Source organism: Balaenoptera ricei, chromosome 11 (genome assembly GCF_028023285.1).
Source record: "Balaenoptera ricei isolate mBalRic1 chromosome 11, mBalRic1.hap2, whole genome shotgun sequence".
In the NCBI taxonomy this organism is placed as follows: Eukaryota; Metazoa; Chordata; class Mammalia; order Artiodactyla; family Balaenopteridae; genus Balaenoptera; species Balaenoptera ricei.
The window spans coordinates 23063790-23182121 of NC_082649.1; the positions used below are offsets into that span (position 1 = coordinate 23063790).

The following is a 118332-nucleotide window of genomic DNA, read 5'->3' on the forward strand; positions in this document are numbered from 1 at the left end:
CTGAAAATTCAGTGGGGTATCTTGGACCATCTCTCATGGAATATACAGAATGGAGACTCTGTAACTCCAATTGGGAAGGAGCCTTTAAAAGTCATCAGGTCCAGGGACTTCCCTGGTGGCACAGTGGTTAAAAATCTGCCTGCCAATGCAGGAGACAAGGCTTCGAGCCCTGGTCCGGGAAGATCCCACCTGCTGCGGAACAACTAAGCCTGTGCACCACAACTACTGAAGCTGCGCTCTAGAGCCCACGAGCCACAACTACTGAGCCCGTGCACCACAACTACTGAAGCCCGCATGCCTAGACCACATGCTCAGCAACAAGAGAAGCCACTGCAATGAGAAGCCCGTGCACCGCAACGAAGAGCAGCCCCCGCTCGCCACAACTAGAGAAAGCGCGTGCGCAGCAACGAAGACCCAATGCAGCCAATAAATAAATTAATTAATTAAATTAAAAGCTATTAAATAAATAAATAAATAAATAAAAGTCATCAGGTCCAGCCACTGAAATACCCTGTACAGATGTTTTGCTAGGTGATAATCCAGCCTAAGATTGAATACCGAATTGACGGGAGATGTAAAATCTGTAATGGGAGCCTATTCCATCTTTAGAGAAATCCAAGTATTAGAAAAATTTTTGGTCACTCTGCTTTATAACTGGAAGGATGGTTAAGTTCACCTACTAGCTGTGTGAACACAAGAATTCAGCTTTTCCACCCATTTACTAGCTGTGTGACCACTAACAAGTTATAACATTCTCCCTCCCTAAATGAAAATAACAATATCTTTCTCATTAGAGAATTGTGAGCATTAAATGAGGTAATGCAATTAGTACTTAACCTAGTGTGTAGTACATAAAAATAACAAGATATGGTAGATATTATTATTGTTATTTCACATATTTGGTTTTAGGTCTGCCCCTGAAACCACAGGTAAAGTTTTCTCTCTCTTCTACGTGAAAGACTTACTATATGAAACTTTGACTCTGGACTAAACAAATCTATTTCATTTCTTTGTTTCTCATATAATATGGATTTGATAACAGTCATTTATGTCAAATCATGCCAATATGTTTTATCATCCAGTAGGACTTTTCACTTTTCACTCTCATGGACTGAAAGACTTGTCTCTTATTGAAAGAATTCAAAATATTGGCAGAACAGGTGAATCAAACATTTTGGAAAGCCAAACACCTTTCCTGTAGCTAAAAAATTACATGCTGAAGGAAGGTACACAGTTTACATATACTTGAGCTGCCCCACATACCCAGAGACAGGATGGGCATCTTACTGCCTCCCTTAAATAGAGCTCCATGAGATCTTTAATTTCCTTTCTTCCTAACTATTCCCTACTGTTTTTCAAAGAGTATGTTGAAGAAAAACCATAAATCTAAGCACTCAGCAGACATAGAGAATGGACTTGAGGACACGGGGAGGGGGAAGGGTAAGCTGGGATGAAGTGAGAGAGTGGTATGGACATATATACACTACCAAATGTAAAATAGATAGCTAGTGGGAAGCAGCTGCATAGCACAGGGATATCAGCTCGGTGCTTTGTGACCACCTAGAGGGGTGGGATAGGGAGGATGGGAGTGAGACGCAAGAGGGAGGGGATATGGGGATATATGTATATGTATAGCTAATTCACCTTGTTATACAGCAGAAACTAACATACCATTGTAAAGCAATTATACTCCAACAAAGATGTTAAAAAAAAAAAAAAGAAGTGGGGGAGGTGGGGAAAAGGAGGAGGAAGAGGAAGAGGAGAACAAGAACAAGAAAAAAATACTTGCCTGTAGTAGAAAAGAGAACATAAGAGTAGATGTTAAAATTCAAATTCCCAGAGCCTGGTATGAGGTTGCTTTTATGGACTCTTAGAGTGACAGACTCATTGTCCCTGGAGTTTCTATACTGTTAGAAACACTTAATGAGAGCCCAGGCATCCCTAATTAAGTGCCAATGTTCTGAGCATTAGAGAAGCAGGACATGCTGCTTTAGGGAGTTGAAATAAAGTCTCAGGTAAACTGTAATCCTTCATGGTGACTTCATAAGAGCTCTCCCCAAAAGAGACTGACTTGGGAGACTTTTAAGCCTTTAGACATTCCTATTTCAATCATGTTTATTTGCTACCACCATCCAACTGCCAATGAAAACAAATTGAGGTCCCCATAAGTTTTGAAAATTTCCAGGGTCACACAGAATGAAGACTCCTCACTTTCACTCAGGTATCTGGCCTAATCTCACCTCCAAATCAGAAGTATCTTCTTCACTTTAGCTGGTAAATACTCATCCGTCTTTGCATGAATACAGATCATGAAGAACAAAATTTCAGGTTAAGAAATTATGGCTTATCTTCTAAGTAATTGGGAATCAGTTAAGAGTTGAAATGAAAAGAGTGATGTGGGGAAAAAAACAGTATTATAGAAAATTAATCCAAGGACTCTATGCAGGGTTTTCTTGAAAATAAATTCTGGAGGTAAAGAAAAGTCACTTGGAAGTTAATGCAATGATGTAGTCGTGAAGCTAAGAAAGCTTGACTGTGAGGGGAAAGTGATGATATTGAAAAAGGGAAGAAAAGGATAAAAATCAAACTCATTGCATTGTGAAGGAAAAAAATAGATTAGTTTTGTGGTCATGTTTATTTTCTAGTCAAAGGAGAAAGAAAAACTAAAAAGAGCTGAAGGTTAAATCTTGGGTGAAGTTTGGAGAATGGTAATGCCATTGACTTAAAAAGGCATTTAGAGAGCAAGCTTACTGTGGCAAAGAAATGAATTTTAAATGAGTCAGGTTTTGTGGTACTATCAGGGCACTGAGATTAAATGAAAAATGTATATAAGACATGAGTACAGTGATTGTCACAAAAAGACTGCTTGACAAAGGTTAGCTCTATTATTAATATTATTTTTCAAGCAGAAATCTCCAAAGAATATTTGAATATATTAAACTTATTCTCAAGAGTTAGGTATTAACACATTCATGTCATTTCGAATGAAGGTACTATTTGATTCACAGACCCTCAGAATGGGAGAAAATATTTGCAAATGAAGCAACTGACAAGGGATTAAGCTCCAAAATATACAAACAGCTCATGCAGCTCAATATCAGAAAAACAAACAACCCACCCAATCAAAAAATGGGTGGAAGACCTCAATAGACATTTCTCCAAAGAAGACATACAGATGGCCAAGAAACACATGGAAAGATGCTCAACATCACTAATTATTAGAGAAATGTGAACCAAAACTGCAATGAGGTATAACCTCAAACTGGTCAGAATGGCCATCATCAAAAAATCTACAAACAATAAATGCTGGAGAGGGTGTGGAGAAAAGAGAACCCTACTACACTGTTGGTGGGAATGTAAATAGGTACAGCCACTATGGAGGTTCCTTAAAAAACTAAAAATAGAGCTACCATATGACCCAGCAATTCCACTCCTGGGCATATATCTGGAGAAAACCATAATTCGAAGGGATACATGGACCCCAATATTCATTGCAGCACTACTTACAATAGTCAGAACATGGAAGCAACCTAAATGTCCATCAACAGAAGAATGGGTAAAAAGATGTGGTACATATATACAATGGAATATTACTCAGCCATAAAAAGACCAAAATAATGTCTTTTGCAGCAACATGGATGGACCTAGAAATTGCCATTCTGAGTGAAGTAAGTCAGAAAGAAAAAGACAACTAGTGTATAATATCGCTTATATGTGGAATCTAGATAAATGGTTCAGATGAACTTATTTGCAAAGTAGAAATAGAGTCACAAATGTAGAAAACAAACTTATGGTTACCAAGGGGGGAAGCGGGGTGGGAAGAAGTGGGAGATTGGGACTGACATATATACACTACTATATATAAAATAGATAACTAATGAGAACCTGCTGTATAGCACAAGAAACTCTACTCAGTGCTCTGTGATGACCTAAAGGGAAAGGAAATCTAAAAGAGAGGATATACGTACATGTATAACTGATTCACTTTGCTGTACAGCAGAAACTAACACAACATTGTGAAGCAACTATACTCCAATTAAAAAAATAGTTTATTCACGGAACTAAAGAAGTCTACATAGCATGAAACAAAAAAGCAAAGAGCCAAAGATGAAATTTTTGTTGACACCAAAATTTAGGGCATGAGAAAGAGAAATAAAGACAATTAAAACTTACAGGTTAGGACAAAAGCCATATAGGCAACAAAATTTACTTACAGGTAACACACTTATCCAGGAAACGAATGTACTCCTACTTTCACACTCCATGTCTGTAACTGGCAAATAACAATTAACCACAAAACAACACATTTAATTTAAAGAGGAAACTAGAAACTTTAAATTTATCTGAGAAAAACAGGTAATTTTCAGCATACAGTACTTGCATCTTATCCTTAGTTCAATTTGTTGTTAAAATGGCAGCTATATCAGGTAATAGTCAGGATAAGTCTCCGGTGTAACAGACCCAAATAAAAAATAACTTTAAAAAAGATAATGGAGAACAGTATGGAGATTCCTTAAAAAACTAAAAATAGAACTACCATACGACCCAGCAATCTCACTACTGGGCATAAACCCTGAGAAAGCCATAATTCAAAAAGAGTCATGTACCGCAATGTTCATTGCAGCACTATTTACAATAGCCAGGACATGGAAGCAACCTAAGTGTCCATCAACTGATGAATGGATAAAGAAGATATGGCACATATATACAATGGAATATTACTCAGCCATAAAATGAAATGAAATTGAGTTATTTGTAGTGAGGTGGATGGACCTAGAGTCTGTCATACAGAGTGAAGTAAGTCAGAAGGAGAAGAACAAATACCGTATGCTAACACATATATATGGAATCTAAAAAAAAAAAAAGATTCTGAAGAACCTAGGGGCAGGACAGGAATAAAGACGCAGATGTAGAGAATGGACTTGAGGACATGGGGAGGGGGAAGGGTAAGCTGGGACGAAGTGAGAGAGTGGCATGGACATATATACACTACCAAATGCAAAACCGATAGCTAGTGGGAAGCAGCTGCATAGCACAGGGAGATCAGCTCGGTGCTTTGTGACCACCTAGAGGGGTGGGACAGGGAGGGTGGGAGGGAGATGAAAGAGGGGAGATATGGGGATGTATGTATATGTATAGCTGCTTCACTTTGTTATAATGCAGAAACTAACACACCATTGTAAAGCAATTATTCTCCAATAAAGATGTTAAAAAAAGTAATTAAGGAACAAAAATATTACAAAATAAACTTTAGAATGTAATTGTTAAAAAAATAAGATAGAAGTGTATTTTTCTTTAACGAGATTCTGGAGATAGGAGTCTACAGTGAGTTTGGCAGCCTGTTCTGCTTCACAAAGCTATTGGGCATCTGTGCCCTTTCCAGCAATTAATTCCACTCTTCACACAGCATGTTCTTTATCTTCATGGTCCAAGATGGCACTCGAGCTCCAGTGGGATAGAAAAGGAGGCAAAGAAAATGGAAGAGGAAAAGAGCAAATCCTGTAATGAAATATTTATAAGTACAGTCTGGACCTGGTTTTAAAGTGATGGCTAAAAACTCTCACCTCAGCCACTTTGCTTACAGAGCTCCCACTCTCCACAACGACACATCCTGCAACCACCTCCTTTATGGGGTCTCACACTCCAGGGGCCACTAGGCTTACTCCCAATCACCTGTTTGGACCAGGTACCAAACAACCCGGGACAGGCTCTATACCCCACAGCGTACGTATATTTTCTCCCATTCCTTAGGTTGCCTTTTTATTTTGCTGATTGTTTCCTTTGCTCTATAAAAGGGGATTGTTTTCTTAATTCATTTTTCAGGTAGTTTGTTATTATCTATAAATGCAACTGATTTTTATATGTTGATATTATATCCTGCAAGTTTCCTGAATTTGTTTATTGGTTTTAACAGTTTTTCAGTGGAGCCTTTAGAGTTTTCTATATACAAGATCACGTCATCTATAAATAGAGAAACTTAACTTCTTCCTTTCTGGTTAGGTTGCCTTTTATTTCTTTTACTTGCTTAATTCTTCTGGCTAGGACTTCCAGTACTATGTTGAGTAGAAGTGGTGAGAGTGGGCCCCCTTGTCCTGTCCTTGGTCTTGGGGGAAGAGCTTTCAAGTTTATCCTCGGTGTAGGCTGCATGTACCCTCCTGTTGTGGTTGGGCCATGATTGCTGTGGGTGCCCTGGAGGGCAAGGCTGGCCCTGGCCCAGCTGGCTCAGAGGTTTGACCACACCTACTGTGAATGTGCTAATGTGTGGGGCTGTTCCCTGGCATGAGTGGCTGCAAGTTGGGCTTACCATTTGCAGGCTTACTAGTGTGCGGGGCTAGCCTAACAGAGCAGGAACTGCTTTGGAGGGGTACCAGTGCCGGCTGAGGTGGCTCACTGTGGTGAAGGAGCATGAGAGCTTCTTTGGAGGGGCCAGCTGGGATGGGTGGATCGGGTGGGGTGCTTACTCAGAAGAATTCTGGAGCAGAGCACACGGTGTTAGTTAGATTGATGAACAGTGACAGAAATATTGCCTGACAGCACTGGGCCATTTAGGTGGAAAGAGTGAAAAACAGGAAATTCCTTGGCGTCCAGTGTTTAGGACTCCGGGCTTCCACTGCAGGGGGCACAGAGTTGATCACTGGTCAGGGAACGAAGACCCTGCAAGCCACGGGGCATGGCCAAAAAAAAAAAAAAAAGAGTGAAAAACATTGGTGCCCACCAGTACTCTGTCCCCAGAGAAAGTTCCACTGGATCTTTGTCCCTCTGGCTCATGCCTTAAAATTAATCAGTGAATCTCCTTCTTGTATGTCCTAGGAACTTTTCAAGCTGCTGCCTCTGTGCTGAAACCCAGAATGGGTGAGTTTGTGTGTGAGCCTTTCAAGGGTGGAGTCTTGGTTTCCCACAGTCCTCCAGCTCTCCTGGACATAAGATCCTTTGGTTTTCAAAGCTAGACATTATGGGGGTTTGTCTTCCCAGTGCCTTTCCCCTGGGCTGGGGAGCACGACATGGGGCTTGGACCCCTCGTTCATCATGGGGGACCTCTGAGGTTGTGGTATCCCTCCTAGTTGTCGGTTACCACACCAGGGTGTGGTTTCTGACAAGACCGCATCTCTGTGCCTCCTATACATCTCGATGTGGCCTTTTTTTTATATTCTTAGTTGTAGAAAATCTGTTCTGCTAGTCTTTAGGTTGTTTTCAGAGATAGCTGTTCTACATGTAATTGTAGTTTTGGTGTGTCCGTGGGAGGAGGTGAGCTCAGAATCTTCCTACTCCACCATCTTAACCTGGAACCAAGAATGGGTAATATTTTAAAACATTACAGTTGTCTCTAAAACTAGAGAGCCTCACGTTGAATCCTAGATTCACAATTTATTGCTATAAACTTGGAAATTTGCTTAAATCCTTGGAGCCTTGGTTATCTTGTGCTATATGATTTTAGTACCTCCTTCATTGGGCTTTTGTAGGAATTAAATAATCTGATACATGTAAAGAACTCAGAACAATAACTTACACACAATGAGCACACAATAGTGTTATCTTTGTATAATATTTGCAACATTAAATAACAAGGAACTCCTGCAAAGCAACAAAAATGAAAAATTAATAGAAAGATGGACAAAGGATATGGCACTGACAACAATTGTTAGTTGTACTACCTCACAACTACCTGTTGAGGTAGTACACGTGCCTGACTCACAATGGGCACTCAGTAAAAGTTAGGTCCATTCCCCTTTCCCGTTCATTATCTGCCGTGTATTATCAGAGAGGTAGGGTCACAGGTGCCTCTGTCATTTCCAGTGTTGTGGGGTGTGCAGGAGCTGCCATTTTGGGTGGGGGCCCAAGTCATGGGTGCCTCCACAGCTGGAGGGATGGGGTCACAGACCCCGCTGCTTCTGCCCGTTTACTTTGGCTCTGAGTGCCACTGTGGCTGGGAGGTCAGAGTCACGTGCACCACCTGCTACTACTGGGCTCTCTGGGGCTTTGTGATCAGCTGCTGTGGCCAGTGGGGTAGGGGAGTGCTGGGATTGTAAGCACCACCTCTGCTATTCCTCAGTTTGGCCTCCTTTATGTGTTCCATCCACCCTCCTTTAGATGTACAGATGTGTGGGATTCTCTGACATCCTGGTGTGTTGGGCAGAGGCACCTTTGTTGAGTTGTGGATGTTTTACTGGTTATAGATTGACGGGGAGAGATCAAAGGAGCACCTCACCCTGACATGTTGCTTTATGTGACTCCCATTCGTTAACTCTTGTTACCAATTTTCTTTTCACCATCTACACCAGAGTATTCTCCAAGATGATTTCCAAGATGAGAAAGTGAATATATACTTCTGTCCTAGGAAATGAAAGGACACTGAATAGCAACCAAAATCCTATTGCTGTCCATGGTTCTGAAACTCAGACAAAAACAGTAAAGAAAGAAAATAGGAAGAATGAAAAAAACCAAATAGGAATTCCCCAAGCCTACCTCATCATGTTGTATGTGTGAACATTCTGTTTCTTCTTACAGTTCTTTTCAGCACCCAGGAGACATTCTCCCTCAGGATTTTTTTTGTCTAGAGATATGTGACCCATAAAAAGGCAGGCAAATTTTCAGAAAGAGAGGAGAAGACTTTTGAAAACAAAGAGCTTATCCTGAAATCCCAATATGAACTATCCTTTCAAATATTTTTCTACTGTTTATAATCACTAAGAGTGTCAACCTTAAAAGCCTTCTTACCTATGAATCTGAACACTCAATCAGGTAAGAGAATAAAATAGAAGACAGGCTGGGAAGTTGACCATAGTTTCTGTTAGTGAGTGATCTGTCTGCTTGCTAGTATTAAAATTAAATACCCAGTATTTAAAGTTGATTTCCTGTCTTATGATAGACTCTTTATTGTGTCTGTGGATTATGAAAGCACTTTACTTCCACAGTTGTATTGTCACGTCACATTCCTCATTCAGCATGCTTGTTTCTCTAGATATTCTTCAGATTGAATCTTTAATGGCTAGATACTGACACCACAGTGAAAGAAATCATTTAGTACAGAGGAATCTAACTGCTAATTTTCTTTAAAAGTTAGGAAAAGTTGTGTGTGTTTTGTTTTGTTTTGCTTATCCCCAAATGAATTTTTATAATATTGTTCTGTGGGTCAGAAAACCAAAATGATATTTGGCATATCATTTTTACTTTAAACCATGGTGATAAAATCATTTAAATACACAAAATATACATGGCTATCAAAAAAAAAAAGCTACTCTGAGTTGCTTGAAACAGCCCTTTATGGATGTGTAGTAGAGATTAGATAATTTTCTCAAATTTTCTTTCAGGTATAAAGTCTAGAATCCCTCAAAGTGTTTCCCAGTTCATTCTCTTTTTTACTCTAGTCACATCAGATCATTTTTTCTTCTGCCCTCAGTGATTTCTCAAAACTGAACTATTTCCCTGTTATAGGACACTCTCCAATATCTGCATGTCTATTCAAATTTCCTTACCGTTCTTATTTTTCTCTCAGTGCCTCTCACATTTATAAGTTTCCCACACACCCTTGTTTTTTCCCTCCTAATATGCAAGAGCCAATTCATTGCATCTGTAAATAAAAAGAACAATAAAAATAACAAAGAGGAAGCTATTTCATTAGTTGTGTCTGCTTTTGTCAGGGTACCTGAAGAAAAATAAAAGCCATGTACTTTGCAAATAATGGAGGAAAAGAGATTCAAAAGGTTTCCTGCCTTTCAGTAAATAGTGCAAATATCAAACTTCATTATAACTAACTTACTTACAATTCCTCAAGAGTTTTAGCAGTCACTGAAGAAAAGACTATTATTTCAATCCTGTGAATGAAATGAAAGTTAATGCATTCCTTTAGTAGAAAACAAGAATTTTATTTGATAGAAAAGTCAAAAGAGAAAACACAATTTTCAAATGAGAGAAAATGGAAATTTGTGACCATTTTGGAGAGAGCTGATATAAAGCAGACAGACTTGTGGTGTCATAAAAGATAACCTGATGGCCAGTGACACATTGTTGGAACTAGAAGTAAAGAAGGTGAATTTCACTTGGGGTCGAATATTTCTTAATATTTGAAGAGCAAGTTTATGGAGGCAAAATAAATTAAAAAAAACACTTCAGAAAACAGATCATAAGAAAAGACAAGATTTTAAGGGGGTTGAAGCCATACATATTTCAAAGAGAGGACAGTATAAGGTTAAATAAGGAAGTGGTGAGCTCATCTGAGAAAGAATTTTTCTTATCCAGGGATTTGGCAATTTGGGAAATGAAAAAGAGTCCCAGGGCAACTAGAGAGTAGAAGCACAATAACATTTGTCATCAAAGTAGTATTTTAAGGATCCTGTTTTGAGAAAATATAAGGCTCAGATCATAGGAAAAAACTAAGCTCATCATCACATATAGCAGTAATAAAATTTCAAATATATCTCTGGGTAATATCTGATTAATGTGGTCTTATTTCTTACCCCAGTAAGGCTTTATGACATTTCCAAGGGTGGGGGTCAGAAAGGGATCAGTATAAGAACACCACTAGCTCCATTAACAGTCTAAGATGAGGAAAAGCTATTACTATTATTTTAAAGAGCATTTTGGTTTAAAAAAAAAAACTTTATTGTTGTAATGAGTTTATCCCTGTCTATTTTTCTAAAGTTAAAATCCTTAAGATGGCTTGTTAGGTCTAGAGATAGCAGTGTGGTGGACTACTTAAAAAGTTGCCTCCTGTTAGAGTTAACTTAGAAAGATGAAAGGAATGTTTTACCAGAATGTAGAAGTTCACAGCCAGAGAACATAGGAGGCTGCAATGTCTTCTAAATTACTGGGAGAAAGAAAAACATTAATGACTAATCTGGTAAAGAAAAAAGTGATTGACTTATGGTCCATAAGAGACAGGTAGCCTTAATATTTTAACTTTCTAATGGCCTAAATACAGCACCACCTCTGAGATTGGGATTGTAGAGAACAGCAGCTCTATTCCTTAAAACATTTTTTTTTTCTTCTTTTTCCTTAAAACATTTTTGTCTCGGCAAGAAATCCTGGGCTGGAAGGACTGGTTCTCATTAAAGATAGTGTTCCACATATTATTTTGTCTTTTTTTTAAAGTGATGCTGAACCAAACTTCAATCACTGAATTTCTTCTCCTGTGAATGATAGACATCCAGGAACTGCAGCCTTTTCTCTTTGTTGTTTTTCTTACAATTTACTTCGTCAGTGTGGTTGGGAATGGAGCCATCCTGATGATTGTCATCTCTGATCCAAGACTCCATTCTCCTATGTATTTCTTTCTGGGAAACCTGTCATGTCTAGATATCTGCTACTCCATGGTGACACTGCCAAAGATGCTGGAGAACTTCCTCTCTACACACAAAGCAATTTCTTTCTTGGGATGCATAATCCAGCTTCAATTCTTCCACTTCCTGGGCAGCACAGAGGCCATGTTGTTGCCCATGATGGCCTTTGACCGCTTTGTGGCTATCTGCAAACCACTTCGTTACACTCTTATCATGAATCATCAGGTCTGTACCCAGATGGTTATCACTATCTGGATCATTGGTTTTTTCCATGCCCTGCTGCACTCAATAATGACCTCTCGCTTAAACCTCTGTGGATCCAATTATATCCATCATTTCTTCTGTGATGTTAAGCCATTGCTGAAGTTGGCCTGTGGGAACATTGAGCTCAACCAGTGGCTGCTCAGTACTGTCACAGGGACCGTTGCCATGGGCCCATTCTTTCTAACACTTCTCTCCTATTTCTACATTATTTTCTATCTTTTCTTCAAGACGCATTCTTGCAGCATGTTTCATAAAGCACTGTCCACTTGTGCCTCCCACTTCATGGTAGTTGTTCTTTTCTATGCTCCTGTTGTTTTCACTTATATTCATCCTGCCTCAGGTAGCTCCATGGACCAGGACTGGATCATTGCCATTATGTACAGTGTGGTCACTCCTGTACTAAATCCACTGATCTATACTTTGAGGAACAAGGCAGTAAAGGGGGCCTTGAGGAGGGTGATCAGAAGGAGGCTCTGACCTGAAGAAATCTAGAGAACTCTTCTGAGGCATAACTAAAAAGGCAATGAGAAAGTTGAGATGTGAAATTATACTGCGTCTCAAATTGTTCACTATTTGTAAAACAGAGGGAACAGTATAAAGGAAAAATAAATGGGAAAGTCCAGTCTAGATGTGTTAAACAATGCATTCTTAGGTAATATAAGGGAAACTTGAACAAATAGGACACTCTCCATGGAATCTTAATGTTGAATTTGTTTGGGGGATATCAGTTGATGAAACTGATTTGTTATGTATTCTTTTGTGTTCTTGAAAAATCAGATATACAAATTTGCCTCAATTACCTATACATTGTGTAGTTGGATAGTATTTAGGCCTTTATCTGTGTGTTCCCTGTAAGTTAACATATTATAATGTGAACAATAAAATTATTATGCTGTTATATATTAAGGATTTGAATTTAGGGCCATGGTTACTCAACTGGAAAAGTAAATGTTAACTCACATATGAGTTAAAGAAAATTTTTAAGTAGTATGTCATGATTTCTTTTTCTCCAAGCAGGGAAGCAAGTAAGTAATTAAAACAAGTAATGAAGGGCTTCCCTGGTGGCACAGCGGTTGAGAATCTGCCTGCCAATGCAGGGGACACGGGTTCGAGCCCTGGGCTGGGAAGATCCCACATGCTGCGGAGCAACTAGGCCTGTGAGCCACAATTACTGAGCCTGCGCGTCTGGAGCTTGTGCTCCGCAACAAGAGAGGCCACGACAGTGAGAGGCCCGCGCACCGTGATGAAGAGTGGCCCTTGCTTGCCGCAACTAGAGAAAGCCCTCGCACAGAAACGAACACCCAACACAGCCAAAAATAAATATAAATAAATAAAAAATTAAAAAAAAAACAAGTAATGATTTGAGTACTAATGAACAGAGATAAAGTCACCAGTGTTTTATCTAAAGAGTTTTGTGAACTCTGACTCCTAAGAGGTTTTATAAGTCAATAAAATCTTTGGACAAACTGTCAAAGGTTACTGTAAAATATTGCTAGAAGTGGAGGCAGCTTGAAAAAAGTCTCAGGAATACCTTTCCAGCTCATCAGTAGGTTATTTTCCCCTCAATGTTTGGTCATGGAAAAGTGAGTTTCAAAACTCTTCCTTTTTATTTATTTTGTTTTATGATTTCTATACTTATTTTCACAGATTGCAATGTGGTATAATATGAAGAATTTATCAAAATTTTGTCTTGTTTTCCTTACCTGTCGCCAAACTTATACTAAGTGAAAGCTATTAAATATTAATTGCTAAAGTATTTTTGGAGCTAATAGACAAGAATTACTATTTTCCTCACTTTCTAAGTTCCTAGAAGTGCTGCTGGACCTAAAACAACAGTGGGTGCCAGCATTTACAACTATTTAGAGATACAGAATTCCCCAGCATTCCAGTGGTTAGGACTCCGCACTTTCACTGCCGAGGGCCCAGGTTCAATCCTTGGTTGGTGAACTAAGATCCTATAAGCCGGGCAGTGCAGCCAATAAATAAATAAATAAATAAACTAGAGATACAGACAGATAAAACTATAAAAGGATATTTTGAGCTCATGGATGGACTGTTCAAATTTTTTACATTCCCTTTTGCAAACCCAAAGAATTTGGCTCTAACCTTACTCACATGCTTCTTCTATCTTCCAACTCTACCTTCTTTGGTCCCTCAATTCCAGTTTTGTTTAGAAAAGAATGTGTGTGTGGAGAAGGCATCTTCTACCCTGAACTATCTCAGACCAGAATTTCTGTTGATCAGAATTTTTTATATAATCCAACCTACATGGAGGCTGTAAACTATAGAGGATCCCATGGGCTTTGGTTACCTATTGCTGCATAACACACCATCACCCAAACACAGAAGGTTAAACACTTATTTAATTAAACTGCATTATTCTGTGGTTCAGAAATTGGGAAGAACACAACAGGGAAGCGTTGACTCTGTTTAATAATGTTTCAGGTCTCAACTGAGATGACTTTATCAATAGAGGTATGAAAATAATTTGATAAACTTCAATATATTTTTATGACTAAAGTTCTCTGAACAATAAAAGTAAAAGGACACATATAAAATGTTGTGGCTGTATGTCAGTCTCTTCAAGCTATTCTTACTTAAGGAGACAGGGCAGTGACTAGAAAGAAGTTGTGAGTTTTAAGAAATCTTTCTTTTTTATTTAAAGTCATTATTTACTTTGTTTATTTATTTATTTTTGGCTGTGTTGGGTCTTTGTTTCTGTGCTAGGGCTTTCTCTAGTTGTGGCAAGCGGGGGCCACTCTTCATCGCGGTGCGCGGGCCTCTCACTATCGCGGCCTCTCTTGTTGCGGAGCACAGGCTCCAGACGCGCAGACTCAGTAATTGTGGCTCACGGGCCTAGTTGCTCCGTGGCATGTGGGATCTTCCCAGACCAGGGCTCGAACCCGTGTCCCCTGCATTGGCAGGCAGATTCTCAACCACTGCACCACCAGGGAAGCCCAAGAAATCTTTCTAATTTTACTTCCAAATCAATGTTAGGCTTCTGCTTAGTTGTTGATTTTATTTTTTTTAATAAATTTATTTATTTTTATTTTTGGCTGTGTTGGGTTTTCGTTGTTGCATGAGGGCTTTCTCTAGTTGTGGCCAGCGGGGGCTACTCTTTGTTGTGGTGCCCAGGCTCATTGCGGTGGCTTCTCTTGTTGCAGCACGTGGGCTCAGCTGCTGTGGCTCACAGGCTTAGTTGCTCCGCGGCATGTGGGATCTACCTGGACCAGGGCTCAAACCCATGTCCTCTGCATTAGTGGGCGGATTCTTAACCACTGCACCACAAGGGAAGCCCCTTAGTTGTTGATTTTATTCCTCAACTCTAGCTATAGGAAATTTTCTCAATGGAAAATTCCTCCAGGATTTTCACCAACGAGTAACTCTGGGAACTGAGTCTCCAAGGCCAAAAAGATTTCTTCTGCAGCCAAACTCTTTCTGGTCCGAAGAGAGATGAAGATTGATAATGCTCATCTCCTAAACTGCATTATCTTTACCTGGTCTCATCAATGTATTCCAAGGCCCTGGATTCTTTTGTTCTGTTCCATCTACCCACCAATAACATTGGATAGAATGGATATTTCTAAGGTCATCACTTATGGAGTATAGATTAAGGAACCCAGAGATAAATATTGAAAATGTCATTTGGCAAATGGAGAAATGAGATCAGTTTTAAGTGGACTATAGAGAGTTCAAGTTCCGCACTTGGTGGACTATATAATCTTGAAAGTCTATTTGATTTGTGAATCTGTTTCCAAAGCCGTATGCCAGCTGTAAGAAAATATCTCAAATGGTAAAACTGCTACTGTAGAAATGTCTAGTTGGAGGTTAAATATACAAGTCTAAAGTTAAGAAAATAAGTTGAAATTGAAGGTATAATTTAAGAGTTATCTGTTTATAGATATATATAAGGCACAGAACTGGAAGGTAGAGAAGAGGAGAGGTACAATAATGAATAATAAGGAGGAAGAGCAGTAACCAGCCAAGGAGACTGAACAGGAGTCTGCACTGGAAACCCAGGAGAGTATGGTGGGTATCCTGAAAGCAAGATTTTTTTAAAAGTGTTTGAGGTAAGAAAAGAAGGATCAACTGTGTTAAGTCTTATTGAGAGGTCAAGTAACTTAAGGACTGAGAATTGAACTTAGACCTTGACAAGAGGGAATTCAGTGGAATGAAAAGAGCAAAAGCTTGATTGAAGTGGGTTCAAGAGAGGAGTCAAGGCAAAAGTCAAGGTTCGATCCCTGGTCGGGGAACTAAAATCCGCCATGCCACGTGGTATGGCCAAAAAAAAAAAAAAAAGAGCTAGAAAGTCACCAATAGATCTGAGCTTAGAAGGATGAGCAAGAGCTGACTGAGAGCGAAGAGAATGAACGTGGTGCATATAAGGGAATGCAGTGCAGCCAGTGTTTCTGGGGAGCAGATGATGAGTGGACTGTGGTGCAAGATGAAGCTGGTGAGACACCTTGAGGTCAAAACCAGAGGAGCTGGGACTTCTCTGGTGGCACAGTTGTTAAGAATCCACCTGCCAATGCAGGGTACACGGGTTTGAGCCCTGGTCCGGGAAGATCCCACATGCTGCGGAGCAAGTAAGCCCGTATGCCACAACTACTGAGCCTGCGCTCTAGAGCCCGCGAGCCACAATTACTGAGCCTGCAAGCCACAACTACTAAAGCCCGCGTGCCTAGAGCCAGGGCTCCACAAAAAGAAAAGCGACCACAATGAGAAGACCGCACACCGCAACAAAGAGCAGCCCCGCTCGCTGCAACTAGAGAAAGCCCGCACGCAGCAACGAAGACCCAACACAGCCATAAATAAATAAATAAATAAAAATTTAAAAACAAACAAAAAACAAATGAGCTTTGTAAGACATGGCAGGGTATTTTTCATAATAACGATGGTTTTCTAGACACCCATTTTTAAAAAAATTTTATTGAAGTATAGTTGATTTACAATGTGTTAATTTCTGCTGTACAGCATAATGACTCAGTTTTGCATATATTCTTTTTCCTATTCTTTTCATTATGGTTTATCACAGGATATTGAATAAGTTCCCTGTGCTATACAGTAGGATTTTTCTCTTTATCCATCCTATATATAATAGTTTGCTTTGCTAATCCTAAACTCTCAGTACTTCCCTCCCCCATCCCCTCTCCCTTCTCCTCCCTTTCCCCCTCCTCCTTGGCAACTGAAAGTCTCTTCTTTTTTTTTTTTTTTTTTTCAGGATCATAGTTCCCTAACCAGGGATTGAACCCAGGCCACAGCAGTGAAAGCACCGAGCCCTAACTAATGGACCACCAGGGAACTCCCACAAGTTTGTTCTCTATCTCTGTGAGTCTGTTTCTGTTTCATAGATGTATTCACTTGTGTTATATTTTTAGATTCCGCATATAAGTGATATCGTATGGTATTTGTCTTTATCTTTCTGACTTACTTCACTTAGTATGATAATCTCTAGGTCCATCCATGTTGCTACAAATAGCATCATTTCATTTTTTAATGGCTGAGTAATATTCCATTGTATATACATATACCACATCTTCTTTATCCATTCATCTGTTGATGGACATTTAGGTTGTTTCTATGTCTTGGCTATTGTAAATAGTGCTGCTATGAACATATGGGTGCATGTATCTTTTCAAATCATAGTTTTGTCTGAGTATATGCCCAGAAGTGGAATTGCTAGATCATATGGCAACTCTATTTTTAGTTTATTGAGGAACCTCCGTACTGTTTTCCATAGTGGCTGCACCAATTTACATTCTCACCAGCAATGTAGGAGGGTTGCCTTTTCTCCACACCCTCTCCAGCATTTATTGTTTACAGTTTTTTTTTGATGATGGTCATTCTGACCAGTGTGAGGTGATACCTCACTGTAGTTTTGATTTGCATTTCTCTAATAATTAGTGTTGCTGAGCATTTTTTCATGTGCTTTTTGGCCATCTCTATGTCTTCTTTGGAGAAATGTCTATTTAGATCTTCTGCCTATTTTTCCATTGGGTTATTTGTTTTTTGGATTTTGAGCTGCATGAGATGTTTGTATATACTCAAAATGGATTAAAAACCTAAATGTAAGGTCAGATACTATAAAACTCTTAGAGGAAAACATAGGCAGAACACTCTCTGACATAAATCACAGCAAGATCTTTTTTGATCCACCTCCTAGAGAAATGAAAATAAAAACAAACAAACAAAAAAACAAATGGGATCTAATTAAACTTAAAAGCTTTTGCACAACAAAGAAAACCACAAACAAAACAAAAAGACAACACTCAGAATGGGAGAAAATATTTGCAAATGAAACAACCGTCAAGGGATTACTCTCTAAAATATGGAGACCCATTTTTAAACAAAGAAGTGACATGATGAGATTTTCTTTTTTTGAAAAGATAATGCTGACTACAGTATGGAGAATGTATTGGATGGGGCAAGATCCATGTTAAAACAGTTAGGAGGATAACCGTTCTCCAGTCAATCAACAATACCCTGAACTAGAATAGTGACTGTGTAGGTGGGTAGGAGCATATACTGGACTCCTGGTATATGCCAAGCACTAAGCTAAGTACTGAGATGCAGCCTCTGCTTTGAAAGACTGGTAGTCTTATGAAGAAAACAGATTCACAAACAAGTAGTTAAACCATCAATCATACAAAGTTTAATTAAGAAAACTCCTTTACACTTTAATAACTCCAGGAAGTCTCTGTTGTTTCTCATTCTCTTACCTTTATGCCTCCTTACTTTGACCATCTTTTATGAGGTCCAACTCTTGTCCTCATTGCTATTTTAGTTTTTTATCCATTCCTCATATTGGTGTCATATGGAAAACCCATTGCCAATAGACAGGATCCAAGGTTCTATCTACCTGTAGCTAACAGTGAGTGAATCCTCCTCATGCTGACTCTTTTCTTGTAGCACATCAAGATGGCAGAATGATGTGGCAAGAACTCTGACTTTGTCCTCTCAGGGCTGTCCAGTGACCCAGACAAACAACAGCTCCTCTTTGGTCTCTTCCTGGCCCTCTACTTGCTGAGTCTCTTAGGCAACTTGCTACTTCTGCTGACTATTGGTGCTGACATCCACCTCCACACCCCCATGTACTTCTTCCTTAGCCAGCTCTCCCTGGTGGACCTCTGCTTCACTACCAAAACAGCCCCCAAAATGCTGGAGGCTTTGTGGACCAGCAATGGATTGATCTCTTTTTCTGAGTGGGTGGCCCAATTATATATCTTTCCACTTTTTGCTGATATGGACAGCCTGCTTTTGACTGCCATGGCTATTGACCACTATGCTGCCATCTGCCATCCTCTACACTATCCACTCCTAATGACTCCTTGCAGATGTGGACTGTTGGTGGGTGTGTCATGGAGACTGGACCACTCAGACTCTTTCATCCAAAGCTTGTTGCTAACCTGACTGTCATTCTATACTAATCTAGAGATTCCCCACTTTTTTTGTGATTTCAGCCCACTCTTACGGCTTTCCTGCTCTGATACCCACCTCAATGAGGAACTACTGATGGTTCTGACGGGACTTTTAGGAATCAGCCCTCTCCTCTGCATCATAAGTTCTTATGCCCATATTTTCCTTGCTGTAGCTAGGGTCCCATCAGCACAGGGTAAAAAGAAAGCCCTGGCCACATGCAGCTCGCACCTCTCCATGTTCATTCTCTTCTACAGCACAGTCTTTGCCACCTACCGGAAGTCCCAACTTCTCACATCTCTGGGGAGCTGGTTGCTGCTGTCATGTATACCCTGGTAACTCCGACTCTCAACCCCTTTATTTATAGTCTGAGAAATAAGGATGTGAAGAGTTCACTGAAAAGGGTTCTGGGTATGGAGAGTTCTTGGGATTAGGGATAACCCCCATAAACAAGCATTTGGGAAAAATCTCTCTCCACTTCACCACCACATTTACAAAGTGCACCAATTAACATCAAGATTTTCACAGAGCATTACATAATCTACTGGAAAGAAAACTCCTGAAATAGAAATCAGGAGAACTAGGTTCAAGGTCTCTCCTTGCCCTCCATGTATAGGGGCCAGTTTTGAATTTCACCTGGGGAATTCCCAAGGTTGTGAATCAACACATGGGCAATCCCACTGACCTAAGAAAGCAGAAATCAGAATTTGGGAAACCTGGGGCACCTGAAGCAACTGAAAGTTGTAGGATAGGCATAAGAGAAGAGAGATCTGTGCAGAGGACACCCCAAAATTACATTTGGGGGCAGATGTTGTAGCTATGACTGATTTCCAGGTTGTACATGTGAATGGAAAGACCCTTTGAGAAAGATGCTTCTACAGAATTGAAATAAAATAAACACTAGAAGAAGAGCAGGGCTTGGGGAAGAGCAGTACCAGGAAAGTGTGCTGTTCTGGCCCTGCTAAACGGGGGACAGCCTGTTAACACCTCATTAATATCCTTGTTATCAACCTACCACTCTTAAAGTCTAAGCGTTAAGAGTAAAAACCACATCTTTGAGTAAGGTCTACTCTAGACCTGGCCAAACACAGGCTAAAGCCAAAGCCCTGACTGTGCCCACCAGGAAGAGAGAATTTGGAAGCTGAGTCATGTCACACAAGAGAGTGACACCTTGGGCTTTCCACAAATCCATGCTACCAAAGCATAAAACCAAGCCTACTCAAGTTCAAGATGATCCTCCGTGACTTGAAATGTCTGCTAGAACAAAAACTAATCTTCTGAAGAAGAAGATGACAGAATCCAGAGTTTCCACAGTGATCTGTATTCAGACAAGTAATTATTAGTCATACAAATACATGGGAAAATCTTATCAATATTCAAAAGAAAAGGAAGTCAATAAAAACTGAACTTGATGTGGCCCAGATGTAGGAATCCACAAAGATTGTACAACAGCTACAAATAAATTCAAAACATGAAAACAAAATATGTTCAAAGAATTAAATCACTTGAGCATTAATTATCAACTTTTATCAATGGAAGCTAAAAATATTAGGTGAAAGACTGATGGAGAACTGAATAATACATGGATCAGATGGATGCCACTTATGGTCAAACAAAAGTGGTGGCAGTGATGGGTGGCATCACTAAAAATGGGACAACCAAACATTATGTGCCTCATGATATAATGCAGTAGAAATTGCAGCAACTTTGTGTTATTCTGCTAAAAAGCTAACCAAGATCCAATTAAGCTTCTATCTCAATATCAGTTTTGTAGTGTAAGTGCCTGATAATTACCTTTTTTAATTGTGATGCAAGTGCCTGACATTAAGCTTTTGATTGCCAGGGCATCTATTTCAAACACATTCATCTCAAATAAAGATATAGTCAACTACACAACCAGATAAAGAGCCAGGCCACCCCACCCATGAAGTTCCCCTTTTAGAAAACTCTGGGTGACCTCAGTTAACTGACTGCTTGAGTGACTCTGCTTTTCCCTCCTTACTCTTTAATTCCTGGTCTTGCGTTTTATATTCACCAATAAATAGTGAACCCACGCAACCCTAGGCACCCCACCCTCGATCCCAATAAAGGCAGAGCCCCAGGTCCATGCTCTCTCTCTCTCTCTCTACCTAAGATCTCTTTGTGTGGCCCCAGGTATGCTATGTAACCTCCAGGACCTATGGGTAATAAACCTTGTTTTTTCAAAGTTCCCTGATGGTTGTTGCTGAGGTGCATCCTGCAATCATAACAAGAATCACAATGGTCATCCCAGCCCCAGCACTGGCTCTGGTCAGGGAAATAAATGTTGGTGGGGGCAGGTGAATGCCCAGGCATTCCTAGCTGATGGCACAACTACACCATCAATAGGCTGAGACCAACACAAAACAAGTTTATATAAAATACAAGATATAGGAGTATATGCCAAACAAAACCATAGGTCAGCAGAAAGTCTAATTTAGAATATGGAACATTCTAGAGATAACCAGATTTCTCCAGTAGGTTGAAGGTAAGAAAAAAAGAGGGGAGGACTGCTGTGAAATAAGGGACTAAGAAACATAACAATATACATTGTGTGAATCTTGTTTACATCCTAATTTTAAGAATTTAAAGATAATTGGAGAAATTTGAACATGGTCTGTGTATTAGATGACATTGAGGAAATGTATATTAAGTATCATAATGTCAGGGTCAGCATGTTTTTTTCTTTAAATGCCTTTATCAATCAGAGAGCATATTGAATACAGTTGACCCTTGAACAACACTGAAGTGAGGGGCAACAACCCACTGAGAAGTTGAAGATTCACCTATAACTTAGAGTTGGTTCTCCGTATACATGGTTCCTCTGTATGTATGAGGTTCCCTATCCCTGGATTCAACCAACCACAAATCCTGCGCTGCTGTAGTATTTACTACTGAAAAAAATCTGCGTATTAAGTGGACCTGTGCAGTTCAAACCCATGCTGTTCAAGGATCAATTGTACTTGCACGTAGAACAATTACTTACATGACTCACACAACACAATACTTACACAACATCTGGAATTTGCTCTAAAATTTTTCAGAAAAAAAAGGAGCTACAGGCAGTTGAAATAGGATTGGCAAATGTTGATATTGAAGCTAGATGATGGCTGTATGGGGTTCATTATAATGTTCTATATACTTTTGTGTATATTTGAAATTTTCTACAATAAAACAGTTAAACAATTACAATGCATTCAGCTTTAAATATCTTTAATATGCATGTCTTTAAACCTGGCAATTCAACACCTAGGAATTTACTGTAGGAAAATCTAGATGTTAACTATATTTGCATGGTGAAATAATTGAATACAACTAAAAATTTGCACAATAGAAGATTATTTAAACAAATCATGTTTAGCTATATTAAAAAGCTCAGAAGAATAAATAAGTACGTATTTGTCAAAATAAAAAGAGGTTCAAGACATAGTAGTCAATGGAAAACTAGATTACAAACTTCCATGGTTCAACTTGTTTTATACATATACACCCAAGTAGCCAAGATTTCTAGATTTGCTTTGTGTTGCTATTTTTATACATCTATTTCCTATGGTAAATATTCATAGATTATTTAGTAAAGAAATAATAAAATATTAAAGTAAAATTTTTAAGTTAGCACTTCAAAATTATTGCCCTACAATACTCATCTTTAGCGTGAGTATGATAACTATAAAACTTTTCACAGAGAGAAATGTCAGAACAGAACAAAGTTATTTCTACCCAGCCAACCCCAGAAGACATCCCAAAGTCCAAATAAAATCTTTACCACAATCCTCCTTCAATCAATTGTTTCAGTTTGCTTAACACAGAGAAGCCTCTGTAGTGCCTGATGAACCTCCTTATTCCTCAGGGTATAAATCACAGGATTGAAGAGAGGGGTGACCACAGTGTAGAGCAGGGCAAAGACCTCGGAGAGGAGCTGGGAGTGGACAGCAGAGGGTGCAATGTACAAGACCATGAGGGTGCCATGGAATGCGGACACTACAGCTAGGTGGGAGGAGAAAGTGGAGAAAGCCTTTCGCCTGCTGGCCCCAGCAGGAACTCTCAGCACAGCCACCACGACCCAGGCATAAGATGTCAGAATCCGTCCAAAGGGAACAGTGAGGCAGATCACAGAGAGAATGAATGTTGTCATCTGGGCTACACTGGGATCTGAGCAGGCCAGGCTCATCAAAGGCATGAAGTCACAGTAAAAGTGGTCAATGTGGTTGGGGCCACAGAATCTCAGTTGGGCCATCAGGACTACAACCAATCCATCTGCCATAAAGCCGGAGAGCCACGCTATGACCACCAGCCCCAAATACCATCTGGGCCCCATCAGGAGTGGGTAGCAGATTGCCAGGTAGTGATCATATGCCATGACAGCCAGGAGGAAGCATTCAGCCGTGGCCAGAGAACCAAAGATAAAGAACTGGAGCAAGCAACCAGCCACAGAGATGGCTGCCTCCTGCAAGAAGTCCTTCAACATTTTTGGCACTGCTGTGGAAATACAGAGGATCTCCAGGAAAGACAGATCAGCCAGGAAGAAATACATGGGTGTGTGGAGCCTCTGAGAGCTAACCATCACCACAATGATTAACATGTTCACTAGGATGATAGAGGCATAGCTGAGAGAGAACACAATAAAGAAAAGGAGATGCAGTTCAGCTATGACATAGAAACCAAGAAGGACAAATTCAGTAACTGTTTGGTTTCCTATGGAGACAATTTCCATGAGGATCATCCACGTTTCTGCTCGGCAGTAATTAAGGGAGAAATTTTCATGCATCTTTGTATCTTCTACACCAAGCCTGAGATAAGTAGAGCTAAAATGAAAAAGGCAAAAGTGAGTCTCCAAAACAAGAGTTGTTTATACAAGTCCTCATCTGTCCCCCTTTTTAGTTGCTTTTACTCCTTTTCCAACTCCTATCCTTCCCTGCATTCCTTGATTGTACGTTCTTCAAGACTCAAGAGAATTTATCCAGACTCACAATTTCCAGTCTTCAGAGCCCTTTAACCTATTAGTCCAACCTAACATTTTTATGATATAATAAATCCACCTTCCCAATCTCTAACCAGTCATAGAGCCTTCTGCATGTGCAATAGTGTAACGCCCTACAAATGCCTGCTTTCCATGTCCTATCATCAACTTGAAATCAGCATGATCAAAAAACAAACTATTGTATCTTCCCTGACCACAACCAGCTCCACTGTGAGTGGTTTGAAAATTCTGCCTGATACCCAAGCTTGTTATATTGTAGTCATCTTTATCTTAATACTCTCTCTCATTCCTCAAGCACTTTATCTGTTGTTGCTTGGAAAATTCTTATCTATTCCCTCTTCACTATTCCACCATTAGTCTCACAACCTCTTTATGACTATCTTAGCACAATTATAGACTTAAAGTCTCTAGATTACCCTCTCCCTTATCAAAATAATCTTCTTTATATTCTAGTTTCATACAAGATTTTATAGTAAAAATGTGATAAATAATAATGTTGAGGAAAGTGTAGTCGTGGTAGTAGAGAGAGGCCAAACCCAGACAAGGAGCTGGGGGGTGTGAGAATCAAGGTCAGAGAGGTTCCCTGAGGAAGTAGTTGTAGGTTAAGTTTTGAAGAACAAGTAAGAGTTGACCAGGCAAAGGATAGGAAAGTGAGCGTAGCATTCCAGGCAGAAGAGGCAAAATTGAAAGCAAAGATGTGTAATTGAGTGAAGAGCTAAAAATGGTTCTGAGTACCTGCAAGGAAGATCTCCTATGCTATCCAAAGGGATGTGTGTGTGTTTTTATTAAAAACAATGAGAATACATCAAATGATTGGAAGTCGAGGGGAAAGGTACAGGAAAAAATGCAGGGGTGTGTGTGTGTGTGTGTGTGAGAGAGAGAGAGAGAGAGAGGGGTGTCTCAGAATGTGCTAGCAGAGTTTGTGAAAATAGGGTTGTCATCTCCACAATGAGACTGCTCTTGGGAGTGTTTTAAAAGTTCACTCATGTGAAAACTATTTTCAAGTCATAACTATTTCCAAGTCCTGTATTTCAGACCACCACATTCCCCACTCTATTTTTCAATGGGTTGGGGAAGTGGGGTGAAAGAGGAAGATAAAGAGAAGGTAGTAGGATGTGAGGATTATAGAGAAATGGGAAAGGTTCAGTGGAAGACGCTGCAGCACAGGGATTCCAGAGGAAGACTGTGGGATTTCTTTAAATTGCTTTTCAGAAAGAGACTTTTTGACTCTCTGGGTTAAACGAAGTGTGTTACTGATCAGAAGAGAAAACTCCATAAAGACCAGTTCTTTAGCTTTTTTTTTTTAAAGGATCTGTGAACTAAGCTGTGAACAATTATACAAAAATAGGAAACTCACTTGAAATAGCACTTCTAAAAAAAAAAAAACTGTAAGCAGAATATGTGCCAAGGTTTTCTGAAGAGTTCAGAATATTGAAATTTCCCACCTTCAACTCCTCCCTTCTTGAGCTCAATGTGAAATCATGTAGGACATTGATTAGAAATGTCACACGTGTCACCCTCCACTCGCCAGAGCCATTCTCTCCTCCTCTCTCCATCTCCTTTCTTAGCTCCCAGATTCCTTTGGCTTTTCACTGGAGGTCCTTCCCTTTATTGCAAAGGAGGGCTGACAATTGCGAAGAGGGGAGGGGCCCCTGAGAACCAATTGCCCATTTACTGGAGAGCAGCCTTAAATGAAAAAGAAATATCAGCCCCCTGAAATACTTGTCCTTTTCCAGAGGAGGTTCCTGAACTGTTGACTTCACCAAAAGTAGAGCAGAAACCAATAGTCATGGGAACCCACCTTTCCATCTCCATAGGGGCTAACGCTCTCCACCAAGCATCCCATCCCCCAATTTCCAGTCTCTTTCCCAGAACTCATCACAAAATTCTCCTAAGTTTTCTGCAGCATCCCTAAACCACCACCCCCAATAGTGGTCCTCCCAGAAGACTGCTCTCAACCCTTCTGCCCCACCCTCCAGCTTTCAGACCCTTTCACCATCCCAGAAAACTATTTCAATTGAGACAGCGCTTATTAGGAGTGTTTTATATGGATTATCAAAGACTTTAAGGGAAAGAAAGCTGGCATGTTGTTACAAACATTTGGCTAAGTCTTCATAAATGAATCAAAAAGAATGGCTGCTGTTTTACAAAACACAGAGGAGGATGCCAAGTATGAGCAAAGACACTGAGGCAGGAAACAACCTAGGGTTTCAGGGCAAAATAAGGAAATCTGCCTAAAATGGCCCCCAACCATTAGATTCTCTAAATGTTGTGTGTATCAGTGATTGATGATATATGTATATAGTTTACTAAGGAGTCTCAACGTATGGATTGTAAATGTGCAACAGTTTTATTTCTATGGTTACTTCTACAAACTGTGCTCTGTTTACTCCCTCCCTTTCCACTGGGTTGCCAACTGCCTAATGACCCTGAATCAAATTCCCTAATTTGTCAGTCATGTTTAGCTTTAAAAATGTTCTCTGGGGTTTCCCTGGTGGCGCAGTGGTTGAGAATCTGCCTGCCAATGCAGGGCACACGGGTTCGAGCCCTGGTCTGGGAGGATCCCACATGCCGCGGAGCGACTAGGCCCGTGAGCCACAGTTGCTGAGCCTATGCGTCTGGAGCCCACAACAAGAGAGGCCGCGATAGTGAGAGGCCCGCGCACCGCGATGACGAGTGGCCCCCTCTTGCCACAACCAGAGAAAGCCCTCGCACAGAAACGAAGACCCAACACAGCCATAAATAAATAAATAAATAAATAATTTTAAAAAAATTATGAATACCAACTCTTAAAAAAAAAATGTTCTCTGGCTATTAAGACTGTTTACTTTTCCTTTCCTTCTATTAAGGCATAATTTTGCACACAAAGATCTGCTTATTTTTGTTTCAATCACATTTTCATATCAATACTCCTTTTTTAATAACTCCAGCCAACAGCCAGTCCTAGATTTGCTCTATTAGCTTAGAGTAAAAGGGAGAGAGCCTGGTCTTCCCCCATGACCCCCACTCTTCCCTGCCTCTACTTTTTCTGGTAGGGGAGATAAGGAAGGAGAGGAACAGTATGCTGGGAAGGTTGCATCCTCTTCTTGGTTGGAACTTCTGCTCTAGCTCTTTGTGTGATTAATTTAAACAGGGGTGAGCAGCTCCCCTAAGCCTTGGCCACCCACTCAGCTTCAGCTTGAAAGTTGAATCCCAACTAGTGGCCACATACTAAATTCTTGATGCCCAAAACTCTTTGCCCAGTGATCCAGTATGGCCCCTAAATCATCTGCCCTCTGTGACCCTGACTCTGGAGCCTGTACCTACAGGAGGATTCATCTTTGTACTGCTGGGAAATCAGTAATTCAAGGAAGCAGAGTCTGTCTCTTCTCTGCCTGGAGGCCTCACCACCTCATCACCTCTCCCAAGGCTCCTTCCCTAACTCGGTTAGCGTCTGCTGGCCAGTGAGCATCCAGCTGGGAAATCAGAAGTCAGTCTCCCTTTCTCTGCAGGTATCTCTTTTCCTTCCGGGAATAAGACTACTGGAAGGTCAGAGATGGGACTAGACTCTCTGTCCAAACAAGCCCTGCTTTCCCCACGAAAATAACCCACCCCTTCCTCCCAGCTTTCACCTTAAACACGGCTCTAGAGAAGTCCTCACAGTTTTCATTTCATGCCTTCATGCATTTGCAAACACCCTGTTCTTTGATACCTAAAAACTCCTTTGTATCCATCAAGACTCACATTGAATTTTACTTCCTCCTTGAAACATTTCTCTGCTTCTCAAAAGTCAAATCCTTCATCCTCGGTGGTTCCTTAAAGCCCTTTGACTATCCCATGTTTATGACACTTACCGAAATGCTTCATGATACATCTGTTTATATCTGTCTTTCTACTATTAGACTTGAGCTCCTTGAAATCAGGAGCTCTGTGTTATCCATATGTAAGTAAAAACTGGGTTAGAGGTAGAGCTCTTTCTTCTGACCTAAATCTCTCAGCAATCCTTATTGGGAGATAGCAGACTCTCTCAGAAAGTTTGAATTTAGAGTGAGTTCTGGGGAAATAGGAAAAATCTCACTAGTAAACTTAAAACTACACTTTCATAGACAGGTGGTGTGGAACAGATTTTGCAGCATCTGCAAAAGAATGCCAAGGAAAGGAATTGGAACTTGATATAGTGTGTCGTGGGAGTCATCGTGCCTTAAGCAGAAGAATGATGGAATTAAAGTTTTGTCCAAGAAAATCCATCTGGCAGGGAATTTGGAGACAAAGAAACTGGATAACAATTAGAAAGCAACTTTGATGGTGTATCTATTAATTCCTCCACTTAACATTTAGTTTTTACTGCTCTGTCTTCCAGGCTGTATCCTAAGCTTTGAGAATACAACCGTCAATAACATAGAGCTCCTGATTTCAAGGAGCTCAAGTCTAATATTAGAAAGATAGATATAAACAGATATATCGTGAAGCACTTTGGTAAGTGTCACAAATATGGACAAGTCAAAGTGCTTTAAGGAAGCACCTTAAACAGCCAGGATAAAGGATTTGGCAGTTGAGAAGCAGAGCAAGGTTTCACACAGGGGGTCAAATTCAACATGAGTTTTGATGGATAAAAAGGAGTTTTAGATAGCAAAGAATGGGGTGTTTGCAAATGCATGGAGGTATGAAATAGAAACTGTGAAGAGTTCCCTAGAGCCATGTTACCAGAGCTTAATGAGGGGGTGATACATGAGACTGAAAGGGTAGGTGGAGTCCAGATTGCAAAAAATCTTACGTGCTCTACTGAGGAGCTTAGACCTGGTCATCCAGGCAGCCTCGTTTATAGAAACACCGGCAGCCTCAAAACCACAAAGACCTGGATTTGAGTCTTGCTTCCACCTCTTACTAAACACTTTGACTCTCAATTCTTCATCTGTGTCTTGAAAATAATATCTGCTTTGCAGAATTTTGGTGAAGATTAGGTAATACGTATGGAATGTATATTAAGTATACTTAAAATATAACTAATGTGAAGTTCCAGAAATCCCAATAAATTTCAACTATTATTTTTCAGTAATAAAAAATCAATAGAGAATTTTAAGCATAGAAATAGCATGCAAAAAATAAGAAGACTGATTGCTGAGTATAAATGTAACTAATTAGTTTCAGGGAGCTGTTGCATCAGTCAAGGTGAATGATGATCAGGATTTATTTTAAATGTGGCAATAAGAGCAGAAAAGAGGGATCTAGGGGCTTCCCTGGTGGCGCAGTGGTTAAGAATTCGCCTGCCACTGCAGGGCACACGGGTTCGAGCCCTGGTCCAGGAAGATCCCACATGCCGCGGAGCAACTAAGCCCGTGCACCACAGCTACTGAGCCTGCGCTCTAGAGCCCGTGAGCCACAACTACTGAGCCCATGTGCCACAACTACTGAAGCCCGCACGCCGAGAGCCCGTGCTCCACAACAAGAGAAGCCACCGCAATGAGAAGCCCGCATACGCAAGGAAGAGTAGCCCCCGCTCACCACAACTAAAGAAAAGCCCGCACACAGCAACTAAGACCCAACGCAGCCAAAGATTAAATAAATAAATAAATAAATTTTTAAAAAAAGAAAGAAAAAGAAAAGAGGGACCTAACTGAGAAAAGTTTCTGGGATAAAAATCGGCAGAATATTTCGAAAGATTGACATGGGGGCAGGGAAAGAGAGAGGGGGAGAAGGGAGTCACTGAACATTAGTCCATATTTCTAGCATGAGGAACCTCATGGGTGGTAGCATCATGAACAAAGGAAGTGGTACTAAGATCCTGAACCAGGATGGCAGCAAAAGAATGGAAAGTAAAGGATGAACAGTTAAGAAGTTTCTTTTTATGGTTTCAAGTGTGCATTTTGTGCATGTGTGTGCGTGCATACGTGTGTGTAAACACATGAATGAAAATAAAATAGTCCATAAGTTAACACTCCAATATAAATAATGTTTATCACACTGAATGAAAGTATTCAGATGATTCTTAATTTCTTCTAGTTTTTCTCAACTAACAATATTTCTGACATGAAAATAAATATTTTAATAGCAAAATAAAACATCTTTTATGATATTAAAAGTGTATTTATTATAAAGTGTTTTATGACACAAAAATTTACATTTAAAAAGTCACTGGTAATCTGACGTCTTGGGAATATGTACCAGATCATATTGACTATTAGATTTTGCAGCATACCTTTACATTTTGTCATTTTTCTTCAAAGGAAGAAGCCTGCAAAATTTGGAAAATATGTAAAGCTCACATCTCAATAATGTCAATGCTATCACCTTCATCCATCCCAATGTTAACTTTAACTATGCAAACCTGACTGTCCTATGAGCCTTGCTTTTGTGATCAGTTTGGGTTTAAGCACATATCAATAACAGTTGTTGCCTTCCAAGGATCCTAACCCATCTCAAAATCCCCACCTGGGAATCCAAGCCTGCATTCACTTTTCACGTTAAACTATATTCCTCTCCTTACCCTCCACTGAGCAAGATCTCTCCTACTCTGCCTTTGATACTCAGAATCAAGGAGTCTCCATGAAGTGCCTCTATCCAGTCTTGTGCTGGAATCTCTACAAAGGGAAACATAGTCACTACTCCCCAGCTTCTGAGATGTGATGGCATAAGACAGAGCTACTGTCCAGAACAGACAGAACAGTATGATTCCACATCTTTTGCAAGCCTGAAGGTTAAAGAATCTTAGGGTCAGAGAGCAAGGGTACACACTAACCAATTCTTGGAAATATTAAGTTAAATAATATGAAATTGCTGGTTTGAGGTCCAAAAAAGTTGATATCTGCAGTAATATGTGATTTAACCTACACCTGAGGACGAGGTCACTACATGTTCACTCTAGTTAGAGCCACTGAAGCTGAATCCTCTCCTCTAATCAATCTAAAAAGAATTCCTGTGAAATGGGGCATTTTAGGACCTATTTCAATGAGGAGAAAGAGAGAGAGTCTTGAATATTCAGTAATCCTACTTTTAAAAAAGTAGAGTACTCTCTGCTTTGGAGAAGCTGAGAGGCAACCAAAGAGTGAATTAAAAGGAATACTGGGAGTGTGTGCAAGTCCAGATGGTTGAATAAAGCTGGAGAGGAAACCACATAATAGAGGACATCTCAAGATCTTCATATGTCTTCTCCTTGCCCAGTTGACCCACCAGGCTGAATGGAGAGAGCCAGCTGCACCTTGGTCACTCAATTTGTCTTTGTGAGATTTTCCAACTCTCCGCGTCTCCAGCTGCTCTTTTTCTCCCTCTTCCTCCTCATCTACCTCTTATCCCTTGTGGGCAATGCACTCATTGTGCTCATTGTAACCCTGGATGGGCGCCTCCACACTCCCATGGACTTCTTTATCTGCAATCTCTCCTTAGTAGAGCTCTGGTACACCACGGTCACTGTGCCCAAAATGCTGGCCAATTTTCTAAGTTCCCAAGGTGTCATCTCGGTTCCCAGCTGCATCACCCAGTACTACTCCTTCTCTTTGCCTGCCACAGAGCTCTTCTTTCTCACCACCATGGCCTATGACTGCTATGCTGCCATCTGCCGACCACTCCACTACCCACTCCTGCTCAGCCCTCAAACTTGTGGTACCCTGGCTAGCATCTGCTGGTTTGTGGGATTCCTCTGCCCCATGTTCCCCTCATTCCTCCTTACACAAATCTCCTTCTGCACCCCCAACCAGATCAACCACTTCTTCTGTGATGCCATTCCAATTTTCCCCCTTTCCTTCGCAGACACATAAGCCGAACAAGCAGTGGGCTATGCTTTTAGCACTGCCATTATCCTAGGGCCCCTGGTCTTTACCATGGCTTCCTATGTCCAAATCCTGGCCACGGTTCTAACCATGGCCTCAGATGCTGCCTGGCGCAAGACCTTTTCCACATGCACAGCCCATCTTTCTGTGGTCACAATCTACTTCGGCATTCTCACATTCATGTATGTCCACCCAGCAGTAAAGTATGAGTCAAATATCAACAAGATTGTGGCTATCTTCTACTCAGTCATCACCCGCCCCCTTCTCAATCCTCTCATCTATACACTCCATAACAAGGATGTCAAGGAAGCTCTGAAGGTGTTGGTGTCCCAGATGCAAAAGGTCTGCTACCCAAGGAGGGAGACAAAGTGATAGAGCCACATGAGAAGCCAGAGAAACCAAAGCTGGTGCAATATCCAGCAGAAAACAATTCCTAATCATTGACTTTTACTTGTGCAATGTAGCTTTTCTATTTATTAAGTTTATATATTTGCTTTCGGGGAGTTATCTGTGGCATATTTTAAGTGAAAGAGGTGCTCCTCCTGCCACCCATTATGTCCATTTGCTGCCCATTCTTTCCATTGTTCAGCATCTCCAGAGGAGTGAATAATCTCATGTTAACATAAGTGCAGGGAAATTGCACAGGCTTTGTAGTCCATGCATCTGTGTTGGAAATCCAGCTCCCCCACTTGCTATCACCAGTTAAGTAAGCCAGTGAGACTTCTGAACAGGTAACCAAAGAACATAAAATCCTTTTTAGTTCTCTCAGAGGGAAGTTCTGATTTTCAGTGGACCTAATAACATGTAAAGCAGTGAACAAGTGCTGGTTTATTTGATTACATTGGTCTGTAGTTTTCTTCCTTGTGGTGCTGTTATGAGCTGAATTGTGTGCCTCCACCTCCCCCTTCCCCAGAAAAATTCATATGTTGAAGCCCTAAGGCCCAGTGCCTCAGAATGTGACTGTATTTGGAGAGAGGGTCTTTAAAGAGATAATTAAGGTTAAATGAGGCCATTGGAATGGAGCCTAATCCAATATGACTAGTATCCGTTTAAGAAGAGGTGATTAGCCATACACAAAAATAAACTCAAAATGGATTAGAGACCTAAATGTAAGACCGGACACTATAAAACTCTTAGAGAAAAACATAGGAAGAACACTCTTTGATATAAATCATAGCAAGATCTTTTTTGATCCACCTCCTAGAGTAATGGAAATAAAAACAAAAATAAACAAATGGGACCTAATGAAACTTAAAAGCTTTTGCAAAGCAAAGGAAACTACAAACAAGACAAAAAGACAACCCTCAGAATGGGAGAAAATATTTGCAAACAAATCAATGGACAAAGGATTAATCTCCAAAATATATAAACAGCTCATGCAGCTCAATATTAAAAAAACAAACAACCCAATCAAAAAATGGGCCAAAGACCTAAATAGACATTTCTCCAAAGAAGACATACAGATGGCCAAGAAGCACATGAAAAGATGCTCAACATCACTAATTATTAGAGAAATGCAAATCAAAACTACAATGAGGTATCACCTCACACCAGTTAGAATGGGCATCATCAGAAAATCTACAAACAACAAATGCTGGAGAGGGTGTGGAGAAAAGGGAACCCTCTTGCAGTGTTGGTGGGAATGTAAATTGATACAGCCACTATGGAGAACAGTATGAAGGTTCCTTAAAAAACTAAAAATAGAATTACCATATGACCCAGCAATCTCACTACTGGACATATACCCAGAGAAAACTGTAATTCAAAAAGACACATGCACCCCTATGTTCATTGTAGCACTATTTACAATAGCCAGATCATGGAAGCAACCTAAATGCCCATCGACAGACAAATGGTTAAAGAAGATGTGGTACATATATACAATGGAATATTACTCAGCCATAAAAAGGAAAAAAATTGGGTCATTTGTAGAGTTGTGGATGGATCTAGAGACTGTCGTACAGAGTGAAGTAAGTCAGAAAAAGAAAAACAAATATCGTATATTAACGCATATATGTGGAACCTAGAAAAATTGTACAGATGAACCGGTTTGCAGGGCAGAAATAGAGACACAGATGTAGAGAACAAACATATGGACACCAAGGGGGGAAGGTGGCGGGGGGTGGGGGGGTGGGGTGATGAATTGGGAGATTGGGATTGACATGTATACACCAATATATAAAAAATAAATAAAATTCTAAAAGTCAAAAAAAAAAAAAAGAAGAGGTGATTAGGGCACACACACACAGAGGAAAAACCAATGTCTTAATATGTAGGAGAAGACAGACTTCTATAAGCCAATGAGAGCAGAATCAGAAGAAACTAACCCTGCCAACACTTTGATCTCTAGATTCCAGAACTGTAAGAAAATGAATTGCTTTATTTAATCCACCCAATCTGTGATACTTTGTTATGACAGCTCAAATAAACTTTGCCTGTTCTTTTTTTTATTGAAGTATAATTGATTTACAGTGTTGTAGTTTCAGATGTACAGCAAAGTGATTCATTTATACATATATATATCTCTATTCTTTTTCAGATTCTTTTTCCTTATAGGTTGTTACAAAATATTGAGTATAGCTCCTTGTGCTATACAGTAGGTCCTTGTTGGTTATCTATTTTATATATAGTAAAGTGTATATGTTAATCCCAAACTCCTAATTTGTCCCTCCCCCTCTTTCCCCTTTGGTAACCAAAAGTTTGTTACCTTTTTTTAAAATTATTTATTTATTTATTTATTTATTTATTTATTTATTTTTGGCTGTGTTGGGTCTTTGTTGCTGCGTGTGGGCTTTCTCTGGTTGCGGCGAGCGGGGGCTACTCTTCATTGCAGTGCATGGGCTTCTCATTGCGGTGGCTTCTCTTGTTGCGGAGCACAGGCTCTAAGCACGCAGGCTTCCATAGCTGTGGCACGCAGCCTCAGTAGTTGTGGCTTGTGGGCTCTAGAGCACAGGCTCAGTAGTTGTGGAGCACGGGCTTTGTTGCCCCGCAGCATGTAGGATCTTCCAGGACCAGAGCTCAAACCCATGTCCCCTGCATTGGCAGGCAGATTCTTAACCACTGCACCACCAGGGAAGTCCCCGTAAGTTTGTTTTCTATGTCTGTGAGTCTATTTCTGTTTTGTATATAAGTTCGTTTGTATCATCTTTTTTAGATTCTGCATATAAGCAATATCATATGATATTTGTCTTTGTCTGGTTCACTTCAATTAGTATAATAATCTCTAGGTCCATCCATGTTGCTGCAAAGGGCATTATTTCATTCTTTTTTATGGCTGAGTAATATTCCATTGTGTGTGTGTGTGTGTGTGTGTGTGTATACACACACATACCACATCTCCTTTATCCATTCACCTGTTGATAGACACTCATGTTGCTTCCATTTCTTTTTTAAAAAAATATTTATTTATTTATTTGGCTGCATCAGGTCTTAGTTGTGGCATGTGGGATTTTCATTGCGGCACGTGGAAACTTTCATTGCAGTGCACAGGCGCTTCATTGCAGCACACAGGTTTCTCTCTAGTTGTGGGCATGTGGGCTCCAGAGCATGTGGGCCCAGTAGTTGCAGTGCATGGGCTCAGTAGTTGTGGTGCAGAGGCTTAGTTGCCCCACGGCATGTGGGATCTTAGTTCTCCAACCGGGGATCAAATCTGTGTCCCCTGCATTGTAAAGTGGATTCTTAACCACTGGACCACCAGGGAAGTCCTCTCCATTTCTTGACAATTGTAAATAATGCTGCTATGAACCCTGGGGTGCATGTATCTTTTCAAATTAGTGTTTTTGTTTTGTTCACATATATACCCAGGAGTGGAATTGCTGAGTCATAGTTCTATTTTTAGTTTTTTGAGAAACCTCCATACTTTTTCCACAGTGGCTGCACCAATTTACATTCATACCAACAGTGTACAAGTGTTCCCTTTCTCAATATCCTTGCCTATTCAATTCGTCTGCCCATTTTTAAATTGAGTTGTTTGCTTTTTTGATGTTGAGTTGTATGAGCTGTTTACATATGTTGGATATTAATCCCTTATCAGTCATATCATTTGCAAATATCTCCTCCCACTCAGTAAGTAGATGGCCTTTTCATTTTGTTGATAGTTTCCTTCACTGTGCAAAAGCTTTTTAGTTTCTTGTAGTCCCATTAGTTTATTTTTACTTTTATTTCTCTTGCCTGAGGAGACATCCAAAGAAATATTACTAAGACTGATGTCAAAGACTTACTGCCTGTTTTTTCTTCTAGGAGTTTTACAGTTTCAGGTTTTATATTTAAGGCTTTAATCCATCTTGAATTTAGTTTTGTGTATGGTATAAGAGAGTAGTCCGGTTTCATTCTACAGAGTGAAGTAAGTCAGAAGGAGAAAAACAAATACCGTATGCTAACACATATATATGGAATCTAAAAAAAAAAAAAGGTTTTGAAGAACCTAGGGTCAGGACAGGAATAAAGATGCAGACAATAGAGAATGGACTTGAGGACACGGGGAGGGGGAAGGGTAAGCTGGGACGAAGTGAGAGAGTGGCATGGACATATATACACTATCAAATGTAAAATAGATAGTGGGAAGCAGCCACATAGCACAGGGAGATCAGCTCAGTGCTTTGTGAGCAGCTAGAGGGGTGGGATAGGGAGCGTGGGGGGGAGACGCAAGAGGGAGGAGATATGGGGATATATGTATATGTATAGCTGATTCACTTTGTTATAAAGCAGAAACTAACACACCATTGTAAAGCAATTATACTCCAATAAAGATGTTTAATTAATTAATTAATTAAAGAAAAGAAGTTCCAATGCTTTGATCAGATGCAACAAGAGGTCATCTTTGTCCACCTCACAATTCCATAATTGCAACTTTCCCTTGTCATTTCTTTTTTTTTTTAAATTAATAGCTACTTTATTTATTTATTTATTTATTTATTTATTTATTTATTTTTGGCTGTGTTGGGTCTTCGTTTCTGTGCGAGGGCTTTCTCTAGTTGTGGCAAGCAGCGCCACTCTTCATCGCGGTGCGCGGGCCTCTCACTATCGCGGCCTCTCTTGTTGCGGGGCACAGGCTCCAGACGCGCAGGCTCAGTAATTGTGGCTCACGGGCCCAGTTGCTCTGCGGCATGTGGGATCCTCCCAGACCAGGGCTCGAACCCGTGTCCCCTGCATTAGCAGGCAGATTCTCAACCACTGCGCCACCAGGGAAGCCCCCCTTGTCATTTCCTCTATCCTTCATTCAGAAGGGACGTGAGCAGGATGAGTACAAACACCTCCGTGGTGACTGAATTCATTCTTATTGGCTTCTCCCACCTGGCCGGGCTCCAGAGCTTGATCTTCTCTTTCTTTCTCACTGTCTACCTGCTCATGGTGGCTGGCAACCTCCTCACTGTGGTGCTGGTCTCAGCTGACGCTGCCCTCCAGACCCCCATGTACTTCTTCCTTCGAATCCTCTCAGCCCTGGAGATTGGCTACACGTCCGTCACCAACCCCCTACTGCTTCACCACCTCCTCACGGGTCAGCGCCACACCCCTCGCTCTGGCTGTGCTCTCCAGATGCCACGGAGTGTTGCCTCCTGGCAGCCATGGCCTATGACCGCTGTGCAGCCATCTGCAAATTCCTTCGCTTCCCCCTGCTGCTGAGCTATCGGCGTGCCTGTGTCTAGCTGGGTCAGCGTGGGGCAATGGTGGGCCTGGGCCACACCTCCTTCATCTTCTCCTTGCCCTTCTGTGGCCCCAATGCCATCCCACACTTCCTCTGTGAGATCCAGGCTGTCCTGAAGCTGGTATGAGGGGACACCTCACTCAATGAACTGCAGATTATCCTGGCCACTGCTTTCCTCATCCTCTGCCCCTTTGGCCTCATCCTGGGCTCCTATGGGAGTATCCTGGCTGGCCGCCCCAAAGCCTTCTCCACCAGCTCCTCCCACCTGGTGTGGTCTCCCTCTTCTATAGCACTGCGATCTTTATCTACATCCGCCCTAAGGCCAGCTATGATCCTGTCACTGACCCTCTTGTCTCCCTCTTCTATGCTGTAGTCACCCCCATCCTCAATCCCATCATCTATAGCCTCCAGAACACTGACGTCAAGGCTGCTCTAAAGAGAACCATCCAGAAAATGGGGCTGGCAGAGGTTTGACAAAGGGTGACTGACGATGACTACCATTCCCATTCAGCCCCAAATCACCAAAGAGGAAGCATGGTTCTTATCTTGGGAGAGGGCAGCTTGTCAAGAAGACAATGTTGCCTTTAAAGAACTATTGGAGTCAAACCCCTCTTCCAACTCCTGCAAGACACACACACACACACACACACACACACACACACACACACACTGTTCTGCCTTCTGTTGTAAGAAACAGGAAAAATTTAGGATGGAGGATCAACTTTACAAGCAGAGCAAGTTGACAACTGGGGAAACGTTACAAAATGTCATCTTCACCAGACTATCAAGGTAATAAAATTTCCAGCAATAGTAATGATCCTTAAAGTTATTTGACATTTATATATCCTAGGTAAGGCATTTATTTTCTGGGTGGTACTGATAATTAGTACATTAGCACACATAATTATATCTAATTAAATCCATCACCAAGTAAAAAGAAAAGCCCTGAAGAAGTGAGGGCAATGAAAAAAGTTTCAATAAAAGTAAGCTCTTATGGAAATCAGTATGACAGGGTGGTTAAGAGAATAGATTATAATGTCAGACTGTAATTTAAGGCCATAATTCTTTCAAGTGATTACCTGTGTGATAATAGGAGAATTACATAATCACTCTGAGCCTTAATCTATTTATCCATAAATTTTGCATAATAATGGAGTCTGTTTCTTTGGGTTTTTTGAAGCTTGTTAAATAGCCAAGCTTAATATCGCACACAAAATAGTGCCTCTGTAAATATTTTTATTACAGAGCCAGACAGATCAGTACAGAGGATAATATCCATCCCACATTGGGCGCCTTTGTTGGGGTAGAGAAGGGTATTCTTGGAGTGTCAATGACCTCGGGAACCAAGACTCAAAAGAGAGTGGAGGAAGAAACTGCACACGCTACTGCCACCCGGCACTGACATAAACCAAAGACAGTCAGGCCACTGTAGAGTACATGTAATGGCAAAGCACAGAAGAGTCAGAGACACACAGAACAAAGAAATGAGATGAGCTGAGACAATCAGAAAAGATGTCTCAGGGGGGCAGGTATTCACTAATCATTAAAAATATAATCCACACCCCTTTTCTTATACCCAACACTTTATTCAGTTTTACAAGCATTTATTGAAGGCTTTCCATATGCTCATTTTCCTGCTTGGCACTGTGGTGTATACCAAGGAAATACAGGGTGGTGATTTTGCCCAGATGGTGCTTGCTAGCTGGTTGGAAATCATGCTCATTCCCATGAATGTTTCAGAGGACAACACAAAGTAGAGAATATTCAAAACACTAGGTGAAGAGACAATAAACAGTTACTCCCTCGTCTCCTACCCCACAGAGGAATAGTATGGTCCTCCCTGGGGTCATGGAACTGTCTGGTTCCTTGACTTTTGAGGAATTCAACCCAGTCCCTAATATATTCCTACAGTCTATATACTTATCAATGAGTAAAATCTCAAAACTACTGTTCCTTATCACTTATTGAGACATCCTTTGACAGGGACAATATTTAGGAAGGGTTGTCTAGAGGACTGGTAATACAGCTTTTCTTCTGATATCTAAAATCTTATCTCCAGACTAAAGCAGACCAAGAGACAGCTGCACATCTAAAATGCATTATATCCCATCTCCTAGTCATCTCTAACTATCCTTCATAGAATTGTTCTTGCTAAATAGTGCTTTGGCATTCTACCATTGGTTTACATTGGGGAAGACTACAAGAAGCAACATTATGAAACCCACAGAGGAAAAACTTCTCTCACATCTCAGTGCTAGGAATAACTGTACTTATGTAAGCAATAACATTTTTCCTAACAGCTTTATGAGAGTACAATTGATGTATAATAAACTGTATATATTTAAGTGTAAAATTTGATATGTTTTGGTGTATTATACACCTGTGAAACCATCACCACAGGCATGACATGAACATACTTAAGCCCCTCAAAGTTTCCTCATGCCCTGTTGCAATTTCTCCCTTCCACCCCTCCCTGCATTCCTCATTCCCAAGCAACCTCTGATCAGCTTTCTGTGGCTATAGATTATGTTGCTTTTTCTAGAGTTTTACATAAATGGAATCATAAAGTATGTACACTTTTTGTGACTTCTTTCATTCAGCACAATTATTTTGAGAGTCATCCATGTTGAGTGTATCAACAGCTCATTCCTTTTTATTGCTGATTGTTATTCCATTATATGGTCATATGACAATTTGTTTATCCATTAACCTATTGATGGAAATTTGGGTTGCTTTCAGTTTCTGGTTATTACAAGTAAAGCTGCTCTGAACATTTATGTGCAAGTCTTTGTATGCTTTTATTTCTCTTCGGTTAATATTTGGGTGTGGAATAGCTAGATCATATGGAAAGTGTTTGTTTAACTTTTTAAGAAACTACGTAATCACTTTGCCCTGTTTGCATGACAGCTAGTAAACTTAAAGCCAAATTTGTAACTCATTTCCAGGAAATGTACATTCCCTCACAGTGTACTTTTGAAATACTCGTCTGATATCTGACTTCACCTTATGTTTTCTAGTCTACAATTTTCTTTGTGCAGTCTACCTCATCCTTATTTTGTACATAATAGGTAAAGCTTGTTAAAGTTTTTCTGGAGCAAGATCTAGGGTCATGAGCATGCAAAAGACAGCAGACGGGATAGCTGAAAGGAAAAGCCTGGGTTAAGACTGAAGACCTGGGTGAACATCTCCCCTCAACTACTAAACTCTTGACCCGGTGCAGACTCCTTTCATCATCTCTCTGGTTTTCAACTTCATCATCAGTAAACAGTAGGGTTGAATCAAATGAGCTCTATGTCAAGTTCGAGCTCCATTATTCCATGCCTATTCCCCAAGGACTTTCTGCTTCTTGTGGCTGATTCTCACATAAAGAACCAAAAAGAAGATCATGGTGGGGACTTCCCTGGTGGTCCAGTGGTTGAGACTTCACCTTCCAATGCAGGGGGTGTGGGTTTGATCTCTGGTCGGCAAACTAAGATCCCACACGCCTCGGGGGCCAAAAACCAAAACATAAAACAGAAGCAATATTGTAACAAATTCAATAAAGACTTTTAAAACAAAAAGGTCCACATCAAAAGATCATGATGAATGCTCCCTCCCCACCATTGCTACCAAGGGATATTGAACTACACTAATCCTGGGCAAATATGTTTGTTCACTTGGTTCCCATGGCAAATACCACTCAAAATAGGCAGCAAGTTTCTAAATTCAGAACTATGACCCCAGATCTAAAAGAATTCAAGCAGACAGGTTTCTGTTTATTCACACAGAGATTTCTAGCAAAGAGCAGACATGCATGTACTCATCAGAAAAGAAGGAAAAGACACAGGGAGGAGCCAATTATTGGAGAGATCTCTGGATGGCCAATGTCCACCTTCACCCAAGGTTAAGGAAGCAAACCAAATGACACCTGCTCCCCAAATCCAGTGTGCCTTCTTCCCCGTCTTTCTGATGGATGCTCACCATATCTGGGTGCTGTTATCTAAGCAACCAGCGTCCCATCTAGAAAATATCATCTGAGGTTGCAGTATCTCACACAGGCCCTCAGCTCGGTGTCTGGGTGAGATCTCCCAAAGAGGGGAAAGTCTCATCAGCATCTGTGGTGTTATTAGGAGGCAGTCCCAACATCGTGGTGGGTTTGCAAACCAGGCACATGCACTAAAAACATTAACACAACGGCCTGACAAGGTGCCTGAAATGCACTCTTAAAGACTCATAAAAGCCCTTCCCTTTGAATCACAGATAATTTTTTACTTCAGGAATTTCTGAAAAGGTGCATCACTTGCATCGTTTCTCATTTACAGCTTAAGATAGAGTTCTAGGAGCAAGACGCCTCAGGACTTGGAACCCAGACAGGTGGAGAAGCCAAAACAAAAAGGAAGCGTCCGGAAGGGTGGAAAGGTGGCCAAGTTCTACTTTGTCCATGTCCCAGTGTGCCCCAGTCAACAATAAGGCTTCTCTTGGGTAAGCCGGACCTCATCTGGGCTCTCCTTTCCTAGCACCTCTCTGAGCTTTTCCTGATGACCTAATGAGGCAACAGATAATTTTATAGCGCGCCCCCTTGTGGTCAGGGACATGGACCAGATTACCCCCACCTCTTCCACACAGTTTGTACAGACTGGAACACCCGGATCACCTTTGATTTGGAGTTGGGTGGGAACCTGCAGTGGTGGAGCTGAGAGCTCAAAACTATTGGCTTTTCATTCCACTAGGACAGTGGTTCTCAAAATGCAGTCCCCCAACCAGCAGGAACGACATCTCTCAGGAACTTAGAAATGTAAATTCTCAGGCGCCTCCCCAGACTTACTGACTCAGGAATTCCGTGGGTAAAACGCAGCTTAAAGACTAAAATTACTACCCTAGACCTTAGCTCAGGGGATAGTTGCTACGATATTTCAGGGTCAGGGCTTGCTCTCCAGAACACTGAAGATGCAGTTCTCCACCATGGCCACACGGTGGCACACACCAATCCTGACATCCTGACTTTTTTTTTTTTTTAATGACTGGTCATACTGGTGGAGGATGCTACTGAACCAGTCATCATTTTGTTTTATTTATTTAATAATTTATTAATTTATTTTTGGCTGCATTGGGTCTTCGTTGCAGTATGCGGACTTATTGCAGTGGCTTCTCTGGTTACGGAGCAGGGGTTCTAGGTGCGTGGGCTTCAGTACTTGTGGCATGTGGGCTCAGTAGTTGTGGCTCACGGGCTCTAGTGCAAGCTCAGTAGTTGTGGTGCAGGGGCTTAGTTGCTCCGTGGCATGTGGGATCTTCCCCCACCAGGGATCAAACCCATGTTCCCTGCACTGGCAGGCGGATTCTTAACCACTGCGCCACCAGGGAAGTCCCCATTCTGACATTTTTAACTTAAGTGCACTGTATCTGCATCGCTATAGGGAAAGGCCTCCGCCCAGAACTTGGTGGGCTCCTGAAAAGTTAAGGAGAATTAGAAAGTCAAAATGAAAGTATCTGTAAACAATTACTTTAAACCAGTTCCCAAGACTGCACAGGAAAGTGGGGTTGGTCCAAATAATTCATCTAGAAAGAGAAATGCTGGCTTCCACCAACCACAAGCTTAAAAATAATTTTCTTCCAGTGAAAAGACACCTTATTGAAGGGAAAAGCTGGTGCACAAAAACACATATGAGAAGCACCAACCTCCAGGAGGTGCATCCAGTGGAATTTGGTAATAACTTTCATCTCCAGAAAGTCTGATTTTCCAGTTGGGGGACTGAGCAAAGAATGGTATTTCCTCAACAAGGACCTACTGTATAGCACAGGGAACTCTGCTCAATGGTATGTAACAACCCAAATGGGAAAAGAATTTGAAAAAGAAGAGATACATGTATATGCAAAACTGAATCACTTTGCTGAAGACCTGAAACTATCACAACATTGTTAATCAACTATACTCCAATATAAAATAAAAAGTTAAAAAAAGAAAAAAAGAACGGTATTTCCACCCTCACCGTATTACCTCTGACACCTCTTCAACCAGGAAACATGAAGTGCTGAGAAGAAGCTGGGCCATCAATAGTCTCCACCACCATCACGCTTGGGTTTGGCTTCCACCCCCAGTTTTGAGTTGTGTGAAAGACAAAAAGTGTTGTTTGGTTGGGTTTTTTTTGTTTTGTTTTTTTAATTTCTAGTCACCCAGACTCCCACCACATCCTGCCCTGATGTAAAACTTAGGCAGGAAATTCCACCAGTGAGGCAGAGTTCAACTGTAAAGAAAACACCATGCCCCATACCACCAACGTTCAGAACTTTGGCACACATCAACTGCAAAGCAAAGATTTGGGAGGAGGGAGGAGAGAGCAAGTTGATGATGGGCTGATGCAAATGAGGACACGACCTGCAGGGCTCAGAAGGTCATTTTGGGGGGATGGAAACATGACAGGGGGACCTCTTCAAAAGGGGGCCACCTTCTCCTCCCTCTTTTAACATCTCCCATGAGGTAGACCAGTGGCTCCAATGAGTGACTAACAAATGGGAGTAAAAACCCTAGAAAATAAGTTGGATGAGAAAACTCTACAAAGAGGTTTTACCCCCCACCCCCACCCCGTACCGCCTGTCATTCTCCTGCTCCATGCCGTCTGCTCCCAGATCATTCCCCGGGGACCCGAGAACCCAGGGATCAGCTGTCTGGTGCTCTCTGGGATTTCCTACGTTTCTGGGGGGCATGGCAGAGACTCTGAAGAGGAAGGAAGGACAGAGGCCTGCTTAAAAACCCTACTTAGTCACCATGCAATCCCAGGGATTTGCCTGAGGGCCACTAGATCCCTGGATATGCTGACCAAAGAAAATCAACTTGAGCTCTCCTACTTCACCCCCGTGTCTAGTAGGGCCCCAAATCTTCCCTTGACGATTCCCACTGAGAAAGGGCGAAGCCGAGGTCTAGGCTCCTGGAAATGCGTCACCTCTGCTTAGCCCCAGATAAGAGCTTCAGGCTTCGGTCCCAGGTCTGGACAGGCCGCAAAGTGTCGCCGCAAAGTGTCACCCCCAGCCGCCTGTCCGCCGCATGCAGCTTCTGGTGCGGGATGAGGCTGGTCTCCTGCCTGAAGCTCCTGCTGCCCACGCCGCAGCCTTAGGGCTTCTCGCCCAAGTGGACCCTGCGGTGCGCGAGCATCTGCTGAGGCTCTTGTCGCAGCCGTCCCCAGCCACCTGGACGCTCACCCGCGTGCGCCCTCTGGTGCGGGATGAGGTGCGAGCTCCGGCTGAAGCTCCGCGCGCAATCCCGCCACTTGCAGGGCTTCTCGCCCACGTGGACCTGCCCGTGTGGAACGAGGTTGGCGCGCTGGCTGAAACACTTAGTACAATCCCCGCCCTTGTAGGGCCTCTCGCCATTGTGGATACGCCGGTGCTTGACCAGACACTGGGCAAGACAGAAACACCTGCGGCACTCTGCAACGGTAGGGCTGCTCGCCCGTGTGGACGCGCTGGTGCACGAGTAGTCATGAGCTGCGGCCAAAGCTTTCCCCGCACAGCGCGCACCAGAAGGAAGGCTCTCCGTTATGCCTGCCCAGATGGTGCGTCGGGTCTGAGCTCCAGCTCAGGCGCTGATTGCACTATGGACACTGGAAAGGCTTCTCGTCCCTGGGGCTGCGCTGCTGGAGGTTCCATTTGGAGAGGTGGCTGAAGTCCTTGCCACACTGCGGGCACTGGTAAGGCTTGGGCGGGTCTGGAGCAGAAAAGGGTCTCCAGGGACAGTCAATGGCAGTGCAGGGGATCAGTTGCTTGCCGTCTGAAGGGCACCAATAGAGAACCTTGTCAGAAGGCTCCCCGGAGACCTCATCCCCACTGGGCAGAGCTGAGGAAAGGAGTCCCTGCCTCGCAGCCCTCCCTGGGCGGGGCTCTAGAGGTTTCATGCATGTCACCTGTGGGAGAAAGTAGAAGCCAGGGTTAGAGATGGGTGGAAATGGACTGCAGTGTAAATCAGCAGATTGTGCCTTAGTACTGGGGCTAAGATTGACGCCTTGAGCAGATCGCTCAGTATCTCTAAGCCTTCTTCCTCATCTGTAAAATGAGAGAATCAAGACATACTTAACAGGTCTGTTAGTATGATTACAAAGCTACTTAATAAATATGTGCTGAATGGAGCACTTGAGAAAGTAAAAGGAATAAAAGATGCACACATTCAGGGTGTCCATGGTTACTTCAAACCCCATGATCTGGCTTCTCACCAGAAGCTCAGACAATTCAAAAAGAAAACAAATATAAAGTTATTTCTACTTGGTTTTAGTAGGTTTAATTTCCTCATTCTGTTTGACTCATAATTATTTGGGGGTTGGGGAGGGTGAGGTGAAGGGGAACTTCTAAAGTATCTGAGTGAGGCAGGCACTCAGCAAATACTCTTACCAACAGCAAAAACAAAAAAATTAAAAAGTGGACAAATTTGTCCAAAAGAACCATGCAAGAACTCCGGAAACTGACCAAATGCATCCAACAATTTGAGAAGTATTTATTCAAGAATACTTCCTAAACCTTAGCAAGAACCGTGGGTCTGTGTCATTTTAATCTGGAGCTGCTCCCATCACTTGCCCAGGTGTCTGGCCCCAAAATCCTGCCAAGGAAGGGGCAGGCCATGAAGATCAGCAGGGAAAGGGCTGACTTTATTTGGAGCAGAACAGAGAATATTCTGTGCCTAGGGAGTTGTCAAAATAATAGCAGTCTTAGTGGCCAATAACCAGGAAGACCATGTTCTCATCTAGCCTGAGATCTATATACTGATTGAGGAAAGCAACAAACCTGCAGATTAGCCAGGAATTTAACAGGGAGATCTAGAGAACAAGACACCCAAAGTGGGCCTTGATAAGATCCTACATGTCCCTCATGATCTGAAGGCTTCACACACACAAGGCTGCAGATAGGAGCAAGATACTCATCTGGGGCTGAACATGAGGCCTTGCAAACACAGAAAGTAAAAGCCAAGACAGATATACAAACTGCCTGAACTTTGAATGTGTTCTCCAAGCCACATAGAGCCATCAATCAAGGATGGAAGAGTTAATGGCTCAAAGTGTTTAAGCACAACCTTTAACCAATTACTGGCTAACCAATAAGCTACATTGATCTGGGGAGATCTCTAAGAAACAAGTCTTAAAAATGAAAACAAAAATGTTAATACAGTGTGGCTAATAATGCAGGAAAAGAGAGCCCCAAGAATTAGTCCAAGCAAGTCACTAAACAAATAAACAATCAACAGCAAATGCCACCCTTGGGATCAGAATCCAGATTGGCATAATTATCTAAAATATCCAGTAATCAACAAAAGATTATGAGATATGCATAGAATGAGGAAAGTGTGACCAGATATACAAGAAAATAACAGTCAGTAGAAACCGTCTCTTATGGACCCCAGATGTTAGACTATCACAAAAACTTCAAAGCAGCTGTTATAACTATGTTCAGAAAACTAAAGAGAGTTAATGATACTATATTGTACATTTGAAAGTTAAGAGAGTAAAACAAAAGTTCTCCGCAGAAGGAAAAATATATGTAACCATGTGTGCTGATGGATGTTAACTAAATTTTGTAGTCATCATTTTGCAATATATACATGTATCAAACCATTACGTTGTACACCTAAAACTAATACAGTGTTATGTTAATTATACCTCAACCAAAAACAAATATTAAAAAATAAAATTTAACAAATAGAGAGAGAGAGTAACTAGGCTATGATAGGTATGAGCAGAAGGTCTTAGGGAAGCTCAAAGAAGGAACACCTAGTTCAGTCTCTGGGCTGCCCTTGAGGAGAAACCTGGATTCCGAATGTGGAGCAGAATTCTGAGGGGTGAGTACGTGTCCCTCGGGAGAAGCAGAGGATGGGAGTCCTGGCACAGAGAGGAGTGGGGTCAGTCAGTCACATGATGGACAACTACCCAGCACCTCGGGTAAGGCAGGGGAACGTGCCAGATGCTACAGGGAGACAGAGACACATAGTTGTCTGCTCCGGGTTCTTATAATCATCCCACTGATAGATGGAATGTTTATAAACGGAATATTTCCTGCCATATCAGTAAACAAAGGATGTCACAGTCGTCAACGATTGCAGCCCTCCAACGTGAGCCGGTGAGCCCTGAGGAAACTCAGGGTTGAAAAGAATGCCCGCCATCTAGCAGCCGTCAGACTGCAGCCACTCCCTGCGGTGAGCGCTGAGGAAACTCAGGGTGTGAAAACACAGGATACTGGCCCCAGATGGCTGAGGTGCATATCAAAGGAATGATTTCAGTGAGCCCAGACTCTTGCATCTTCCCCTGCACAGAAAAGCACTAAATGTCTTAACTTGAGATAGCTGGTTTTCTTTAATTAACAATAATCTTTTGATGTTCAGACTACCTGCCCTTTGCTTTACAAAACTCCTATATAACCTGGCTCCCCCCCTTCGCCTCCTCGGAGCTGTTTCTAAGAGTTATGCGAAACGCTGTCTCCCAGGCTGCAGTCTTCATTTTGCCCCAAATAAAACTTAACTAGCGGGACTTCCATGGTGGCGCAGTGGTTGAGAATCTGCCTGCCAATACAGGGCACACAGGTTCGAGACCTGGTCTGGGAAGATCCCACAAGCTGCGGAGCAACTGGGCCTGTGAGCCACAATTACTGAGCCTGCGCGTCTGGATCCTGTGCTCCGCAACAAGAGGCCGTGATAGTGAGAGGCCCGCGCACCGCGATGAAGAGTGGCCCTCGCTTGCCGCAACTGGAGAAAGCCCTCGCACAGAAACGAAGACCCAACACAGCCAAAAATAAATAAATAAATAAAAACTAAAAAAAAAAAACTTAACTAGCAACTTTCACGTTGCGCAATTTTTTTAAGTCCTCACCACACACACACCTCCAGTGGAGCAGCATTTATAAAATGCAACTTAGCAACTGAGGAAATGCAAACAGCACCTGCTACTCCATCTTGCTGCCTGCTCCCCAGATTAGCACATTTGGCAGCTGCACAGATGTAACCACATCCAGAGAGCTGCTTACCCATGGGAAAATCTAGGTCAAGGTCCTTCAGGATGTACTGTGCACAGGAAATTCAAGAAAAGAGAAATGGATTTGACTGGGAGGCAAGCCCTTCAACTTCTGAAGTAGAATCTTGGGGACTTTTAGGCTCAGTCAAACTATGTCACCTCTCCTCTCAACTGATGGTTCTTACAGCCTAGGATTTTACTTGGAAATTAGAAATCCACTGTAAATCTCCTTTAAATAAGTAAAGGAACAAATATGTGAAAATAATAACACATTAATTCTGAAATAGGGCCTAGAGAAAAACCCTAGAGTTAAAAAGACTTAGGCAGATACTGTTGCAGGAAGTTGAAACGTGTTGAGATAAGAGATGTTCAGAAATGCTGGGGGAAAAAAAAAAACCTTGGGCTGATGTGGTGAGTTTGCTTTAAAAATAGAGATAAACCACATTTCAAAGGCAAATAGAAACTACTTTGCGATTTTTTACTATTTTGTCTTATTCATATCTTGGGCTATCTTCCAGTTGTTCCCTTCCATTAGCATGAAGCCTGGGAAAGTGGCTCCATTTACTACATGAATATGTATAATTTGTTTTGAGTTCCTCTAAACCTATCCATGAGCTATGGGACTCCCAAACGAACAAACAGAAAAAAATGAGACACAAACACACATATAACTATACAATTATAAACACGTATATACACCGAGAGACATGCATATACGGATGAACTCTGTGAGGAAGGATGAGATACTCAGAGTTCTCTCAGTAGGCTAGCGGGCAATGATAAGGCTAGGTTATGGTCTGTGTACGTTTTTAGCTATTTAAAAATAAAAAGTGATCAAATGCATGACCTTCTCTTCCTTAGCATGAGGCACAAATACATGCACAAAAAGATTCATGTATACACACATGCTATAAAGGAGGATGATCTATATTCACTGTTCACTCAACGTGATCTCAGATGTGTGACAAGTCAGTGAGCCTGCCACACTCCTGCCAGTGACCCATGGGAGCCAAGAAGTGCTGAAGACACCAGAGTGTATCTGCTCCGTCCCCAAGTCTCATCACCACATCACCTGCCAATGACAACATCAGGCCTCTCTGGTTCCATATTCTAACAATAGAAAGAACTTTTCCCACATTTCTTCCAACACTCAATCCAAGCTAACATATGTGGGCTTTAAAAAATCTCCAAAATGTCAAAAAATATATAGCGTTTGGAATATAACAACCAGATGGCCCCAAGCTTAACTGAGCATCAAAATATTACTGGCCACCGTTGTCAAAAAAAATTAAAAATCCAAGAGCTGATCTTAGTAGACACTTTGTTTCAAAGAACCTCAGAAATTGACTGTGGTTCCACTGTACCCTCCTGTCACTCTGACATTCTCATTTTTAGAGACATTTTGGGCTACATTAAAAAGACAGACATTGTCTCTAGACCTATATTGAACTAACTTTTTAAAAGGTGTAAGGAATACTCCAAAATGTAGAAAGAAGTTGTATCTGGGTAGTGGGATGGTTTTTAACTTCTTACACTTTTTGTATTTGCAATTCTTGTACAATGAACAGGCATCACATTTGTATCAGAAAAAAAAAAAAAATCAGTGCATCTCCCTTACACCCCTGGAACAAATCTAACTTCATGCTCCAAATATCTTTCTCAAGACACGCTGATAGAGCTGAGCAAGTGCACAGCTCCAGCACACAGTAATTTCCATAAATTCCTGCTGCCTGAGCAGATCAAGAATTAGAATACAGTAAGATCTGGATGGTAGAACTGTGAAGTATTGACAGATGAATCTCTTTTAAAGGACTCAGAGATAGTGAAACTGAATCCGGCCTCTGTACACGGACACGGAATTAAATCTAGAGGCAGAGTTTTGGGTAAAGTAGAAAAGAATTATTGCTTTGCCAGGCAAAGGGAGTCACAGCAGGCTAATGCCCTCAAAACTGTGTGTCCCAACCTGGAGGGCATAGTGGGGAGCTTTATAGTAATGGTTCAAAGAGGGCGTGATGAGTTCGTGGACCTTCTTCTGATTCGTTGGTGGTGAGGTAAGTGGGAGTCAGCACCAACTTTCTCGTTCCAGCTGGTCTGGGATCTACGTGCTTGTGGGCAGCGTACCGTGTTAACCATTAACCTCTCCCACCTGGTGGGGGCTTCAGTATCTGCAAAACAGCTCAAAGATATTGTTGTGTGGATCCCTTGAGGGAGAACCAGGACCTTGCCCCAGGGCTGCACTATTCCTCCCTTGTCTCCGCATCCCTTCCCTTCCCTGATTAACAACTGTTTGAACCTACCCGTTGGAACTCAGAGAAGGTTGTGGAGGCTGAATGAAACCTATTTCCTGTAATCAAAGAAATGGGGGACACAGGAGGGCTTTTGTGCCCAGGAGCCCCACAGGGTCCTGCTCGGTATCAATAGCTATAAGTTGCATATAACCCAGCAGATGAGAAGCCATATGGGCAGTGTCAACTACAAATTGGCATTTGCCATCTACCTCTACAAGGATTAAATCAGGTGCCACTGCAGCTGCTGACCTTCAACACCCCCTGAAAGGAATTCAGGGTGGAGATCAGGAATGAGGCACCCTGTGCTCTGAGAAAAACTGGCAGAACAGGTAGATATTTTCAGGAGCTGATTTTATGAGCCCAATTCTTGTATCTCCTCATATCTAGAAAAGCACTAAATTCCTTCATGGTGACGTCTGCTCCTCATGACTTGCAGTAACCCTCACGAGAACTTCTGCAAAAATATGTGCTTGATTGCATGTATTCCCTCTTCACCAAAATCACATATATATTGACCTTCCCCCCCTACCTCTTTGGAGCAGTTTCTCAGAGCTATCTGAAATGCTGTCTCCCGGGCTGCAGTCCTCATTTTGCCCCAAATAAAACTTAACTCACAGCTCTCATGTTGTACATTTTTTTTAAGTTGACAGCAGCATAAGGCACTGATGCAGAATGACAATTCCAGGGTGAGGAGGTCTACGTGGCAAACGCCTTTGAGAGCAGGGACCAATGATGGGAGCAGCAAAAGGCAAAAGACTGTGTTTGGCAAAGTTGAATTTCCAAAAAAAAAAAAGAAAAAGAAATTAGCAAATGGATGAGTAGACTGGTAAGAGAATATATGACTATGGAAGAGAAAATAAAGAGTAAATTTGATTTCCCTCTCACACAATCCCTTCTCCAAATATTGAAACCCTCCCTTCTGCTCAGTTACTATACCTTGGATGCAGCCCTCTCACCTGCAAGAAAGGTTGGAATAAGCCCCAGATCAGGAGGTCTTGGGACATCGAGAATCTATGGTTCCTCACGTTGCTCCAGCTGTGAGGTCAGCTCAGTTTTAGGAAACAAGAATTCTATTGGATCAATCGGAAGATCAAAAATTCCTTACTGAGCTATGTACAGCTACTATGCCCTACGTTCTCTGTACCTTGACACTCTAAAACACAAAATTCAAATAGTCCTTATTCAACTTGTCTAACCTTGCCTTTTGAGCTACTGCCCCTCCACCAACTTAGGTTCACCTCTCATATGTCCTACTTATATGTGTTCCCATTTCACTCTCTAAATTCTAGAATGGCTGCCGCTGGACCACAATATCCTGGGTGTTGAGGCTAGCTGCAACGGTAGGCTTGGGCCATGTCGTTCATTCAACATGTCTAACACCAACTTCTGTACCCACCTCCACCGTCTCATGTTACCCTAACCTAACCAGGCAGACTAGTCTATTTACCAGTGTCCAGTAAGTCCACCTCCCTTTGAGTCTTTGCTCTCCCCTTCTTCCCACCTGGAATACCTTCTCTGCTTCTCCCCTCTCCATAGTTTATTTTTCCTACCCATCTTTCAAGTTCCACCTTGCTTCCCATGAAGCCATCCTTGACGATCCCACGCCACATAACACTTATTCTCTAGACCAGTGCTTCTCAGACTATCTGTGGTGAAGGACCAGAGGTTTTTTGTTTTGTTCTTTTGGTCAATGAGATGGGCCCACTGGCCACATGCTTGGATACTGTGGCAATGTCAAATTGCTCTAAAAGTTTCTAAATGCTTTCTCTCAATGTATGTACTTATCCCATCACAAATTGATAACAAACAGTTCACAGACTGGCACTGGTCCAATCAAATGCACGATGCTCTAAAACACTCATTTGACATTGAGCACATTCAACCTTCTTTGTTTAACGGATGGTTTTTCTCTTGTCATGACAACAGGAAGGTAACGGCCAAGTGGGCACGGGCCTTGTCTTATTTCTCTGTGAATGCCCCACCCCAAACTGTAAGGTGTGGGGATGACTGATGGTAAACCCTGTCGACTAAAAAAATATATTCACAACCTAAAAGTTGAGAGTTATGTTTTATTCGGTGGAAATTTTTAGGACGTCAAGCCCGGGAGGCAGCATCTCAAGTAACCCTGAGAAAACTGCTCCAAGGAGGCGAAGGGAGAACTAGGATCTATAGGAGTTTTGCAACAAAGAGCAGGTAGTAGGATCAAAAGAGTATTGTTAATTTTTAAAAAAACTGGAAATGTCAAGTTAAGGAATTTAGCATTTTTCTATGTATGGGAAGAGGCAAGAGTCTGGGCTCACTGAAATCATTCCTTTGATATGCACCTCAGCTCTCTGGGGCCAGTATCCTGTGTTTTCACATCCTGACTTTCCTCAGGGCTCACCAGCTCACCGTTGGCGTAGCCGCATGGCTGCAATCGCTGATGACTGTGACATCCTTCGTTTACTGATGTGGCAGGCAACATTCCATTTCTCAGCCCATAGAGGATTAAGGGGGAAGTTTGGGATTTGAAATAAAGGAAAATGTGATGGAAATAAACTAGATCCTTCTATTATAACCTTGATATCAATATAAGAAAGAAAATACTGGACTGGTAAACCAAGGAACTGATTGAAGTTGTTATGGCTCTGAGCTTCCTTGTGCCACACAACCTCAGTCTCCTCACAGCACCCACTAAAAGTCATGCCCATAAAGGGAGTGAGAATACCACCTGAGGACTGACCCAGAAATCTCCATCTCCCTAACCAGGATCATGTCTCCCATTCCCAGGCCTTTTTATTTTACACAGCCCATTGGTATAGCTAGATTTCTCATCACATCTCATTGTACTATTTAGGAAATAAAAATGTTTTGTAATAAAAATGTAATAGAGAGAAAGGAATGTTATAGGCATTTGGGGGAGAGTAGAGGTTGAGTCTAGACTTAAAAGAGCCTACATTTCTAGAAAGAGTTATATGGAGCTATCACTCATGTTCTAAGTGCCCCATATAAATACCTTCAGTTTCCAGAAAGTTCTTTGAGAGTAATACTGGCCAAAAACATACTGCATTTTCAGATCACTCCAACATCAATCAGTACCCCATTGGGGGTCAGAATCGGTGGGGAGGCTCTCACTGAATAGTACTGAAAATCATGTACTGCTAATGAAGAAGAATTCTGAAAAAGAGAAGAGATAGGAAGTCTCACTCACAGAAGTAAGATATCTGTAGTTCTGCTACATAACATCCCTGTAGAGGGCCCTCTGTGCAGAGTCCAGACACCCCGACTCTTCCTGGCACAAATGCACGGGCACCTCCTCAAATGACAGCAGCACCTGGAATGGCATGACAGCCCAAGGATGGGACCCATAAGAGGCTGAAAGACTAGAAGGGACATTCAAACATGAAGGGGAAGCAGGACACAAAGACTCAGAGAGGAGGATGGCATGAGGAGCAGATAAAGGCAGAGTGACCTGGAGAGAAAATGGCCCCAAATGAATTAAATGGCCAGAACTGTTTAATAAACAGAATCACAGCATCATAGAGTCATTAGGGCATTTGAGCAGAAAAATGGGCTTATCTGGTCCAATCCCATCGTTTGGAAGATGAGAAAACACAGGCATAGCGTGATTTAAATGTGCCCAAGGTCACATAGCTACCTAGTGGCAGAGCCAGAATTAGAACTTAGGTCTCCTTTGGCCCAGCCAAGTTCTCTGGCCATTGTGCTCTTGTCCCTACATACGTGCTGAATGAACAAAAATGAATGAATCCTTCTCGCCTGGTTTCATCGTAAGACTTCAGTCAAAGCTGTGGTTCAGAGAAAACTGAAAGGGTCAGGCTTGTGAGATGGAGCAAAGGGAAAGAGATGGCTGAGTACTGGCCCAAAGAGCAAAAAGGGAAAGGAACACACACACACACACACACACACACACACACACACACACACACACAGTCACCACAGAGGTAGGAAAGAGGAAGAGGTGAAAGCAAAGATACAAGGGGGAAGGCAAGAGGCCGCATTCTCCCCTGAGCCCTACTTGCAGAGGGCGTGGATGCCGTGGTCAGTCTGCGGAGGACAAACACAGGGTAGTTGATTTGAACCTGACCCCTGAGAGCTACCTCCCCTCTCACATCCTGCTCTTCTCCTGGCCCTCTTTGTCACCTCCCACCCTGCCTTTCGCTAAGGCTCCCTCTTCCCAGCCTCTCCCCCCTGACTCTCCCTCCCTTCCTTAACTTCCCAAGCCCCAGAGGGCTCACCCTCTAAAGTGTGCCCCTGGCCCTGGCGGCGCCTGCTACCGGAAGAAGCCTCCTTCCCTCACTCTGCAGAAGGAAGTAGGAGGTGACTGGGGAGGGAGAAGGAGCCGCGCAGGCAGGGTGAAGCGCTGGCGGAGAAAGAGGAGAACGACGACAAAAGCCCAGAGGAAAACTCACCGGCCCACAGGGAAACTGGTGCCTGGGCTCCCTGGGCAGCCTCTTTTCCGAGCTAAAGGGCAGACCGCTCCCCCGCGCATCTCCCTTCCCCAGCCTGCACTCAGGGCTCCCACCAGCAGATGGCTCCCGGGTCCCCCAGCCTGACCTCCTCCCCGGGCTCTCCGGGGTTCACAGATCCGGGCCCCAGGGAGGCACTGGAGAGCCTGACGGGAGAGGATCTCGCTTGGGGGCCGGAAGGAGACGTAGGAAGCAGGACTGGTTGACGAATAGAGACAAAGGCTTCAGCTCAGTCCGGAAACGCGAGTGGGTGCTCATCCAGGTCGCTGTCAGCCTCTCCGCCTCCCTACGGTGTGTGCGCTCATTGGCCTTAACTCTTCCCTGTCAGGGTCAACTAGGAAAGAGTGAGGAGAGGAACGTGGGAGAAACTCAGGCGCCATGGGGCTGAGACACAGGGGCCTTGGTTCCTCCGGAGATGTAAGGGGAAAGAGGAGAAGGAGATGACCTGACTTGCAGCTCAGAAGAATCCCGGATTGGTCCTCTGAGAACGGAGAAAAACAGGAAGTGGGATCTAGGTGCAGACTTTGGGCTTCAAAGATGCCACCCACTCCTCTATTCACCCTCCTTTCTTCTGCCTTTCAAGTCTGCAGGTAATTGTCAAGGCCCCACAGTGTCCCTTATGCAAAACATTCTCCGTGATCTGGTAAAGGCTCTTTGCCTTCCTCCTCCACTCAGCATCTCTTTTCTATTCTCCTCATTCTCCCTCACTCTCACCCAACCCCAGACCCACTCCAGCTCTCCCCTGGGAGCCTCCCTTCCCTCTCTCCCTCCTCATCACCCTGAAGGGATACGCAACACTATCAATCTGCCTATCCACCAAAACTGCTCACAGATGTCAAATGAGTTGTTCAAGATCAGGCTTCATGGCCAGAATCTAATACACTCTTTCCACTTTGTCACTAGAGGGGTAGATATAGATATAGATGATTGATAGATAGATACATACATGCAAACATACATACATAGACAGACTCCAGGGATTCTAAGGAAGCATTTGATGCAATCGTTCTATACACACCACTCTTTCCTTTAAAAAAAAGATAAAAATACAGAAAATTCATTCTGTTTCTTGAAATGTCACCTTTAATGCTTTGTAAGAAAACTAAAGTAACCTGGATATCAAAGAAGGGGGCAACAGTAAATTATAATAAATTGACACATTGAGCACACATGTATCTTGTGGATATTATAGTGCCTGATCGTTAGCAGATGATCAATAAATATAAATTATATTTTCATATATACAAGATATATGTAATAATGTAGACATTATTTCATCATAAAACTAGATGACTAGCGCCAAGTACAAAAAATAAACTTATGGAAACCATAATGAATTCAATTATGTAAAAATATGAAGGAAAAAGAGAGTAGGAAAGAGAATATCCTAAATTATTGATGGTGGATAGTTAACAGTATCGGTTGTATGAATTATAGATAGGCTTTTTTCTTTCCCTATATGTTTATATATCTCTGTTTTCTCCCATTTATCTCTTATATTTCCTGCTTTTCCATAAGTGGTATATATTATTTTTATAATCAGAAAATAATGAAATGAAAAGCAGAATGTGAAAAAGATTATGTTTGTTTTCGCAAACTCTAAAGGCTCTGGGAAGCAAGAAGAGACTTGGAAAGGCTTCCTGGAGGAGGTGAAGCTTGTTCGGAACCTGGAGGGGTCAGGAGGACTGAGGTAGGTGAGAGGAAACAAGGAGGGCATTTTGTTCAAGCAAAGAGAAATGCCAGTGCAAAGATACAGAAGTGGGGAAGCACAGGGAGTCATCCAATCCAATCAGTGCGGCAAGTTTATGCGAGGAAAAGCAGAACACATGCTGGGCTTGGAAACTTGAGGCTGGATTCTTGGAAGCCTTGAATGTCAGACCTCAGACTTCTGGCTCTATCTGGGGAGAGTGGGCACAGGAGAAAGTCACATCCTTCTACGACCTTCCAATACCCTTACTGAGGCAGGAAGCATTTAGGTTAAATTCAAGATGAATACAAAGACTCTGAAAGATCCTGAGAGACGTGGAAAGAAAATGGAGGGCACCGTGGGGAAGGTTTCTGTGTGTTACTACATTATTCAAGTTGTCTTCACAAGCCCTAAACCACAGGCAGCTTAGAGGATGGGAGGAAGTATTTGTAAACCATATATCTGATAATGGGTTGATATTGATAGATAGATAGATAGATAGATAGATAGATATACACACATATTACTCAATAGCAAAAAAAAAATCCATAAAAAATTGTCAAAGAACTTGAATAGACATTTTTCAGGAAAAAAAATGTGATTAAAAAAATGGACAAAGATCTGAGCAGACGTTTTTCCAAAGACCTACAAAGGACTACCAGGAACATGAAAAGGTGCTTGACATCACTAGTCATCAGGGAAATGCAAGTCAAAACCACAATGAGATACCACCTTACACTCTTCACAACAGCTATCATCAAAAAGACAAGAGAGATAACAAGTGTTGGTGAGGATGTGGAGAAAAGAGAATCCTGGTTCACTGTTGGTGAGAATGTAAATTGGTATTTATATATGTGTGTGTGTGTTGCATTTAAAAATATGAATATTTATATATAATATTTATATTTATACATATATATAATATGATGGAATATTATTCAGCCATAAAAAATAAGGAAATCCTTCCATTTGTTACAACATGGATGTACCTTGAAGTCATTATGTAAGTGAAATGAGTCAGAGAGAAAAAGACAAATACTGTACAATACCATTGATAAGTAGACTCTAAAAACACTAAACTCATCCAAACAGAGAGTAGAATGTTGGTTGCCAGGGGCTGAGGAGTGGGGGAAATGGGGAGGTGACGTTCTAAAGGTATAAACTCTCAGTTATAAAATGACTGGGGACCTAATGTACAGTGTGGTGACTATAGTTAACAACATTGTACTGAATACTTAAAAGCTGCTATGAGAGTAGATTTTTAATGTTCTTACCATAACAACAACAAAATGATAATTATGTGAGATGAAGAATGTGCTAACTAACCTCAGTGTGATAAACACTTGACGATACATAGATGTATGAAATCATGACTTTGTATATCTTACATTTACACAGTGTTATACGTCAAATATATCTCAATAAAACTGGACAGAAAATTTAAAAATGAAGTTAGTGGTCATGAATGTAAAGTGAAACTTCTCGGCATGACTGTGGCCTTTTCTCCGTCCACGATCAGCTGAACGAATGTAGGGATAGGATAGGATCTGAGGTGGATTTCAGCAGGAACGTTGATAGTATGTGCACAAAGGACTAATTACAGTGACTGACCAGGGAATCTAAGCCGGATAGAGAGAGGAGTGAAGATGTGAGGGAGGTGAAGGACAGTGATAAATGTTCAGATGGCTACTGAGGAAGGAACTGAGAGGACACAGTATCATCTCCGTGGATACTGAATTCACTGAGAATCGTGATGGTAGCCGCACTGGAGTGAGTGAGCGTGAGCCAGGGACAAAACTCTTCAAGGAATAAAGGGGAGCAAAGGGAGTGAGGTGGGGGATGACAGCAACAAGGGGGTTAGGGGGCAAAGCTGATGACATGAGAATCAAAGCTGCATTCAAAACTGGGGATGACATCATCGAATCTACAGCATCTCGCACAGGTAAGGGTTGCTACCCATGTTTTACAGATGAGAATCACTGAGGTTAAACAGCTGGCTTAAGGTCACTCAGCAGAGGATGCAATCCTAAACCAGTTAAGAATTAAGAGTAGCAATGATGTGAGAAGGAATTGTGCTGCCTCTGGCTTCCACACACTGCCAGGGACACTCTATCCGAAAGGGCCTTTCCCTCCAGAAATTTCCCTTCCCTACCCTGAGGGAGCTCTCTCTGGACACCTCCATACAAAGGGCTAATTATGGGAGAGGGACATAGATTCCCCAGAGCTCCATCCTCTCTTCTAAATAACAGAAATTGTTGATTTCCTGGCTCTCTCTCTAGTAGAGGCTCATCAACACCCTTTCTCATTCTCTACAACTGCTTTGCCCATCCCACGTTGTCTTCTCGAGGTACCTGCCCTGATCTCAGGCACCGGTTCCAGAAATCAACAGCCATGTGATTGGGCCTTTCTTTCATCCCTTCCACTGTCATTTCAAACCCAGAGAATCCAGAGCAGGAGCAAGAGACCAACTTCTCATCTGGAAACTGAAGGCCTAGATATCAGTGCCAGAGAATAAGACATGAAGGTAGACTTATTACCACATTGCACTTTTAAAAAGTGGTCTTATGGAAGAGGGGCACATTCTAGAATATGAAATGATGTGTAGGGACACGTTATAGAATATTTTTTACAACAGATTTGGTTTCTGGATGCTTTAGGGGGATTATGGGGTGTTTGGGTATGTGTACAAATGTGTCTGAGCTATGTGTTTGGGTATTTGTGTGTACATGCAGTAAAGATGTCTGTGCAATTTGATCACTGTGTGCTTGTTTTCAGGATTTGGTAGGTTTGCCTAAGAATGACTTAAGACTTGCCTGGCTGAACTGGTGTGTGTCTATGTAAGCAGAGAATTAGAAAATTTGACTCTTTGTAACTCAACATCTCTAGCACCATTGGACCATAAGCCTGAATGTCAACTCTCCTACTTTATTCATCTCCAGTATGACTATAAAATTATCCAGAAATAAAGGTCAATCTTTGTATGTAGTTTTATCCATCACAGTCCCTAGCATAATTAGAGCCTGGTTCATAAAAAAAAAGAAAAGAAAGAAAAAGAAGCAAGGATCCCAGAATTAATCAGATTGGGGTTGAAATCCTGAGAGGCATTTACAAACCATGAGAATTTGGGCAAGTTATTTAACTTCAATTACCCTCCTATCCTACTGTATAAAATAGGAGTATTATCTATTTTTTCACATGAGTTAACATATGAAAAGGGGTATATATGTACATACCAGTTCTGTCCTTAAGTAGTGTAGGAACCCTCTAAAAGCCTGTTTCCTGATGTGAAATAGTGATAATAGTTAACATTTATTCAACGTCTACTATGTGTCAGGAACTGTTCTAAGAGCTTTACCCGTTGGAGCTACTTAATCAATTCTATTTTCATATGAGGAAACTGAGGCACAGAGAGGTTAAGCAACATTGCCCAAGGTTGTTCAGCTAAGAAATGGCAGAAGCAAGAATGGAACTTAGGCGATCTGACTCCTGAACCCTTATTTTTCATCACGACATTAATACTTGTTCTGCCTAATGAAGATAAAACGAGAGAACCATATAAACATAATGTTTTCTTAGGGGGAAGAGAGTTCCTTCCTGACAAATAAAAAATTAGGGGATGATGAGTTTTAAATTAAGAACAGTGAAAATGATGTTTAAAACAAGCTATCTGTATAATCATACCCATCAGGAACCATGTAGTAGAAAGCTTTCTATGTGACTTTTATCCATCACATCAACCATGATGGTTTTTGTACCATCAGGAAATGTGATTGAGCATCACTATCAAGGGTTAAAAAGCTTCTGCATCCACTTTTCATTTGTTTGAAAAATATTTATTAAAATTAGAGCCAGGAGGACATGCAGGAACCTTGGAGGTTATAGAGTACAAAATCCTCCTACTACACATGAAAAAATTGAGGCAAAGGGAAATGAAGTGACTTCCCCATATCAAATCACTAGTCAAAGGCAGTTATGCTAGGTGGAACTCAGGTCCCCTGACTTTCATTTTACCCAGATCACTCTGGATTTAAAGGCTGGTACACATGTGCCAATCTTTGTTGCTCATGATCATCACACTAGATAGTAAGCAGAAGGGGCATGGACATTAGAAGCAGCCTAGAAGAGAGATTCACCACAGATTAAAATTCAGTAGTCAGCAGTATAATGGATTGTATTAATAGAGGTAGAGCACCTGAAACAAAGAAGGAGATAGTTCTGCTCTACCAAGTGTTGGTTATATCAAACCTGGAGTACTGCGTGTAATTTTGGGCACTAAACATTGCAAACAAAGAGGAGGGAGGCTCAGAGTGAAATCTGTCTTCAAATACCTGAAGGGTTATCATGTGGGACGAAGATTAGATTTCTACTTTTACCATAGGACTCCTTCCAGAAGCAGCTGAAAGAGTACTGATTTCTAAATCAAACAGGCCTTTTAGTACAAGTCCACGGGGTCACTCACTAGCTATGGCCTTGGGATGCTTTACCCTTTTGAGCCCAAGTTTGTTCATCTATAGGATGGAGATTCTATCTTCCTCATAGAATTTTCTGGTAAATATATCAACTAGGGTATACTAATATAAACTACGGGCTCAGATCTGAAAATTGAGCTTCCAGTAGATACATAAGCATTGTGTCTGCTGCCATCCCTTCTCCCACCCCACGCCCACTGGCGCGGGTTTTCCTTTGCTTGGAAGGGTAACATCACCCTTTCGTGAAGCATATATCGTCCTTCCAAACATTCTGCGAGTTTTCCCGCTTTAGGCCAACCACAGCGCAGAGGAGCGCTTCCTCCTGCTGGGTTTCTCCGACTGGCCCTCCCTGCAACCTGTCCTCTTCGCCCTTGTCCTCCTCGGCTACCTCCTGACTCTGACGGGCAGCTCGGCGCTAGTGCAGCTGGCGGTACTCGATCCGCGCCTGCACACGCCCATGTACTACTTCCTCTGCCACCCGGCCCTGGTGGACGCGGGCTTCACCACGAGCGTGGGGCCACCGCTGCTGGCCGACCTGCGCGGCCGGGCGCTGTGGCGGGAGCTCGGCCCCCGCCTCGCCCAGCTGTGCGCGTCGCTGGCGCGGGACTCGGCCGAGTGCGTCCTGCCGGCGGTGATGGCTCTGGACCGCGCGGCCGCCGTGTGCCGCCCGCCGCGCCTCCGCCGCTCGCTGGCCCGCGCCTCCTGGCTCGGCGGCCTCACCAACTCTGCGGCGCAAACGGCGCTGCTGGCGGCTCGGCCGCTGTGCGCGCCCCGCCGGGTGGACCACTTCATCTGCGCGCTGCCCAAGCTGGCCTGCGGCGGCGGCGGCCGAGACTCCGCCGAGCGCCAGATGTTTGCTGCCCGCGTGGTCATCCTGCTGGCGCCGTCCGCCGTCATCCTGGCCTCCTGGGGCGCCGTGGCCCGCGCTGTATGGGGCATGAGGACCGGAGGGAGCCGCAGGAAAGCGGTGGGCACCTGTGGGTCCCACCTGACAGCCGTCTGCCTGTTCTGTGGCTCAGCCATCTACACCTACGTGCAACCCACTCACAGCTACAACCAACAGCGGGGCAAGTTCATTTCGCTTTTCTACACTGTAATCACACCCGCCCTCAACCCACTCATCTACACCCTCAGGAATAAGGAAGTGAAGGGGGCAGCGAGGAGGGTCCTGGGGAGTCTTCGGAGAGGGCAAGCTAGACAGTGAGTAAGTCAGGGAGGGAAGGAAGTGTTACCCCAGGGCCCAAGGCGGGAAATGCCCACTGGAAAGTCAGTCAGTTTAGCCTTCAGGCTGCTCATTTCTGTATGAGAATCTGCAAGATTTGTCCTTACGGAGTCCATGGTTAATGGGGGAGATCCCTTCCTCCCATCAGGAAAGGTTCGTGTGCTGTAGGGAAAATCCCATTTATACGTGCAGGTCTAGTGAGGGGGGAAATGGCCTTCAGGCTTTCTCCTAGGCTGCTGAAAAAAAGTAAGTTTGATTTTGGGAGGACCTTCCCCATCCTCAGGGGATTCTATAACCACCCGTCAAGAGTCCATATGCTGGTACGATGATGTATGACGGATTCCAGTCTGATGGAAGAGAGCGTGGAAGACCCCATGGTGTCTGCCATCAGACATATCCCTACGTGACAATAAAATCATAGACTCTACCCTGTAGGAGGCCCCATCCAAAAGAAGAAGCCATGGTCTCTTGTCTCGAGGAATCAGTCCAACCCAATGCCCACCTATGCAGTTAAATAGTGCCCACCTCAGAGCAGTTCACTCATAACTGTAATAAGCAACACCTATAAGTGTGGTTTGTGCTGAGCAGGGTTAAGTTCAGGAACCTCTTCTGCAGGAAGTGGTTCTTGAGCAAGTTATAAAGAAGAGACCGGACTAGTGGAGAAGAGGGTGGACATGTTTCAGGTTGTAAGAAAAACATACATGTGATCAGGAAGGAGACATGAGGGTGAGATGGAGGAGTAAACGAAGGGAGAAAGATGGAGGAAGCAGAGAGAAAAAAGCTCCACTAGCCAGAACTTGGACAGAGCGTTGGGGTCAACCCAGAAACAAATCCTTACCCCCCTCACCCAACCCAGAGAAGACCTGCTAGACCCTAAGGCAGGCAGGACAGAGACTGGTCCACAATCCCCCAACTTTCAGAAAGTCCGTTCCCACCTAAAGCATATCTATTCCCAAGGAGCCCCACAAGAGACATAAAGTCTCTAGATCCCCAAGGTGAACATCTTGCCATGCCCACCGTTGTCCCCAGAAATAAGAATGGTTTAACTGGATGTGAGAAATAGAGAGAGTAAGAAGGGGCACAATGCCAAGTTTCATTTCATAACAAATAGCTTTCATTAAGGAGAGGTAGTTTAATTGAATTCCTAAATTGTTTATTAATATGATTGTAGTCATGTCACAGTAAATAATTCACTTCGTAATAGACCATTTCACTATTCTCTGTAAGTAGAAAGTCAATTTGGCTCAACGATTATTCAGTGATATGATAGAAGAAGCACTGAGCTAAACATAGATGCCAACACAGTAACTAGAAGAAAGTGGGAGTAGCTGATTCACTTTGCTGTGCAGCAGAAACTAATACAACATTGTAAAGCACTATACTCCAATTAAAGAAAAAAAAAAAAAAAGGAGAAGAAGAAGAAGAAGATTGATCACAACCTAAAACATACTATCTTGTTGGCTGGGAAAGGAAATAGGAGTTTTTCTATGAGTCAGAGGGAACCAGGGAAGGATTAAACTGCAAGCTGGTTTTGAAAGCTGTCTCTAACAGGCCTTCAAATTCTAATATATTATATCTATATATAATATGTTATACAAAATTTTGCCAATTATTCAATCATGTTAGAATGAAAGAAGCAATGAGTTAGAAATATCCTACATTCTTCCTCGCCAGTCCACTCCAAGACTTCTCTTGCTATTCATCTTTCTCATTAATTTTGGGAAATTTTCAAAGGGTGTGGCTAGTAAGGAGCAAAAGGAAATAAGGCCTTTTGCTCCTGATATCACTCCATCCCCAGGGTGGTCACCCCCCAACGCAAGGGTACGTCAGGAAGAGTAAATGGCCCTTTTTGATGCCATAATCTGCCATGATCTTCCCATCTTCCAGTTTCTTTCCATTGCAAGTCACAACCTGCTTCTTAGGGGGTATGGCAGTCTTTGTCTCGATCATCTCTTTCACCTGGGCCACTGAGCTGGACCTTCGCACCTGGAGGTGGTGCCTCTGCCCCTCATTACCGGACTCCACCAATTCCAAGGGCAGCTCCTCATCACTGGGCTTCACCACCTTCAGGGTGAGGTGAATGGTCATCTCCTTGTCGATGCCATACGATGACAGCGTTCTCTGGGGCTTTAGGGTCTTTGAGCCCAGCAGGAGGACCTGGTCATGCACGGGAACCTTGGTCTTAGACCGGACATGTTCATTGATGTTCTTCACTCTGCCTTCTGAGTGGACAGTGAAGGTCATTAATTCCCATCTCTGAGAATGGACGTTCACCTGGACAACAAAGACCAAGAGACAGTTGCCTAGAAGGCCTGCCACCTTTTGCGCCCTTCGTGCCCCCTCCTTCATTACTCTGACCCTTCACTTCGTGTCTGGTCCTCCTGGTCCGTTACAACAACCTGTACCCCTCCCTTTTTTGAAACTTCTCTTTTGAAATTTCCAGGTCATAATGCAAGAAAACCAGTCTTATTCCTTTGTAACCATACCTCTTATCCATCCCAAAATGTTATCAACGACTTCCCACCTTATTTACCTGTCTCCTATCCAGATAAAGTTTGTCAAATGTCAAAAACTGAATACAACTAGAAAGCAACCAGAAATGTACACCAGAATCTAAAAACACCTCTCAAAGAGAATTTCCAAGGCTTGATGGCCTAACGGAATACCCACGTGGCTGTCCTCCATGACTATGACTACTTTACATGGAAACCCTGTTTAGGACACATCTTCTCTGTACTGTCAGTACTTTTTAAAAAAATAACAACTAGCTTATTTTAATGACCCTATGTTCAGTATCACTTGTCCATATGTATTTTCTGTGTTTTTATATCTACCTATTATAGACTATGATCTCCTCCTTTAATCCCATCAGGGCCCCACTCACAGAAAGTAGGGAGTATATCTAAGTCTTACTTCAATAATCTGAACACGGGGAATCTCCCCCTGTCTTGTCACTGGAAAGTCTCGGAGGACCTCTTTCAGGCTTCATTCAAAAATATCTTCCCGGGCTTCCTTGGTGGCGCAGTGGTTGAGAATCTGCCTGCCAATGCAGGGGACACGGGTTCGAGCCCTGGTCTGGGAAGATCCCACACGCCGCGGAGCAACTAGGCCCGTGAGCCACAACTACTGAGCCTGCACGTCTGGAGCCTGTGCTCCGCAACAAGAGAGGCCGCGATAGTGAGAGGCCCGCGCACCGCGATAAAGAGTGGCCCTCGCTTGCCGCAACTGGAGAAAGCCCTCGCACAGAAACGAAGACCCAACACAGCCAAAAATAAATAAATAAATAATTAAAAAAAAAAAAATCTTCCCAATCTAGATGCCACAGACATTTCTTCACTGAACTCTCACTATTCTGTGCTAAGCATTGCCCTCATTCCAAGTTCTTTCTGTAGAGCATATATTCTTACATAAGGCAATGTATCAGGGCATTAACAACTTAAATGAATTCTGTGAACCTCTCTTTTGGGAAGAGAAGGAAGCTTAAGAGCCCTGGACCCCTAAACAGGATAAGGGAGAAAGGGATCAAGACAATATTTCCATAATTTCAAGTCTTGCCAGCCCTGCAGAGCACAAAGCCCACTCCCACTTCCTACCATGTACCCACCCAACAGTGGCCAGTGCAAGGTCTCAACAAAAGAGAACTCAGGAGCCAAACGACCTGGTTCTCTACATGGAAACCTTCCTCACATTCGGTAGGTATCAATGCCTCTCTCATCCCCTTCCAGATGCCTTCCCAGCCACCCCACCTACCCAGCACTCTCCCTCATCCATTCCTGAGAGCTCTCCCGTATCTCGGAGGTGCTCTCCCTTTCTCCATCCCCCCATCCCCATTATCCAATCCCAAGTTACACAGAGCTTGGCAGCCATCTCTGCAATCAGGGACGCAGAATCAGGAGACAGAGAAAAGGTCCTGGCCTCCAGTTTATATAAGCAGCTAAGAAGGAAATCCCCTGCCTGACGGCTGTGCTTATCAAGCTTTCCTGTACCATTTGTTCTCATAAGGTCTCCTCAATTTACTTTCACTTTTGCTACAGCAGAGTCAGTAAACAAAAATACCTTCTGATCAAGCACTTCTCCCCACAACCAATCCATTTGCCCTCCCTGTTCCAAATATGGCATGGTCCTTCTCTGCTGAGAAGTTTTCCCTGATTAACAACCCACCACTCCCAGTCCCGATTTATGACTTCCCAGCCTGCAGTCCTGGACCCTCACCGGCTTGAAGACCTTTAAAGCTTGTGGTCTCCCCTGCTGCTTTTAAGAGCCCCCCAGTAGTGAGAGACCTTCCTGAGGACAAGGGCGCCTGGGAGAGGACGGTAAGAGTCAGTGTGGAGCGATGTGACCAGCAGCAGACTGTTCACACTAGCCTGGCGGAATGTGTGACGCGCGCCTGGAGGAGACATAGGATACGTAACCCTGGACTGAGAAGAGACGTGAGTTCCAGTGCCGGGGACGCCACTCACTAAATTAACTTGAGCAAGTCTGTTCACCTTCCTAGATGTTGGTGTTCTGGTCTATAAAATGATATGATCAGAGAGAATTCCTAAGTATATTCCAGGCTCAGAAAACTTTGTTTATAAAATGTCCTTTACAAAGAACTTTAGATTCCTGGGTCTTGAGCTTCCTAGCACTCTTCCTACCCTGTCTGAGAATGTGCAAAGCAAATCCACTACTTGAGAACAATCCAAATCCCACAATCAAATGCTGACTCCCATCCTCCACACACAAAACAAACACACATCCCTTTCACAGCACAGTGCTTCTATCTCCTCACCTTTACTCCTGGACACTCACTAGTGTGATCTCAGAGATACCTAAAGAGCTACTTACTCCCTGGCTCTGGAGATTTGGATTGGGACAAAAAGGAAGTACATAGGCTGTGTGTGCTCAGGGCGTTTTCTTGATCATTCTGATCTCCTAATATACCAGTCCCAGGGACGCCACTCACTAAGTTAACTTGAGCAAATCTGTTCACCTCCCTAGATGTTGGTTTTCTGATCTATAAAATGATATGATCAGAGAGAATTCCTAAGTGTATTCCAGGCTCAGAAAACTTTGTTTAATCCCTGCCCTCTCCGAAAGTCTCAGGACATCGTCACAAAACCCACTTTTAAAACATCGTTTATTAAAAGTGCTTCAAATGTTTTCAAAGTAAAAGGCCTGTAAAAATGCCAAGTTGTCATCTTTGCTGTGTTTTCAGTGGCCATTTACTGTACCTTCACTGACTGACAAATTTCAAATGAGCCCATTTTAATACAGGGGTTTCCATCCTGGAGAACCGGGTTTTACAGAAGTGCCTACACAGAGTAACGGGGTCCAAGAGCTCATTCCACTATTTGAACAAGCTTAACATTAAGTCATGTTCTCCGATTTGAAGCTCTTATTAGGCAGTTAATAAAATTGGTAAAACAAATTATTATTTAAATGTACTTTGTGGGGTAGACATACTTTTGTAAACAGAATGAATATGAAGGGGGAAGGATGCAACCTGATGGAATAGACTGGAAACCTTGACCTGCTGTTCTCCCTTCAGATATCTCTCCAGGTTCTCTGATTAGAAAACCAGATTGTGACCTTTGGTTGCTGCACGGTAGAAAAGGGCTGCCCTGCGTCCAATGTCCAGCAGGATCCAGGGACTCTGCAACATCACCAGTGGCCAAATAGAAGATGTCAGATCAGGTTGAGGGCGACAGGGAAGTGAAACCCCAACAGGAGGACAAGGATGAGAAAGCAGGTCTGGAAAGAGAAAGAAAAAGCTGTACACAGCAGACTTGAGTAAACTGCTTCAATTTTCAAATTTTATTTACACCTATTACTTTCTTAGGTCTCTGTGTCATTTCTGGAAAGAGAAGAGGGAGAGTAAATGGTTAAAGCTTCTTATAATTAAGTCTCTCTCTTCTCACTCCCTTTCTCTCACCGCGTGGCATGAGGGACCTGAGAGAGAAAGGAAAGCAGAGGATGCAACGAGCCTTGGGATGAATGAAAGCAAGCAGAGTTTAGGGGTCTCTGTGTAGGCAGGAGTATCCCTGGGTGGCAGGCCCTGCCTGGCCCAGCCCGTGCTTCCCCACTGGGCAGAGGTGAACAAAGAGCCTCGAGTGCAGGGGTCAGAGCCCGGAGGAAGATCGCAGCCTGGTGCCAAGGGAGAGGAGAACTGCTCTCCCAAGACTGTGAGTGAGGAAAGACTACACTGCGAGGCAATTCCGCAGGGCAGTAGAGAAACTGCCCACTGGATCTGGGGATTTCCAGCCTAGAGTTACTCCAGGGCAAGCCAGGGATTTTCCCGGGGAAAACTAATTCAGGAGATTCCCTCCCCAGATAGGATCTGGATTCTGAGAAAGGATATCCTTTCAAGGAACGAGAATAACAAATCTGGACTCTGATCTCTCTTTTCCCTCCAGCGGGAGGGCTGTTCCAAACCCCCAACGCCCCTTTGCTGACTACAGCTTCCTCTTGGGACCTGACAACTCTTTGCTTCTCTCCACAGTGTCAATCTGATTTATTTTTTCTCCCTGGGTCACAATACACTTTTTCAGAAGCAAAAAGATCTCTTTTCATTTGCCCCTCTAACAAATTCAGAAAACAGCCAAGGTCAAAGAGCATTTTGTGGAGATTTTGGTGGTTATAAAACAAATGTCTCAGATATCTAAAGCCTCCCAGCTTGGCACTAGCTGATGGGGTGGTCTAGGGCTAGTCACGGCCCCCACTGAGGCCTCCTGGAGCAGAAGCCTTGTTTCCATCTCTTTCATAATGCCCATGAGAGAGTTCGTAAAACTGCTTTGGGATCAGGAATATTGCTTCAGAAATGCCAACCAAACTCAATCAAAATGCAACTGTGAATTCTTATTTAATGTTGGTTGGGGGAAAAGTTTGTCCACTCTCAAAGAAGGATAATTTGGAAAATACATGTCAAAATCAAACATGGACATGCCAAACTAAAACAACCCAAATACCTTTCCATAATAGGGGAATAGATAACTGAACTGTAGAATACCATCAGAAATAAAAATGGATGGGTTATACCTGCAAGCAATGATATGGATGGATATGCCACATACAGATTGATTGGAAAAAAAACAAGACCAAGGAGACTACAGAAAAGTATGATACTTTTCATAACTCTTCAAAACAAGCAAAACTAAAAAGAGATAAGCTACATTGAAATTCAGAGTATGTTTGTTTTTTAAATAAATGAAGCCCAATCTAAATGCTGATAGGAGTAACTTGAAGATTTTCAATAGGGAATAAGGCATTTAAGAACCCTCTGATACCTCATCCTGTCATATTTAGAGTCTAAAGTTTAACTTTGGGAACTTAATGTTTGGTGAAACAACTTACTGAATGTCACTAATGTATGTGACATTCAGTAATGTCACTAATGTATGTGACATTCTTATTACTTAATTGAGAGATGTAATGTGTATTCACTCTATTAAAGGTAAAATAATGTTATGATCTAAAACATGAATGTTCTAAAGGGAAATCAATACAAGCAAAACTGAACAATATAGTGTTTAGGACCATATATGTGTGCCATCAAGCTGTCATAAAAATGTAAAAACCATGAGTGTTGATTATGACAAAATTATGCTTTAGAGTTTACATATCTTACATGTATTCTTTTGTGGTACCAAAACTGGTGACAAAAATATAATTTTAAAAATGTCATCTACATATCCGAAACCCAGCAATTCCACTTTAGGAATTTATTCTATTAGTATACTCATATATGTATGAAATAAGATATGTACAAGCCTATTCATGTGATATTATTTGTAATCAAAAAAATGGAAACAACATTTATCAATAAAGAATAAATGAAGGTGTATATAGTGGAATTAACTGAAAAAATCAAGTTACAAAATGTCTAATATTCTGATATTTAAAAAGATAAATATATACACATATGCTGAAATATGCATACAATATCTCTGGGAGGAAAGAAACTGTATTGCCTAAGGAACTGGAATGGGAAGGAGATTTACTTATTACGTGCCTTGTCCTGTTGTTATGTTTTTAGTTTTGCATTGTCAACTAAAAAAATATATTCACAACCTAAAAGTTCAGGGTTATGTTTTATACAGGGGACATACTGAGGACCGCAAACCCAGGAGACTTTCTCAAGTAACCTTGAGAAAACTGCTCTGAGGAGGCAAGGAGGGAGCTAGGATATATAGGAATTTTGCAACAAAGGGCAGGTAGTAGGAACAAAAGAGTACTGTTAATAAAAGAAAACTAGGGATCTCAAGTTAAGGAATTTAGTGCTTTTCTATGTATGGGAGGATGCAGGAGTCTGGGCTCACTGATATCATTCCTTTGATATGCACCTCAGTTACCTGGGGCCAATATCCTGTGTTTTCTCATCCTGAGTTCCCTCAGATCTCACCTTTGGGAGTGGCTGCAGTCTGATGGCTGCTACATGGCAGATATTCTTTGTTTCCTTCCTGAGTTCCCTCTGGGCTCACCTCTACTGCAATCACTGATGACTGTGACATCATTAGTTTTCTGATATGGCAGGCAATATTTTATTTCTCAGCAATCTGTGTATGTTTTATCTATTCAATAGCAAAAGGGTGGCGGGCAGAGGAAGGGAGTAAAGGGAGGGGTATGTATCTTTTTTATGCTGTCATTGGCTCAGGACAGAACTGGCTATAACATATGCACCAATGGGAACCAATTTCTATGCTCATCACTAGTTGCCAAGCAAATAGCCATGAAAAGCTAGTGCTATAATAGGTTAACTGTCAGGACCCTGTGCCTTCCCTACTCCCAAACACACAACATCCACTAATATTTTACATACCCCAAAACTTGGAAAGATTAATAATATACTCTATAATATTATCTGAAATCAAAGGAATTTAAAATTAGCTAAAATCAGAGGCCAAACCTAACCAAAATAAACCAAAAAATATATATAACTCAGGGATAGTCACTGAGCCTAGATCTTGTGTCTGATGGCAATGTGTGAAAACTGACTAAATCGACAAAATAACTGGAGTAGCTAATGCACTAGGAGGTGTGGGGTGGTGTGTGGGCCAGTGGCCCACATCCACTTTGCAGCAGTCAGGCCTTCCTGGAAAAAATTCAGGCTCTGCTTCCTACTTTTTATGCAAGTTATTTAACCATCCTGAAGCTTAGTACTTTCTTCTGTAAGTTGGGGATTTCACTTAGGATTAGGTTCTGCTAATCCTTAACACATATCTAAAAATATTTGGCTTCAAAAAGATAGAAGTGGCTTCAAAATCCAGAGGTAGAAGACTCAGAGCCAGTATGATAGTTCTGTTCCACAAAAAAACTCAGGACCACACTCCTTTGAACTCTGCTATTCTTAGGATACGGTCCACATTTTTGTGGTCCAAAATGGTATCTAGTGCTCCAGCCATTACATCATTATTCCAGGATATGACAGAACTGATGAAAGAAGATGGCCAAAGAGAGGGCTTCAATAGTATTTTAAGAAAGGCTCCAGGAAACAGCCAGAGGGGATTTCTCCTACATCCCATTGCCTAGCATCTTACAACCACATGAAGCTGAAAGGGAGGTTGTGAAATCGTTTTTACTCTGAGTAGGCATAACCTATCTGAAATAATATGGGAGGAGGGAGAACTACTACTAGGGAATAATGAGCAGTCTATGGTATAATAGGAAAAACGGTATCTACATCACATGACAGTTATGATGATTAAATGAGATTTCATAATTGGTTAGGCTTTCGCTAATCTACAGAATTAAGACCAGAAAGTGGAAATAGAAATGAGGCAAATTTTAACACAGAATAGCCCCGTAAAAATATAAAGTATAAAAAAAAATGGAATGGATAAAGCAACTATACTCTAATAAAAATTAATTATAAAAAAAGTGGAATGGGAAAAAATGGCCCGAGACGATTCAAAAAGTGGTGAGTTATAAGGGGATTTTGGTGTATCAAAGGAAGATTAAGGGGCTTCCCTGGTGGCACAGTGGTTGAGAATCTGCCTGCCAATGCAGGGAACACCGGTTCGAGCCCTGGTCTGGGAGGATCCCACATGCCGCTGAGCAACTGGGCCCGTGAACCACAATTGCTGAGCCTGCGCGTCTGGAGCCTGTGCTTCGCAACGGGAGAGGCCACGATGATGAGAGGTCCGCGCACCACGATGAAGAGTGGCCCCCACTTGCCACAACTAGAGAGGGCCCTCGCACAGAAACGAAGACCCAACACAGCCATAAATAAATAAATAAATAAATAAAAATTAAACTTAAAAAAAAAAATGAAGATTAAACATTAACTCAAATGGCTCTTCCACCCTTGGGCTTCTAGAATTCACTCTTTCTACACTGTAGTCCAACACGGAGAGAAAAAAAAAATCTTTTTTCATCAGAAAATTTACAACAAACAAAGGCAGTATGCTGCACTAGACTAACTCTCCGGCCAATAACAATGATAAATTCTGTAAAAGTAAAATATGGATAATAACTGTTTGAAGTCAGTGGGAGTGATCAAAAGCAAAGAGAAACTGGAGGGCATTTGACCCTTTGAAAAAGAGAGCTATCCTACCTGGAAATTAAGGAGGAGAAATCCCAGGAAGGAGGAAACTGCAAAGGTACAAACCCAAAAACTAGATAAGAACTCCTCTCAAATCTTTGGCTGACCAGTAACCTAGAGATGTACAGAACAAGCTTTTAGAGTCCAGGAACAAATCTCTAACCTAGAGATTATCATATTAAGTGAAGTAAGTCAGACAGAGAAAGACAAATATCATGATATCACTTATATGTGGAATCTAAAGTATGATACAAATGAATTTATTTACAAAACAGAAATAGACTCACAGACATAGAAAAGGGGAAAGCAGAGCGGGGAGATAAATTAGGAGTTTGGTATTAACATATACACACTACTATATGTAAAATAGATAACCAACAAAGACCTACTGTATAGCTCAGGGAACTATATCCAATATCTTGTAATAACCTATAATGGAAAAGAATCTTAATGAGAATATATATATATATATATATATATATATATATATATATATATATACACACACATATATATATATGTATATATATATATATATATGTTCAGCTAAATATATGTGTATATATATATATATATATTCATCCATTATATATAGCTGAATCACTTTGCTGTACACCTGAAACTAACACAACATTGTAAATTAACTATACTTCAGTTTAAAACATGGTTAAAGAAGACAAAAATTCCAGATTTATATAAGGTTGTTGGTTGCACAACTTTGTCACTACTTTTACAAATAAAGAAAATCAACAATAAATAAATAGGAGAAAAGGAATAGTTTTTCCTTGCAATAGAATTCAAAATAACAAATAGAAAGAATGATGGAAATAGAAATTTTCCATTAGGCAAACATCTCAGAAATAACTGTTGTAGTCAAGAATCATTTGTGGATGCTAAAATTGGTGGGCAACAGGGTGGTGGTGGTGTGATGAATTGGGAGATTGGGATTGACATGTATACACTAATATGTATAAAATAGATAACTAATAAGAACCTGCTGTATAAAAAAATAAATAAAATTCTAAAATTCAAAAAAAAATTTAAAAATAAAAAATAAAATTGGTGGGCAACAGTACAATGAGAAAAAAGATATTTGCATAATCTAAACACATCTCCCACAGGATACGTATTTATTATAAATAGTAATTTTATAGTGGAGAAATCTGACAAGTATCACCTTAACTCAATGACCAAAGTGATCATCACTAGTAATAAGACATTTCAAAATCACATACATCATGATTTTATCCCTGAGAAGGACAGCACTAGTAATAGAAAGGAATTTCCTCAATCTTCTAAAGTGTATCTACAGAAAAACCCATAAGCCAACATCATACTTAATGAAGAAATACTGTCCCATAAGATCAGGAAGAAATCAAGGTACTAGCCAGGCAAACAAGGAAAAAAAGTAGAAATAACACCCATAAAGATTTGAGGGATGGGGAGGGTGGGAGGGAGGGAGATGCAAGAGGGAAGAGAAATGGGAACATATTGTATATGTATAACTGATTCACTTTGTTATAAAGCAGAAGCTAACACACTATTGTAAGGCAATTATACTTCAATAAAGATGTTTAAAAAAAAAAAAAAAGATTTGAAAGAAAAAGCAAAAATATTTTATTCACAGATGAAACTATTTTTATGTAGAAAATCATAATTGTTTGCAGAGAACCTCCTAATGAATCTACAAAACAGCTATTAGCCTAACAAGTACATTTAGCAAGATCACAAGATATAAGGTCAATATACAAAAAAAAAAATCAATTGTATTTTACATAACAGTAATGAACAATTGGAAAATTAACAATTTCAATATAATATACAATAATACAAAAAATAACCCTTAAGGATGAATTTAATCAAGATATGCAAGTCTACTACACTAAAAACTATAAAATGTTAGTGAGAGAAATTAAAGAAGCAGGGTTTTTTTAATGGAAAGATAGCCTTGTTCAGGATTACAAGTCTTAATATTGTTAAGATATCAATTCTTCCTCAAATTGATCTCTAGGCTCATTGCCATATTAATAAAGATTACAGCAGTCTTTTGTAGAAATGAGCAAGCTGATTCTAAAATGTATATGGGCATTCAAAAGTCTTAGAGGAGCCAAACCATCAATGCCTGTAACTTATAAGAGAAGTAATAGTAAAAATGACTTGAATAAAAAACACATCAGGACCAATAAGTACATGACAAGACAGTCAACGTCATTAATCATCATGCAGAAAATTAAAACTTCTATGAGACAGCACTTCACACCCAGTAGAATGCCTGAAACAGAAATACAGACAACACCAAGGATCACCAAGGATATGGAATAACTGGAATTCTCTACATTGCTGATGGGAGTGTAAATGGCACAGCCACGTTGGAAAACAGTTTAGCAGTTTCTTATAAACAGATGCTTATCATACAACCCTAATATTTCATTCCTAAGTGTCCACACAAAGAACTGTTTGCAAACGTTCATAGCAGCTTTTTTCATAGCTGCAAGCAACTCAAATGTCCATCAACAGGTGAATGGATAAACAAATTGTCATGTATTCATACGTGGAATATTGTTAGCAATAAAATGGAACAGACTAGGGGGATTTCCCTGGTGGTCCAGCAGTTAAGACTCTGCGCTCCCAAAGCAGGGGGCCCGGGTTCGATCCCTTGTCAGGGAACTAGATCCCACATGCATGCCACAACTAAGGAGCCCACCTGCCGCAACTGAGACCCGGTGCAACCAAATAAATAAATAAATAAATATTTTTTTAAAAAGGAAGCTTCCCTGGTGGCACAGTGGTTAAGAATCTGCCTGCCAATGCAGGGGACACGGGTTTGAGCCCTGGTCCGGGAAGATTCCCACATGCCGCGGAGCAACTAAGCCCGTGCACCACAACTACTGAGCCTATGTGCCACAACTACTGAAGCCCGCGCACCTAGAGCCCGTGCTCCGCAGCAAGAGAAGCCACAGCAATGAGAAGCCCTTGCACTGCAACGAAGAGTAGCCCCCGCTCGCCACAACTAGAGAAAGCCCACGCGCAGAAACGAAGACCCAACGCAGCCAAAAATTAAAAAAAATTTTAAAAAGAATATAATAAGTACTCAATAATTGTTTGCTGAATTAATTAATCCATATTTTATATCGGCTTTCTTTGCCTTCAGCCAGTAAGTCTGAGGTACGTGTAAAACTTCATCTGTCTTTCAGCACATTCATGGTTTCCTCCATTCTACTAGACAATGTTTGACCTGGAGACACAGGGGAAGAGAAGGGGCTGCTGGATGTTGATGTACCTGTGGATGCTGGGTGAAAGGAACGGGAAGAGAAACGTCCACCTGGTAAGACCTGACAAGTACCCAGGGTGAGTTTTTATAAGACAGGTGGGAGCGCACTGCTCAGACACCTCTCATCCCTCTAGGTCTGGACAGGAATAGGCCGTGGTCAACCACAGCTCCCTGGTGGACTTCCTCCTTCTGGGCCTCTCTGAACGCCCAGGGCTTGAAAGAATCCTCTTCATGGTTGTCTTGATTTCTTACCTCCTGACTCTAGTGGGCAACACACTGACCACCCTGCTGGCCCCCAGGCTCCACTCCCCAATGTACTTTTTCCTCTCCAACCTCTCCTTCCTGGACCTCTGAATCACTAAAAGTTTTGTTCCCCAGATGCTGGTCAACCTCTGGGGCCCAAAGACCATCAGCTTCCTTGGCTGCTCTGTCCAGCTCTTCATCTTCCTGTTTCTGGGGACCACTGAGTGTGTCCTCCTGACAGTGGTGGCCTTTGACCGCTACGTGGCTGTCTGCCAGCCCCTCCACTATACCAACGTCATCCACCCCCGCCTGGGCCGGCAGCTGGCAGCTGTGGCCTGGGTAATGGGTCTGGGCCAATCAGTAGTCCAGACACCACCCACCCTCCACCTGCCCTTCTGCCCCCATTGGCAAACAGATGACTTTGTATGTGAAATCCCTTCTCTAATTCAACTCTCTTGTGGAGACACCACCTACAATGAAATTCAGTTCGCTGTGTCCAGTGTCATCTTCCTGGTCATGCCACTCGCCCTCATTCTTATCTCTTATGGTGCCATTGCCTGGGCAGTGCTGAGGATTAACTCCGCCAGAGCACGGAGAAAGGCTTTGGGCACCTGCTCCCCCCATCTCATTGTGGTCGCCATCTTCTACAGTTTAGTCATTTCCGTTTACCTCCAGTCCCAAAATCCCTATGCCCAGAAGAGGGGCAAGTTCTTTGGTCTCTTCTATTCAGCGGGCACTCCTTCACTTAACCCTCTCATATACATCCTGAGGAACAAGAAGGTAAAGAGAGCAGTCAGGAGGCTGCTGGGGAAGGACGAGGACTCCAGGGAGAGCTGAGGGAGAACTGCTTGATGTGAGTGAAAAGTGAGAGCAACTTCTTCATGGTTTTGTCAGGAAGTCTGTGTTCCCCGCACCTCTGCTCTCCTCACATCCATCATGTCACAGAAATGGATGACAGCCACGTGTGTGTGAATGCATGCAAGTGTGAGTGTGAGTGTGTGTGTGTGTGACAGAGAGACAGAGACACGGAGACACAGAGATTGAAAATGTGCTAAGTGGAAGTACTTATCTCTATATGAAACATATGAATCAAATTTAATATCTTCTCTATTTTGTATTTCATACATTTCACCTCCATGGTGATCTCCCCAATTTTATCATTTCCATTTCCAACTCACCTCCTTGTCACATCATCACTATTTCTTTACCTCTACTTCTAATTTCTACCATAGTTTCTTTACTTCTCCCTCGGGTTTTTTTCCACTTCCTTAAGTGTCTGTTTTGCATTGTTGTTCTATTTTATCCCCCAAATGACAGCAAGGAAGGGGGGAAGCTGAAGTCCAGGGGTTCAGAAACTCGCCCAAGGACATGCAGTGTTAGGACTAAAACCCAGGCCTGGTGACTTCCATCAGGCAGCTTCTCAAATACACACTGTTGCTTTCATACCGTCGTCAAATATTTCAGTATCCTTAGGCTGGAATTCAGAACAGAGCCTTAGGAGAAAGCTTAACTTCTTCAGTTCTAGTGTTGCATCTTCTACGGCACCCACAAATCGAAAACAGCTCAGACAGAGAGGGAGACCTCAAAATGTTTACGCCTACAGGACAGTTTTAACAATGTGGGCTTTGGTGCCATCGACTGGCAGTATGTGGTATTACAACTGGCACCCCAGACTCCTCACCTAAGACCTCTCTAAGGTCATCAGGTTTGTACTCTTGCTCAGAAAGATAATTATCATATTGTTATTATTAGGTATTTATATAGTGATTATGATATCCCAGGTACCATTTAAAGTAATTTTTACACATTGACTCATTTAATCTCTATTACAACACTATGAAACAGGTAATATTGCCATCCTTTTTCAGATGCAGAAACTGGGACACAGAATTTAGTAGCAGCTTAACAATTTGAGACATTTGGACCCAGGAGGGCTGGTTCAAGTCTCCAGGCTTTTAACCCTGTGCTTGAATACAAATAGTGTCTCCCCAGCACGGGTGAGAAGTCTCACATCTCTCAGTAAACTTTGAGGAAATCATCCCAGTCTAGAAATATGTCTATTTATTAGATCCCCCAGCTGAAGGAGGTTTGCTTCCCTGGAATAAGAGTTTATCAGATGCTCGAAAGCATCCCCTGAGAACAAGAAACAATAGCTGCCTGGAGGAAGTTTTGGTACAGTTCACGTTGTGTGTTCCTGGCTTAATTCCCCCACTGGATTTCAGACTCATAGAAGCAAGGACCAGAACGTTGCAGAACAGTGGCCCCCAATTAGTTCTATAAATGAATGAATGAGTGAGTGAATGAATGAATAAATATCTCCAAAAAATGTGTAAAGTTTCCTGGGGTCCTAATCTCACAGATGCTGTCTCCCAGCTTTCCCCATGGCAGTGGCAACAATACCAAATTCTCTCGGATACATGCTGATGAAATAAGAAAAAGGGAAATCCTAGTTTTATTCTAGTCCCAACACAAAATGGCTTTGATTCAACATTTACTCTGGCATCAGCAAAGAACAGCAGCATTAACTCTATTTTAATCCTAATCTTCATTTTAGCCATTCATGTACTAATCTTCTTGCCTCCTTGACCTCCTAATTTGATTGTATCCTATACTAAATGTAGATCCCCTATTTTATATTTAATAATCCTAATCTCAACCCTACAAGAGATGCTAACCCTAGTTCTACTTTTCAAATCACTTATGTAATACATTTTTGTCATGATCACCTCTATCCTCTTTCTCTCACTGGGACCTGGAAACCTCTACTTTTTTGGCCTGCTTATCAGCTCCCTGTGCCCAGAGGCCCTAATGTTCTCATACAGTAAAATCCTTTCTAGACAGACTCTAGGGGAAATACAACAGAGAATTAAATGAAACAGTGTAAACAGTCTGTTTTAATGAAAACTGATTTGTTGAATAAGTGGATTAACAGAGGTTTTAGGACTAACATCTTATTCCGAATGCATTCAGCCTGTGTGGACAGTTATCTACTGGATACCGTAGGGGAAAACCAGCACAAGCTTACTCAGTCACAACCCTCAAAGTGTCCAAAGCAGATCAAGATGGTCAGAGACACAATTCCAACATAAGTAACCACTATACAACTGAGTTGGGGGCAAGTACGAGGCCAAAGGCATAGAGAATGAAAGAATAAAGTGTATGAGGATTGGGTGGTGTGGGCATCAGAGAATTCTTCCCAGAGGTTTAAAACACAGCAGAGGGAACAATATTAATATGAAATATTTGCTGATTTACTGCGTGGAAAGAGCTGGCGTACGTATGTTGTGCATTAAGATGGGAAGATGCGGGGGAAGGAGTTACACCAGGGAGCCAAATGGTTTAAGGGGAAAATATGGATTATTTTAGAAATATAGAGAAGCTACTGAACTGGATACAAGTGGAAAAGGGGATTCCTTGCAGATGATTAAAGACTACAGGATTTAGGTCCTGTGAGTGTGGGCACTTCCCTATCCAATACGACACATGAGTTGGAAGCACTTAAGGGGACATTATTCAAGAACCTCAGGGCTCACTGAACCATGAATAGGTCCTGAAGCACAGGGCCCAGCTTCTGTTTCCCCTGTGCAGAATTAGTCACTCATGCCTGAAGGGTACCAGGATATGCCACCCCAAAATATGTCTCTTTGGCATATGGATTATTTTAAGCTAAAGGCCCATTGAGAACCAGCAGCTGCAAGAAAACCTCTACAACAGGGCACAAGTTTTCTTTTTGTAAATTTACTTTTATAAAGGTGTCTCCCTCTCCTGTACCAGGCAGAGGAGGACTCTTAACAACTCTTATCTAAAGAGAAGGCACAGACTTAAATCTGCATAACAAACCTTACTAAACGATCCCTATTTACCACACTTTTCCTGATCACTTTCCCAAAGCTGGCCGCCACTACCCAGAAGCCCAAAACCCCTTAACCCCTTTTCCTTTGTTTAGCTCAAAATGGTATATAAGCCCCAGTTCTAACCACCCCTCCGAGTTCCTCATCACTGAGTATTCCCAAGCATATTCGCGATGCACGTGTTAATAAACTTCAGTTTTTCTCTTATTAATCTGTCTTTTGCTGGTCTCCACTTGCAAGGCCCCAGCTAAATAAAGAACCTAAGATGGGTTGGGGAAAGAGATTATCTGTCCTCCCCTCCACCCCCGAGAACACTCTGTGCGCCGCTTAGTGTTACTGCAGCTCGGCTCCCTCTCCCCTCGGCGTCGCAGTTCCGGCACAGCGCCCCCTCGCGGAAGCCTCCGTGCGGTTCACGGCAGCAACACAGGTCTCGTCTCCCACGACCGTCTCTAGTGCTCCCTTCCTGGCTCCAGGGGCCGCGTAAGTGGATGCCTCATTGGTTAAGTATTTTGAATATAACCCCTGTTTGGGGGGGAAAGCTGTCTGATATGAAGCCCACCCTCCGATTCCCCTCGGGTTAATGGACCTGAAGTACAAAGTAACAGAATTCCCTGCTTCAAAAACCGGAGAGAATAAACTCTATCCAGAGTATCCTAAAATTACAATGGACCGTGGGAGGAACCACAATTGGCAGAAACGGCTAGGTGTGGGACTACCGCTGGCCTTGAAGCATCCAGAAGAAATCAAAGACCTGGGAAGAGGCTGAAAGTCAGCAAACAGACAAGACTGGGTGATGGACCTGCGAGGGAAGACAGCAGCGTGCGAGGTGCAGTGAACGCTCGCTTTGGAGTAGGCAGACCAGATGCGGTGGATCATTCTTTCCAAAGAAGGCTGCAGCAACATATTTATTGCATCCCACGTGTTCTTTTCACAGTGGGACTGATACTCAGACCACCATGACGTGAGGTCCATGTTTCCTCTCTTTGAATCTGGGCACACCCTTGTGACTGCCCCAACCAATGGGATACAGCAGAAGTGATGCTATGTGACTTCCAAGGCTATGTCAGAAAAAAGATACAGCTTCGACCTAGCTGGCTCTCTCCTCCCATGTCTGTCTGTCTGTCTGTCTGTCTGTCTCTCTCTCTCTCTCTCTCTCGGGACACTTGCCTTTGGAACCCAGGCACCATGTTGTAAGGAATCCCAGGCTGCATGAAAAGGCCAGGTGTAGGGGTTCCAGCTGACAGCTCCAACTGAAGTCTCAGCCAACACCCATCTTTAGACCCTTCTGATGATTCCAGCCCCCAGCCTTCAAATCTCCCCACTGTCCCCTGCGTTCCTGACCCACAAAACCATGAGAGATAATAAATGATTATTGTTTTAAGCCAGTGTTTTAGGGTAACAGGTTACGCAGCAACAGACAATAACTCACTCAGCCTGGATGCTGGCTCTCCTCATCAGCTGTGTGACCCTGGACGAGAGTCTTCCTCTCCGAGCTGCAGTCTCCTTGCCAGGTAACAGACATGAGTGCACAACACCTTCCCACAGCGCTGTCCTGAGCAGCAGATGTAACGACTGCGAGATGCCCACTCTCCTGGCTGTTCTCTCAGGCTACCTTGTTTATTTATTTCACCTGCCTACTTACTTCATCTTCCCTCTTTGAGAATGTACATTCCATGAAATCCCATCTTGCCCACTGCTCTACCCCAGGGCCTAGAAGCACCTGCCACAGTAACTTCCCCAAGCAAGCTTGTTGCCTGGGACTTCCCTGGTGGCGCAGTGGTTAAGAATCTGCCTGCCAATGCAGAGGACACAGGTTCGATCCCTGGTCTGGGAAGACCCCACATGCTGTGGGGTGGCTAGGCCCGTGCGCCACTACTGAAGCCCACACGCCTAGAGCCCGTGTTCCCCAATAAGGGGGGCCGCTGCAATAAGAGGCCTGCGCACTCTAAGAGTAGCCTTCGCTCTCTGCAACTAGAGAGAGGCTGCGCGCAGCAAGGAAGACCCAACGCAGCCAAAAAATTAAAAAAAAAAAAAAAAAAAACCTTTTGATTGAAAAAATAACAAAACTAACATAGTAGCAAAGTGTTCACAAAATTCTTTCTGTTAGTAAATGACTAGGGCAGGGAGGCAAGAGGCCAAGTCAGGGCAGAGCGGGGCCCACTGAGGCCTGGCAAGCAGTCTAGAGCCCACAGTGCTCTATAGTCAGGAGGAGATCTGAAGCCTGAGGGTGAAGCCCATCCTGACCGAGGCAGGGCTGGAGAGGCCAAGGGAACAGTTCCTCCCAGAACTGCTGAGTGGTGGTCGCACCACCCGGCAACACATCCTCCTCGCACCAGGAGCCTCTGCTGGCCCTACCATTTGACCTGGTCCCTGTCTGTGCTCCTGCCAGCAAAGAATGTCTGGCTTGACCTTGGCACAGTAGAACTGACCCTCTGTAATTTGCAGCTCCGCTAAGTGCAAAGAAAGTTCAAGGTGGTAACTCTGGTCTCTTCTGTTCTGCCCAGGGCTGGGATATAGCTCCTGCTGCTGCTTCTGAAGCCAACTGTTCATTTTCCATACTAAAGGCTTACCTAATCCACAGGCTTCTTCCCCTTTTCTCGAGAATATTCTACTGTGGGAAAGGGGAAACTCAAATCAAGTCCTATTGGTCCAATGTGGATAATCACAGTAGAATGGTTTTCAAGTACTGCTGGTCCAAGATTTAACCACCCATGCTCTCAGGGAACTTCAGAACTTGGCTCTTCAACAGGATGGTGAAATGAGAGGGCCCATCCAATCCTTGTCACTCTTTTGCAAAACAATGAAAATCGCTTTAAAAAAATCAGTGCTATGGGGAAAGAGAAAAATTGAGCTTCAAAAAGGCACTTCTCCAAGAGAACACAAAGAATTACAAAAGTCCCAAGCAATGTTTTGTTTTGTTTTGTTTTCCATTGGCCATTCAATACTTTCTTTCATGTGGATAGCCAGTTCCTGCCAAGATGCTCAGAGTTCTTAGACAAAGACTTTTAAGGCTGGAAGCACTCAGGGGCCATCTCATCTGCTGCCTCCTAGCAGTCATACTTTCTTGTTATTCTTAATTCCTAGGAAGAAGACTCCTCACATCTGTTCAGCCAAATGCTCCAGGCTCCCATACCTGCCCATCACTGTCAGAGAACTCATTAAACAGTAGCAACAGTGGCTAGTGTTTACCCAACATGCTCCACGAGCCAAGAACCATCGTGAGCACTTGTCCTTGCAACCACCCTGTGGAGAGCTGGATGATGAAGATGGTGATGATGATGGTGAGTCTTATCTTCATACGTGAGAACTTGGAGAATAAAGGAAATTTTTTGCATGTCGTAGAATCTGAAGCTCAGGTAGTTAGACTCCAGTGCCCACACTTTTAACCACTAATGTCATCCCTCACTAATCTCAGTCCTAATAGTGTCCTGCTTTGCCCTGCTAAGCCCTCAATGGATCAATAAAACACCTTTTTCCATCCCTCCACTGCAGTGCCTTTTCATCAACGTGGAGTCTCCCGCGCCTCCCTCCTTGGGCTGAAGCCCACTCTGTTCACAGTAAAGAACAAGGTGCTGAGTCACTCCGTTCACTGGTTTATTGAGATTTGGGGAGCTCCTTCCCCAAGAGACACCACAGTGCAAAAGGGACGCCACTTTCCGCCCCATAGGACCATCTTCCATCTCAACAGTCAGGAGTGCCTTCCTTTGGTCAGGATTCTCACTGAATATCCACTGGAAGCAGCTCCCCAAACCTGCCCCCATTTCTTCTCCTTTCTTTCCCCCAGAAAAACACAAAACCAAAGGGAACACTCTTGGGAGAGGATGATTGTGAGTGTGGACCGAGGGTGGTCCATGAGCACAAAGGAGAGGCTGGAGAGTGTGAGCAGAAACCAGGTGTGACACAGAGAGGATGTGGACAGCCACGCCAAACATGAACTGGGGAAAAGTGTGTAGCAGTGTGCAGGGTGGGTGCATATGACTCTGTTAGAAGAACAGAATGATTTTAAGGTGCAGAAAGAAGAGGGTACGCAAGGCACCATGAGGGCACACAGGGAAAGTGCACGGATAAGCTTGCATGTGTGCACATAGGGAAGACATGCTAGACAAATGGCACACGCCCACCCACACACGCCCTCACAAGGACACACCCATGACCATGAGAGGGGCACACACAGCCGTGAGGGAAGGGAATACAATGGAGCATATGCGGCCACAGGAAGGGTGGAGAAAGCGCATGTGAAACGCATGTGCACACAGGAGCCTGTGCAGTGGGAACGAGCAGGGGAGGGGAGGGTACGTGTGTGTCTGGCAGAGAGGAGGAGCATGTGAGCCTTGGCAAGAAGAATGAGTGCCCTGGAGAAGCAAAATTCGAGAGGAACAAAACTTGTGGATGTGTGGAGGGGCAAGTGGGTTGGAAGGCGATTAGGATGGTGAGAGAAATGGCCAGGCCCTGTTAGGGTAGAGGGAGCACTTTGGGGAGACCCCTGCTGGATGGGAGCAGAGCACAAAGGCAAGGGAGCTGTGGGGTTGCCGTGGCAACGAGACAGAGGAAAAGAAAAGGGTGTATGTAGTGAGGCCACTGAGGAGCCAGTGAGTGAGAAGCTTCAAGCCAGGTACAAACTAGATTATGAAGTAGAGATAGCAAATTATACGAACGAATGAGAGAGAACAGGGCCTGGCTCCGGGAGTACTGGAGACCCAGAAAACCCCGGGACTTGCAGAGGGGCAGGTATTTACAAGAGATGGGATGGAGTAGTGTTCTTCCCACCTGGGGTTGGTATCCCCTGCTTCCTCCCAACCGCCCTCCCCTTCTCCCTCTCCCTCCGCCTACTGGCCTGTCCCCGCTTACACCGCCCTCACTTGTAAAGCAAGTGGACTCGACTCCCATCACAGCTAAGCCGGTCGGGGGGTTCAGGGGGCCCCCTGGGCAGGGCCCCCGAGGGGTCTGGGGGTGTCGGAGGGTGACGCCGGGAGCGGAGCTGCTGCCGGGACTGGAGCTGATGGCGCAGTTCAGAGACGCGCTCCTCTTTCTGGAGGAAGAAAACAATTGGGCGAGTGGGAGACAGGAAGTCAGGAAGGGCTGGGGGAGGGAAAGAGAGGCAGAGGACAATGTGTGGGAGACGCAGGGGTAGACTGGCGGAAGGAAGTAATATGAGGCATGGGGGGAAGAGGGAGAGCCGAAAGAACACAGCGGGGCACCAGGTGAAGGAAAGAGATCAGGGAGACAAAGGGGCTGGGGGGAGGGGACACAGGTCCGTGCACACAGCTTCCAGTAACTCACGCACAGATTAGTGTCATCCCAGCTTGAGCACCCCCCAGCCTGACACTGCGCCGGCCCCTAGCTACAGCCAGGGGCGCAGTGGACACCCTGGGGACCTGCCCAGACCCCTCTCACTGGAGGGTACCCTCCCTCAGGCCCCACAGCCAGCCACCCCCAGCCCAGGGCCACCCCTTCGGCTCCTCCGCAGGTCAAGCCAACCGTGCAGTTCGTGTTCCAGAGCCGCCTCCACCTGCGATTTTACCTGAGGCCGGCTCCACCCTTTCCCCTTCCCTGTCCTCCTCTGCTCACTCCCTGGCCGCTTGTCTCCTGAGACCCTCCCTTGGTAAACCACAGGCTCCCAAAGGCTGATCTCAGGCTCTCTGCCTCCAGAAGCCGGACCTGAGACGTGGGCCTCCCCGACCCGCCACCAGCCCTGCCTTCACCGCACACCTCAGCGATGATCTTCTCCAGTTCACGGTTCTCCTTCTCCAACAGCCGGGACTTCTCCTCCTCGTTGTTGTTGGTCGAGGACCCCGTCTTCATGGTGTCCTGCGCCTCTGACTGCCACTCCCCTCGGGTGATCAGCCTGCGCATCTGGGGTGGGGGTTAGGGGCATGGATGGCCGAGCAGGGACTGTGTCAGTGCTTAGCTGACGGTGGCTTGCAGTTGAAAAGAACGAAAACAAGAGGGACAAGCTGGGCCCGAAACAAGGGATGAAGTGGGAGGAGGGGACATGCGACGAAGGCGTGGAGGGGACACGGGCTGGAGAGGGTGGGAGGACACCCAGAACCGCACCTTGGGCACGAAGAGCACAACCAGGGTGATATAGGAGGAGAAAACTATGGCGAGAGAGGCAAAGGCGAAGGCCGCATCCTGCTGGCTGGACAGGATCATGGTGACCGGAGCCGTGATGAGGCACAGGACCTGAGGGCAGAACATGTTTGGGGTCACAGATCTGCCGGCTCAGACGAGAGCGAGGTCTTCTTCCCCTGGGAGAGAGTCTATGGGGACAGGTTCCTGGGCAACTTTCCATTTGAAAAGGACCCAAAGTCAGGATCATCCTCAACTCTAGGTTGAGAAGAATGCCAAACAAACTGTTCCAACCCAGCTCCAGCTCTAGGTCAACCCCTCCCTCAAGGCAGGAGCTCCCAGGACCTCTATACACACATCAGAGTCCCCGAGAGCCAGTCCCTGGGCATCCCTGGCAGGAAATCTCGATTCAGATTCCAGCCTGTGAACCACAGACAAGTAACTTCACCTGTTTCTGCTTCCTCATCTATCTAGTGGGGATGCTAATATCCACTTCACTGGGTGGCCGTATGAAGATTAACGTGTGCTTTATAGACTGTAAAGTGCTTAACAAATCCGAGACATTAAAAAACGTTTGAAGACTTCCACCCAACTGACCCCACATCTGGCACCTGATTCATCCCAGGCCACTCCACCTGGGTTGCTATAGTCCGTCCCCAGGGTCGATGCCAGGGGTCCGGGGAGCTCACCGCCACATTGTAGATGGCCATGCCCACAGCCCGGTGGTCGTTGATCTTCTCGGTGGACACGCTCTTGGTCTCATAAGCAAGAAAGATACCCAGCAGCAGCAGGAGCCCCTTGTAGCCATAGAAAATGCCTAGGATGGCAGGAAAGGGTCACGCGGGCGACAAGACCTTCAGGCCGCACCCACTCCCCTCCTCTCTGTGGTCTTCACCTGCGGCTGCTCCTCTGATCACCCCACAAGGAAAAGGGGGGCTCCTCTCCAATCCACCCGTTCTGACCTAGCACACCCCTCCCCGTCTGCTGCCCCCACTGTCCATCCAACTCGCCCCAACCTCACTGCTTCCTCTTGGGACTAGGAGCCGAGTCGCACAGGACGATGATGGTCATGAGCAGCTGTCAGCCAACAAAGGCCTGGGCCCCGCACAGTGTCTCACTCCCTTATTCTCCAGGTGGGAAGACGGCTTTCCACGCTGAGCGTAGGTTTGCCATTTGTGCTCATAGGTCAGAGCGATGTTAAAAAGGCCAAAGGGGGCCTAACCCCTCACAGCCCCGGTCTTACTCCAGGGAGCTGACCAGACGGAGACGGTGTCAGGTCTGGAGATGAGGGTGAGGCATCATCACTGATCCCTCTGATGAATGCAAGCTCTGCCTCATCCCTGCATTAGACCTAAGCTCCTCACGCGAAAGACCAACTCTCCCCATTCTCAGAAAAGATGAGTGCAATGACAAACAGGAGGACACGCGCTCCGGGTGGACATGAGCTCTCTGCCTCTTTTTCCAAAGACACGTCTCCCTCCAAAGCTACTGTCCCTGCCCCGCCCCACCCCCTGCCGTAGTGGCGTCTTCCCCCACATCCCACACACCAAGCCACGTATTCATCTTCTTGGAGCTGCAGTGCTCCAGCTGGGGCAAAATAGACACGTCAATATCTTCCTTCGGTTCCTCCTTGGCAAAAGTCTAAGGGAGAGACAGGGCCACAGGAGAGATGGTTGCCATCCTCCCCTTCCCCCCTCTGCTCAATCCCTGACTCCCAACTCTGCCCCCTCTTTCTGATGAGATCCTCAATTCTGATGCCAGATCCCACTCTAGGTCCGGGAGCATTTGCCTAAACACCTTAAAAGTGCTTGTTCCCTCGCTTTCCATGATATCTGAAGTCTGCACGTCCTGCCAGCTCCCCACCACTTCCTTACTTCAGATGAATTCAGAGCCTCTGGTGGGGCTCCCTCCAGGAAGGAGGTAGAGCTGCTGAGATGCACTGGGCTGGAAAACACCTCCCACGAGCGGCTCTTCTCCTCAAGACCACAGGCAGCCCCGGAGGCCCTTCCACCAGTGAGCCCCCTCGGCCTCCTGACCACAGCGCCTTCTCCCAAGCGGTACCTCAATGGTCCGGTGCAAAGGGTCCACGATCTGCCAGATGGCGAGGGTGAGGACGTCCATGCCCACCAGCAGGCCCACCGTGGCATACAGCTTCCAGGGCTCCAGGGTCTGGGTGAACACACAGAGTACAGGCGTGTTGGGGTGGGGGGTCCTCCAAACCCCGAGAGCCAAGGCGCTAGGGGCCGAGGCATCGGAAGCAGCTCACCTTCCTCCACTCCTTCTTCTCCTCCTTCTTTGTGAAGACCGTGTGGACCCACCAGATCTTGGTGAACATGGAGCCGTAGCCCAGGCTAAAGCCCAGACCCAGGAGCCAGAGGCGGGCCTAGGAAAGGAGAGAGGGCAGGAAAGAACAGGGCGGGGCAACAGGTGGGACTGTGCCAGGATGGGGCAGGCTGTAGGAGGGGACAGATGACAAGGCAGGCAGGACGCAGCCAGTAGGGGGGCCGGGGGGGAGGGGAGCAGCGGGGTGGCGGCGAGTCTCCCTACCTTGCACAAATTCCTCCCATCCACCTTTGCTACTTTGCCACCTGGGTGATCGTGCTAAAAAACTCTGGGTTTTAGTCACTTCTGACTGTTCTCCAGTGCCTACAGGTTGCAGCCTGAACACCTCCAGATGTGGCAAGAGACCTTTCACAACACGGTCCCACCCAAATTCCCAGGCTCATCTCCCCCCAGGCCCTCACCTGCCCCATGCTCCAGCCCTGCTGAACTGCTCATTTGCTCGCCCTCACCCTTGAGCTACTCTCTTTTGTGTCTTTGCTACCCACAGGATGCTCCCGCTGCTCCTGGAGTAACCATCCTTTATTTCTCCAGCTGACAAAATCCCCTGCATCCTTCACTATTCAAATGCCGCTTTTTGTGAGGTCCGCCCAGCTACTCGGACAGTGAGCTGCTTTCTCTTTGCTCCCACAGCAGATACCTCTCATGTGTCACTGCAGCTAATTGTCTGCTCTCCCACTGCATTAGGTCTCACTGGGGACAGAGAGCCTCTGAGGAATTGTAGGTGTATGTGTGCGCAAATGCCATGTGCACGGATGCACGATCAGGACAGGCACAGGGCAGAGGAGAGAGAAGGAGTAAGGAGGGGCAGGGAAAAGGGTGGGTGTTTCCCACCAGCATAAGAGAGAACCAAACAAATATTGCTGCTGAAGCAGCCCCAGAACCTTCCACGTACCAGGAGTCCCACAAGGCCTCCTCCCTGTGTGAGAGCGGTCCCTTCCCCCAGCTCTCCTTGCTGTTGGTTCAGAGCCCCGCCTGCGTCCTTCCAAACCACAACTAAGGCTCCCACGGGAAGTCCCCAGTTCTTGTTCTCAGCCCCCCTGCCACGGACAGGCCACCATTGTCCAAGGGTTCTCTGCGCAGACCCCCTTCCTTCGCCTTCGATACCTTCCCCCTCCTCTCTGCAGGACATGCCATGGCAACCTTGGAACTGACAAGTGAGCTACAGAATGAAAACTTCTGGAGGCACAGAAAGAAGGCATGGAGCCAGACAGAGACCAGAGGGGCGATGTCAGGAGAAGGAACTGGGACAAGGGTCAGGGAAAGACAAGGAGAAGGACAGGCAGCGGACGGCGCATCACAGAAGGTGCTCCTGAGGGGCCGGGAGAGCCATGCTCGGCAAGGGACCTGCCACCCCCTCCTCACCTGGCAGACGAAGGGGAACTGGCTTCTCCCGATGTGGTAACCATCCAGCCCGAGGGGGAAGACGGCAGCTAACGCCAGAGAGCAGCCCACAGCAGTCAGATTATTCAGGTTGGGCTGTGAGTTCTGGATATAACTAGGGCAGAGGCAGAAGGGTGGGAGGGGGAGAAGAGCAGAATTACCCCTCCTCTCCAGGGAGGCTCAGCTCCCCAGACGCCCTACGAGGGCCTGACCCCAACCTCAGGGCCGGGGCAAAGGAAGGCAGGCTTGGAGCAGGCAGCGGAGCCTCGAGAGACAAAGCCAGCTGGGTCATGGCGGGGCTGCAGAGGGCTTCCTGCACGGGACCCCGCCATACACAATCTATTAGAGCCGCACACTGTGCTACCCGGTCCCAAAGGCTTTTTTTTTTCTTTTCCATTAGTTGCTTTGGAGCAAGGATGGGAGTTATAGCTGGTTTCTCCTTTTTTGTTCCCATTGGTCACTGGGAAAGCAATAATTCAGAGTGGAAACCTCAAGGATGCACTGCCTCAGAAGCCACACAGTTTCCTTCTCACTCCCTTCAAGCAAATGACTGTTATCTTGGAGAAGCAGAAAGGACAGGGAAATGTCAGAAGAGAAACTTACCGGACATGGGAGTTATAGATGTTAAAGGACAGACAGACAACAGCTAGGACAATGCCCAGGCTGGAGAGAACGGATACGGAGATAAAGAGTTTCTGTGACAGGAAGCGGAACGTCTTGATGACCAAGGTCTGGTCAGCTGGGGGGGACCCTCCTGCATGGCACAGGGGAGGGGGAGGGGAGGGGGACGAGAAAGGAGGGAGGACAAAGGGATGAAGGTGGGATGGGAGAAAGGGAAGAAGGACAAAGCTGCTGATGGGCACCCAGGTCTTAGCTCTGAGGACAGGAGGCCCTAACTGCCCTGAATAGGGGCCGCTGCAGGTCAAATGCTCTTTGATGCTGGGGCTCTTAGGAAACAATCAGAAATGAGACTAGAAGATGGGGCTAGAAGCTGAGCTGTATCATCGAAGTTGTAGAGTCTTTTTTTTTTCGTTACTGTTTGTTCTTTATGTTTTTCTGTCCTTCTTGCGGCAAAGGAAAATGGAGGGGAAAGAAGGGGATACTGAGAAATAAATTTTATGAGGTCTCTTACAACTCAAATCAAAAGCTGCAAAAGACAATCATAGAATCATGAAGCTAAAGGCCCTCAACGTACTGAGTCTGGCCTCCTAACCTCAGGAGGAATTTTAAAAAAAAAAAACTGATCCGTAATTTTACTGCTGGCAGGGTGATATTCCCAAAGGTGTTTTTCAGTTATTATTAAAGGGAAGCTCAAACTTGTCAAAGAGTTCACAGAAAGGAAAAAAAAAAGACTAATTTCAATTTGCTTAGCTTTTTTTAAAAAAAGCATAATTTAGGCCATGAAGCATTTATAGCAATACAGAACACTGTCCTAAATTCAAATTATAAAAAAAATTTCCAAACTCCACCAGTACTGAGAACTACTAGATTTCAGCTGGGCAGGGCAGATGGCAGCTGTCTTCCACGCTGTGTCTCCCCTCCCTCCTTAAGATGCCAAACCTTTGTTTGATCAATAGAGCCCTCCTTTCGCCCACCTCGAGTATCTTTCCCATTTCCTATCATTTAGCTCACCAAGCACACAAAGAATATAATTGCTTCCTTTTTCTCTTTAAAAAGCACATTTTAGCAGAAGACAATTCAATGAGGTTTTGCAGCCTCTCCTACAGTTTAAGAAACCATTTTCCTATCAAAGCTGAAGAGGCAACTCTAGGATTAAAGTAGCTGGTTTGGATACCTCAAGTCACCAGAACATCTGGGAAACCCAAATGGAGTTGCCATTTCCCACCCCCTGCCTCTAATCCCCAGTCATCCCAGCAATGTACTATTTTTAAGAGTGCACTGCTACCAACCGCCTATTCCCTCTCCAAATACACCAGTCTCCCCTACCCACGTCTTGGTGGTTTCATTCCCTTTCTCTGAACCCCAGGCCCTGGCCCATCTCCCGGCACATTTCAACCTAATGGCACCTACCACCCCACCCTCATTCAAACACCATTTTTCTGAATTGTTCAGAGGGGTTGAAGGAAAATATAAACAGGATCCACTTACCAATCCACTTATCCGTTTTGGACCAGGAAAGGTCATCCTTGGTGCTGTCATAATAGCCAATCTTCTTGTAGCTGCCACCTGGATGGACGATCATAGAGGGAGTGACCACAGGTAGGTGAAGAGCCGATCCCAGGCATTCTCAACCTCCCGCTTCCCTAAAGTAGTTCTCCATGGTCGTATCTGATTTTCCCTTCACCTGAGCCCCTGAAGGATACTTGGGAGGACCTGGGGGTCACTTGAATCAGCAATCTGACTTAAAAGCACTATAGGGTGGATTCCAAGGCAACGCAAACAAAGAAGAATATGTTATATGCTTAAAGCCCTTCAGTGAAGAAGGCTGTACAGTTTGTCTGCCGCCCATTCCACAGGCTCACACTTCAGCAAGATGTCTCTCACTGTGATTCTGGCTTCTAAACCTTTCAACGTGTTTCTGCTTATTCTCCCTCTCATGATAGACAGAATCACAGGATCTATTTTCCCAGAGGCTTTCATTTTAATTTTAGAAATTTCTCTTCCGTTGACTTGGCTTCTAATTCCTTAGACAAGTTGCATCTGCCTCTTAAAAAGCCACGAAGTGAAATTCAGTCACTCCTAAGATTTCTAGAGCTGCCCCAGTTACCATAACTCTCCCTTCTAAAGCCAATTCACACCCCTTTGACCATGACTGAAGTCTATTCCCTCTTGTCCTGGTTACAAAGAAGATCTGAGAGGGTGTGGGAGGTGGGGAGAAGGAAAGAAAGAAACTTTTCACAGGAGGCCAAGAAATGGTTCTTTTGGCCCTGCTCTAAGAGGCTGAGAGGGGGGTGGAGTTGAAAAACTAATTCAGAAGTTTTGCAAGTACGTGAAGTGTGCTAAGGTATAAGAAAATACCATCTAGAAAAGCCAAACTATACGTACTACAGAACAATTAGAAATAATTGTTTACAAATCAAGGGAATGCAATGGATTCCCTTTAAAAATAGCAGGTTTCCCAGATTCGGCTTTTCTTGAGTCCATGAGTGCGCCACTAACAATTTATGAACCCCTCCACTCAAGCCACCGAAGGGAAATCTTTCAAATCAAAATGGGGGCCACTGGGGAAGGAGAGTGGCTGTTTTCAATCTGCATGCACAACCACTGCAACTCAGAGAAACCCACCCATAGCTAAGCTTTTTATTATCATCGTTATTATTATTACTATTACTATTATTATTATTTAAAAGCTTGATGAAAACAATTAGGAGAGCGGGCAGGAGGTAGGGAGGCACCAAGGCAATCTTTTGATGTCTCCTCCTGGTGTTCTCCTCCCAGGCGGTGTCCTAGCCCAGCCCCAGCCTGGCCCCCGACCTCCGCGTTCCCTCACGCCCCTGTGCTCACCCTGCAGCTGCTCGATGAGCGTCCACGCCATCCGAGAGCCACTGGCATCAAACACCACATGGCCCTGAGGGGGAGAAACATGTGGAGGAAGGCAAAGCGATAAAAGCAAGAGCAAAAAAGAACATCAGGAACTCTTTGAATCCTTATGTTTTTGATGTAATCGAGCTTCTGAATGAATTCTATTTATGGCATTTGCCTGCATATAGGACATACCCCAGATGCCTATACCCTAGATTTTAGAAACATTATTCTTTTGAAAAGAAGCTTCACCCAGGAGATTTGAATGGGAAAAATCCCCAGGTAGAGCACCAGGGGACCTGGCTTCTGGCTGTGTGACCCGAGAAAGCCACCAAATCCCTCTGGACGCTGTTTTCCCCCACTTTAAAAGGAATAAGTAGATGATCTTTCAGGCTGTTTCCTCTTTTAAAATCCTATAATTTTCATCTGACTCATAAATATCGGGACTGAAGAGAAGTGAGGGGAGAGGTTGAAAGAAACGGAATATACCATTTCCCTTCTAGCCTTCTGTGGGGTTTTCTGGTTTGGGGGCTCCTACTTCCCTGGTCTGAGACCGATTATTGCAGAGAGGTAACTGAGAAAGACAGAATGCATGTCTCTAGGAGAAGGAGCTGGGAGGGGTCTCTCTGGATGGGAGGGCAGAGGCAAGTGAGGGGTTGCTGTAACTCACGGAAACACCCTCGAAGGACGAGGAGTTCATTGCCCGGTAGATTTGGTCTGTTATGGTCTGGTTGTTGTAGTTGAAGTCTTCCAGGCGCACCCCCGAACGGCCACCCCCTCCAGACGTCTTGTTCAGGGCCAATGCCAAGGCCCAGATGGCATCATAGGCCAGTGGTGCCTCCTGGAAGCCTCCCGTCTCCTCAGGGTGTCTTTTTAGTCGTTTGGTCAGTTTCTCCACAAACTCCTGGGACGTCTGGGGAGGGAAGAACAGGAGGAAAGGATTGGAGTGGGGGTGGGCTTCTGATTCTGCTCCGGCACTTTGACTTGAAAGGATGGTTTGTGTTCATGTTGTCAGATTGAGAGTATGTACATTGGACATCTTTAACTATACCCACGTGTCTGTCTTAGATCAGAAGCTACTAGACTAGAGCAAGAGTTAGCTGGGTTCGATGGCCTCAGTGTGCACAGCTGCTAGCTCAGAACTGCAAACAGAGAAGTTTAATAAATAGATGCTCTGCATAATGAACAGCAAAGGATAGAAAGCAGAGAGAGGGCAAAGCAAAGACCTGGCTGCGCCAGTGAAGAGTGGCAGCATTGGTGTTCTGTCAGCCTTCAGACTTTCCCAATAGAGCTGACGCAGGAACTAACAACTCCTCCAATTCTGAAAGAGCCCGGAAAAGGTGACACCACAGCCTTCCTCACTCTGTCAACCAGGAAGATTTTTCTTTAGCATGCTAACTTCCTGCCAGCCTCATGTGCTTTCAGTTCACTGTCTCTTGGAGGGTTTTCAGAAGACTTGGGGCTGCAGAAACACCCTTCACACATTTGAAGACAATTATTCAATCCCTATCCACACCCTTCCCAACCCTCCGTCTTTTTTTCCCAAGAAAGCTAAAAAGAATAATAGCTCCTTTAACTCTGTCATGAAATGGATCAAGAGACCTGAATTTCTATACCTGGCAGTAACATTGTTTAGCTAAATGACTGTAAGTAAATTGCTTCAGTTTTTGGAAATGTCTTCCATATAATGGGGAAAATCACTTCTGCCCTTCTTTATCTCCCAGAAACTGTACGAGGAAAGGTTCAGTGGCCACCTCTTGGCATGGCACAGGTAATACACGGGGGCACTACACAACTCTGTTTAGATTTGGAATTTATTAATATACAAACATACTTTAATGAAGGAATGAATAGATGAATGAAGAATAAATATAAATCTTTGTTCCTGGTGCCCTGCCCTCTTTTCCTTCTATTCAACTTTCTGGAGACATGGGGGAGTGGGAAATGCAAAGGATGGGCAGTGTGGTGCAGTGGAAGCAGCCTGGGCTTTGAAGACAGGCAGGCCTGGGCTCTACTCCCCTTGAGGACAGGACCAGGTCCCATTCTGCTCTTAAACCTCAGCATCCAGCACTATGCCCAGCCCATTCTGGACAAATAATAAGTGTCTATAGATTAGGGCAGTGAAAATGCTCTGTTTGGTGGATACATGTCATTATACATTTATCCAAACCCACCCAATGTACAACACCAAGTGAGCCCTCATGTAAGCAATGGACTTTGAGTGTCAATGATATATCACCGTAGGTTCATCAGCTATAACCACTCTGTTGGGGAAAGCTGATAAAGGGGGAAGCTATCAACGAGTGAAGCAGGGAGCATACAGGAAATCTCTGTACCTTCCTCTCAATTGTGCTGTAAACTTAACCTGCTTCCAAAAAATTGTCTTTAAGAAAAATGTCCATTGGATGGATAAATGGAAGGATGGCTTCTAACTAATCCACCTACCTGCTATATAATCTGAAACAAGTTATTAAACCTCACTATGTAGTTATTCAGCTTTAAAATGGGAATAACATTAACTACCTTGAAGAGTTATTATAAGGATGAAATAACAACATGTACAAAATGCTGGGTATAAAGTAAGTTACATTTTCTCTTTCAACTCCATCTTTGTTACTAATATTGAAACCTATAATTCCAGCTCAATATTTCAAGTCCTGAATCTCCAACTGTCTCTAAGGCATTTGTAACTATATAATCAATAACCTGAAATTAAAAGTATCTAAGAATAAGCTCTATTTTCCAACACTCCCCAGTATATAAGATTGAAACCTTAGAATCACCTTAGACTCTTTGAAATCTCCAAGTCCTCTTAATTCTTTTGTTGAAATGTTTCATTAATATCACCACTCCTTATACAGAATAATGTTAATCATAATAATAGCTAACATTTATATTGTCCTTACATATATCAACTTACTAAATTCTCAAATAATCCAATGAGGTAAATACTATTATATGCCCATTTTAGAAAGAGATAAGGAGACTAAGGCACAGAACAGTTTCACTTGCCTGAAGTTATACTGCTAGTACGTGGAAGAGCTGGGATTCAAACCCATTCAAAGTCCATACTCTTCCAACGACCCTACACTGTCACTGTAAGCTGAAATGTCTCTCTCCGAGAGCACCCGTTGACAGACAGCAGCTAGCCTGAGACTTTCTGAGTAATCCTTCAGCCTCCAAGTCCATCCGACCTTCAGTTCAAAGTAAACACTGCATCCGAAAATCACCCAGATGGGAAGAGAATCATCTGCTCTGCATGTTGCCGTCCCCTGCCCGGATCCTCATATTCTCTGCTGGCTCCAGGTCACCACCGCTAACACACTTGGCCACTGGGGGCACCACTGTCCCCACCCATGACTAAAATTACCAAAAAATCTCTCCCCTTTGGGTCAGCAAAGACGGTTGTAAATTTTCAAATGTAAATGTTACAAGGCGGCTTAAGGAAAACTGAACAACACAAATTCCCCAACCCATAGAAATTAGTGAAATGACCAAGTACAAATTTACGATCCTAAATTATTAACAGCCCTGTCTGGCTGTCTCCCTGTATGAGAATAGGTGCCCAACGGTGATCTAAAATGTGTATCCTGAGGTAGAGTTTTATTTTCTATCATACCCAGGTCTGACGGGACTTCTATCCCAATCAGAATCTACTGACAATCTTACCACCAGGTGTGCTGCCTTGTACCTGATCTCTAGTACAGCTCCAACCCAGAGCTACTTTTCTCCAAAACCACTCTAACCACTCTCCCATATCTGGCTCCTAAAAACTCTTTCTCTAAACCAGAGTTTCTGAATCTCTGCACTAGTGGCATTTTGAGCAGGATAATCTTGTTGTAGGGACGATCCTATGCATTGTAGGTTGATTAGAAGCATTCCTGGCCTATTCATTAGATACCAGTTGTGACAACCAAAATTGTCCCTAAACATTGCAACCTCTGATTGAAAACCACCACCCTAAGAGTCCCCAAAGTGTGTCCCCCAGACCAGTAGCATCTACATCCCCAGGGAGCCCATTGAAATGTGAAGTCCCAGTCCCCACCCCAGACCCACTGAATCAGAACTTCCAAGGGAAGAGCCCAGTTGTGGTTCTGACAGAGGCTAAAGTTTGAGAACTACTGATCTAAACATAAGGCCATCCTTAGAGAGTGAAGGCAACTCTGCTTCTTTTCTAAATCTCCTTGGCTCTGGGCCGTAGACTCGACCCTTGCTTCTTGGTCCACTTCTCTTGGTCCTATCTGATTCATCTACAACCTCTTCTCTAGTCAATTGTTAAGATGGCATCTACCCTCTAAAAAATCTTGGCCTCTTCACCTGGCATTTTAGGTTACTGAGCAGGCCTAGCAACAGCTCTAGACCTCAAAGGCAGACACCATCTTTCTCTAGAGATGAAGAGCCAGAAAGAGACCCTCCAACTCATCCTGTTCAAAAGCCCAGAAGTCGCCCTATACCCCCAACCAAATCCTTGTGTCCTACCAGGGGCTCCTCTAGTTCCCTGCTATGGGGCAGAAGCCACTATTGGCAGGTCCTGGGCTCAGGGTACCAACAAGCCTTTCTGGCTTTGATTGCCAGCTCCTCTACCTCCACAGGTTCTCAAGGACAACTCACTTCTCAGATCTACAGGGAAGTGATCTTGCAGAACTTTTCCATCTTATTTTTCAACCAAGATCCCTTGGAAATGTCCCAGGACAGTATCCATGATCAGAGTACCTGTGACAACTGACCTTTCCATCACAATCCACTGCAGAATAAACTTTCTGAATTTTATTTCTCCCTTGCTCAAAAACTGTCATCTGCTAAACAGTGTTAGCTGATAAAAGTACAAGCTTGTTAGTGAGACTTCAGGGTTTTCCATGGGAGGTGATAGAGCAGAGGGTTTGGAGTTAGAGTCAACTAGAATTCAATTCCAGCTTCACCACTCAGTAGCTGGTGACCTGCAATAAATCACTTAACCTCTCTGAGTCTCAATTTCCTGGTCTATAAAATGGAAATGAAAAGTCTACATCAGAGTATTGCAATGAGGATCACTGAAATCATGTATCTAAGCTCCTGGTTTACTACATAAAAGTGATTATTACTACAACTTTTAAAAAATAAGATATTAGGGTGGCTTTACAGTCATTCACTCGCCCCTAGCATGCTCTCCAAAGCAGGTATTCCAGACCAGGGGCTACACTTGGAATAATAAGCAGACACATAGGTTGCCCTATCAAGCTCACCCAAGATTCTCGTACTCGTCAAGATGCAGTGCAGAGCAAGAAAGGGGTCCCCCCGCCACACCACGCCCTACTCACTTGTGCCCCTCACCTGTAGGCTGATTCCCACATCAGAGAGTGTGTCTTTTAGCTCCAGGTCTGTCACTAACCAGCTATCTGGGGCTAACAGATTTCAAAATCCCTTCTACATCTAAAATTCTAAAAGAGAATCATTAAAAAAGCATCAGGAGCCAAGTTAATTGAGTATCAGTCAGGAGTGAATATTAAGCAACTCTAAAGTGCTCTGAAGTCACCAAGAAAATAAAACGAATTTTGGCCCAGGACCAGCGCTCCTGTAAAGGTGTGCTTGCAGATACAGCATCTATATTATCATTAACGCCTCTCCCTCATTTGACTTCTTGCCAACTGCTCCTTATTTCCATGGTAACAGCTCTGCAACTCATCAGGGGCCCACTGAACACACCACTCTCATATCTCTCTCTTCCCCGCCCAAGGAAGTCACAGCGGAGGCGGAATCCACAGGAAACATGATGCAAACAAGTTCAGGGTGGGCAGAGGTCCCTTGCCTTCCTAGACCTCCAAACTCCATACCTGTTCCCCTCACCTAAGAGACCCCTTCAGTCCCCTCCACCTGCCCAGGTGCCAGCTTCCAAGTCCTCACACACTCACCATGTTGGAAATGCTGCGGGTGTTGGCAGGGTTCAGCATGACAATCTCAGTGGTGATGTGGCCCTCCACCGCCTCGGTCATCTCGTCCACTGTGCAGTTGATGGACGGGTCATAGATCTTGAACCAATTGTCGGCATACCACCCAATGAGGAACCAGACGTACTTCTTCCCGAAGAGCCGCTCCTTGTATACCTGAATGCAGAGGAGGAGGAGGGCTGGGTCTTTGTTTTGTTTCTTTGTCTTATCTCACTTGACACTATGCAGCCTCTTCGGATTCAGAGAAGAGCAGAGAATTGAAACAAGAAATCTACAAGTCTGGGGGTAGCAGGGAAGGCTGGACTACTCCTCCTTCTAAGTGCCTCCCCAGCCTCTATTTTTAAGTGGTCTTTTCCAGCCAGACAGGAAAGATGGGATTCACAGGCTCTTCCAGAAACACAAAGCGATAGGAAAATAAGACCTGGAGAGAGTGTCACATGTGTGAGAAGACAAGATGTGGAGTCAGAGCCAACAGACAGGGATTTCGTATTAATCCTCACCTCCGATCATTTGTTCAGAGATGCAGAGGGGAGAGCCCAGGAGACACCCAAGGCAAAGAGCCCACCCAGTGCCCCTCCATCCTCAGATTCCAACTCCACCTCACAAAAAACTTTCCGGGCTTCGGTCTCATAGAAAAGTCCCACGATGATCCGGGCGTCTTGGCGCTACAGAATGGAGAGAGAACAGAGCTCCTGAGGGATGCCGGAAGGGACTAAGCCAAGCACTTTCACAGCTTTGATTTCCTGCCCTAAAGTGCTTAGTGCAGGGTTCTGTCAATGGGTAGTAGATAAATGTCAGCTAGAAGATGGAGCCAAACTTCCCCAGGAGACGCTACTGCCTCACAGAATCGAAATTATGTGACACGATGCAGGTGTTAGCTAAGGCTACAATGGTAATAAATTGCAATAGATTAATGTATCAAATCAACACATTGTACTTTTTTTTTTTTTTTTTTTTGGCCATGCAGGCATGTGGGATCTTGTGGGATCTTCGTTCCCCCACCAGGGATCAAAACCATGCCCCCTGCAGTGGAAGCACTTGAAGCGCAGAGTCTTAACCCCTGAACGTCCAGGGAAGTTCCAACACGTTGTACTTCTTAAACTTACACAATGTCATATGTCAATTATACCTCAATACCAAAAAACAAAAACAAAACAAAACCTGTCCCTGCCTGACTCTCCTTTCCAACCCACCGCTGTTTTCCCCACCCAGACCCTTGCAGGCTGGGTCCATCACCCCCTGCCATCCCACCTTAAGGTTTTTGACGGGCACAGCTGGATCTGAGAAGAAACTCTGACGGAAAGTAATCTCGATTCCAGCCTCCTTTACCCGTTCCTCCAGGTCATCCAGAGTCTTGGGTGGGGATGAGGAACAAATAGAAAAGACACAGGGTGCTCAAAGGAGTAAAGACTGGAGGTGGTACCGAGGGCTGCGTTCTCAGAGCAAAGGAAGAGCGGTTGTGAAGCTCCCTTCAACAGCCCCGTCCCCGGTGGGGAGAGTTCGAAGGAAAGCATCTGGAGCCTTAGGATGTAGCTTCCAGCTGGGAAGGTGCTTGGTGAGCCCCTCCTGAGGATCTGTGTCCAGGGAAGTCACCCCATCACCCCACTCCTACCTGACAGCAAAAATGGGGGAAAGGAAAAGAGAGGAACCAGAAAAGACGAGGCAGGGTCTAGTACAGGCAGGATGATGTCAACCTCAAGAGGCAAGTGGGCAGTCAGACAAAGGATCAGAGAATGTCCTGAGTCACTGAGAGAAGGTTGGCGGAGGATTAAAGAGCCACCAAACATGAGAGTGAATAGAGGACCCAAAGCACAGAATTACAGAGAGGGAGCAGACTGTCTTCTCTGGGTACAGAGCCAGGTATTTCCTTTCTTCCTCCACAAATCTCCCTCTTCCCCTCCACCTCTCCTTGCACGTCCGCATCTCGGAATCAATTACCAGACCATGTACATGCACGCATCTGTCTGCCTCTTTCTTCTCTCTTCTCTCCTTCTCCCTGCGTCCTCCCTCTCTGTTCCCTCTCTTCCCTTCACACACGCCCACCACCCCCCTGGAATGCCTCTGGAATCTACTACTTCCCTAGGTTCTTATCTCATATTCTCTCCCTTATCTTGCCTCAACTTTAGAGTGAACCTATTTTAATAGAACTGGGTCACTTGGAATCTCTCTGTCTGCGGGACAGAGCATCAAAGCAGGAAAAAAAAAAATCCTAAAACCAGAAAGTTGGAGAGGGTCCCGGAAACTCAACTTGTTCATTCCTTTGGCTACAGGAAGAACATGCACTTAACCCACTCGGAGCGTGTTCTCTTTTGATAAAGAATCAAGGTCTTTGCCCCGCAAATGAATCCCGTGTCACATCTCCCTGTGCTGGGGTTTGAGCAAAGGCTCCCTTCACCCTGTGCCTCCTCACCGAGGTGAAGACCTCAGTGGTCTGCTGGATGGTGGCGATCTTCTTCCAGCCCCACTTTTCGAAGAGTTTCACCCGGGTAGGATTGTGGAGTGTGGCTGACGGATGAGTTCGGAAGAACGTAGGAAAGCGTTGCCGGTTTGACAGGGCCGGTGAACTGGAGCCATAGGAAAGCTACGAGAGATGGGGACAGGATGATGTGTTCATGGCAGCCTCACTAAGAGCTGCCGAGAATTCCTTCAACCCTTCCCCGCCTCTGGGATTCTCTCTCTCACTCTATCCCAGCCTCCCTACCTCTGCCCAAGGAAAAGTGATTCTCAAAAGCCTCCTCCATCAGGGTGCCCTTTCACTGAGCTGACTTCCACTCCTTCTGATGGAGAGCAGGTCAGCTGCAGCCCTGGCAGGCCAGTGTTGCTAGGAGGCCAACTAGCTCAGGTCTGCAAAGGACTCTGTATCTCGGAAGTGGGTCCGCTGTGGTCCGCAATACACCCCCTCTGTAGTACAGCCCAGGCGACAGCCCCACCTTCTGGCCCCCAGGGCCTTGCTTACCACGATGAGGTTCCACATCCTGGCAGCCTCAGCCACGAGCGTGGACACGGAGCTGCAGCCAGGCATGAGGATGATCTTGATAGGGTCATTGTAGAGCAGCTCGTACAGGTACTTGGTGGCTTGGCCTGGGTCACACTGAACGAGGAGGGAGGGGATGAGGGGAAGCTCCCCCAGGGCTCCTCCCCTCCCTGTAACACCTACTCTTTTCTTTTCCCCCAACAACCTAGTTACTTCCCCCACTACCCATCCCTCTGCTGAAACCCTTTTGTCATTATCACCATTTCTTCTCCTTCCTGAGTCTCCTTTCCCCTCATTTGTGAAACACCCTTCTCTGTCTTCCACCTGGCGCCTTACCCACACCCTCTCCTGCACACCCCCCATCAGTATGTATGCAAACACTGCCTTCCCTCCTTTCAGCGCATCCTCAGACATCCCCTAGCCCACCTTCGCTCCATCACCCCGCCCCCTTTCCCCAGGTTTCTATGCTCCAAACATCTGTGAGTAGAAAAAAGTCTGCAGGAATATGAATAAATTTTTCCTCAAGTCCCCAGACAGCCTCCTTAAAGCCATATTATGAAGAGTCCCCCCTCACCTCTGCAAACTCCCTCTCCCACCTACTATTTTTTCTCCCTCTTCTTTTATCAGGGCTAGAGATAAATAAACAGGAGAGAACAGGGACAAGACCACCAGGGGGTCCTGGCTCAGCCGGATCCATGTCCTCCTGCTGGGCTCTGACATTTGACGGGTGCATTGGGAAAAAAAGACATTCAGGGATGAAAGGGGGTGGGGAGAAACAAGGATGAGGGAAGAGCTGGGGAGAATAAATAGAATGGGATGCTCAAGAAACCAGATGCTTTTAGGGGTGCCTGAAAGAGAAGAATGGAGCTGGGAAAGCAAACAATGCAGAGAGCTTGAGAGGAAGGCGCGAGGGGAGGAGGGGAAGTGGGGGGAGGAAGAGCCAGCCACGGGGCTCCCACTGCCTGTTCCCCTCCTGCTGAAATATGACATTTCAGAAGCTGCTGGAGCCCCAAACGAAGTGGGGAAGAAATGGAAGCCAGTGGGGAGCCAGGGCAGAGGGGACAGACAGGAGACAGAGGGGACTGGGGAGGGTGATATGGGGGTGGGGGGGCAAGCAGAAGGAAATAAAGAAGGCCCCCTAGTGCCTGCTCGCTTCCCACTGAGGCCTGACATTTGGGACACGGTGGGAAGTTGGAGAAGGGGGAGCCAGGGGAGGCTGGCCCAAAGAACCAGCTCCCTGCTGCCCGCCCACCCACACCCCTGCTAAGGGCAGTGCTCAGTGTCTGCTCAACTGCGTGTTTGGAAGGTTCTGCATCCCTCCCACTTGGGCATCTTTGTGTATCTTTACCATTCTCACGTCCCACCTTCCCGCATCTATCACTCCAGATCCTGCCCCCAGCTTCTCCCAAGTGCCCTCTGTGGCCCTCTTTCTTGTCTGAAGAGAAGGTTAATAGGAACAATGAAGACAGATAAGAACACATAAGATACAGGCAAACAGGGCAATGTACGCTACTCCAGTGTCTCTCCTTCTGTTTCCTCATTCCTTCCCGACCTTCTCTTACACCCCTTTCCCCTTCCACGCCCTATTCATCACTGCACATCCCTTGGGCCGCGTGATTCTCACCCCCTCTCCAATAGACTTCCTCCGCTGCTCTCGCAAGGAGCAAGGATCCGGATTTGCAGGCAGGAAACGACACTTTCCAGTTTGTCTGCCTTTCCATCTCCCCCTCGCTGCCTCTGCTATTTTCTCTTCCAGCCCCCCTTCTCTTGGGTCCTCATCTGCTCCCCAACACCTCCAGGGAATCACCTGTCATGGTGCATGAGTTTGAGCTCACACCCAGGGCTCCCCTAGCTCCCTTCAATCCCCTATTCTAAAGCCTGCACATATCCCTCCCTGTCCCTCTCCCCATACTCCCCACCCCCACCCCCATAGCCAGCTACCTCTCTTGCTCTCCTAAGCTTGACTCCTCCATGGGATCTGACCCTCTTTCTCTTCCTGCCTCTCCTACCCTAACTAATTCTTTTCCTGTGCCCTGCGGCCCTTCCTATAGGCATCCTGGGGTTAGCTTCATGGGATTTTGATTGGAAAAAGTGCACATCCTTGGGACTCATCCCTGACCAAGGATTTAGAATCTGTATTTTTAACAAACTCCTCTGGGGATTCTTAGGTACACTGAAGTTTGAGAATCACTGTAAAAGCATCAGAAGGGATTCAAAGTTCCCTAAGAGTCCTTGTGCGCTCTTCTCCCCAAGCACCCTATCTTCAACCCCGCTTCTGCCCCCTCCTTCCTCACATACCTGTATCTAGGTGTAGATTGCTGTTCTAAAGAACGAATATAAATCCTCAGTCCACCCCAGGTGTTAGATCACCAAGTGCTCCCCTCTGTACTCTTTCACTCTCCCCCAACCCCTTAAGTCTCTGGGGCCTCCTATGAGAGAAGATAGATTTGAGGTCCCAAATCACCTTCCTTCCTTGTGCCACATCCTTCCCCCATACTCCCAATCATTCATGTAGGGGACAGGGGTGGGAAAGGAATCCTGCAGGACTATCCCCTACTACCCCAAATTTTCTTACTTTCCCCCCTCTCCCTCTTCCCCACCCCCCTAACCCTACATCCCATTTCCCTTCTCACATCTCAGAGGCTACAGTGCTGCAGGGAAGACACTTAGGAGCCGAGTTCCACACGATGCCCCAGGGTCTCTCGCTGTCCCCAGCCCTCCTCCTGGTCCCCTTCCCCACTGCCATTCTTTCCTGTTCTCTTTCTCTTCCTTGAGTCCTGACTCTTCACCATCCCCATGCTCTGCGGGGGCTCCTGTGTGGACCTCTAATCCCATCATTTTCCTAGTGCCTCTGCCCATTCCTTGACCATTAGCCTTCCCCAACCACAATATGCCATGTAGTCTCACAATCCAGGAATCTGCGACAGGGTTGGGGATGAAGGGATGAGAAAGAGTCAGGTAGGGACCACAGCTACCCTGCTGTTTGTTGTGCTAAATAAACTAGAGCGCTCAAGTCCATCCGAATTTTGCTCATTGGGTCCCTATTCCTTCCAGCTCCAACCTGCTGCCAAGATTTACCTTGTTACCATGGTAAATGTAAACCCCAGATCCAGCTCCCGCCTCATTCCTTCCATCCCCCAACCCATCCCAGGGTTAGTTTACTCCCTGGAGGAACTGGATCAGCTTGTACCCTAAACCCATCCCCAGTTTCTCCAACCACCCCCCACCCCGACACTTCCAAGGGTCTCCAGGAGCAGAAGGGTCAGCCTTGCAGCGTGATTAACCACCTTGAACCCCTAGACCCTCATCTTGAACCTCCAGCCCTTGAGACTCTCCCCGAGCCCGCACACCCCCAGCCTGTCTCTTGCTGGTCACCCGTGGGAGGGGTCAGCCTGCCAGTCCCAGAAGCGACTCACACTAAGGTACATGCAGCCGGCCGCCTGCCCCCGCCCTCGCCTCCCACCCACTCCCGTGTCCGGGGCTACCTTGCTGTCGTGGTGGATGAGCTTGAGCTCATAGTCCGGCAGGATGTCCCTGCGGCTATTCACGTCCTCCAGCGCCATCTCCACCGCGGGCTGGCAGGCCTGGCCCCCCGGCCAGCCCCCGCTCATGGGAAACAGCGCCCCGATGTACACCGCGCGCCGTTCTGAGGAGGGGTGCGGGGGGACCCGCGGGTGAGGCCGCGGGAGATGAGGGGAGTGGGAGGCCCACACCGGAGCCACCCCCGCCGCCATCACCACCAGGAGCGGCAGTGGCCACCCCAGCCGGGGAGAGCGGACCCCCGGACCCATGGCAGGGGGCGGGGGTAGCTGCTGGGGGAGGAGGAGGAGCTCAGGGGGGACACTTCTCCCGGGGAGGGCTGCTGAGGGGATGTTGGGGAAGCGCCTCCATCCCTGGTTTTGTGCGGAGGAGGGGGAGAGGGCCTCGGGGAAGCAGGGGAGGTGGGCTTCGTACGGCCCCCACGGCTCTAGCTCCCGCCACCGCCACCGCCACCGCCACCGCCACCGCGGACTCTCCTCGCGGACTGACTGACCGACCGAGGGGAGGAGGAGGGAGATGCGGGGCTGGGAGGGGGCTCTGACGTCAAGGGCGGCGCGCGGCAGCCGGGGTGGGGGGGGGCAGAGTTAGGGAGGGAGGAAGCGGGCGGGGATGCAGGCGAGCGCCGCTGTGGGAACCACAGTGTGAGAGGAGGGGAGGAGAGCGAGGATGCGACCCCTAGGGTGAAAGAGATGGACGAGGAAGGGAAGGATCCCACCTAAGGGAACACGAGTGGAGGAGGAACGAGGCGAAGGGGCGTGCCGGGGGGGGCGGGGGGGGGGGCCGCGGGAGGCTGAAGCTGTGAGGAGCGAGCGATGGGGGAGGGGAGGACGAGAGTGGGACGCGAGAGAAAAGGGGCTGGCGCCTAAGCGTCCTAATGCGGGTGTGAATAGATGGGGTGAAGGACTGAGGGTGGTGAGGGAGAGGGCGATGGGAACGGTTTTGGAGAGAGAGGGAGAGCTGGGTGGGGAAGAGGGAGGGCTGGGGTACAGGGGGAGGTGATGGGGGTAGAGGAAGGGAACACGGGGCTCGGTGGACAGAGGCTGAGAAAGGGTGGTGGAAGAAGGAACTGAGGTAAAAGAGAAGGGGAAGGGCGTAGGGAAGGAAAGGATGTGGGGAGGAGCTGAAGGAGGGAGAGTGAGGCCTGGCAATGGGTGGGATGGGTGGGCCAGGCTGATGGAGTCAGCAGGTGAAATCCTAGGAAGGGGGCAGGCAGGGAAAGGTTCCAGAGAGGGTCGGAAGGAACCCCACAGGGGAGGACGAGGTGGAAGCTCCGGGTCTCCCAGCACTCTGCCGCCCCCTGCTGGGGCTCTGCCATTTGGCAGAAGCGGAGTCTGGGAGGAGGCGGAGCCGAGGGGCGTGCAGCCAAGCGGGGAGATGGGAGGGACCGCAGCCTCGCAGAAATCCGGGACTGGAGGCTGGAAACAGGTAGGGAAAGAAAGGGCCAGCCGCGTACTGGGGTGGGTGGCGGAAGGTGGGGGAGGAATGGGAAGGATGAGAACTCATAGCCTAGGGGCAGAATCCCTGGGGGTGGAGGGTGAAGAGTGAAGGGTAAGGGGATTGCAGCGCACGCGACGAGGGTTTCTGATCTCACCTGAGTGTGGCGTTCGATTCACTGGCAGCAGGAAAGACGGGGATCAGAGAGGAGTTACCAGTGGTGCCCAGCTTCCCAGGCCTGATCCCCAGCCCCCTCCCACACCTGTCCATGCCGAAGAAGACCGGGGCGGGGGGTGGGGGGGGAGCAGAAGCCTGCGTTTCTGAGGGGAGGGTGTCTGGGGATAAGAGCAAGGTGGGGCTGTGGGTCAGGACTTGTTGGTTTTCTTCTTTTATTTCTCATAGGACAACAGAATTTGAGACAGGAGTGCCAACAGCTAAAACATGGGCAGATCCTGGTTTTGTGGAGCCTAAATATTATAAAATTTGGGGGTCTCTCTTTAAGAGAAAAAAATTACAAATGCAATTGATTTGAAACTATTGCTGTTAAAATATCTTACTTTTGCAATTTTTACAAAAACCTATGACCACGTGAACACATTATTAGAACCCTCTATGTTATTCGAGCACAAGAAGAGGCCTGTGTAAGTGAGGAACCCTGGAGCTTAAAGTTCATTAGCTTCATAGTAAATCCACCCCTGGCTGGGAGTCCCACTTTCCAGAATGGAATGGTAAACTACAGAATGGTAAGCAGAATAATTAAGTGAGGAGAGCCAGGTCCAAGGATCTTGAAAGGTAGAGGGTCTACAAAGGTAGAGGAAGCATGAAGTACGCCTGCATCCCAGGAGAGAAGACTGCAGAGGAAGAATCTGGGTGCCCAGGAAAAGGGGAAGTTTGCAGAACTAGATGGAAAAAAAAGGGGGTGGTGGACACAAGACGGATTCCCTTGGGGAATGATGGAGGTTGTCCAGGAGGTATAGAAAAGGACTGTCCTCTTCCCACCCCATCCCTGGGTTGTCCTTAATACTCTGACAATTCTGCCCCCACTTTTAAGTCTTTTAAATTTTTACCCTGATAATTTTCCACCCCGGACAGTCTTTTCAATCTTATCGATTTTTCTAAATATGATATATGATTTATTGCTGAGTCTTTACAATAATTCAGGTATATAATGAAGGGAGAAGGATCAATTCTAGAAGAAGGTTACGCATAGAAAGTTCTAAGTTTCGAGAAAGGAACTGAGGCTGGGGAAAATTGGAGTAGTTAAACCTTAAGAAGGGTGATGGAGGGAGAGATTCACAGGAAAGGAGAAAATGTGAGACCCAAGGATTAGGAGCATGGGGAAGATATTAAAAAAGAGAAAAGCAAAGGAAGGAAGCCCCCAGCATAGATAAAGTGCACACGGGGGACTGCAGCAGGAAGTTTGAGGCAGGTGGATGGAGGAAAGTGTTAAGCATTCACCTCTGCCTCCGCATGCCCCCCATTTTGTATAGCACCCTGTTTTTCCCCACTTCCCACCCCACTCCCATCCTCTGACAAGCGTCCTCATCTGCTGCATGCAGGCAGCTGTTCCCCTCACCCTGGCAGTGGGGCTTGGGGGTGCTCCACTGGCCCTGACTACAGATGCTCCGGGAGCTGCCCACCAGATGGAAGTCGGAGTCACACCGGAAATCCACCCGGGCTCCGTCCAGAGCTGGGAGGTCCCCACCCGTCAGGAAAACCTTCCCATTTTCCAGGGTCAAATAAGACTTGGAGCAGATTCGGACTGTGGAGACAGGAAAATAGAAACAGGCGAGTTGGAGAAGACTCCTTCCCCTTAGGGAGCAGGGAGGGGGCTCAGATTTGAGTTTGGGTCCACAAGCATCCTACTCTTCAGGAAATCAGGTGTTAAAAGGATTAGCTTCTCTAGCTGCCACTCCTCCCTTAACCCTGTAAGCATCCACACATTCCAAAAAAAAAGAAAAGAAAAAGAAAAAGCATTTCCATCCTAGGAACCCAAGATGGAGCTATAAGCACATAAAATGGGACCTCTTCAAAGTCAGCTACAGTGGGTGGTTCTTTGGCTTTGAAATGTGTGGATGTATGTAACTTTAGATGCACAATCAGATTTGCCTTATTATAGTTGGCTTATACTCATGATAAACTGGGTTTTAGTTTGGGGGTATATGGTCTCTCCCTTGGAGACAAGTATTCGAAAATGTGATGAAATCATTTTAGAATGTTTTTGCATAATCTGCCACTAATAATCCTCAAAGAGACTAACTCACAAGATGAATAACCAAGTTATTTTCTCAAATGGGCACTGGCCTAATGAAGGGAGGATGAAATGAAATGTGCAGGCTGTTAACTTTGCTGCCTGCAATTGCACACAGCAAAGCCCCTCTTACATAGTAGTCGTTCAAAAATGTACTTGTGAATTTAGTTACACTGGATTTAAAGTGCTGACCTGCAAGCAATGATGCTAAGTTTGAGACAGGAAGAAGAATTGGCTTGAAGAGGAGAGGGGCTTTGAGAGGCTACTCACCACAGCGGCTGGGTGTGTCCATATCTGTCCAGGAGCCGTTGGCCAGGCACTTGCGGACCTTGGGCCCCACGACCTCGCGCTCCCCCCGGCACACATACTCAATCTCATAGTCCACGGGCAGGAAGTTGATAGCCTTCACCTGGTCTCGAGTCAGGCCCCTGTACCTGATGCCGCCTTCCCAGGGCGGGTGTATGATCTGGCAACCTGAGGGGTGAGTCCAGAGGCAGGCGGAAAGAGAGGGATGGTGGGGAAAAAAGGAAAAGGCAGAGTCAGCAGCGGGAGGCAGGGGAGGGTAGGGCGTGGCCAACGGGCAGGTGGAGGACAAAGGGGATGGGATGAGGTGCGAAAGGGTGAGAGTGGGGAGGGGTACAGACCCTGGGCTGAAGGACACAGCGGAATGAGCCAGGGTCAAGGAGCTCACAAGTGGGAAGGGAAGGGTGCTGGTTGGGGTAATGGAGAAAAGTAAGAAATCGTGAAAGGGTATGCTATGCGAGTGAGTTTGGTAAGAAAGGCTAAAGGAGAATCTGAGTTGAATTAGGATGAGAGGAGGGGTGGGGGGTCTTACAAGGCCACCTGGGCAGCAAGGTGGGACCAAGGAAAAGGCGGAATGGAGGTAGCAATGGGGGGGGGGGCCCAGGAAGAGGGGCGGGGTTGAGGGAATAATGCGGGGTCACAGAAAGGGGGCCTAGTGTGGTACCGGGGGCCAGAGAAACGGGTGCTGGGTAATAATGTGGGGTGATGGAAAAGAGGTCAGGAGTAGTAAAGTGGGGCCGAGCAGACGGGGCTGCCAGGCCGGGATGCTACGTAGGGCCGACGGGATAGTAGAGGGGATGCGAGGAAAGGGGGAGTGTAGTGGAGGGGTGCCCGAGGTCGCCGGAGAAGGGTGCACCTTCCGAGGTGGCGTTGGGGGTCTGCGCCCCGCCCGCGCCCGGGGGGCGGAGGAAGAGTGGCGCCAGCGGCAGCAGCAGCAGCAGCAGCATCTGAGTGAGAGGCGGCCGTGAGGACCGGACCGAGCCCCGCCGGCGCTGGCCCGGACCCGGGAGGCGGCCCGGCCTCCCTCCGGTCGCCTCCCGGACTCCGACCCGGCTCAGCCCGGGGATCCGAAAAGCGCCCCGTGGAGGAGGCGGGGGCGGAGCCCGGCGCGGGGTGGGGGGAGAGGAGGAGAGAGAGCCTGTCCCCACCCTCCTCCTGCCTCCCTCGGCCCCCCCCCACCCTCCCGGGACTCCACCTCTCACCACCTCCTCTCCCCCGGCCCCCGCGGTTCGCCGGAGCCCGGCTTCCCCACGCTCCCCGGATCGGCAGCCTCGCCGCTCCCGGTTCCTTCCCCGCCGCTCCTCTTCTCCCGCGGCCCCGCGGCCCCCCGACCCCCGGCTCGGCCCTCCCCGCGCGCCCCTCTCCAAGCACTGCCTCCCCCGGGCCCTGGCTCTTACCTCGGCGCGCCGGCCCAGCTCCCCGGCTCTCCCGGGCCTCAAGGCCCCAGGCCCCGCCGCTCCTCCCCGCTCCCCCCTCCTCTCTCTTCCACCTTCCCCCTCCTCCCGACCCTCCTCCCCGCGAATCCGGGCTCCTCGCCGGCCAGGGTCTCTCCCTCCTCTCTCACCTCCCCCAAACCCCACCCCCGTCTCTCCTTCCCCGGGGCGGCGGCGGCCGCGGGAGCGGGGAGCCGGGAGGGAAGGAGGCGGCGCCGGGGACCGGGGAAAGCTCCCGGGCGGAGGGAAGAAGGAGGGTGCGGGAGGAGACAGGGCGGGGGGAGACCGGGGAGAGGGCACCTCCCACAACCCGAGCCCCGGGAGCCGCCCGGATCCCGGCCCCGCCCTGGACCGCCCACAGCGCCGGGGGGCGGGCGGCAGGGGAGCGGGGCTCCGAGGTAGGGGAGAGGGACGCCGGCGCACAAGCACACACGCGCGGGGACCTGCAGGCTAGACCACTGGAAGCTGAGGTGGGGGCGAGTGTGCCCGAGCCAAAGGCCGAGGAGCTGGAGCTGAGACAGGGAATCTGGGATGCAGGTGGAGAAAGACGGCTGCACAAAGAGAAGGCAGCCCTGGTTCGGGGTGAGACGAGAGAAGCAGAGGCCGAGGGCCAGGAAGAGAACGAGACGGGTGGGAGAGAAAGGAGAAGCCAGGGTCAGACAGGGATGGGCGGGGAGGGGAGGGGGTGAAGGCCGGGAGCCACCTCAGCGCGACAGGAGTTGGGTGGAGAAGACAGAGCTGGAGACCAGAGCGGCTCCGTGGGTCCAGCAGCAATGCTACTCGCCTGCTTCGGGGAGGGAACGCGGAGAGAGGATTGGAAGCAAAAGATGGGGAGGGTAGCATCAAGGAGAGAAATTGAAGTAGGAGGGGGAAAAAGAAAGAAAGAAAGAAAAAGACCAGGAAATAAAGAGCCTCCAAGTGGGCAGAAGCCAGCATTATCTCTACTCCAGCAGGGCCTAGCAATCAATATTTCTTGACTAAGGAAGAACTGGGAGCTCTAGAGACAGTGGGGGAAGTGCAGGCCTTTTGACAGTTCCGGAGACTCCAGGCTGTTGTCTGGTGGTGGAAGGTGTGTGCCTGTGTGTGTGTTGGGGGGGGGGGGGGGCGCGCACGTGTGTATATTGTTCATGGGAATGAGTTTGGGCTGCCAGAGGAGAGAGAGGGCTCCTTCTGGAGGATGGGGTAAAACAAAAAGCTTCTTTCTGGCTTGTCCTGGGAAGGAGGTGGGGAAAAGCCAAATGCTGTGAGACTGATTAGAACTGAGGTTCTCAACCTTCAACCCTTGAAACATTTTGTCATGACTCCTTTACTGTGCTGAATTGAAGCTCATAGAGGAAATAACCTACCTACACACAGAACTTAAAAAAAAATCAACATGCTTCCCTGTCTGTGACATAAGAAAAAAAGTAATTTGTAGTAAGAGAACATAAACAGTATTTTAACGAGTATTGAAGTCATGATGAAGTAGGCAGATGCTTGCACTTATCCATAGAATTACGGGGCTGGAACTGCTACAAATGCGGGATGATACAGGTGCTGAGTTGGTGACTCAACTACCTCCAGCACGTCGCCATCAATGAGGTGACTTAACGAAATGTTGAACAACTCTTGGTAGCAAAGTCAGTCTTCCCTGAATTCATGCAGAACCGTAATTGCATTCCTAGAAAGTTCATTGTATATTAAAACCACTTTTAAAATTGTATTAAATTCTAGGCTCCAATAATTAAACACAAGTTTTCACCTACATGAATGTCCTGGGGGACATTTGAGAATCTGGAGGAGGGACAGTTCTTCATTGTTCAGGCTATGCTTTGAAGAGTATCTTATTCCCCTACCCTACCCATAAGGGCCCACAGTTCCCCCCTCATCACTGTAATTACAAAAAGAAAGCCCACGAATCTTCAAACTGTTCCCTAGGGAGTGGCTGAGACCCACTGAGCTAGAAAATGGGCAGAAGAGAAGAAGAGAGTGGGGCAGAATTTCTAAACACTCAAAATGATAGCAACCCCTCCTCTGAGTGACCTGCCGTTCTTTCAGCAGGGCAGAATCAAAGATGTGGGTGTCAAGTTATTGGCAGCAGAAAAAAACATCATGTGGATGAGAATTTTCCCAGACTGCTTTAGAAAGAAGAGTTTCCTGTCTCTGTGCCCTGTCTATGGGCTAGGTCAGCTCTCTGGTCTCGGTGCTCTTTCATGGTCCTGGCAAGGTTGAGTGCCCAGAGGACACCCTTCCCTGTCCCAGCAGGGCCTTTCTGTAGGGGAGTATCTGAGTAGGCATTCTCTCAGGAGCCCACAAGTTCCTCACCTAGTTTTTGTTTTTTTTGGTTTTGGTTTTGGTTTGTTTGTTTGTTTTGTTTTGTTTTTTGCCACATGCAAGACTTGTGGAATCTTTGTTCCCTGACCAGGAATTGAACCTGGGACCCTAGATGGTGAGAGTGCCAGGGAATTCCCTAGTCGTTCATTCTGGAAACTTGTCTCTGGCTTCCCTGAAGTCCTGAGTCCTTTACTATGCTGAATTAAGGAGGATGGAAGGATGGAATTCCCCCCTGGAAAAGAGGAGTCTATGATTCTATGAACTTGAAAATTATCTTGGTAATATTAATCACCACACTGCTGATGCTAACCCAGGAAAGGAAACAACTTTAATGTCCAAATCACAGAGTGTTTATTGATTCAATAAATTAGAATGTTGTCTGTTCAAAGGAATAGTTATAAAAACATGTTCAAAAGAGTATCTAATGACATTTACATGGGAAAACATGAGAGTTCGGGGAAAAAAAAAGCAGAATACAAAATGTGTACAACTGTGATATAATATGTGTTTAAAAGCTGAAAGAAAATACATCAAAATGTTAGCAGTGATTACCTCTGGGGCCATGAATTGTTAGATAACCTTTTTTGGTCATATTTGTTCAATTTTTGTTCAAATGTTTTACAAGGGTTACCTTTATAATCCTTTCTCTTTTTAAAGTTGGGTTTTGTTTTCTTTTAACCTTCCAAAGCACATTGAAACAGTCTAGCCAGTATCTGTTATTCAGTGGGCAGAGGCATTTGAGGGTGTGGAGAGAGGCTCCAATTATATTTACTATACAAACCACTCACCTTTTTCCACCAGTAGCTGCAACTTCCTCCTTTCACACTTTTTATCTTCCAATATAGCTTCCCAGCTTCCCGGTCCATATTCCTCAGGGACATTTATTGAGGTCCTTCCCCAATTGCAGCTTGAGTACCCTAACCCCACCCTCCCCACAGCCAATCCACTTCCTCCTTCCACACCAGGCACAGAAGTCCTCTCCTCCGGAAAAGTCCCTGGACCTGATTCCATCCTTCTGCCATCACTCCTGTATTCTTTGTGCCTTTGGAGAAACCACCTCCTTTCTTGGTTTTTGACTGTTTTTCATAGAGACGGTGGTGTTCCCACTTGAATTACCTGAGAATGACCAATCTCCTTGTTCATTTTATTTCCCATACTTCCACTTCCTTTCCTGTCTTCTGCCTTGTCTTCTGCCCAACCCTGAAAGCAAAGAGCCCAGAACTTAACACCTTGTAAGCTCTGAAAACATATTAACCAAAGTAGCTTAATTTATTGATGATCTGCTAGATGCTAGGTGCTTTTGGGGTGAGGGGATGGTATCTAAGTTAATTCTCTTACAACCATGCAGAGTAGATGTTAGTGCTTTAATTTTGGAGCCAAGTAAACTGTGATTTAGAGAAATTAAGAAGCAAATCAAAGGACATCCAGCTACAAAATCAACAGAGCCAATATTTGAATTCAAGTCTTTTACTCCATTTCCAAATTCTTTCCAAGGCATTCAGAGACTTAGTCTCAAGGCACTTCTCTCACCCAAGTCCCACCTCAAGGCATTCTTTATCAAAGGTCAAACTGCATTTCAGTTCTGTCTTCCCATCTAAAGCAGCAGTGGTGACTGTGTAAAGGGAGGATATTCGTGCCCTCTTACATTAGGATGAAAGACTTACCTTCGGGGGCGGGGGGCGGTTTCTGTCGTACACAGCTCTTGCTGTTTAGAACAATGTATGGGATGAAGATTTAAAATTCAAACATGAAGTTATTTACATGCTGGACTTCACTCAGGCATATACAGAGGAACCCAGTCTGGAATTCACAAAACTTCAATAAAATAAAAAAGCCACACTGTGAATGCCTGGTCGAGCACTTACCTCCCCTACCCACAAGGTGCTCTGGGGTCGTGGGGAGCACTGTCTCACAGGATCTCAGGGCCAATAACCAGATTACAAAGTTGACACCATGAGTTACCTCTGCAAATAATTCCTCCGTAACTAAGCCTGTCTATAATAATGAATGAACACAATGTAATGAAATGCTCGGTCAACCTAAGCAACAAAAAAGGAAAATGGTAAGTTTGTCCCTCTTCTAAAGGGTATATGAGGTCAGGTTAACAGATTTAGAAAATACTCCATTCTCACAAAGAAATTTAGTGCGTATTTCTACTCCTGGAACTATGAGACAATTGGATTTTTAAGGATTTTAAAATAAACAAGTATAATGTTTAATTAAATATATATAATTAAGTATATACCAGGTATGAGTACCTGTACATAATTATTCATGCCATTTTGAAAAGTGTAAAAGTGCATGTCTTAATGCATGTATGAAATTGGTTGGTGGGGTTTTTGTTTGTTCATTATGCTGCAACAGATTTGTCTCTTCTGATATGTCCAATTCATGTACCCTATAATGATTCTCACTTATGCTAAACACGCTAGCACACTAGCCAAATAATACTCAGAGTAAAAAGACACATCACCCAGATTTTTCTATTAGAAACTACAGAATGTTGGAAACTCTTATTATTTGATATGTATATGCAGATCTCAAGCCCATAATAAACACAATTATGTTTCTGCAGTAAAAGCCATGACTATTAACATTAGATTGAGTAAACAAAGACTATAAATAGCTTCACCTCTGGCTTTGCCACAAAATGGATGCAAGTCAGGCCAGGTTTTGCCACCCAAATGAGTTAGAAACAAAATTTTTGGTTTTCAGAACGTTGCGGACTTTGGAATTACAGAAAAGCATGTGTGGAACCAACTGTATAAACATGAGAAAATTTTTACAAATAGATGTTTTTAGGAGTCAAATGAACACATCTGAGGCAACAGACTAGAAATGTCTTTTTATTATTTTTTAAATTTTTATTGAAGTATAGTTGATTTACAATGTTGTATTAGTTTCTGGTGATTGTTATACGTGTGTGTATACATACAGACTAGAAATTCTATTTATGGAAATACCATAAAAACACCATTGAGGATCTCCATAAAGGCCCTATATGGAAACCATGACCCTATTACAGTGGGGCAGGTGGGTCCTGCCCTGGTCCAGAGAACCATATGTACCATTCAGATCCTAGCAGAAGGGAATGCCTAGAACAGCTGTGAAGCAAGCTCTGCTTTTAGCAACCTAGAGTAAACAAACACCTGCTGAGTTTTAACTCTTCCCTATTCTTCCAAGCCATCACTCCGAAACTCTAAAAACCAACATGACTCATCCACACCTTCAGATGCTTTCAGTATTCATTGCACTTAGATCAGCACAGAAACATAATACCTTATCAGTGCACAATTTACAAAGAACTCACATCTCTCTTAATCCTTTCAACTGCTTCAGTGTGGTAATATCTCCATTTGTCACGTGAGAAAACTGCTGCTCAGAAAGTTTAAATGACCTGCCCAAGGTCACACAGCCAATAAGTAGCAGAGCTGGGCAAAAAACCCAGGTCTCAGATCCTCCCTCCTCACTCACGGTGCTCCAGCCATGCTGGCCTGATTACATTTTTTAAGCTGCTCAGATACAGTGCTTTCAACTCAGGAGACACCAGGCTCCTCTGCCTGGAGATGCCCTCCTCCTCCTCCACCTCCCCACCCCATACCATCTTCACTTCATTAACAACTTAAATATCACCCCCTCAAGGAAGCCTTCCCTGAATTCCTCAGACTAACCTAAACCCCCACCCCACCCTGCTAGGTGCTCTATTGGCACACTGTATTCATCATTCAAAGCACTTATCTCATTGGTAATTAACTTAATTGTGGAATCATTTACTTAACATCTGCCTTCCTGACCAGATCTTAAGCTCCATGAGGGCAGGGACACTGATTATGGTGCCCATTTTTTCCCTCCTACAAGAGCTGCACCGTGCCTGCTATTTGGTTAGAAGTTTGATAAAAGATCAATCAATAAAAACATCTTCTGACTCAAAGATCAGTATTCACTCCACTGTACAGAATTATCACACCATTTTCCAAGCCTATTACCCTCTTGGTGGTCTTTGTTGTTTGTCAAAGACCTTCTAGTTATTGGTGAAATGGGTACTTTATTCCACAGGCCATAATGGTGATACACCCTCCACGCATTTAGGTCTTTCCGCCCTGTGAGTTACAGGGTCATAATAATAGCATTTATTATAAACAGTTTGGGGTTGGGTACTTTACTTGGATTGTCTCACTTGCCCCTTATAACATTCTCTGACATAGATATCTTTATTTCCATTTTGTAAATGGGGAAAATGAAGCGCAAATAAATTTAATAATTTGCCCAATGTCTCACACATAATAAGCCAAGATGTGAACATTTATCTGACTTTAAAGACCCTGCTCATCCTGGTGACCAGCTGTGGGAAGCATCCCCAAGGCACCTAGGGGTCTGTCTCCCTGCGAGTTATCTGCATATCAGCATTGCTATTGTGGATGAAACCAACGGGGCCATCATTATGTGGGTAAGATTTCTGTTAGGAGTAGATTCACCCCGCCACAGAGCAGGGAGCTTGGCGGGGACACAGGCAGGGTCCCTCTCCAGGAAGACTTCTCCAGTGTTTTTCTGTATGTTCCCTTTTAGCAAT

At 44.8% G+C, this 118332-nt stretch overlaps 8 protein-coding genes and 1 pseudogene across 19 annotated transcripts; 6 read left to right on the forward strand and 3 right to left on the reverse strand.

The window, feature by feature from the left end:
- The first annotated feature begins 11069 nt into the window (after positions 1-11069).
- On the forward strand, positions 11070-12017 carry LOC132375441 (olfactory receptor 12D1). The gene is given in 1 exon segment (XM_059940712.1): positions 11070-12017. A coding segment is annotated over 1 exon segment (927 nt). The 5' UTR covers positions 11070-11090.
- A 3889-nt stretch (positions 12018-15906) lies between these two features.
- Positions 15907-19482, forward strand: LOC132374338 (olfactory receptor 7D2-like; annotated as a pseudogene).
- A 3130-nt stretch (positions 19483-22612) lies between these two features.
- Positions 22613-55238, reverse strand: LOC132374501 (olfactory receptor 11A1). Of its 6 annotated transcripts, none has more exons than XM_059938214.1 (4): positions 54997-55238; positions 53583-53743; positions 43316-45215; positions 22613-23779 (listed from the first exon to the last, which is right to left on the reverse strand). In XM_059938214.1, exon 4 carries the CDS (start codon positions 23740-23742, stop codon positions 22753-22755), a length of 990 nt encoding a protein of 329 aa, XP_059794197.1. In that variant the 5' UTR covers positions 23743-23779; positions 43316-45215; positions 53583-53743; positions 54997-55238; the 3' UTR covers positions 22613-22752. The 6 variants fall into 6 exon arrangements, 5 of the variants coding, with proteins under 5 accessions (XP_059794197.1, XP_059794198.1, XP_059794196.1 ...); XM_059938215.1 differs by lacking the exon at positions 54997-55238 and adding an exon at positions 54823-54855; XM_059938213.1 differs by lacking the exon at positions 53583-53743.
- On the forward strand, positions 31110-31685 carry LOC132374340 (olfactory receptor 11H7-like). Its single transcript, XM_059937942.1, has one exon. The coding sequence runs from the start codon at positions 31110-31112 to the stop codon at positions 31683-31685; it is 576 nt and encodes a 191-aa protein (XP_059793925.1).
- On the forward strand, positions 36935-37815 carry LOC132375442 (olfactory receptor 10C1). Its single transcript, XM_059940713.1, is given in 5 exon segments — positions 36935-37233; positions 37236-37325; positions 37328-37355; positions 37357-37607; positions 37610-37815. Coding segments are annotated over 5 exon segments (873 nt in total). The 5' UTR covers position 36935.
- A 3380-nt stretch (positions 55239-58618) lies between the features above and the next one.
- On the forward strand, positions 58619-62413 carry LOC132374343 (putative olfactory receptor 2I1). Its single transcript, XM_059937946.1, is given in 2 exon segments — positions 58619-58682; positions 61488-62413. Coding segments are annotated over 2 exon segments (990 nt in total).
- A 1175-nt stretch (positions 62414-63588) lies between these two features.
- Positions 63589-66349, reverse strand: UBD (ubiquitin D). Of its 2 annotated transcripts, XR_009506007.1 has the most exons (3): positions 66281-66347; positions 65345-65471; positions 64617-64705 (listed from the first exon to the last, which is right to left on the reverse strand). XR_009506007.1 is itself a non-coding variant. In XM_059940714.1 (2 exons), exons 1-2 carry the CDS (start codon positions 66296-66298, stop codon positions 64235-64237), a joined length of 489 nt encoding a protein of 162 aa, XP_059796697.1. In that variant the 5' UTR covers positions 66299-66349; the 3' UTR covers positions 63589-64234. The 2 variants fall into 2 exon arrangements, 1 of the variants encoding a protein (XP_059796697.1); XM_059940714.1 differs by lacking the exon at positions 65345-65471 and having other exon boundaries at positions 63589-64705; positions 66281-66349.
- Positions 66350-76176: 9827 nt separating this feature from the next.
- Positions 76177-77301, forward strand: LOC132374344 (olfactory receptor 2H1). Its single transcript, XM_059937947.1, is given in 2 exon segments — positions 76177-76275; positions 76372-77301. Coding segments are annotated over 2 exon segments (1029 nt in total).
- Positions 77302-83887: 6586 nt separating this feature from the next.
- Positions 83888-111681, reverse strand: GABBR1 (gamma-aminobutyric acid type B receptor subunit 1). 6 transcript variants are annotated; one of them, XM_059938219.1, is made up of 23 exons: positions 111581-111681; positions 110873-110963; positions 109984-110187; positions 109039-109224; positions 107620-107640; positions 105974-106134; positions 102471-102605; positions 101925-102095; positions 100766-100867; positions 100114-100179; positions 99479-99670; positions 94261-94503; positions 93573-93636; positions 92217-92294; positions 90711-90861; positions 90090-90222; positions 88651-88767; positions 88446-88553; positions 87932-88025; positions 87074-87201; positions 86370-86498; positions 86025-86168; positions 83888-85344 (listed from the first exon to the last, which is right to left on the reverse strand). In XM_059938219.1, the coding sequence occupies exons 2-23, from the start codon at positions 110961-110963 to the stop codon at positions 85171-85173; spliced, it is 2892 nt and encodes a 963-aa protein (XP_059794202.1). In that variant the 5' UTR covers positions 111581-111681; the 3' UTR covers positions 83888-85170. The 6 variants fall into 6 exon arrangements, with proteins under 6 accessions (XP_059794202.1, XP_059794203.1, XP_059794206.1 ...); XM_059938220.1 differs by lacking the exon at positions 111581-111681 and adding an exon at positions 111414-111478; XM_059938223.1 differs by lacking the exon at positions 109039-109224.
- Between the last annotated feature and the right edge of the window lie 6651 nt (positions 111682-118332).

Excerpts from the sequence above, each read along its gene's own strand:
- LOC132374501 (XM_059938213.1), bottom strand. The coding sequence starts at position 23,742 with ATGCATGAAAATTTCTCCCTTAATTACTGCCGAGCAGAAACGTGGATG.
- GABBR1 (XM_059938219.1), bottom strand. The coding sequence starts at position 110,963 with ATGCTGCTGCTGCTGCTGCTGCCGCTGGCGCCACTCTTCCTCCGCCCC. Across the intron at positions 99,671-100,113 it reads CCCGGAAAGTTTTTTGTGAG|GTATACAAGGAGCGGCTCTT; the intron begins GTGGAGTTGGAA and ends CTCTGCATTCAG. Across the intron at positions 92,295-93,572 it reads GCTCATCGAGCAGCTGCAGG|GTGGCAGCTACAAGAAGATT; the intron begins GTGAGCACAGGG and ends TCGTCCATCCAG.
- LOC132374340 (XM_059937942.1), top strand. The coding sequence starts at position 31,110 with ATGGAGAGAGCCAGCTGCACCTTGGTCACTCAATTTGTCTTTGTGAGA.